This window comes from Oncorhynchus masou, chromosome 29, assembly GCF_036934945.1.
Source record: "Oncorhynchus masou masou isolate Uvic2021 chromosome 29, UVic_Omas_1.1, whole genome shotgun sequence".
Taxonomy (NCBI): Eukaryota; Metazoa; Chordata; class Actinopteri; order Salmoniformes; family Salmonidae; genus Oncorhynchus; species Oncorhynchus masou.
The window spans coordinates 61,774,161-61,918,339 of NC_088240.1; the positions used below are offsets into that span (position 1 = coordinate 61,774,161).

Consider the following 144,179-nt stretch of genomic DNA (forward strand, 5'->3'; position numbering starts at 1 on the left):
TTCGGCTTGCAAGCCTCCCCCTTTTTCCTCCAAACATAACAATGGTCATTATGACCAAACAGTTATATTTTTGTTTCATCAGACCAGAGGACATTTCTCCAAAAATTACGATCTTTGTCCCCATGTGCAGTTGCAAACTATAGTCTGGCTTATTTTATGGCGGTTTTGGAGCAGTGGCTTCTTCCTTGCTGATCGGCCTTTCATGTCGATATAGGCCCTGTTTTACTGTGGATATAGATACTTTTGTACCTGTTTCCTCCAGCATCTTCAAAATGTCCTTTGCTGTTGTTCTGGGACTGATTTGCACTTTTCGCACCAAAGTATGTTCATCTCTAGGAGACAGAATGCGTCTCCTTCCTGAGTGGTATGACGGCTGCGTGGTCCCATGGTGTTTATACTTGCGTACTATTGTTTGTACAAATGAACGTGGTACCTTCAGGTGTTTGGAAATTGCTCCCAAGGATGAACCAGACTTGTGGAGGTCTAGAATTTTTTTTCTGAGGTCTTGGCTGATTTCTTTTGATTCTCCCATGATGTCAAGCAAAGAGGCACTGAGTTTGAAGGTAGGCCTTGAAATACATCCACAGGTACACCTCCAATTGACTCAAATGATGTCAATTAGCCTATCAGAAGCTTCAAAAGCCATGACATTATTTTCTGGAATTTTCCAAGCCGTTTAAAGGCACAGTCAACTGGAATTGTGATACAGTGAATTATAAGTGAAATAATCTGTCTGTTAACAATTGTTGGAAAAATTACTTGTGTCATGCACAAAGTAGATGTCATAACCGAATTGCCAAAACTATAGTTTGTTAACAAGAAATTTGTGGAGTGGTTGAAAAATGAGTTCGAATGACTCCAACCTAATTGTATGTAAACTTCTGACTTCAACTGTATATATGGTGCCAACATGGCAGTGGTTGTTACTCACTGTAGTGTATTTGCCCAACTGGCAGAGGGAAGGGAAGGTCTCTCTATGAGCCCTACAGATTTTCTCCACTATACAGCCCAGTTCTGCTGTCAGCTCATATGTCTCGATGATGGTCATCTTGGGAGTCTCCTTCTTCTCCTTCCTGTTACTCCGGTCATTCCTGACAGCTGGGAAGAGAGGATGAAATATGAACGGAGATAACTCAAGAAAAAATGTGAAATTGAATTTGTTGCAATAGCTAAGTTGGTTGGATCATGGTGCTTGTAACACAATACCTCTGGTGTGATTTCCCTTGTGGGCAACACCTGCAGAATATATAGTAGGTGTTAACAGTAAAGAGTCTGTTAAAGGACCATATTTTTCTCAACAAGCCATGCACATTTACCAATGAGTGTCTTAAGTAATGTAAAATAGTCATGTTACCTTCCACCTGATCTATAAATCACGTCAACGTACTTCAACCATTGGTTTTCAACACAGGCCACTCGTTTCACTGAGCCGGATCTCAGGGAGAAATCCATCTTATGCACCTGGTCTCCTCAGACAGGCACATGCCTCAGACAGATCTGTTCAGTAAATGGATAGTCTACTCTAGTCTGCCCTACTTCCTGCAATCATTGTGTAAAACCTTCCCTCTGGGCTGCATTACATACGAGTCAGTGACAACGGCAGACAATGGCACAGTAATATTAGTAGCTGTTACATTCCAGCCACAAGGCCACAAGGCTGATATGTGTGCTGATGGATTTATGTATTGCTGACATGCTGGGTAGAAGAGATGAATGACATTCAGAATAGCAGGCATCCATCACTATGACACCATCCCCCTACCCACAACAGAGATTGTATCTGGGTCAGTGCGCCTTCTGGGAAATGGTGTTTGAAGTGCTTTCATGTGTTGGACAGCGGAGGTGGAATTAGTTTTCTTGGAAAACGTTCGGACAGAAGAAGCATTGACATGATTAGACAGGTTTTTAGGTACGGTGCCTTCGGAAACTTTTCACACCTTTTGACGTTTTCCACATTTTGTTGAGTTAAAATAACTCTGTGTGCAATAATCATTACACTTTGGATGAATCAATACACCCAGTCACTGCGAAGATACAGGCGTCCTTGACAGCGTTGACGGAGAGGATGGAAACCGCTCAGGGATTTCACAATGAGGCCAATGGGGATTTGAGACCAGTTACAGAGTTTAATGGCTGTGATCGGAGAAAACTGAGGATGGATCAACAACATTGTAGTTACTCCAAACTACTAACCTAAATGACGGAGTGAAACGAAGGAAAACTGTACAGAATAAAAATATTCCAAAACAGTCTCTAAGGGCTTTGAAACCTGGATTGTACAATATTTGCACATTATTCTTTAAAAAAAATTTCAAGTTCTGTCAAATTGGTTGTTGATCATTGCAAGACAGACCTTTTCAAGTCTTGCCATAGATTTTCAAGACGATTTAAGTCAAATTACCCAGAAAGACTGTAATCGCCGCCAAAGGTGATTCTAACATGTATTTACTCAGGGGGTTGAATAGTTATCGAATCAAAATATATGAGCATTTTATTTTCCATTAAGTAAAAAAAAACGTATAATTTCTCTTACACTTTGACATTTCACATTATTTTGTGTAGATCCTTGACTAAAAAAAATGACAATTAAAGTTGCACTATGCAGAAAGTTAGATATGGTCACAATCCATTTTAATTCCACTTTGTAACACACCAAAATGTGGGGGGAAATGAAGGGTTGTGAATACGTTCTGAAGGCACTGAGTATTTTGGGTAAGAGTTTTATGAAAGAGTTTGGGAATATTGCATAGCAGTGTTTAGCAGTTTTGGGGTATATTACAGAGGAGTTGGGCGTTGTTTAGAAATGCTGCTCTTCAGTGGTTGAATGGAGACACTCTGAAATATTATTGACACTTACACTCCCTGGACATGCCCGCGGCGAAGCACCTCTGTAGCCGGCAGTACTGACAGCGGTTCCTGGTGATCTTATTGATGATGCAGTTACTGTCCCGGTGGCACGTGTAAACCATGTTCTTCTGGACACTTCTACGGAAGAAACCCTGGGAGGCACCAACGGAAAGAATAATATGCTTTCAATAGAGAAGACATCCCCCTTGTACTTTCAGCTCCCAGCAGTTAACATTCTACAGACGTCTGAAAGGAGCTCGAACGTCTTTGTAGGTGAGGTAATAGTGTTATTACATCACCCTCTGAATACATGTTTCCTTCTAAAATGAGGACCTTGAAGGCGCACTTTGGGAATTTTGGTATCTACGATTTCATCTGACTCCGGGGATGTAGATAAAGGGCTTCATTGCCAAAATCCCCAAGTATCCCTTTAACATCAACATGTGCTTTCCATAGGCAAAGAAGAAGAAAAAAAACGACTTTTAAATACTTCATGTATAATGAATGACTGTTATCAAACAATCACAATGAAATTAGAGAAATAAAAAAAACAACAGGCCAAATGCAACCAGAATCATGTTGTGAAACACGTCAATAATATAGGGTGTAGCAGGGTAACACCACACATGTTGTGAAACACGTCAATAGGATAGGGTGTAGCAGGGTAACACCACACATGTTGTGAAACACGTCAATAGTATAGGGTGTAGCGGGGTAACACCACACATGTTGTGAAACACGTCAATAATATAGGGTGTAGCGGGGTAACACCACACATGTTGTGAAACACGTCAATAGTATAGGGTGTAGCGGGGTAACACCACACATGTTGTGAAACACGTCAATAGTATAGGGTGTAGCGGGGTAACACCACACATGTTGTGAAACACGTCAATAGTATAGGGTGTAGCGGGGTAACACCACACATGTTGTGAAACACGTCAATAATATAGGGTGTAGCAGCGTAACACCACACATGTTGTGAAACACGTCAATAGTATAGGGTGTAGCAGGGTAACACCACACATGTTGTGAAACACGTCAATAGTATAGGGTGTAGCGGGGTAACACCACACATGTTGTGAAACACGTCAATAGTTTAGGGTGTGGAACAAGTCAATCACCACCTTCCGAGACACCTGAAACCCCACCTCTTCCAACTCCTTAAATGATTTAGAGACACACTGAAACCGCTCTGGATAAGACTCTTCTTAAATGTAATGTAACGTAATAGCGGGGTAACACCACACATGTTGTGAAACACGTCAATAGTATAGGGTGTAGCGGGGTAACACCACACATGTTGTGAAACACGTCAATAGTATAGGGTGTAGCGGGGTAACACCACACATGTTGTGAAACACGTCAATAGTATAGGGTGTAGCGGGGTAACACCACACATGTTGTGTCTGACGCACTGTCCTGTTCATAGTCAGTCAATAGTATCCCGACACATGAGCAGTTTATCAGGGCCAAGATTCAGGCCCTTTAGTGATACTAGTATTTGCTCTGGGTAAACACGGGACCTAGTGGCCTTGAGTCTACTCTTTAGGGTTAAAAACAGTAGGTTGAGTAATGTTACATAGTTGTATTGTAAGTTGGGATACTTCTGGGCAACAGAAGTTTTATTTTTTATTTGTAAGCCCCCTTCCCCGCAGGAGGCCTTTTGCCTTTTGGTAGGCCGTCTTTGTAAATAAGAATCTGTTGTTAACTGACTTGCCTAGTTAATAAAAGTTAAATAAAAAACATGTAAATACATCTTTATGCTATATTTCTTTTGGAGTAAAAAAAGATCTGATTTTTAATTTGAACATCTAAATAGATCTGCCAGGTCAGACCAATACGTGTATCAACAGACACCAACTGACATTTCTAAAGCATGCCATTTCCACTTTCGACCTGCTACAGTTGAGAAAACGAACAATCGACAAATCTCTTTCATGCAGCTCCTTATACGAGGTCCCCCTCCAGGGCAGGAGAGATAAGCTCCATTCTCACTTTCTGCACTAAACTGTCAGCGGGAAAACCCTTTAAACTAACGCCACTTCTCATCTCTAACACAGATGTGATCTCACACTTAATCTATAATTAGGATCATTGCCTTTCATCTTGTTCTGAAAGACGCTGAGGAGAGAATGTCATCTGTAGTCATGGTCTCCTCCATGCTCTTGGTATTGTTCACAGTGCTGCCCATCAATTATTTACCTCCTCTCTGTGGAGCCTTCTGTTGCCCGAGCGTTCAGCTCGCGCGAAGGGCCAATCGGCCTAGCTTTCATGAACAATTGTGTTAACACCTACTCACTATAGCTCACTGCCATGGACCATCAAAGGGTGATAGAGGGGGGGACATTTGAGAACCCCAGAGAATAGTGGGAATCGTGTGTGTGTGAGGTGTTTGTTGCAGTTTCTCGCATTAGATATCCACATCCCAGGTAAATTAGGTCTGGGTTGAACTCCAAAGTAGAAATGAACATGCTGAATACGTTGAAACCGCTGAAAAAATAAAAGTGAAATGCATTCATCATTTGAGCAGTCAGATGGTTTTTGCGATATGTACATGGCCAGTCTGGTCCCTTACCTTACAGCCCTCACAAGCACTGACGCCATAGTGGTAGCCTGAGGACTTGTCTTGGCATACGAAGCAGGGTTTGTAGGTGCGAGGAGGGGGCAGAGGTGAGAGAGGACTGGCAAACAAGTCCTCTGAGCTGGAGCTCTGGGTTTCCACAGCTGCTGACACACAAGAGGGAGAGAGGGAGAGAGGTAGAAAGGAAGAGTGTGAGAGAGGGATGATGAGGCGCTGGGAAGAATGACAGGCACTGAGTGTTGGGAGTGAGATGAGGGCTGCCACTGTATAAACTCTAAAATGGCCTCCTTTCCTTGACGCCTTTCTATCATAAGCTGTGACTGAGTTTTCATCATTTTTCTGTCACTTTAATTCACAAAAATCTCTACCGTGGAGACAAGGAGGAGAGAAAAGTAATATTCGGACAAAGCTGGGAGAAGGAGAAAATTCCAATGCAGCTGCTGAAAATGCGGTCATACATCAAATGTATGTAGCTTAATGTTCTTCAAACAGTAACGTGTTGAAGTAAAACAGTATTTGAACCCTAAGAACTGTTGAAATATCAAACAAATTGGATTATGTCTTTGGGCCTCCTCTTTTATATTCGAGGACCAACAGTTATTTCTATGGTCAGTAAACATTCTGCAAAGTGACTACGCAACATAGCATTCAATCCATTTTTTTGTTTTTTCAACCAAACAAATAACAGAAAAGTGCTTGGGCATCTTTGATCCTTCATTAGTATACAAATACTCATTTCTATGGCCGGTAAACATTATACTGAGGAACTCAGCCACAGAACCATCTCTATGGAAAACGAATCACGAATTTACTGTAGCTGAGCTGATAACACAGATCATGTCAGCCCACAGTGCCAAGTCCACTTGTGTTCCCGAGGACATGTTGAGGCCTTGTGTTGACAGGCATATCTGACTGAGATAATGTTCAGGTTTTCTTTTCAGACGTCTGTCGTCCTTTTCACAGAGAGTGAAAAAGGGTGAAGAAGAGGCCAGATACAGTCATACTATTCCAATGCCATACTTTGTGGGAAAGTGACGACAGCAGACACTCTTAAGACATCTCTTCAGTTTTATAGAGGGCCCCCACTGTGACAGGGCAAGCATCCCTGCTGGCTTCTTATCACCTTTACCATAAAAGCACATAGTGCCAGATCAGTGGCAGATCACTAAAAAAAAGGCAAATTGAGGGGACAAAAATAGAAAATGTCCTTATATCCATCCCCTTGAACCCATGGCCTCCAGTTGAACCTACCCTCGCCGGGTCAAACAAGAGAACACACCCATTAGCAAGTATTCTCTCCACTGCGAAACAATGGTGGCGCATGCCACAAGATCAACTGACTGATGATGAAGCAGTGGAATATTAAGCTAGACTAAGTGGTTTGGGGGGAGTGGGGTGGTTATCCACATTTATTAAGAGAGAAACTGGTAACAAGTAAAGTTTGAAGATGTGTGCCACGATCTGCTTCCACTATGTCAAAGGAAAGTCACTTTCTCTGCGCGCTATCCCAATGCTATCCCAATGCTATCCCAATGCTATCACAATGCTATCCCAATGCTATCACACTCTCACTGAGGTCTTTTGGGGGACTTTTAGGGCTGGATGCTGAAAGTAAAGGCAATCTGTAATGAGGGAATATCTGTGTGTTGTGAGTAGGTCAATTCCTCAGTGAAATCCAAACACCCTTAACATTACACTTGTAAACAGGAACAATAATTATAGTCATTAGGATATCAGCACTGGCCATACAACATGAATGTACTCGCAGAAAAGCCAATGTGATGAACGAGGTAAATATATGATTGTTTTCCAACAACTACTTTGCTGTGGGTGACACAAGCCAAGCAATCTGGGTCTCGTCTGACCTCCTGTTGGTGACCGTCCACTGAACCCTAGGTGACCTGCAGTGACCGCTGACCACATTGGCTGTGCTTCGGTTGAGATGCTCCTCCATCTACAAACACTGAGCGCTGCCAGAGAAGGTCTAATGTTGTAACTGGCTTTGGTGCTGCCTTCGAAATGCTGTTGATATCGCAGAAAATATAAAGACCATAATGTCGTGTGAAGCCCTTGAGACTGACTGTCAGAAGCACACCAGTGTTGGATAAATGAAAACCTCCGAAGAGACAGCTAGATCAACCATCAGATAGAGGAAACCAAAGGTATCTGATTGGAATTTGACTTCCTAATCGGATCTGTAAATATCAACAACTAGTTGAGGAAATGGTCTCCTGAGTGGCGCAGGGGTCTAAGGCACTGCTTCTCAGTGCTAGTGGAGTCACTACAGACCATGGTTTGATTCCAGGCTGTATCACAACCGCCTGTGATTGGGAGTCCCATAGGGCGGCGCACAATTTGCCCAGCGTCGTCCGGGTTTGGGTTTGGCGGGGGTTGGCCGTCATTGTAAATAAGAATTTGTTCTTAACTGACTTGCCTAGTTAAATAAAGGTTAAATACAACATTTAATAAAGAGGGACAGTGAATGTGGTAGGCGACAACAGAGGCGTGACAAGTCAAATAAGAGTGCAGATTTTATGGCCAATTCATTATCAATGGGTTCACTGTAATAATCCATGTATGATTGATTTAGGATAACAAGTACGTATACTGATTGATTGCACAACGGTGAATTCATTCCATAAACTAGGAGGTAGGCTTACCAATATTAAACTAACGCAATCATCAGTTGCAACAAAGCAAACAATATGCATATGTAAAATAACAACAATATTGACCATATTCCTTTGCTATAAAGGCACAACCCCCCCCCCAGCCAAATAGCAGCCCTGTCACTTGGTTTGCTATAAAGCTGAGGGATTGGGCTGGAGAAATGTAACCACTCTCCGATTATCAATGAAGCTATGGATGCAAGGCCTGACAGTTATATCAACATTATAGTTTGAAACATATTTTGAACTATACATTGTTTACAAAGGCGTTATTTACAAATGGAGTAAAAAAAAGCAACCTTATATTTCGGGTTATAGAGGTGTAATACACTTGCACTGAACGCATTAGGCATTTATAGGTTATTCTTCAAATTTCAATGGGTATCATTAATTGAAATGACCATAAAAAAATCAGTAAATATTGCAGACCGCACCTTTAACTTTCACGTGTAGGCCAACATAAATGCTGTTGTGTGTTATTTTTTGTTTAAGCTTGATTTTACTGTGCAGGCTTCTGTATTGAATTTGATGTAGGCCCTATATCTGAAATAATTGTATAATTTTTGTTGATTTGAACTAGATATGACATCAATGACATATTCAGAAAGATATATGAATAAATGCCATCGAACTACAGCCTCTGGAAAAAAGATGGTAGCCTGCATACAACACGACCTAAATAAATATGTTTACATTGTCTTTGGATTAAAGATGCAATGATACAGGACTGCACAGGGAACAGTTTAGGCTACAATGTACGAACAATTGACGCAAGGAAGAGGCTATATTATAAACAGTGCATCAAAGATGTGAGAAGAAGATACAACTGGATATATCATGTCAAGTCCCACGTTCAGTCTTTCAAACAAATACTTCGATTTAGTAAAGAGTAAAAAAGTTGGCAATTGAGGGACTATTACTTAAACCCTTAAATCGACTAAATAAAAATAAAGCTTCACCTACATTGCGCGACCCGATGAATTTGCCAATCCGTTTCTGTTAGTCCAGTGAAGCATGCGGTTTGAGATGGTTCCTGGAGCATACAAGGACCTGCAGTATAGACGTCCAGCGTTTCCCCTGGACCAACTGCGAGAAAATCCATATAGTCAAACATGGTTTTCTATAACATTAGTGTAAGGCCGAGTCCTTATCAAGATGCGTCAGGATCTAAAGAAATGGAACAAATGGAATGCAACTGTCCTTAATTCGCACGCCCAAGTAAGATTCTGTTTTCCCTCTCAGTCAAGCGTATGATGGACATTTTTGTTCAAAGTTTGTAATTGACCAAAATGACATTTTATTAATTTGAGTCGATGCAAAAAATATCTACAGCTGTATGCGGGCGCCGAGAGAAGATTTCCATCGATGGATTCATTCAAAAAATATTTGCATCCATCGCGCGCAGGGGACACAGCAAAATAGTCCGTCCCTGTGAAAACCCGACAAAAACAGAATAGTAGGCTATTTTACATAACAAAGTTTGTTTTGGAGTTCTTAACTCCCATTTATTGACGAATGGGTTATGTTGTCTCTACACAACCACTTCATACTAGTTATGTCACAGGGACCGATTGAATTACCTAATATATGCGGGTGAACTTTCCATGAACCTTTTTGGCGGCCGCTAACCTGCAAATGACCCAAACAGTGTCTGACATCACCAAGTACAATGATTCCCTCACCAGACGAGATAAGACGACAATATTTTGTGTGCGCTTGAGTAGAATGTTAGGTAAATGGTAGTAGAAACACAGTGTGCGAGCAAGTTGTATGATTCTGACTTTCTTCATTGATTTCACACGTTTTATTGATTATTGAAATGGCATGTATTTGGGAAGTCTGACACGATAGAATATAATGAAATACAACAGAACAGAATAATATAACATAGATACTTGGAAAAACACACTTTTCAAAATGTAGGCTATCTAGCAACCATGTGCAATCATCTAAGTCTCACCCTGTGAGTAAGTGGAAGCTAGGCTGTCTTTCATATCTGGAAAGTAATAGTAATAGTAATACTAATAGTAATGAACTAGGCCCTACTCTTTTGTTCCACAGTAAAGCAAATTGCGTAATCTATACTTAAAAATTGAACTAAATGTTTCTGTAAGTGTACATCTTGGGTGGGTGAGATAGATAAGCAGTTCAAAGATTGAATCGTGTTATAACAAAGATTTCAAAGGCTATTCTCTATGCTCTCACATCAGCAGAAAACATGATAAGAAAATGATAGAGCTTTAAGCTAAAGATAGCAATGGAATGAAATAGAAAGGAAAGGTCAGTAGAGGTATGTAGATTCTAATTTGAAATATGTCAAATTCCTCGTCTTTAAGTTAAACCTAAAATAACAAGGCAATCTCAGATAAGGAACCTTAAAGCCCCAGTCTGTAAGATTTACGGTAATTTAAACTGAAGAAGTATACCCCTTGATTTTAAAGAACAGATATGACACGTTAAATACTTCAATGAGTAGTACAACTGCCTTTCCTAGCAAAAAGACTACACACATTTGGCACATCTTTACAATATTATGCATCTCACAGTGTGTGACTTTAAAGCTGATTTGTGTTGTTGTTTTTAAGAATATATTTTCCCTGAGAATGTGTGGTTTTGTAAGCGAAAAGGTGGTTAAGGCAAATTCAGAACCTGTAACTGTCAGAAAAGGACACTTCAATTGTCTCTTTTGAAGGGACACTCAGAATTCAATAAAATGACAAGAGTCGAAAATAAAACTAATATGGAGGATGTCACAGTATTGGCATTTTGTTATCTAAACCACCATGTCTCTGGAAAATCAATACTCTTTAGTTTCCATTTTTCTTAATCCATGTCTTCTTCCATTTCTAATTCCTGCCATAAGGAAGACAAATTCACTGAGAGAGAGCATCATAATTAAATCTAGTGCAGGAGAGATAAAGTAGGCCATCAAGATGGGGGGAAAAGAGAGAAAAAAATCTGCACAATTTCATCATAACAGCACCAACTGCAGCGTACATCAACTGGAAACGAAACCAAAGAAAATAGGAGTGGGGGATTAACTCAGAAATATCAACTGGAAATTCATATCAACCGGATGGGGGTTGACTGAGAGAACAAATATAAAAAATATTAGAATGTGGGTTTTTTACATTGTAAATACACTTAATAGTTTCCCTCAATGCCACGGAACCATAGCTCCAATGTTAAAGGAGGCTAATTACCCAGTATCTCCCACACTCCAGGGAGGAGGGGTCATTCAGAGGACAGGCATGCAGAGCATTCCTGCAGCCTGCTGGCCCCCACCACCCAGCCCAGGCAGCCTCACTCCCTCTCCCTTTACAGTATCTCCCGTTCTCTCTTTCTCTCTCAAAGTTTCAAGTTTCCCCTTATTTTACCAGGTAAATTGACTGAGAACATATTGTCTTTTACAGTAACAACTGGGCTACCGAGTGGCGCAGCAGTCTAAGGCACTGCATCTCAGCGCAAATGGTGCCACTACAGTCCCTGGTTTGAATCCAGGCTGTAAGACATCCGGCTGTGATTGGGAGTCTCATAGGGCGGCGCACAATTGGCATAGCGTCATCCGGGTTTGGCCAGGGTAGGCCATCATTGTAAATAAGAATTTGTTCTTAACTGACTTGCCTAGTTAAATAAAGGTTAAATTGAAAATAGAAAAAAAAGCTGGAGAAGAGTTACAGTGGGAGGAGAGGGGATGAATGAGCCAATTGGAAGCTGGGGATGGTTGGGTGGCCATGTTGGTATCAGGACCAGATTGGGAATTTAGCCAGGACACCGGGGTTAACACCACAATTCTTACAATAAGTGCCATGGGATCGATAGTGACAACAGAGAGTCAGGACACCCGTTTTAACGTCACATCTGAAAGACGGCACCCTATGCAGGGCAATGTCCCCTTCACCGATCTATGACATTGTATGTGACAATAAAACTGCCCTACCAATCAAAAAGCAAGTAACTGCTCATTTGGTCAAAAATGAGTTAATGCCGTTTTTGCTACATTTGCTTCATGCTTAATCATGTGGACAAGTATCCTGCCTATATTGTATTGTGTTTTGGAGAAAATGGGGGGTCATGTTAGCAGTAACTGCATAAAGTTACTGTTTAACCAAGGTAAATAAAAGCCATTTTTCTCAGTTCTGCGCAATGAGCAGTTACTGCCTTTTTGCTTTATAGGGCAGAAAACATCTATAATTTTTATTATCTACTTAGACCAGAAGTAAGAGGGCCCCCCTACTGGACCTCCAACACCACTTCCAGCAGCGTCTCTCATCCAGAGACAGACTCAGGACCGAACCTGCTTAGCTTCAGAGACCAGCAGTGGGATGCAGGCTGGTATGCTGCTGGTCTGTACTCCCTCGCTTTCCATGGGTACATTTCCATGATACATCCCCGTTCACTCTCTTCCTCTGTAAAAATGTTTCAGCGCCACCGTACCACGGACATGGTACAGGACCTGCTGTCTGTCTGTTGGTCTGGTGGTCATTCAGTCTGCCTGCCTGTTCATCTATTCATCACTTTATATATTAAAATGCCATATGTTTCTGTGGCATGTTAGATACCAATGGATGAGCGTAAAAAAAGCATTCCTTTCTACCAAGATAAGCACTCTCTTCCCATGCATGTGAAATAGCTGTGAAATTTCATCTCAAAGGAGTGCAGTAGTGCCGATTACTAGCAAATCTGCACTGATTAGATAAGGATGCGCTAATATGGGAAGCAGCTTTCCCAACTTTAAGACCATAGTTAGATTGTCACAATGCACCCTCCCCCATTGCTACTCAGATTCCAGTGAAACATTGATACCACAGTAAATTTATTTGTGATTAATCATTTATTATTAGTGAATAAATATGGTCCTGTATATGAACTGTGCCTGTCCTCTTTCTCTTCCCACATTATCCAATACATCTGTTCCAATTAGCCACTTAAACTACATCATCAATGAACTCAACTCAGCAAAAAAAAAAAAAAACGTCCTCTCACTGTCAACTGCGTTTATTTTCAGCAAACGTAATTTGTGTAAATATTTGTATGAACATAACAAGATTCAACAACTGACACATAAATTGAACAAGTTCCACAGACATGTGACTAACAGAAATGGGAATAATGTGTCCCTGAACAAAAGGGGGGTCAAAATCAAAAGTAACAGTCGGTATCTGGTGTGGCCACCAGCTGCATTAAGTACTGCAGTGCATCTCCTCCTCATGGACTGCATTAGATTTGCCAATTCTTGCTGTGAGATGTTACACCACTCTTCCACCAAGGCAAGTTCCCGGACATTTCTGGGGGGAATGGCCCTAGCCCTCACCCTCCGATCCAACAGGTCCCAGACGTGCTCAATGGGATTGAGATTCGGGCTCTTCGCTGGCCAAGGCAGAACACTGACATTGCTGTCTTGCAGGAAATCACACACAGAACAAGAAGTATGGTTGGTGGCATTGTCATGCTGGAGGGTCATGTCAGGATGAGCCTGCAGGAAGGGTACCACATGAGGGAGGAGGATGTCTTCCCTGTAACGCACAGCGTTGAGATCGCCTGCAATGACAACAAGCTCAGTCCGATGATGCTGTGACACATCGCCCCAGACCATGACGGATCCTTCACCTCCAAATGTATCCCGCTCCAGAGTACAGGCCTCGATGTAACGCTCATTCCTTCGATGATAAACGCGAATCCGACCATCACCTCTGGTGAGACAAAACCGAGACTTGTCAGTGAAGAGCACTTTTTGACTGTCCTGTCTGGTCCAGCGATGGTGGATTTGTGCCCATAGGCGATGTTGTTGCCAGTGATGTCTGGTGAGGACCTGCCTTACAACAGGCCTACAAGCCCTCAGTCCAGCCTCTCTCAGCCTATTGAGGACAGTCTGAGCACTGATGAGGGATTGTGTGTTCCTGGTGCAACTCGGGCAGTTGTTGTTGCCATCCTGTAACTGTCCCGCAGGTGTGATGTTCGGATGTACCGATCCTGTGCAGGTGCTGTTACACGTGGTCTGCCACTGCGAGGACGATCAGCTGCCCATCCTGTCTCCCTGTAGTGCTGTCTTAGGCATCTCACAGTACGGACATTACAATTTATTGCCCTGGCCACATCTACATTACTCATGCCTCCTTGCAGCATGCCTAAGGCACGTTCACGCAGATGAGAAGGGACCCTGAACATCTTTCTTTTAATGTTTTTCAGAGTCAGTAGAAAGGCCTCTTTAGTGTCCGAAGATTTCATAACTGTGACTTTAATTGCCTACCATCTGTAAGCTGTTAGTGTCTTAACGACTGTTCCACAGGTGCATGTTCATTAATTGTTTATGGTTCATTGAACAAGCATGGGAAACTGTTTTTAAACCCTTTACAATGAAGATCTGCAAAGTTATTTGGATTTTTATGAATTATCTTATTATCGTGTCCTGAAAAGGGGACATTTTTTTTGTTGTTGCTGAGTTTAGTATGATTGACTAAATATTGGCATGTTATTGCTGTTCAACATCAGACTACATTACACCCATCCCATTCCAAACCCTGGGGAATATCCATATAGTTTAGTTCTGGAAGGAATGACATTCTTCTCCCCACCCTTAAAAAGGCAAGAATTGGAAAAGAGATACTATGAGTAAAGGCAACATTTTCTTTAATATTAGCGTTGCTTTTTAGCTGTTTACAGCCTGTTGTTAGCCCTCACTCAGCTCATCACATCTTTAAAGAGTTATTTATTGGAGTTATATATCTTTTATACGGGCTGTTACACAAGCAGAAACAGGATGAGAGGGACAAAGTGGCTTTAATGCTGCCGACGCTCAATCAAACCCTTTTTAAAGGGGTGTTTGATTTTCTAAATGGATAGTGTCAGGCCTATTAAGAAGCGAACAAAGGAAACCCATCTTCTTGATTGATGTATGGTTGCCATGGTTATTCAAAATGGGGCATATGTGGCCAATGGGGATTGAGGACATCCACACTGTCTCTGTTTTGGGACCATAACCCTAATCTATATGGAATTAAGACTGGAAGAGGACATTCATCTGCACTTGTCCCATATTTGTAAAAGACACAGTAAAATTCATTCAGATGTAGGATCTAAATTTGACCAGTATTGCCACAGCAAAACAATCCTGCAGCAACAGGATTTAAACATTTAGTCCATAATGTTGGTTGATGTGGTTCGGCTATTAGCTACCTGAAAAGTGCAATACTGTTAATATAACCGTGTGGTAGTGCAGGTTTTCAGTGAATTTATGTAAATCATGAAGCCCAAGAAAAAGAGTGATCAAATGAAGATCCTACACCAGTACATAGATGAGTTGCATGGATTACAGCATGGGTCATGTGACACAGAGCAGAGTATTCTAAAGATGTTTACAAAGTGTGTCTGGCACAATTGTTTCATTGAAAATGGCTAAATTGTATTATCATTGTCCAACATTGTAATGAACCAAAAACATTAAAAAATATATATATAAAAATAACTCAAAATACTGAGTATCTTCAAAGCAGCTGTACAAACTACATAATTACATAAACAAATGATTAAATGCAACAGAACACAAGTTAAAAACAATTTGCAGATTACACTGAGAAACCACTGCGCACATCAATTTAATATTTCGATTTTGTTACCAAACCTCCGCACACATTTTGCTTGTTTTATGCATACAATGAGATAAACATTATACTCTTACTGTAAAATGAACAATAAAATGAAATAACTTAAATGACACACTAGGACATTCAATCCCAACCACAATCCCGTCAAGTCCCAATACAATGTATTATTTCCATAGTGGAAACCATTCCACAGTTGCTGTTGATTTGACGGAACCGTATGTGTATGGCTCTGACCATCATAGCAGACAAAGGATTTTAGATCACTACAGGGCACATCATTCCAGTCTCTACTATCCCCATTTTCCTCTCTGTCGTTACACAGTGCTGATCGCTATGCTTATTATTCGGTTGACCGGTCCACCCGTTTAGAAACCCTGTATCTTTCTCATCAGTGCTATTAGCCAATGGCCATGTCCAGTTGGTAATGTTATCACACAGTCCTATCCAGGCCAAGTCAGTATAATCAGCCGTAATGTTATTCAGTGGAGACATATCCTCCATGTTGACTATGGTGGCCAGGTCAATATACTTCTCTCTGCAGTAGCTCTGTGCTTAGGCCCAGCTCATGGGCAAGTTCACATAGTAATAGTCATAGGGAAGGCATGCGCCGCGATGAATCCTGAAGTGGGAGAACTTGTTTGTGATGTATGTTTTCCTGTAGAAAAGCTGCAAACCACAGGAGGGAGGACAGCTCATTACAATGACTGGAATGGAGTGAATGGAATGGTATCAAACACATGGAAACCATTTGTTTGATGAGTTGATACCATTCCATAAATTCCATTCCAGCCGTTTCTTTGAGCCCGTCCTCCCCAATTAAGGTGCAACCAACCTCCTGTGTAGCAATAAATTAGGGTTCTTCAAGGGTTTTTTGGGAACAGTTGATGGTTCTGTGTGGAACCATACTGACTCAAATAACCCTTTGAGCACTTCAATGGTTATTTGCTTCTCAGAAAAGGGTTATTTCCTCTTTTAGTGATAATTAAAATGTTGAAGCGTCTCATTCAAATATTTTGGGGCGTGGTTTGTTCACAGCTCTTTTTGTGCAATCGTGAGTGAGCGTCATTCCAGTTGATCCAATCTGTTGTTTTATGCTAGTACGTGTTATTTATGGCTATGTCCAGTGACGGTGTCCTGTGTGTCCTCACGTATGGCTTTGTGTCAATTGAGAACGATTGACTAAGCCAGTAGTTCTCAATTCTCTCCTCAGGGACCCGCAGCCTTTCCAGAGCTAGCACACCTGGTTCAGCTTGTTAATTAACACAATATTAAAACCTACAGAATTTTTACAATATAATATGACTATTAAACTAGAATAAAAAACCCTAAATGGTTCTACAAAGAACCTTTGAATTTGAGATGGGTTCTATAAAGAACCATTCTCCAAAAAGGTTATATAAATAACCATAAAAGAAGGGTTCTATATAGCCCCAAAATGGGTTAGAACCATAGCGGAACCCTTTTTTGGTGCTATATAAAACCTTTTTTATGTTTTTTTTATAGAACCATAGGAAAGGGTTCTTTATAGCACCATACAGGTTCCATTGAGGATCTGATGAGCATGGTACTTTATAAAACCTTTAAAAAAATCCATATAGAACCAAAAAGTGTTCCGCTGTGGTTACAAGCCAAAGAACTCTTCTTAGGCACATTATAGAACCATTTGTTTTTAGTGTGTAGAAGGTGAGGTGGGGTTATTGCAGGTCACATCAGGTCAGGGGTAGTCCTGTCCACCAGCCAGCTCTAGAAATTAGCCTGGGGACGTGGTTTAGTTTAGTTATTCGGACATGCAGTAGCTACATTTCCTGGGGTCCACATAAAACTTACAAATACATTAAAAAGTACAGAACTGTTATAGACAAGAACAGCATAAGATATAACCTTTTTTAAGACACCAAGACACAACAAAAATACTAATTACACACTATTCATATACACATATTTAATCATATTCAATTAGATCTTTAAAAAGAGGAGAGCTTCTGTCATACAATAGTTTTTTTATCAGATGTTTTGCTTTTTGCGGTAGCCTCTGGTTGCAGAGCATTCGATAATGACATGACTCTATACTTAACTGAGCGAGGCATTAAATCTGTTTTCGGTTTGGGTACCGGTCAGGTGAGGTGAGGAATGAGGATGGGTGGGTGGGGTGTATTATGGAAAAGAGTTCTTCGAAGAGTTCTTAGCAATGTTCTTAGAAGAGTTAGAATTCTAAATAGTACCAAATATGGGTTATTTGACTTGCAACCGTAGCAGATCCCTTATTTGTGCTATGTATAACTTTTTTTAAAGGTTCTATGAAGAACTTTGTTCATTTAGTACTTAGTATGATCTCCATTAGATGCCGCCAAGGCAGCAGCTACTCTTCCTGGGGTCCCAACAGGGTCAAAACAGCTAACAAAACACAAAACACAACAACCGCCATAAATAAAACAATACATCATACCGACATTATTACTCTATTATTATACATTTACAATATAAAACCCATAATACCACAAAATAATGTGTGTTAGAGTGTGTCTCTTCACAGTCCGCGTTGTGCCGCGAGGTGTTGTTTTATCTGTTTTTACTGCTCACTTGAATTGCTTGATGTGGAAGAGAGTTCCATGTAGTCACGGCACTATGTAGTACTGTGTGTTTCCCAGAGTCTATTCTGGACTTGGGGGGCTGTGAAGAGACCCCTGGTGGCATGTCTTGTGGGGTATGTATGGGTGTCTGAGCTGTGTGTTAGCTGTTTGAACATGTGCCTTCAACATGTCAATGCCTCTCACAAAGACAAGTAGTGATGCAGTCAATCTCTCCTCTACTTTGAGACAGGAGAGACTGACATGCATGTTACTGTTATTTATCCCTCCGTGTACATTTAAGGGCCAGACGGGCTGCTCTTTTCTAGGCTAATTGTATGTAGCTTTGTCTTTCTTTGGGGCACTTGACCATACAACTACAATGTTTCCAGACACTTTGAGGTTGTAACATACATTGTTTAAGCCCAATAATGCTAATGCTAGTATTTTTTTTAGATTTAGATTTAAGCATCCATTTAATTCAACAGTGGTGAGGGGAAACTCTAGGAAAGCCTGTATGTCCATGATCTACCTAGCTGGTGCTGGTCAACTATTCAGAACACCAAACAAATGAAAAACAAAAGTCAACCAATAGTGGTCTAGAATTTGGTAGACCTTCACACTCAAACTTTTACACTCAAAATTATATGGCGTCCCTCAGCATTTGCCTTTTGTTTGATCAGACAAGTGTTTGTTTAATCTTTATTTTATTAGGCGGGTCAATTAAGTACACATTCATACTTACAATGACAGCCTGAATGACGGTGTGTGTGTGTGGGGAGGGCACAATCCCTGATAATACTATGTGTAAAACAATTATCTGAGCACGCTGAAATGAAATGTGTTATTCAAGGACAGAATTGATGCTCATTGTGCCAGTGTCTGGCCCCCTAGACCACATACCCCTGGCGACGTGTGTATGAATCCCATCTCAGCCCTTCCTGTCTCACTAATACATTCTAACTATCACTGTCCATGTAACTATACAAATATTCAATATTTAAAACTAATTGATGCTCATTATTGCTTCTTCAGGGCATTTTAATGCAGTCTTACATCCATTCAAATACAAGCTATAACTTATTCATGAGTCAGAATTTTGTTGAATTGAGTGTACTTTGTACTTACCTTACACTCACGCAGCATCCGTTACACTGGCTGGTGGGATTTTTATTTTACCTTTATTTAAGTAGGCAAGTCAGTTAAGAACAAATTCTTCTTTTCAATGACGGCCTAGGAACATTGGGTTAACTGCCTTGTTCAGGGGCAGAATGAGAGATTTTTACCTTGTCAGCTCGGAGATTCAATCTTGCAACCTTTCAGTTACTAGTTGCTCTAACCACTGTCAGTCTCTGGGCAGTTCCTCTGCTGTTGTTTTTGGACATTGTACTTTGTACTACAAAGAAAATATCAAAATTATTCTTCTGAAATAAACATTTGTACATTTCTATGCTACTGTATTGATATCACTTTCCAACCTGGAAATAGTGGTACGATATAAAAATGTGGACAGCGAGCCCTTATGGAGGAACCTAGTCACTGCATTCCAGGTCCACATTGTGGTTTCAGAGTTGGGTGGTCACTTTAAGTGAGGGTTGTTAAAACTCATTCTATGGAGGGCCTCGTGTCTGCAGGTTTTTGGTTTTTCCTTTCAATTAAGCCCTAGACAAACAGATGTGTGGAGTTCCTTACTAATTAGTGACCTTAATTCATCAACCAAGGGCTCCCAAGTGGCACTGCATCTCAGTGCAAGAGGCATCACTACAGTCTCTGGTTTGAATCCAGGCTGAAACACATCTGGTTGTAATTTGGAGCACAATTGATTGGGTGCACATTTGACCCAGTGTCATCTGGGTTTGGCTGTCATTGTAAATAAGAATTTGTTCTTAACTGACTTGCCTAATTAAATAAAGGTACTTTTTTTAAGTACAAGGAAGGAGCGAAAACCCGCAGACACTCGGCTTTCCTTGAAATGAGTTTGACACCTGTGCTTTAGGCCAATAAATTGAACCTGATTTGTAATATGGAAAATCACTATACAATAACAGTACCCCCTACAAATGATATCACAACGTAACTAACCACATACCTACAGTTCTTAATGCTTTACCCCTCATAGATGCTCATCTTAGATCACCAAACCAGTTCAAACACATTGCACACAAAAAACTCAACACCGTAAATAACTTCACTTGTATTTATTTATACTATTTATATATATTTATATGATAGTATATGGAGACAAATACAGACTGATCAACAACAACAAAAACAATAGATGGGAAACAATATCAGTTTTAAAGTCAGTGCTGTGCTGAAATGCCAGGAGGCAAAGTCAAAACCACCCAGTAACTCCTCACTGTGAGGAAGGTGGGGAATCAGTTATAAGGAACACTTCAGTGTCATCGTGTTCACATCATGCACACATGATGTGGGTCTGTGCTGACATGTGTGATTTTGGAGGTTGACAGTCCACAACACAATGTGCAAAGTTGTGTTGCTGAAAAAGTGTACTATCAACAACTCCCCAGAAGGAGGTGTGGAAGTAGCAGCTAACAAAGACATGCAAAAATGAAATATTCAGACAAATGAAATACCCTACATAAAGGACAGTAAACAATACAGTTGAACAATTCAAAAATAAATAAATGACTCCTTCCTCGGAGGGTTGGGAGCAAAATGTCAAGTTGTTCACTTAAGGATAGCCGTGCAATTGTGGCAATCATCAGATTCATCAAGCATTCTTTTTGATAGATAGATGTTTACATTGAGTCTTGAGGGCTTTTATCAAACATATCGGGTCGAAAACAGTGACCATTTGATATTGCGCTTCGAATGAAACATCTAATAGGTAGCATAATCATCACATTCACACTGCTCGTGAGCAATACACTTTGGAATTAAATGGATTTAACAAACAAACCAAGTAGTTCTGCACTTCATCATTTCAGAAAGACGGTAGAGCATTTCTTCATCGTTTTCTTTCAAAGTAGAAAGGTGCCTCTAACTTGGTAAAACCACAAGCCCCTCACACACACACAGCTATAGCTTAGTCCCCTATCCTTTTCCTATGACTGGAGTACAGTATCTTCTCTTCTTTGACCTTTGTCCCTATCAACATAGTTCAAAAGAAGAACTTCTCAATACATTCTGGAGAAATACACTGAGTTGGTTGACAGCAAACGGTAGGTCCCTAGTTCTCCCCTAGGTTCTGGTATAGGAGTGGCAGACGAGGCCAGTCCTGGTTTCAAAGTGTGGAAGGAGGGTATAAGGAGTCAGATGAGCCCTATTGTGAGTGTCCCATTACAAGTGCACTTTGAAGGCCAGCAGTTCTTCAGAGTGTATGTTGTTGAGGGAGCGCAGCTCGGGCAGCTTCAGCAGCAGCTTGGTGAAGGTGGTAGTCTCGTTGGCGTGGTTCTTCATGATCAGACTCTGCAGCGCTCGGATCAGCGTGTCCTGCAGCGCCTCCACTGACTTCAAGTCCTGGATCCCCGAACGATCTGATCACAGAACAGAGCATAAGAACAGTCTGTATCAAACAAGGCTTTCGGTTTCATCGTACACATAAGTATTTTGTGTTATCACCAGTGGCTGAATGGTATGTACAGGACTGCGTTTTAAATGGCACTTTTGACCAAAGTAGTGCACTATATAGGGAATAGGGTGTCATTTTAAACAGGTAAATAATACAGTCAGTCAGCCAGCCAGCCAGCCAGCCGGAGGACAGCCAGCCAACCAGTTAGAGGACAGCCAGACAACCAGTTAGAGGACAGCCAGACAACCAGTCAGCCAGAGGACAGCCAGCCAGCTAACCAGAGGACAGACAGCCAGCCAACCAGTCAGCCAGAGAACAGCCAGCCAGCTAACCAGAGGACAGCCAGCCAACCAGAGTACTGCCAGAGTACAGCCAGAGTACAGAGTACAGTGATATGAGGACAGTGTGTTTACAATTACAGTGTGTTTTATAAGGACACTGTTTACAAAGACACTGTGTTTTACAGGGACACTGTTTACAAGGACACTGTTTACAGGGACACTGTGTTTTACAAAGACACTGTTTACAAGGACACTGTTTACAAGGACACTGTGTTTTACACGGACACTGTGTTTTACACAGACACTGTTTACAAGGACACCTTTTACAGGGATACTGTGTTTCACAAGGACACTGTTTACAGGGACACTGTGTTTTACAAGGACACTGTTTACAGGGACACTGTGTTTTACAAGGACACTGTTTACAGGGACAGTGTTTACCCGGGACACTGTTTACCCGGGACACTGTGTTTTACAAGGACACTGTTTACAGGGACAGTGTTATTTACCGGCGGAAACGAGGACGACGGCAATGAAGAGGCTCATCTCATCCTTGTCCAGCTGCAGAGCGGCCAGCTTCTCGCTGAAGTCACACATGGAGGTGAGCAGCTCCCCGGCCCGCAGCAGCTCCAAGCTGTAACACTTCCCCGTCAAGAAGGTCACGGTGCGCTCGGACACATCGAACAATGAAGCAAAGCGCACCATAAGCACCTGGAGAGAGAGAGGTGGGAGAGAGGGTGTGTTGGAACGGGGGTTTATGGTGACTAGCACTAGGCAACATACTGGCAGAATTTAACAGTGATAATGCCCACCTAACTCGGTTAGAGAGAGTTCAAATAGTTAAAATACACTGATACTCTACCATAACATATCTACAGACTGTAATGTATTTAGCCAATTCAACACTCAGAGTTAAGAAGAGTGCAATGTTCAGTTGGAACACGACAGCCAGAGTTGGGAAAGATCTATTTTTGGTGTCAGAGAGTCCAGGGATTCTTACCTCAAACGTTCCGTTTTTGAGCAGGCTGACTTGGTCGTACTCGGGGAGGTCTCGGAAGCCCGGGATCCTCTTGGCAAACCCCACAACCTCGCGCACGGCCGGGATGAAACTCAGGGAGAACTCCTCCCAGATCTCCTGGCTGCGCTGGCTGGGGTCCACATAGAGACTAGGAATGACCTGGGGTGACAAGAGTCGAGAACAGGGCCCTCAGTTGTGGAAAGCAGGACACAGGAGCAATAACGCAGAAGAAACTAAATGGGGGGATTTAGAGGATAGGCCTTTTTAGGTCTTTTCCATGTGTGCTTTAGGCATGGTTATGGGGTAATTTCAGGTGTGCAGTATACAATGCATTTCTACTGTAACATTTTGTAAAGAGACCTTCAATCTCCTCAATGTTTCAATGAAGGCTAATTAAATGATAAAAGGACACACACCAAGTTTGTCTTGTGGTCCTGTAGGCTGTATGATGGTCCACTGTAACCATTGGAGACAGTCTGTACGCTGTGCATTGTGTTGTTGCTCCTGTGATGGAGGCTGCAGGAGTCTTCTGACATGCCACCACTGGGGGCGCCATTTAGCTGCGCAGGCTGCTGTTGGTAAACAACTCTCTCTTCCCGGTAGGGAACGTTGGTGAATTGTTGATGACTGTTGCAACTCGGCTGGTAACCCCTGGCATCGTCGTTGCAGCGGTTCCAGCTCTCCTGCAGATCCTCCATGCGGCTGTCTCTCCTGTCTTTTACAGTTTCCCAGGCGACCTGCGAAGGTGACTCCTCCGCTTCCTCTTTGATGGACTGTTGCTGCTCACGGCGGTACGTGAATGTGCCCTGGTGACACACCCTGGAAGGAGGAACCTCGTCGTCACCGCTATCTGACGAACAGAAAGAGGCGGAGCTAGAGCTGGTCTCCAGGGAGTCTTGAACGGAACGGGGTGAGGAAGGGTTGGAGCCTGATGAAGACGAGATAGATGAGGAAGAAGAGGCAGAGGAAGAGGAGCTGCCGTCATTGGGGAGCCCTTCCACGGGGCAGGGTGGACTCTGGGTGCCGTGGAGCATACTGCGGAGCTGGCTGTTGTTGTTCATCATCATGTTGTTCATGGCGTTCTGCATCTCCAGCAGCATGCGCTGCTTCTCTCTCTTTGGGATGCGGCCAAACCTAACAGCTGGAGAAGGAAATCAAATAACACACATTAGTACATAAATCACTAATAAGGGCTGAAATATCCCTACAGTCAGTCGATCCATCAAACTTGTAAAAGGAAACCCCTCACACCATTAACCATTGTATTTCCTTTTGGGAAAAATTCAGTTATTATTTACGTATACATTTAAGAGTGGAGACTCACAGTCTCTAGACATGCCCACAGCCAGACACTTCTTGAGGCGGCACTGCTGACAGCGGTTCCTGTTGATCCTTATGACGGTGCAGTTCTCCATCTTCAGGCACTTCTTATACCGGATGCTATGCTGGATGCTCCTCCTGAAGAAACCCTGAGAACAATCACAGAGAACATTGTTTGTGCGCGGTTATTACCAAGTTAAAGCGCAAATGACACAGAGCTATTGAATAACATGAATGAGACCTTGCACTGGCCGTGTGGCATTCCATGAGAAGCAGTCAGGACGCGTCTTACCTTACAGCCCTCGCAGGCGTGGACGCCATAGTGGAACCCTGAGGCCACGTCGCCGCACACCTTACACAACAACACCATGCCGTTGATCTCTGTAAGGAGAAGCGCACAGCAATGTTACTACTAATTCACACCTCTCTAACAAATGTACTGGTCCACCTGTACATGATAATGACTCATGTAGACTTGAGAATACGAAATGCACCTATTACCTGGATTAGTGTGGCAACTCATACAATGCATTTCCTATCCTTTGCCATTCTGAACATATCTAGTATCCTTTGCCATACTGAATGTATTTCCAGGACTGAAATACACTCACTGGTGATGCTGCTCTTTGCGGAGGTAGATCGCCCAGTCTTCTCTGTGCCGTGGCTATGTGGGTGCTTGGCTGTTGTAGTGCGGGCGATGTCCACCATGATTCCTACTGCCCGGCTTGGCAGTGAGGGATGAGGCGGAGAGGAGCACAGGTAGCTGCTGCTGCAGCTGTCACTCAAACAGGACTCCGGGCTGGAGGCGGAGCCAGAAGAGATGTAAGTTATTACACCACCTGAGGGGAGAAGGAAAAAAAAACACAAAAGGTTATTGGAATATAAATCATATATGTCATATCAAAAACATAATATTGAAGTCGAAATATTTTGTAACTAAGAGAGACACAAATTATTATTCTAAGTTTTTACCCCATTGTATGTCAGAGTAAGGTTATAATAGTGATGGAAATCGACCAACTATTTCAAAAGGTAAATAATAAACCATATATAAACCATAAAACATCTGCCTGATTACCTTTGCCACTCCCAATATAGAGCAGGACTGTTGTCGTGCTCTATATTGACCTGTTTTTTTTGTGTGTTTTATTGATTTTTTTTACCCCTTTTTCTCCTCAATTTCATGGTATCCAAATGTTTAGTAGCTACTATCTTGTCTCATCGCTACAATTCCCGTACGGGCTCGGGAGAGACGAAGTTTGAAAGTCATGCGTCCTCCGATACACAACCCAACCAAGCCGCTTCTTAACACAGCGCGCATCCAACCCAGAAGCCAGACGCACCAATGTGTCAGAGGAAACACCGTGCACCTGGCAACCTTGGTCAGCGCGCACTGCTCCCAGGCCCGCCACAGGAGTCGCTGGTGCGCGATGAGACAAGGATATCCCTACCGCCCAAACCCTCCCTAACCTGGACAACGCTAGGCCAATTGTGTGTCGCCCCACGGACCTCCCGAGTCTCTGGTGGCACAGCGCCCTTAACCACTGCGCCACCCGGGAGGCTTGACCTGTTTTTACTACCTCATGCCTGGCGATACAATAACACCACTGTTACATAACAAGCTGGCTCTATGGGTGTTTATCCTAAATAGTACAGCAAAGCCTGCAGTCCCAGCCAAGGTCATGCATGTCACCATTATTGAAGTTTTTTTTAAAACAAAAAACACAAATAATCACAAAAATACTTTATTTAAATACGTTTGGGCACAGGGTGACAAAGTGTGTTACATGACACACAGAAACCTAATCAAAATCGTAAATATCTTCCATTTGACCTAAATGGCTTAACCCTTAATTATTTTGTGGAAAAGATATTTCACCCAATTTCTTTGGGAGTTTGGGGGTCCCTATTAATAATATATCCGTCATAAAATGTGTCTAGTTTTCTATAATACATATGATAAGCGGAATAAGGAAAAGAAGCAATATATGAATTGTAACATCAACCACAAATAGTTCCAACCAATCACAATTAGAAGCTTTAAAGTCAAAACATCAAGAATCAAATAAACAAACTACAACTAACACCTCATGTATAAATGTTTCTCACATTTCATATAAACATATAAACCAATATCCAAATGACTGTGTGTGTGTGTGGTGTATGTGTTTGGAGGGTATAGCCTATATGTGCGAGTGTGTGTGTGTTTGAGTGTTTCTGAATGTGTGTTTGTGTGGGTTAATGTTTGAATCAATGTTTCTCTTTTGGACAAAGCACACTCTGATTTCCAATTCTGTGTGGAACCTCAGGAAGCAGTTGCTGGTGGATGTGAAACAGAGGTGGACATCACAATTCTGGCACTTGGATTTTGATGGACCTTGCGTCTCCCCTTCTTTTCAGCCATTATCATCTAGTGGGCCGTGGCATCCAGGTGCACATCAGGGACTGGAATTGGAGCAGAGGGCCCTTTCCTCCTCTTCTCCTCATACTCACCAGCAATTGTGGAACTGGGACAACCTTTCTTGCGCTCCAGACCATTTCCACTTTTGCATAGGCCTTCAGCGATGTATAACTTGAAGGTATACAGCTTCATTTGTTCCTTCTTTCTCATGCCAGTGTCCTTACAATCTCTTCAGTAGAGCAGCCAGGTGGTCACGATGATCATATCCAGGGAGTGCAACACCAGCCTGTGGTACCACCTCCTTGATCTGATTGTGTTCCGGTACAGTGCAATCAGTGAGTCAAGCAGATCCATCCCACCCCACCCATATTCAGGGGACTTTGGTGATCATCTTTCGCTTGAGATCCCACCTGTCAACCTCAGGGATTTTTTGATGGCCTCCCATCTATTCAGTATCATGGTGTCAGCTACTTGGGACACTCGGCAGGCTATGTTCCAAAACATGCGTGTGCCTGGTAAACCAAACAACGACATGTACACCATAATACCCAGGAAGTGCTCCAATTCTTTTGTTGTGAGGTTAAGGGGCTTGTTTGCGTTACATTGTACCGCATATACATTTGACTGCCCTACAATAACTTCCAGAATGTCTTCAGAGAAAACCTGCATGAAGTACTGGAGGGGGGACATGATATCATCAGATCTTGAAAGCAGGCCCTGCCATTCTGGGTAAGCATTGAAGTATGCATTGTGGGGTGTTCTCCACCGGGGTAGGTGTGGAACATCAACCTCTGCTACGTCTTCATCCCCAGACTCAGTCTCATTGTCAACAGACAGGCATTCTCCTTTAAAAAAGAAAACAGGAAGCACACATTTGAATGTGTCATATACCCTTCTTCATCCACTGACACGCATGCAAACACACACACATTCCTTTGCTGACTGACCCCTAACTGATCCCTGACCTCTTAACTGTCTCGGGGATCCACTCTTCCTGACTCTCAAGCTCACTGTCCTCACTGTCAGAGGGAATGACTAACTTCTCGATGATGTTCCTTCACCCATAAAATGTTGTTGTGTCCATTTCCTGGAGATATCAGTAGATAGTAAAGTAAAAACATTGACTATGGTCATAATTATGCATCTGAGCACATCTCCACACTTTAGCATGTTATTGCCTGAACAAAGGTGGTCTAACTGCAAAACGTTGCCCTGAGGCAAAAAAAAAAAAACTGTTTTAGTATATAAATAAAAACAAAATAAGTATTTAAACAATCAAACATACTTCCTTATATACTAATGCACATATTTTTTTTATATAAAGTTATTTCAATTTAAACATGTTAAAAAGTGACTTTATCTTACCAATTGGTGGCACTGTGTCCCATGTGGCTTTGCTTCCTGAAAAGACTGCTCCACCCCCAGACAAAAGGCCACACTCACTTTAGTCCCTCATTTCATTGGACACAGACATGTCAGGTGATATTATAAATATTTGCTTTATCAAAAAAAATTCAAGGGGTGGTGTGAGGCCCAAAAAGTAGTTTGTTGCCTTAGGGCAACACCATGCCATAGAGGGTTAATGCTGTACCATCAAAACATGACACTACAGTGTAATGTGAAAACGAATGCGTTTCTGTAAACATTTGTATGCACTTGGGATCTCATGGGATGGGATGTCATGGGATGTCATGTTTGCAGTGGCTAGTAAAAATTAGTGAAACCAAAGAAAAAAGCAGTAAATGCAATCGCTCACCTCAGTTACTGCTTTAATTGTTTTATTTTTTTAACCTTGAATCACTAAGCTTTGGGCTGTAGTTACTATGGTTTACCAATTTATTGTTGATTGTTGAAACAAGTATCAAACCATATGACACTGACAACCACATACAAATACATGTATGAACACAAGTTTGCATTGTAAAAAACACAATTGTCATTCCAGTGGGTGTACTAAGCCAGAAGGCGGTAACTGCCAGATAATGCCGGAGGTCAGGGTCAATATGAATACAAAATAAACTGGGGAAAAAAGACAACAGTTAACATCTCCAATGATCTGACTACAATTCATTTGGCTCCACAAATAAAAAACACTGAAGTCATTTGTCTAAGTTTCCATTTATGAGCAGTTACTGCTCTTTTGCTTGACAGGGCACAAAAAAATATATTGCATTTTAGTTTCTGGCAAAATCAAAGTTATTCTTGTAGTCATTGGTGTTAAATAACATTATTACATAAGAATGTAGACATTTAGCCCATATTTAAGCATTTATTTTAATAAGACAAACTAGGAAAATAATGCACATGTTGCTTGGTGTACTGTCACAAAATCAACATATATATTATACTATACTATGTAGCCCTAAATGTAGTTAATGGTCTCGAAGACCTGGCCATGATTACCTAACCAGCTACGACTATTCTCTTCCGAAACCCACCCACGCGTGGAGCTGTCATGTCTAAGAGATTAAATCTAGGTCATCAAAACAGCCTCCTTCAGGCTCACGTGGACCTGCATGCCGCCTGCGAGTTTGGACTCAGTGCAGATTTATGCACTGATTTGCGTCACAGCCTTTTCTCGACCAATGAGCAGTGAGAGTCGAGAAGCATCGGCACATGGCTCGGCAGCTTGGTCCATGTGAGGTGAAGCAAAGTAGAACATTGTAGTGTCAAAACAAAAAAAAACGTAGCACAGTGGCATTCCTAACCCATATACATGGCTTGACAATAAGCAGACCACAAAAGCTAAATAATCCATTAGAAGGTTTCTAATTGTAGTCCACATATAACGTATAAAAAGTACACAACTAAATAAAATGTGGACAGATAAATCAGATTGCACAAGCTTTTTTCTAGAACAGATTCTTAGCACGACACATTGATTCTAGACAGCAACAGTAACACTATATGTGTAACAAAGTAACACATTTGCAAACAAATAACTGATCAATGTAGCGAGAGGTGGACACTTTCAATTACATGTAACATTGTAATAGCACGGATAATAAAGCCGGTCTTACCAGTCTTGATTGATCCCATGTCTGCAGGCGCCTCGATTCCGTGAATATTTGGAGAAAGCAACCTACGCTGACGAAATGTCAATAACTCGCCAGTTTGACTTTGCAATTCTTAAAGTTCTATTGTCCTTAGTAGCACAGTAGTGACACTGTAACAAACTCAAATTAAAAGCGTCGATCATCTAAAGCTCAACACTATCTTATTTCAGTCTCAACTACATTTCTGTAGTAAATATTGGTAGCATGAATATAATTATCTGCACTCTCATGTCAGTATCCTGAACAAAACAAGTTCCGGTCTTCTTTCAGTCAAAATTCCCGATACTTTTATGCGGCATCTAATACAACCTGAATAGTTTTTGTACATTTAAAGATATGTAACAAGATGAAAAACGCTGGACGAACTCCCTTGTCGAACGACTCTTCTGTACTCAATGTTCTAAATAGTGCGTTAACCATGTGACCCAGTTGTCAGCCACTCCCACTTGCCTGGGCGCTTGAGTCACTTTAACCCAGTGACACACTTTTACAGACCAGAGGCAGAGTTAAAGGCTCAGAGCACACAAAAACGTGAATTCCCTGTGTTATACACACAAACACTATATATCCACACTATGAGCTTGGAATAATACTATGAAAATGATAATGCCCTTTAGTGTAAGAGCTGTTTGAAAAGACCACCTGACATTTCAGTCTGTTTTGGTGGGATGGAGTTTTGGCCTGCCTGGTGACAACACCAGGCGGCAAATTAGTTAATATACAAATAAGAGTTCCAAACCGCTTTGCCAATAACTAGTTTTCATCTCCCCACTCAGACCACTCCCAAACAGTCCTAGCAAAATTACTGCTTGAGAAATTGCTATTTTCTGAGAAGTTAATTGTTGTTTTTTTCCATTAAAATGGAAAAACAATCACACTAAGATACTTAATTGTTACCAAGAAATGATTTGATAGAGATAATGGCTGCATTGGACCTTTAACACAATGATAAACATAATCGGGACTGCTCCAAGCCAATCTCTGGACTGCTCTCACGTTGACTGCCTCACGTAACGTGAATCCATAGGCAGCACATTGTGATTATCCATCCTCCATTGGATAACATCGAGATGGTACAGAAGGAATGCAACATATGTATAGTTCAGAAATAGAACTCAAAAACTACAAACTCCTAATGGTACATTGGAGTTCTATTATTAATGTCAATAATAAAGAATATGCTAGAAAGCTTTGTGTCCCTACTGGAAAGTTACACAATCTGTGTATACAAATTTGAGCACTGATGTCATCAACATTCAAAAGCCTGTATCATTCCTATCATGTACCTACTGCTCTAGTAAAGTCACACAGTGCAGGTAAAAGTCTGTCAACATCAAATGCCAGATCTAATACTACTGACGAGTGAGTGTACTTGGACTATAAATGACTGTCTAGGGTCCATGTGAGATGGAAATAGATATTTGTTGTTATTATTGGAATGACCTGCATAAGTGGTAAATATTTTGGTAAAAGTATTATTTTTATGTATATTCATGCAGCTTAAAATCATTGTTCAACCGAGCATCTAAAACATTGTCCAACAGAGTGCGCTTCTAAAATGCTTACATCATTTTCAACAAAAATAATAAATACAAAACCAAGAGATATTGCCATACCGGTTATTCATTTCATGGTTTAAACCTCAGGGCCCAAAGTTACTGTAGTTTCATTCAAATAATTTCACGCCCATTTAGAACAGCTGTTCTTTAGGAAGGGTAAAACAGCCACTTATTGGACTGCTGCAAAGCCACATTGGTATGTTGTACATACTGTGCATTCGGAAAGTATTCAGACCCCTTCACTTTTTCCAAATTATGTTACGTTAAAGCCTTATTATCCTTATACATCTACACACAATACCCAATAATGACAAAGCGAAAGCAGGTTGTTTGAAATTTTTGCAAATTTATACAAAAGAAAATGCATCTTGTTTCCATTGATCATCCTTGAGATATTTCTACAACCTGGGAGTCCACCTGTGGTAAATTCAATTGATTGGACATGATTTGGAAAGGCACATACCGGTCTATATAAAAGGTCCCACAGATGGTGCATGTCAGAGCAAAAACCAAGCCATGAGGTCGAAGGAATTGTCTGCAGAGCTCCGAGACAGGATTGTATCAAGGCACAGATCTGGGGAAGGGTACCAAATAATGTCTGCAGCATTGAAGGTCCCCAAGAACACAGTGGCCTCCATCATTCTTAAATAGAAGAAGTTTGGAACCACCAAGACTCTTCCTAGAACTGTCCGCCCAGTCAAACTGAGCAATCTGGGGAGAAGGGCCTTGGTCAGGGAGGTGACCAATAACCCGATGGTCACTGGCAGAGCTCCAGAGTTCCTCTGTGGAGATGGGAGAACCTTCCAGAAGAACAACCATCTCTGCAGCATTCCACCAATAAGGTCTTTGTGGTAGAGTGGCCAGACAGAAACCACTCCTCAGTAAAAGGCACATGGGAGCCCGCATGGAATATGCCAAAAGGCCCCTAAAGGACTCTCAGACCATGACAAACAAGATTCTCTTGTCTGATGAAACCAAGATTGAACTCTTTGGTGTGAATGCCAAGCGTCACGTCTGGAGGACACCTGGCACTATCCCTACAATGAAGCATGGTGGTGGTAGCATCATGCTGTGGGGATGTTTTTCAGTGGCAAGGACTGGGAGACTAGTCAGGATGAGGGAAAGATGAGCGGCGCAAAGTACTGAGAGATCCTTGATGAAAACCTGCTCAGGTCCTCAGACTGGGGTGAAGGTTCCCCTAACAGGACAACGACCCTAAGCACACAGTCAAGACAATGCAGGAGTGGCTTTGGGACAAGTCTCCGAATGTAATTGAGTTGCCTAGCCAGAGCCCGGACTTGAACCTGATAGAACATCTCTAGAGAGACCTGAAAATAGCTGTGTAGCGATGCTCCCCATCCAACCTGATAGAGCTTGAGAGGATCTGCAGTGAAGGATGGGAGAAACTCCTCCAAAACATGTGCCACGCTTGTAGCGTCATACCCAAGATTCAAGGCTGTAATTACTGTCAAAGGTGCTTCAACAAAGTACCTAGTAAAGGGTCTGAATACTGATATAAATGTGAGTTTTTTTTTTTAATAAGGTTTAAATATTTTTTATATAAAACTGTTTTTGCTTTGACAATATGGGGTATTACGTGTAGATTGACGGGGACGACGACGACAATGTAATCCCTTTTAGAATAAGGCTGTAACGTAACAAAATGTGGAAAAAGTTAAGGGGTCTGAATACTTCTTAAATACACTGCAGTAGAGGCAATTTATCACTATTCCTTCATCTGACTATAACCAAGCACACTCTAAGTATATGAGCTTGCACTGTTCCTTTAGCACCAAATTCCATTGGCTTTTCAATTGAGAGATTACCATGTTATTATGCAACAACTACATGCTATTAAAAGTAAGACATAGACAACAGAACTGTGTAAAGGAGTACTTAGATTTCGTGGCTATTGTGGTACAACTGTACTGTAGTTCCATATTAAAAAGGTGAAATCCATGCTTTTAATGGCACTGTTTCTGCATTTCATTTGAGGGACAGCCTATTATACTTCAAGAGATTAGGCTAAGCAGTGGAATATCCTACGGAGAGTAATAAAATATATGACATTACATATAGTTTCATTGTTTTTCTTTATTTCCATATCTGCACAGATAACTTAATCAGGAACCAAAAAATATACCAGACAATAAAGTACTAAAAATCTGAAATAGAAATCCCCCCCCACACGGCTGTGCTCTATGGGCCTATGTGGCGTACCGCTTCGTCCACTGTTTGGCTGTTCTGTCATGCTCGGCTCTGTTTGTCGTGTACTGGGTGGCTATGCTTCCAACCAGGGGATCAGCTGAAAGTGAAAATCAACATGAGGGAAATAACAGTTAGAGGGTGGTGAATCTTGAAACAATTACTTTGCTCCAAGTGATGAATTATAAGCATTTTATAACTACTTATGAGTTATGCCAGCTTGTAGTGGTATCATAAGGAATTATACATGCAATATAAGGCATTATGTGTGGGCCTCAAAGTGATACCCATAACTTTTTTTTAAGTAATCCATATCTGAGCACAAAATGACACCAAAGAAATGGACAGGTATTTGCTATTTACCATGTTACCTGCAGATTCAATTGGACCCTTCTCGAGAGTCAGGAATACTCATATTTGTTCTGGTATCATATTTCCAGCCTGGGACAGATGCAGATCTGAAGAGAAACAAGTAAAAGGGGACAAGGAAGCCAATTAGGCTCCCCTATGGATATCTTACCTGGGTTACAGTCTGTGAGCAGAGAGCAGATGGACAGCAGCACCTTGGAGATGGTGAGGGCGGGGCTCCAGTTGTCCTTCAAGATGTCCAGACAGATCACCCCCTGACTGTTGATGTTACAGTGGTAGATCCTTGTCCGAAACGTTACCTTGAGGAAAAACAAAAGTAGAAAACATACGTGCCATGTGCATATTAAACATAATAACAAGGCTAGAGACTGCAGATCAAAATCAAAAATATAAAAAAATATATAAAACGTAAAGTGTTGGTCCCATGTTTCATGAGGCGAAATAAAAGATCCCACACATTTTCCATATGGACAAAAAGCTTATTTTGTGCACAAATTGCTTTTCATCCCTGTTAGTGAGCATTACTCCTTTGTCAAGATAATCAATCCACCTGACAGGTGCGGCATATCAAGAAGCTGATTGAACAGCATGATCATTACACAGGCGCACCTTCTGCTGGGGACAATAAAGGACCACTCTAAAATGTTGTGTGACAAAACTGCACACCACAAATACATTTTGAGGGAGTGTGCAATTAGCCTGCTGACTACAGGAATATCCACCAGAGCATTAAATGTTCATTTTTCTACCATAAACTGCCTCCAATGTAATTTTTGTGAATTTGGCAGTATGTCCAACTGGCCTCACAACCGCAGACCACATGTAACCATGCCAGCCCAGGGCCTCCACATCCTGCCTCTTAAATTCTTTTTTTTTTAACTAGGTAAGTCAGTTAAGAACAAATTCTTATTTACAATGACAGCCTACACCGGCCAAACCCAGACGACGCTGGGCCAATTGTGCGCCACCCTATGGGACTCCCAATCAAGGCCGGTTGTGATACAGCCTGGATTCGAACCAGGCTGTCTATAGGGACACCTCTAGCACTGCGGTGTCTTAGACCGCTGCGCCACTCGGGAGCCCTGCGGGATTGTTTGAGACCAGCCACCAGGACAGCTGATGAAACAGAAGAATTTCTGTCTCTAATAAAGCCCTTTGTGGGGAAAAACCTATTCTGATTGGCTGCGTCCCTGCCCAGTCATGTGAAATTCATAGATGAAGGCCTAATGATTTTATTTCAATTGACTGATTTCCTTATATGAACTGTAACTCAATAAAATCATTGAAGTTGTTGCATGCTGCGTTTATATTTTTGTTCAGTATAGTTATTTATTAAAGTGGATCAACATTTATTGGGGCAAAAGACAATACATGTAGGGCCGGAATGATACCAGTATCGCAATACTTGTTAGTATTGTGTCAAGGACACAAAACAAAGCAGATTTTACTTCTTTAGCAAAACAGCTCTAATGTTGGAAACAAACATTTCGTTGTTATCCAGTCACATTTATTTTCCAAGCTACATCACAATTTTTTACATACAGCAGGTTTATTCGTCATTTTTTTTGTTTGTAATCATGATATTACGATCTTGTCTCATCGCTGCTACTCCCCAAAGGGCTCAGGAGAGGCGAAGGTCAAATCATGCTTCCTCCAAAACATGACCAACCAAACCTTGCTTCTTAAACACCCGCCTACTTAACCGGGAAACCAGCTGCACCAATATGCCGGAAGGAAACACAGTTCAACTTACGACCGAAGTCAGCCTGCAGGCGCACTGCCCACCACAAGGAGTCACTAGAGCACAATGAGCCAAGTACAACCCCCCCTTGCCAATCCCTCTCCAACCCGGACAACGATGGGCCAATCGTGCGCCGCCCTATGGGACTCCTGGTCCTGGCCAGTTGTGACACAGCCTGGGAACCAAACACTGAGATGCAGTGCCTTAGACCGCTGCGCCACTCGGGAGGCTCTATACAACAGGCTTTAAAGGACCAAAGAGTTTGGTCTACTTCATGTTTTCATTTTTGCCATTTTTTCAAAATTGTGATACTGGTATCGTCCTGGACTTAATTCAAGAGTCAACTACTGAGGAGCAAAATGGGACTAACCAATATTCACAGAATCATTTAAACACACAAGGCAGAAAATATCTAACTGTGAAAGAAAATCACATCCATAGACTGTTCTGGCACCCATGTGGAGGTGTCAAATGCCCTCTGTTGGTTAATAAGAGTACTTCCACATGTTAACAGGGAAAACCTGTCAAACTGCAGGGATGGTAAGTACTGTAGATATGCTGCCTGCTGTGTTCTAGAAACGGGAGGAAATTCAGTCATCCTCATTTCACCATTCTTAAAGAGAAATTCCATATTGTAATGAAATGATCAAATGTGACAAAACAATCCAAATATAATAGAATTTCATTTTAGCAAATTTTTATGAAACATTTGGATTCGTTTTTAGCACATGGAATTAAACTTAAAAAAAAAAAAGTTAACTAGTGAGCTAACTAGCCAAGCTACAAGCTATGTTTCAAATTGTCTATTTAGTTTGTGTTGCTGTTGTGTATCAAATTGCATAGGCTACCTGTCTCTCCTCCTTCTCTGGAAATGACCCGACTCGCACACACACAATACGCACAAACAGAGGCACACATGTAAATAGCTCTCTAGCATCTGGAAAGTGAGTCTCGTTTTTTGTTTTCTTTTTTTTGCTGTGGCGGCAACAATTTAGCAGCAGCGTAATAGAGCAGAAACACTGTCGACATCGCCGGTCGCATTTTTTGCTGTGTATATCCTGAAGAACAAGCAAATTAATACTAAGTAAATCTGTCCCATTCATTGCGCGGGACTAAACCAAGATGACTGTTTTGTAGAGAGTAAGTAGTGACTGGAAGCTGACGATTGCCTAGTACCTTGGGTGGTTTGAAGGGATAGTCGGGTGTGAAGGCGATGTCCAGGAAAAAGACCCCTCCCTCGTAAACAGAGCCCGGTGGTCCCAGGATGGTTGACCTCCACTCATAGATGTTGTCTCCTTTGGGACCAGCGCTGGTATTAAATGAGAAAGTTACAGATTATTTTAAACTATTAGCCTGGTCACAGATCTGTAAGTGCTATAGCCCACTCCTTTGTCGTTACCCACCAGGTAAACCAAAGGAGAACAGTCTCCCTAATTGGTGTAAACCAGACAACGTTCTTTGTTATTGTTATGGCTCAGTTCACTTATGTGTGTGTGTGTACTTTGTCTCATTGCCACAAGGGACAGATAACTTAAAGCTGCAAATGAGCAGTTGCAAAAATGACAAAGCATTCTCCCCACCCGTTTATGTAAAAAGCTAAAAGGGCTACAGAAATGTAACCACTCAAATTCATAGACAGAGCAATGGATGCTGAGACTGACCACACAAGATTTCAAAATGATAGTTTTAACAATCACTATATAGCCTCAAAACATGGTTAACATTTACTTTGTTTACAACCATTGGAGTGAAACATCCGTATATATTTTGGGTTCTGATGGGGTACAACAGTTGAACTAAGCTGATAAGTTTATAGAATAAGTTATGGGTACATGTAATTAATTCATAAGTCCCAAAATGGATGAATCGATTGTCCCTTTAAACTACTGCACCTACAAACAAACGTGTCTGTCAAACTGTTTAGAGCCTATTATCCCTTGGGGTTACACTCGCTTGGTGACCACACAGCTTTATATTGCTTGAGAGAACAGTACATTTTCTCTCAAGCGTCAAAGAAGCCTCCATTCACAACCAATCCCTGATGACGTGCCTCTGTATCATGACCCATATTGATTTCCTCAGAACAGATCAGCCTTTATCCTTGGTACATGCTGAACATGTAATGGGAATTATCTAGGGAGTGATGACTACAAGGCTGATCCAATATAACGTGGGACATGTAAAATTCAGCTTCATGTAGTTTTCTAATAGAGGTTGACCGATTAATTGGCATGGCTGATTTAAATTTTTCATAACAAATCAGTAAATCGGCATTTTTGGACGCCGATTATGGCCGATTACATTGCATTCCACGAGGAGCCAGCGTGGCAGGCTGACCACCTGTTACGTGAGTGCAGCAAGCAGCCACGGTAAGTTGCTAGCTAGCATTAAACATATCTTATAAAAAAACAATCAATCTTCACATAATCACTAGTTAACTACACATGGTTTATGATATTACTAGGTTAACTAGCTTGTCCTGCGTTGCATATAATCAATGCGGTGCCTGTTAGTTTATCATCGAATCGCAGCCTACTTTGGCAAATGGGTGATTTAACAAAAGCGCATTCGATGAAAAAGCACAATCGTTGCACGAATGTACTTAACCTAACATCAATGCCTTTCTTAAAATCAACACACAGAAGTAAATATTTTTTTAACCTGCATATTTAGTTAAAAGAAATTAATGTTAGCAGGCAATATTAACTAGGGAAATTGTGATACTTCTCTTGCGTTCATTGCATGCAGAGTCAGGGTATATGCAACAGCTTGGGCCGCCTGGCTTGTTGCGAACTAATTGTCTTTTACACAAGTATGACATAACATTGAAGGTTGTGCAATGTAACAGCAATATTTAGACTTATGGATGCCACCCATTGATTAAAATACGGAACGATTCCGTATTTCACTGAAAGAATAAACTTTTTGTTTTCGAAATGATAGTTTCTGGATTTGACCATATTAATGACAAACAGCTTGTCTTTCTGTGCTTATTATTATTATTATAATTAATTATATGATTTGATAGAGCAGTCTGACTGAGCGGTGGTAGGCAGCAACAGGCTCGTAAGCATTCATTCAAACTTGACTGCGTTTGCCAGCAGCTCTTAGCAATACTTGATTCATAGCGCTGTTTATGACTTCAAGCCTATCAACTCCTGGGATTAGGCTGGCAATACTAAAGTGCTTATTAGAACATTCAATAGTCCAAGGTATATGAAATACAAAATGGTATAGAGAGAAATAGTCGACACGGCATAATTCCTATAACTACAACCTTCTTAACTGGGAGTATTGAACCACCAGCTTTCATATGTTCTGAGCAAGGAACTTAAAACTTCTTAGGGTTGCAATCCTGTTAACGGGATTGATATGACAACAGCCAGTGAAAGTGCAGAGAGCCAAATTCAAACAGAAATCTCATAATTAAAATTCCTCAAACATACATCTTATACTATTTTAAATGTAATCTTGTTGTTAATCCCACCAAAGTGTCCGATTTCAAATAGGCTTTACAGCGAAAGCACCACAAACGATTATGTTAGGTCAGAGCCAAGCCACAGAAAAACACAGCCATTTTTCCTTCCAAAGAGAGGAGTCACAAAAAGCACAAATAGAGATAAAATTAATCACTAACCTTTGATGATCTTCATCAGATGACACTCATAGGACTTCATGTTACACAATACATGTATGTTTTGTTTGATAAAGTGCATATTTATATTTAAAAAATCTCAGTATACATTGGTGCGTTATGTTCACTAGTTCCAAAAACATCTGGTGATATTGCAGAGAGCCACATAATTTTACAGAAATACTCATTATAAATGTCGATGAAAATACAATTGTTAGACATGGAAATATAGATACACTTCTCCTTAATGCAACCGCTGTGTCAGATTTTAATCTGAGTACAGCTTTCAGACTACAAAGCAGCCAAAAAGATATCCGCCATATTGGGTAGTCAACATTAGTCATAAATAGCATTATAAATATTCACTTACCTTTGATGATCTTCATCAGAATGCACTCCCAGGAATCCCAGTTTCACATTAAATGTTTGATTTGTTCGATAATGTCCATCATTTTTGCCCAAAGAGCTACTTTTGTTAGCACGTTTGGTCAACAAATCCGAAGTCATGAAGCGCGTTCCCTAGTTGCAGACGAAATGTCAAAACGTTCCGTTACTGTCCGTAGAAACACGTCAGACGATGTATGGAATCAATCTTTAGGATGTTTTTAACATAAAACGTCAATAATATTCCAACCGGAGAATTCCTGTGTCTTCAGAAAAGCAAAGGAACGCAGCTACCTCTCATGTGAAATGCGCGTGACCAGCGAGTGACTGCTGGCAGACCTCTGACTCATTCCTCTCTCATTTGGTACCACTCACAGTAGAATTCTCAAACAAGTTTCTAAAGATGGTTGGCATCTAGTGGAAGCCTTAGGAAGTGCAAAATAACCAATATCCCACTGTGTATTCAATAGGGGCTGGGTAGAAAATCGACCAACCTCAGATTTCCCACTTCCTGTTTGGATTTCTTCTCAGGTTTTTGCCTGCCATATGAGTTCTGTTATACTCACAGACATCATTCAAACAGTTTTAGAAACTTCAGAGTGTTTTCTGTCCAATACTAATAATACTATGCATATATTAGCCACTGGGACTGAGGAGCAGGCAGTTTCCTCTGGGCACGTTTCATCCAAGCTACTCAATACTGCCCCTTCAGCCATAAGAAGTTAAAACGGTTTTTATTTTTTACTTTATGTTCTGAGCAAGGAACTTCAATGTTTATTTTTTACATTGCACTTTTAATTTCTTCTCCAACACTGTGTTTTTTTAAACCAAATTGAGAATGTTTCATTATTTATTTGAGACTAATAGATTTGAGACTAGTAGAATAGATTTTATGTATTATATTAAATGATTGTCCTTTCAGTATTGTATAATTGTCATTATTACAAATATATATAGAAAAATTGTCTGATTAATCGGTATTAGCTTTTTTTGGTCCTCCAATAAATCGGTATCGAAAAATCATACTCGGTTGATTTCTAAACACCTTTTTCCCACCATCTTAATCCAGCCTGGCATTTCAAGTCTAAACATTTTGATCAAAATAGAAGGTGCAGCTTTATTTTATCAGCATATGGGACAACATGAGAAAAATCAGAAAGTAATGCAAGCCTTTATGAATAAGTGGTCAAATCATTATTGTTTGGAGAGTCGCATGTAGGTATTGACCATGGCAATAAGAAAGACTGTGGACGGATTAGAACAAAGAAAATGAGCTCAAATAAAACCAACCTGCAGTTTGGCGGAGGGTCCAGCGTGATATCTGCCAGCTCTTTCTGAATCCTGCAGAAACAAACATGTCTTCAGATCAATCATTGATTGTCCAGCCGTATCTTTACACACCTTTGTTTTCTCAGCCATGGTCGAATACAGTGAGGCTAGAATATTTTGAAACACAAATAAAGTACAGAAAATATAATCTAGGAGATTAACCCACCCCTCTGACTAAATGTCACTTTGTTGGTGTTGTGTGTGACAACCAGACAATATTTCATGAGGTTTGGGTGTTACCTCTTCGCGCTGGTGGATAGCAGCTTGGAGGTCTTGCTCATACTGGCTTTGCTCTCCCGTTTCTTGCAAGGTGTGTCCTTCGGTTTGTTTTGATTGGAGGAAGAAGATGAAGAGCTGGTGCTGACACGCGACTCCTCATCCGACATACCGGTTTGGACAAGAAATTAGCAGGAACCTACAATGCAATTGTGATGCAGCAGTTGAAGAACAAAAAGCAGTATCTTTGACAAATGAAATTGCTTTCAAGCTATTTGCAAATTGAAGTTACTTTACAGTTATGACAGAGAACCTTAGAAAAAACAGCTACCTCAACATAGCTTGCTGAGATTACCTAAAAACAAGCCACTTCAACACAGCTACGACGAGTGACTTTTCATAGCAGGTTAGGAGAATTAGGTTAAGGTTAGGAAAAGGTTTAGTGAAAATGCTTTCCCAACCTGCTAGGAATAGTCACTTCCGGTCATAGCTGTATTGAGGTGGCATGTTTTTAGGGAGTCCCTAGGCTAAGCGGAGATGCCAACAACCTGATGCATCTGCTTTTCAGGGATACAGTTTATTCAACTTCGCTTTTACACCTGCTACGTTAGGTTACGGCAGTGGTTTCCAACCTTTTTCGGTCACTGTACCACCAACAGAATGTTGCTCTGCCCAGAGTACCCCCTCATGTGCATTTTACCAGCAGGCCTATGGTCTCATGAGTCTTCAAGTACCCTCTGTGGATAGGCAAAGAACCCTGGTTGGGAACCACTGGGTTAGGGAGTCCCATACTACTTGCTGCTTGGCTAATGCTCAGTTGAAATAGAAGTAACTGGCTAGCTGCCACCCCCTGGCAATAATATTGTGATTTTGGATGGTTGCGCAAACAATGTTGGACAGCCCTGATATGGCAAGCCTCCATTATTCCCCAAATGTAATAGATCATGAATGATATGTGAAAATGTAGCTAATTTACCGTCAGCTAATAATAAAAGCGCCCAGATGAACAAATGGAGTTTGTTTGCAACTGCTTGTGCCAAGTCAAGCTGGTTGGACTAGGTTTGGTTAACTATGTGGACATTAACAGCTGGCTAGCATAACCATCTAGCTAGCTAGTTAACGCTAGTCACAAACGGCCGACCTGATTTCCTCGCCCCCCCCCCTTTATTAGCCGACCGTTTGACTGCCCAGACCGTAGCCAAAGTTCGCAAAATATTGTAGTTACATGAAAGTTGACGCCCACCTCAACCTTTCAACGTTCTGAGATATTTATCTTAGCTAACGTTAGTTGGCTATCTAGCTATAAGGCAAACAACGTTACACCATACAGTGAAGCTAGCTTAGCTACTAACATTACTAGCTTGAGCTAGCTAACGTTAGATTTATTTCCTGAGCCAGGCAGTGTCACCACAAATGTGTCTGTCGAGTTGTTAACTAGCCGTCTTTTCCAATACAAAACAAGTTGAATACACTCAGAGAAAGTCAATGTATTTTATAAATCATGAGACCTATTCAATATTAAAAGTAACGTTAGCCAAGTAGCAAATTACCTCCTTTGTGTCTGGATCTCCCCACTGCCTGAGCTGGTGCGTATCGCCTTCTGTGGAACGGAAGTACCTCGGGTGCAGTGGAATCATATCGCGCACTCACTATGATGACAGTATATCGGCGCATAGGGATCATTCAATATTAGGTCATGGTAGACTGATATGACATTTTGATATCATACATTTAAAAAAGATGCACGAAAAAGCACTTGTCGGATGAGGCCCAATATAAAATGTGGAGTATCACTGAATATGGTGTTACCAAGTCAGGGTGAGAGAGAGGTTCATATATGGTCTATGGTTCATGCCCATCTCTAACCTAGACCTGTGATGCAGTTTGTTCTGCTGTAGTCTATTTTACCCTGGTTTCACTGATTCCCTGGATTCCCCAGAGTTCAGTATATGCACAGGCAGTGGCAATGTGTCAGTCAGTCATGAGGCAGAAGACTGATGAGTCCCGAGATGATAATTTTAACACCTGTCACAGACCACAGAGGGTTCACAGTTACAGAACAGAGAGTATAGTCACAAGCCAACCAGTGTTTTATTGGGTGCTTCATTAATACAAGTCATAACAAACCACCCTGCCATGCCAGAGTAGCCAGTAAATGTACAAGTCTTGCCTCTTTCACAAGCAGACCTATATTTCTGTGGTCTGCCTCAAAAGCGTTTGAAAAAATACATACAGTACAAACAAAACCAAAGAGCGCAGAAGAGCATGACATGTCATTTGATGCAAATCTTCCTCCTGTTCCATGCAGATAACATTGATGACTGGAATAGGAAATTAAAAAACACAAAAGAACCTAGGGTACAGTAAAAAGAGTATATAATCTGCATTTTGTTCCTGGAGCCACTATGAAAACAAGGATACCTACTGTATAGTTGAGGGACAATACTCATCAGAATAATAGTATTTTTTCAATACAATTCCAACATTCAGATATTGGAAAATAAAATCCCAATCTACTCTTTGTATAAAAAAAAGAAGCTTTCAAGTCAACAAGGAACAAAGGACAGTTCTTTACAAATAAAAGGTAGATACAAAGTTTAGGGGGGAGGATTACAGGTATACCATTGCACTTAGTGAGTGTGCTTTGAAAGGCTGGGGAGAGAGGTAGAGAGGTACAGTGGGGGGGAGGGGGGTGTGTGTGTGTGTGGGGGGGGGGGGGGCAGCGGAAAAGTCAGACGGGGATCTATGTGGCGTATCTCTTCGTCCACTGCTTGGCTATTCTGTCATGTTCCGTTCTGTTGGTCAGGTATTGTGTGGCAATGCTCCCCACCAGAGGGTCCGCTGCAATGACAAAAGGAAAAGGATGCAGATCAGAGCATGCATTAATGAATAGCATTTCACAGGTGTATGGTTTTTGGACCCAGAGAGAGTTTAGAGCATATTATTACATTGTATTAAAATATGAATAAGGACTTTTTTTATAAAGATAATTTTAAATCCATCAACAGGTTCAACAGCAACGGAGCTACTGTCCCTGGGGAAGGGAACGCTAGAGCTCTGCTATTAGAGCTGCAGACAGTTATCAATTAAACATTATCACCATCTCTGTGTATAGATGTTTCATGCTGTGAGTTTACATTATCTACACACAGAGATGGTGATAATGCTTCATGCGGTGAGTTTACACTATCTCTATCTCTGTGTGTAGATAGTGTAAACTCAAATGTCATTTAAAATCAGTCCTGAATCACCAGCTGAAATGAGAACACTGCAGATCCTGATGTGGACATTGACAGGTCTCTTACCTGGGTTACAGTCTGTGAGCAGAGAGCAGATGGACAGCAGCACCTTGGAGATGGTGAGGGCGGGGCTCCAGTTGTCCTTCAGGATGTCCAGACAGATCACCCCCTGACTGTTGATGTTACAGTGGTAGATCCTTGTCCGAAACGTTACCTGGTAAGTACAGGAAAAGACAGCATTTATAGTTTAGAACCCTGGTTCAGCAGCAATACTGACAGTAGAATAGTCTGAATTGGACAAAATGAAGTAGCAGTATGTGTAATTTCTTCGTTGAGCAGATGGTGACAACCCTTATAACACCGATGCAGACCTTCGATATACCATAACAAAATACCTGAATTTTCATATGCCTTCTAATTTCCTTAGGCTTTAATATAGCCAACAGGGGGCAGCATGGTGCATTTACCAATATGCAGAAAATATGTATAATTGTCATGAAATGCCCCAGGAAAAAACCCATGCCCATCTCTAATCTCGCTATAACCATTACATATATTAGTTTGAGAGGAAAACAATCATTCCCATAAGACTTTAAAAGGGATTCAAATAAGGGGTCAAAATTACTTTATTTGGTTTCAAATGTGCTGACGTCAAACCTTTGTACAAGAAACATCCACACAAACATCCCTGTTAAGTTTACTATCATGTTTCTGATTGACCGTGAGTCTGACATCTGTTTAGGCCTGACACCTGACACCAGCCCAGTCCTCCAATCACCAACATCTGGACAGACTGACCCTGACCTTACAGAGGAAACTTCTAATGAGCCTTGGCATTCTGAACACACAGTGAACAGGACATTCATTATAAATAACCCCACAATGGTGCACTCTGCCCCACTAACCCTAACAACTGAATCTTATACTTCCAATCTGTCCAACAAAATTGTCAAACTGGAGTTTCAGTTAGGGGCTTGAAAAAAGCTATGGTAAGAGTCTATAGTATACAGCAAAACTCCAATGGAGCATGTATCATGTGCTATAGTGACGGAAGGACTGGCTACAGATCACAGTGGGACAAAACACTTGAGCCCTCTGGCTACACTGAGCAGAGCCTGTGGATTTGTTTGAGTCTGCTGTCAAACAGCAGAGCCGGTTCTTACACAGCTCAGAGAGAAACAGAGACAAAAAGAGAGAATGAAAGAAGGGGGGAGGAAACAGAGAGAGTCGGAACTCAAAATGAAAGCCAGTGAGAGGGAAATTGGATTATAAGAAGCAAAGAGATATCCAAAAGCACATTTCATACAATGATAATGACATCCACTCAACAACCGAAAATACTCCACAGGGTACGTTTCATGAAAAGGCTAATAAAGAATGAATTGAAAATATGAACAGTGAACTGGTAAAGGCTTGGTGGAGCACACCAGATTTCCAGAAAATCATGTTAGCTGTTGAAATTACATTAAAGCAAGAGTTCTCCACACAGGAAGAGAGCAGCACAATGGCACTAAAGCTATAAACCATTTGTGGTCACAGTGTGGTGGTGGGTGCTGACCTTGGGTGGTTTGAAGGGGTAGTCGGGTGTGAAGGCGATGTCCAGGAAAAAGACCCCTCCCTCGTAAACAGAGCCCGGTGGTCCCAGGATGGTTGACCTCCACTCATAGATGTTGTCTCCTTTGGGGCCGGCGCTGAAACAGAAACATGTCAATATGTTAAGCAACTCCGGGCATTGGGATTGACAACCGGATACTGACAGAGTAGCATAGAGTAGACAGTCTGAGTCCAAGTGAGCAAGAGAGGAGGAAATGATAGTTTCTGACGAGTTAATGAAGCAGAGATTTGAGATTCTCAGTTTGTACTTTTAGCCTGAGTTTTAGTTCTGTTCAATGATTATCACTCAAGCTATCTAGGTTGTGCTACCAATGAAAATCTGAAACATTCTTAAACCCCCAAAAATGTGCAACATTCAAAGGCCTATACGATCATCCATCCATTGAAATAAACAGTTTGTTAGTTGGGTTGAGGATTATCATTTCACAAATAGAGAACAATTTAGCTATGTCAATTCATACAATATATACACAAAAATGTAATCGTATCTTGAAGGTCCTTTATTAGATGTGTAGTTATGTTGAGTGGGGTGAGGGTCACATCTGTTGGATAGTCCGGTAATTAATGTAATTTCCATATTAAGTCTCCACCCTCCCCCAACAGAAGACAGTCTTGAACACAGACCAGATCAGAAATCCCAGGACAAATTAGCAATTCCTCAGATTTCATGTCATTACTGTACACGAACTTCAACATCGACCAAACCCACAGGTGCACAAGAGCACACACACACGACGACGACTGCTCACACAGATGCTCACACATACTTAGAGATTGGGAGCAGGATTGCAGCAGCACAGAAAACGCATGACTAGCAAAGTCACCAATCGCTTTGTTCATCTTGACAAGCACCAATAATATGTGACTGACGTTTCCAGGTGGCCATGTCAGAATATAATGACTAGCAAGTTATGCTTTCTCCACAACATAATAACCTCAAATAGTGCGACTTGAGTATCAAACAAGTGTCTGACTCAGTGCATGCCCATGAGAATGGATCAGTCTCCACAAATAGAATGAAAGGATGAGACACTTCCTCTTTCCTGTAGTGTCAACACATTCAGATTTCATGTTATACTATTTATTTTACTAAAGCAACTATTCGAAGCCTTCTTTAATTATTTAAGGGACTTGAATATTTTTCAATAGCTGTTTTGTGCCCATAAGAGCAATGCAAATATGGACTTATCTTGATGAGGCACAAAGGAAATCTGTTTTATACTGGTATGATTTGGAAATGACTTAAGCATATCATCTGGAGACCATATTGGGAAATATTCATTGTCAGTGCATTGCAACAGGGCAGATGTGGCCTATTAATAGCTAGCTGTAATGAATCTGTAATGAAGAAATGTTCTGATGTTGCTTAGGTGGGTGAGGTAACCACTGCACTGTTCATGGAGAAAATGAGTTGCAACCAGACACAGGGAGAATTGTTTTTATGTGGGTGGGGGAAGAAGTTATTTACTCATCTACACATCCCTGCACCAGAGGTAATCTGCAAATTTAAATGGGTCATATTCATAAGGCCCGAAACGGAAGAAAGATGAGTAAAATGGGAAGGTTGTATGTGAAATTATACAACGAGAACTACTGGTTTTCATTTTCCGTTGTAAAGGGTTTTGTTACAGTGTGCCATTTTGAACGCACACTTTAGCTGTAGGCAATTTCCTTTTCAATACTCACGAGAAAAAAAATCTAATTTAAATCAAGCGCCTACATAAAACATGATTCAAGGTGAAAAACTCATTGTAGCTTGATGCAATAATAAAAAATAAATACCTCCCACTGTGCCAGATGTGTGATCCTTTTCAAAGCAGCACAGATACAGGGACTCTTTCATGTCCTTTGAGGCCGATCACTTTCCAGCCCAGATGAGCTAGATGAGACAGCATGGCAGAGGATCCACTCTACACCACCTCTGTGTAGATCTGACAACACACGGACCTCTGGGTAAAGGCTAAGTCAATAGTTTAAAGTACATGCCACGACTGTAGGTTGCCCGGCAACCACCCCCCCACCCCAGCAGCAGGGATTGCGGTGCTTTGTGGAGGCTGCCTAAGCATTCAGGACCTGACTGACAGTGTCTCATTAGAACAGTGGAGTGGGAGAGCAGGGCCGAGGCCACAGCATCGGACTGAGACAGAGAGAAGCTGTCTAGGTTAAGGATATCGACTGAATCAGCATCCTGAATGGCCAGGTTTAGGTGTCAAGGGAGATTCTGCTCACCCTTACATCCTGCTTTGGTCATGGGATGAATAGAGATGTTTTATAGCAGATCCTATTCAACAAGCCCAAAACTGTGCAAGGGGTATAAGTAATCATTACTGAACCACTTTAAAAATGCACAATGATTTTAATGCTAGTCAAATGATTGCAATTTTGGATGCTTAACATTTATAGGGAATGAATGTGCCTGCTCAAAATCTTACATCAAGTCGCTAGACTTTAACCCCAGATCTAACCCGAGACTAATTTGACTGCATATAGGCCTATAGCCGAATACTGCGATTTCGCAACAGTAATAGAGCTCTCCTCGCTCTACTATGGGAACACTCATCCTTTAATGCAGACATATGAGTTCAATACACATGACATTAAACATGAAATCGCTACGGTTTACAATAATATCCTCTGTGAGACTCGAGAGTTATAATAAATCTACAGTACGTCAGTAGATTTCTTTGAGTCACAGAGTATTTGGGTCATTTCTTCCAAGAATCTGGGATGCATTAGTGTGCGGGTGTCCGTGAGAATCTACCACTAGCCATCCTCTGTGATTACACTCATGTGGGAATGGCTCCGACAGCTGGAGTGCTGCCTCCGCAACAGAATGCAACCCAACAGAATCCCCAAATAAAACCCCTCAGGCCCGATTTACTCTGCTTTCAAACCACTTATCATCTTGTTCGAATCCAAATTTTTAAAAACGGAATGCCAAGCTAAAACATGTTATGCTTGTCAGTTAGCTAGGCATGGTTGATTCCTTTTTAACATGATACAAGTTGTATCTTATCTTTTAACATGCCATATTCTAAATGAAATAATACACTGGTAAATCTGGCATACATATAGAAATGTTCAATTAACAGAAGATTGCTATTCATATGACCAGACACAAAACCACCGACTAGATCGTCTACATGATGTTGAACGACGACATGGACAAACCACATACATATCATAATAAACCATGTTTATTTCATGTATGCTCTTACATGCCCATAGACAGTGGACAAAGAGCCTATTCTGAAATACATCTCATTACTGCCTTAATTTTGCCGGACTTCAGAAAGAGTAGCTGCTGCGGCTCCATAATAAATACAAATAACACCATTTCAATATAAAATATATAGGCTGGCTGACACAAAGGAACCCTTACAAAATGTTGTTTTTATGGAGGCGGTGTACTGCAGGCCTTCTCCATTCATACACCGTTCCACTTCACACCAACATTACTGGAAACTATCCATGTAACAAGCTGTGATCCATAAGTAACGGAGACCAGACATAATTTCCATATATATTGAATGACCTTTCCTTGCAGTGGCTGTGAGAGACTAGTGCACTCCGTGTCCCATTTAACATGGTCTATATTACATGATTCCAGACAATCTAGAGATTGTGCCAACATGCCAAAACCTTTATCTTGTTGTATGGCGATTACAGTAATCTCTGGCAAATCGGTGACCTTCCCTCCCCGGGCTATCGCCAGCTCTGGTAATTCTCCCTGACATCAGGGAAGCAGTTGAGTTGACGAGCAGATGCAGACAGGTGATCAGCCTGTGTCATTTATCCTACTCATGATGACAAGAGACAAGCCGATGACAGTGTTCTACCGCTGCTGACCTCAGTTACAGGGAACATTGCTTGATTGCGCATGAGAGACAAAAATCCACAAAACTCAGACCATTCTAGGAGGGCCCATGCTGTTCACTTGAAGTATTTATTAAATTTTGTGGGTTATTTTCTGGCAAGCACTCACTGTGTGTAGGAGTGTGTCTGTTCGGCAGAATGTCTAAAATGTTCTCTCTATTCCACCTTTGACATCTGCTGTGCAGCCAGAGACAAGAGAGCACAAAAAGGTTAAGAGAGTGTAATTTATTCCTCAACTTATTAGCTTGTTAACACAACAAGCTAATAACTGCAGAAGACAGACAGAACCAAGCACACAGACATAAACCATGCCAGAAATTGTAGTTCAGTTCAAGGTCAAAAACTGTCAAAGCGTACAAAATAATAATAATTAATATATGCTGCCAGAAGGCATAATAGCAACAACCATACAAAATCAACAAATTAAAAAGGCATTTGGGTACATGTTCATGTGTTGAATTGTTAACGTACAATGCCAGGGAACCGTATGGATGTGGAGACTAGAGAAAGCACCTTATTTTGCAGTACCAACTGAACATGTGCTTGGTGCAAGTGGCCCAATCCTCCAGGACCACAGTTCCTTAAAATAATTGAGCAATAACCTTTTATACCTCAAGCTGTTCAGTATGTTGCTGCATAAAAAGGTCTCAAAATTGACCGCCACAGCAAAAGGTGTTGTATAAAAGAGTAACGGAACCCATAATTGAATGTGATTCAGTCGGTTTTGGTGCTTTTTAATGCTGCCATGTGCAAATAGAGCTATTATCTTAATTATGCACCATTCCAGTTAATTTCCCTTAGGCATTTTTCTTTACTAATGGCATAGTCATTCAGTTAAGATCTTCTGTTCCATTGGCGTGGCGGCTGTGGCGGTTATCAGAAAGGGAACTTAATGACGCAATCTTTGTTTCCCCTGACCGTGAAAGCAAAGCGCCGACGACCAATTACCATGTAGCTCAGCAGCAGAGGTGACACCTCCCTCCCCAGCCTTTCGCCTTTATTTGCACAAATGACATGGTTTGTTTTTAAATCAAGCGTTTTATTGTTCATCCTTACTATGAATACTGTAATTATTTGCCTGTGATTTATCCTGAAACAAGCATTTCTGGCAGAAATGGTTGAATATGTGCACGGTTTCTTCAAGTCCAAGTGAACCACATACCAATATTTACCCCTAACAGGCCATTTCACATGCTGGTTCAATCCATTTAAACTACCTTCCATTTGGTATTGATGAGAATGTGTACTTTGGAAGGTACTTTGGAATGTACTTCAGATACTTTTATGACATCAATAGGTAATAAAATATTTTCTATTCCCATTCCTCCATTTTAATTTACTAAGATGTTTCTGAAAAACAGGGACTTTGGTGGGTAAACATCGCTCTCCTCACAGCATTGCTGGTGCCTGAAGCAAGCTTTCTTATGCATTGCAAATGTGTCTCAGGACTCTCCATAAATAATGTATAGCATATATCATAATGCACAGGCTTCGCATACCTGAATGCCTCAAAATGATGAGTCATTAAAAAATAAATCACTTAACCCACAAAGTTTGTGTATACTGAACTGAAGTATGTTACAACAAACAAAGGAGGCCATACTTTAAGTAGCTACATCAGAAAAGCAACGCTGCTCTCACTCCAAACGCTTAACCATTCAGCCATGACCAGAGGTTTTTTCAGTACACATAACCCCCCCACAAAACTGCAGCTCCCGGGGAAGTTGCTTGGCCTTGTGGCCAAGGAAATGGACTCGTTACCAGAAGGTTACTGGCAGAGATGAGTGGTGTGGTGTTATTCTTTGGTGAAGCACATGATTTATAGCCTGGTTTCCGTCTCTATTCAGCTATTACTTTCCACTCCTTTCGGCAATTCTATCATTAATGAGCTTGAGGAGATCAAAGGATTTGATCCCACATCGATAACCCGCACAGCTATCATCCAATCACACTGTTTATGCAAATGAGACAGAGCAAAACGTTCTAATTTACTTCATAAATTTGATTGGAAACATTCAAACATTGGGAATTCTGAGTTAATACATTTCATTGTAAACAAACATTTGGTGTTGGAAAAACAGATGTTTCCCCATTTAATGCATTATTACCACCAGCCAATGTGATCAGAGCAGCTGAACCACAATATAAAACACAACATGCAACAATTTCAAATATTTTACTGAGTTACAGATCATATAAGGAAATCAGTTAATTGAAATAAATTCATTAGGTCCTAACCTATGGATTTCACATGACTGGGAATACAGATATGCATATGTTGATCACAGATACCTTAATTTATTTTAAAAGGGTAGGGACGTGGATCAGAAAACCAGTCAGTATCTGGTGTGACCACCATTTCCCATACGCAGCTTGACATCTCCTTCACATAGACTTGATCATGCTGTTGATTGTGGCCTGTGGAATGTTGTCCCAGTCCTCTTCAATGGCTGTGCGAAGTTGCTGGATATTTGCAGTAACTGGAACACGCTGTCGTACACGTCGATCCAGAGCATCCCAAACATGCTCAACGGGCACCATGTCTGGGGAGTATGCAGGCTATGGAAGAACTGGGTCATTTTCAGCTTCCAGTATTTATGTACAGATCCTTGTGACATGGAGTCATACATTATTATGCTGAAACATGAGGTGACGGAGGCGGATGAATGGCACGACAATGGGTTCAAAGGATCTGGTCACTATCTCTACGCATTCAAATTGCAATTGTGTTCGTTGTCTGTACCTTATGCCTATCTATATCATAACCCCACAGCCACCATGAGGCACTCTGTTCACAATGTTGACATCAACAAACCACTCAGCCACACGACATCTGCCCGGTACAGTTGAAACCGGGATTCATTCAAGAAGAGCACACTTTTTCAGTGTGCCAGTGGCCATTGAAGGTGAGCATTTGACCACTGAAGTCGGTTGCGATGCCAAACTGCAGTCAGGTCGAGATCCTGGTGAGGATGACGAACACACAGATGAGCTTCCCTGAGGAGGTTTCTGACAATTAGTGCAGAAATTGTTTTCTTGTGCAAACCCACAGTTTGTCCGGGTAGCTCGACTCAGACCATCCCGCAGGTAAAGAAGCCGAATATGGTGGCCCTGGGTTGGCATGGTTACACGTGGTCTGCAGTTGATGTGAGGCCAGTTTAACATACTGCCAAATTCTTGAAAATGACGTTGAGGCAACTTATGGTAGAGAAATGAACATTCAATTATCTGGCAACAGCTCTGGTTGACATTCCTGCAGTCAGCATACCAATTGCACACTCCTTCAAAACTTGAGACATCTGTGGCATTGTGTTGTGTGACAAAACTGCACATTTTAGAGTGGCCTTTTATTGTCCCCAGCACAAGATGGACACAGTGTAATGATAACTTTGTTTAATCAGCTTCTTGATAATCCATTGACCTGGCAGGTGTGGCATATCTTGGCAAGGAGAAATGCTCACTAACAGGGATGTAAACCAATTTGTTCACAACATTTGGAAGAAACATGTTTTTTGTGCGCATGGAACATTTCTGGGACCATTTCAGCTCATGAAACCAACACTTTACATCTTGTGTTTGTATTTTTGCGAAGTATATTTTTTAATTGCTCAAAATATGTCACCAAAATATATTGCTACTTCTGGGACACGCATTGGACTAGGCTACTGGTTCAAGAGTTATAAGAGACATACAGAGAGGATGGAAGAGAGAGGCCAGTGGAGATGCATGAATTGCACAAAAAGTGAACAGTGAAGACAGAGAAGAGAGAAGTTAATTCATAGGCTGGGGGATTAAGTGGTGGAAAAAGTACCCAATTGTCATACTTGAGTAAAAGTAAAGATACCGTAATAGAAAATTACTCAAGTGAAAGTCAAAGTAAAACACTACTTGAGTACAAATCTAAAAGTATTTGGTGTTAAATATACTTAAGTATCAACATTAAAAGTATTAATAATTTTAAATTCCTTATTTTAAGCAAACCAGACGCCACCGTTTTCTGTTTTTTTTAGTTTTTTTTTACTGGTTGTCGGGCCACACTTCAACACTCAGACATAATTTACAAACAAAGCATGTGTGTGCAGTGAGTCCATCAGATCAGAGGCAGTAGTGATGACTAGGGATGTTCTCTTGATAAGTGCATGAATTTGACAATTTTCCTGTCCTGCTAAGCATTCAAAAATCTAACGAGTGCTTTTGGGTGTCAGGGAAAATGTATGGAGTAAAAAGTACATTATTTTCTTTAAGAATGCAATGAAGTAAATGTTAAAGTTGATGAAATTCAACAATCGTTTATTAAGGGATATTTTCTACAGGAAGTCTATTCCCTCTGCGATATTTTGTCGGGCTTCATCGTTTGATGTAAACTGGCACCGTGCTTGGCTCACTCCACACAAATTTATGATGACCAATAAAGTAAAAGGAGATCTCCTTTAAGATTATCCATAGATTCTATCCATGTAATAGCTTTATTTCTAAATATATACCTGATGTTACCAGTGAATGCAGTTTTTGTGAACTAGAAACTGAATCTATTGAATACTTATTCTGCCATTGTTTATATAGTGAAGTGTTCTTTACTGATGTAAAACTATATCTTGGCCTCAAATTGCATACAACCATTGAAATTTCTAAGTTTGACATTATTTTACTACACTGATTCCACAGTTGAACATATTGAACGTACACCCAGAGAACACAACTGTGAAGAGTTTACGGGAATATTAGCATCGTAGCTCTTATTGTGGGACTTTGACTATGGAAAATCACCTCCCTAGTCTGCCTATTGTGCGTATTGACATTCATATTGCATTGTACAGCTGAACCCCATCTTACCCCATTTAATTGATCCCCAACTGTTAGGCATACTCAATAGCATGATTCCACTATTTATGGCATGATTCCATTATTTATGACATGATTCCATTTTGCATGACTTTCATTGAGACTATTGTGGCTGGCTTCACATTGCTGGGTCCGACCACCATTAATCAAATAAGAACAGTCTTATAAATTAGGGGTATTTTAGATGATGACACTTAGCTAAATAGTACGCTAGCTAACTATAGCTACTGAAACAGATGTCGTTTTGCTATGTGTTTGGGGAAGACCATTGTTTGCATCCATTAGATTGCTAGCCTTTTTACGACCAGCACTGTCCAGAGCTTGGGGAAGCGTTTCTGTGCTCTTACCAACGGCGCCAGACAAAACTTTACCAGCATCATAGCATACGTATCGGTGAATCGATGTGACATATGAAATATGAGTGATCGTGTAATCAGTGTAATATAACTACGTCAAATTAATGAACGTGTTAAATTATTACATCACGTGCAGTCATATTCGGGTCCCGATTGGTCAACAAGCTTATTTTACACATCAGATAGTGTTATTTAAGTGTATCAAACCTTGTTCCATACAAACATGAATAGAATGGGCTGGCAATTTGACTGGTAAACTCATGGGTACAATCGCAATGGCTGTCTGGTATTGTGATGCAATAATTTACATAGTAAAGTAAAATGTTCATTCAAATTATGTTAACTGATGAGGCTCATGCAAATAAATGTGTTTTTAGTTCTCTCAGCTGAGTTAAATCAGTAAATCACAGCCCATATTGATGGGTATGTGGGATTCAAATGTCAGCCGACTAACTGACCCTAAACTGGTCAACAAACGGGTACATTTTTTCATAAACAGTAAAATGACTTGACCAACAGAAAATATTATCAGAGATCTGTATACAATGACGAGATGCTTATGTTTCCGCACTTCCCAAGGCGGGAAGGCAGGCGACAAATTTAGGCCCCATAGAAATAAGCCCATAGAAACGCATTGGATTTATTTTGGACAGATCTGGGTGAGAGTAAAACCTCTCACTTCACCTATTCCTCTCTGATACTATGTATACATACAAGGACCGGACATTTTTTACTAAACGCATGGGAAAAATAGCAAGCCTATCGTCCTACAGTCAAAAGCTATAGACTATTATTGAACATGCAACTCATGTAATGAAGCAGTTAATAAAACACATTTTCAAACATTTGCGGAAAACTGCGCATCTAATGCGAGCAGTTCCATATGTGACCGAGATTAAAATCGCAGTTAGAAATTTAGAGGGGGAATCTAATAGCAACTATGATGGGTTGCTAAAATGACTAAGATTGTGCCTTTGGCTTCTAGACAACGATAGAGTTGATATAAAAACCAATAGAACAATAGATAAATGCTAGTTAATGGCATGGGAAGTCTATAACATAATTGCCTCCAAGTTTCTATGGCTTGATTTTCGCAGAGCTACTTTGAAGCAAGGTAAGACATGCCTCATTATTTGACGTAAAGTAAAACGTTCAGGTTTCAAACAATTATACCGCTTCAAGCTCACACGGCAAAGTGGTGGGTGGCGCTCTGATAAGGTAGGCTATAGCCCATGCATAAGAATGGAGAATGGGAAAACGCGCTTTACGATTGACAAATAAAAATAGCTAATTTTTAATGAATCGTGGCCACCAAAGTTATCACACGATTTCATTTAGAATTTGTATTTTTTTGCGCAATGACTAAGCTTACAAAAGCAGGTTTCACTCCAGTAGCCTACAGGCGTTTTGAGGAGCAACTCTCCCGCTGTCTTACAGGTGGTGGGCTATTCCGCTCCTCAAACTAGGCTGTGTATATGCTGTGCGCGTGTGATAAACAAAATGCATGACAACTAACGAAAACACACACGCACCAATTGGATTCAACAAAATTATGCAAATTACCCTATAGCGCAATAAGAATGGCGGGTCAAATGTATTTTCGGCAATTTACCGACTAACATCCCTAATGTGTACACTTCCTGCTTTTACTCTATGGGTACACTGGCAATGGCCGCCAGTCCACCCATTATGCGATCATTGACATTCTATTTCTATGGCAGCATATATACATTTATTTTGTTTTGCTATTCAAACGGTTATTACGGAGATTGGTTACCGGTAATTTGGCTGGCCAATTACCGGTAACCAAAGTTCCATCAGTCACAGCCCTATCGGTCTCCTGTATTGCCTCATTAAAAAAGTTTGTCCAGCTGATTAAAAATTTTAGGCCGAGGCCACATTTGTGCCGACATCACAGAAAAAAAGGTATTATTCATTCATATAGGCTCTCAGGTTATTACTCATCTGATAATGACACGTCATTTACAAGTTGTCACCACGAGAAATCTCATTTGATTTTGATGAACAAATTGTACATTTTTGTCTGTACAATAGAAATAACTGAGATGGTAAAATGAAACCTAATCCTCTTGGGACGGTCTATTATTTTGTAACTCGGAGAAACCCATTAAGCTTTGAGATGGTATCACTGCCAAAATGGTAATGCGATCAAGAGCAACTGTTTACTTTGGAGTTATTTGTTCCTTTGTCAAGATTTGACTGTTTGCTTACACGTTAGCTGTGGATTACCATCCTGTCAGTCTCAATGACCTAAACGGCTTCTGTAAACCAATTGTATAATGGCTAGACTTCACCATAAAGTGGCCACGTGATGTGTCACACTTGGATTCCCATAGAACACATTAACATTTGGGACAAATGTTTATGGGAAGTGCTGCACAAACGAGGACATTGAGAATCCAATGACACGCATGAATCAAGACAGGCTGTGTTAGCTTTCAAACAAGTGCCTTGGTGGAGGGCAATAAGGATAAATTAAAGTGAGATGATGTCTGAGGTCTGGAACAAAGCATGTTAACTTCAGTCACTCACAGCTAATTTCTTTTCCACTCAACTTTCTCTGCAAAACAACTGACAGACTGTTCATTAGAACATGCTTAGTTCAACAGATGCTACACCAGCTCAGTTTTATCAAAAGCATTTGAGGTGAAACATTTGAAATCTTGTACAGGTGTAGGATCTCAGTTTGACCTACATTGCCACAGCAAAATAATAATGCTGCAACAGGATTTGAACATTTAGTCCATAATGTTGCTTGATCAGCGGTAGGCTATTAACTGGCCAAAAGTAGGCTACATGAAAAAGTGCAATACTGTTAATATAGCCATGTGTTTGTTTATGCAAATCAATTCTCAGCAACAAAAGACTGATCAAATTAAGATCCTGTATTTGTACTAGGGTTTAATATTTTCCCTGTGTTTTACAAAATGTTACATCCCAATAATAAATCACTTTCCTCCAGAGTAACCTGGTATTTCTCGCCAAAACTGTAAGTGTCATTCTAAAGCATATAAATGTCTGGATTTGATTAAAGCTTTGATCGGGATGAAAGCATCAGGCTTGAATTATCTGAGCCAGATTATGAGCCCTACATTAAACACATTTTAGGAGCCCAAACACCAAAAAGCACCAATGATTGTGCCGTTATCCAATAGGTGTACACCTTATAGGCTATCGCACATTACGCACGACAGAAAAACATAAAAGCCCATATATATGTATGCTCTCTTGGGTAAATAAATTAAACAAGCGCCAGTAATCTTTTTGAGTGTGGATTGTATTACTGTACTATATGGACTGGAATTACACACCCCGTTCAAACCATGAAGCTGGGAGAGAACACAATGCTGGTGGAAAACATGCATGCAGAAACCCCAAAATAAAACAAATCCCATCCCAGACATAGATTACGATAGTGAAACTGATCAGCGATATGTTTATGTTGTAATGCCATGGATGTTTGCCATCAGTTTATCACTAAACCACCCAAAACACACCCACCCACCCACATTGTAAATACCAATCCCAGACATTATGATAGGGAAATTGATCATGAATGTTTATGTTGTAATCCTATGGATGTTTGGCCATCAGGACATCCCAGTTTTACACTAAAACCTAGTTGAATCAGATGTCAATCAAAACCCTGCACACCCAGACCCAGTAGCGCTCTCTTCAGGTGGAGGGTTGGTCACCACCACTAACACCAATTTGATTTTGAAATATAATTAGGGTCCATTTACAATTTGTATAATTAGCCGTGCTGGACTTGGGATGAAAGAATGCAGGAGCGGTCTTTTCCCAAGTCGGTCCATTAGACCATTTTCACCGAAATTCACAAATGACATTATGCTATTGAGACCTCCGATTATTCTGTTAAGGGTTAATACACTTAACCAAATGTCCATTATTATAGCCTACATGAAAAGTAAGCATTATTGACTGGAAGGCTGCTATGTCTGATCCCATGTAGACCTACCATCAATAGTGCCCTTGATCAAGGTACCTGTCAGTCACGTTGTCAACATGTGGTCAACCTTTCATCTGGAGAGCTCCTGGGTGTGCAGGCTTGGCTTTTGATTCAGCCCTGCAACACCCAAGTCTGCTTATCAAGATAATGTTGAACAGTCGATGTTTAAGCTACAACGTGGTTAGGACAGGGCTTGAACAAAAGCCTGCACACACAGTAGCTATCCTGGAGGATGGTTGCCATAATTGCAACATTGCAAACCAATACCTTTGTCTTTATAAAATTATTCCCTAATTCAATTAATCAAATGGATTTGGTAGACTACTTTAAAGCTAAAATATTCATGTTTCAGGGGAGATGAGAGCAGACGCATTATTTTCATTTTATTTGCGATTTTCAGAAAAACGTTGCGTTATGCTTCTAATGAGCCTGAGGCTTTAGTCACAAACCCGGATCCGGGATGGGGATGCACATTATTTGTCGCAATTACAAGGACATTGTTTAATAGAGGGGAATACAATCTTATTTAATCAAGGGGAATTCCAGCATATTTATTTTAGGCTTTCCAAAGTGCTGGTGGAAAGGCAACAATGACATTAAAGCTTAGTTAACTAGCGAGATAGCCAATTCAGAACATAACGACTACAAGTTATCTAGTCAGTCTGTTCCTTGTCATTTTATCCCTGCTGCTGAAATGTCATATTCTCCCCCTTGGGTAACGGCCCACTAGCACACACACACACGCACTGAAGGGTCATTCCGATGATGGTTGATATGTAGTTTAAGTGAGTGATTGATACAATTTAAAAGCGTGCCTTGATGAATTACATGAACAAAAATGATTAAACTAATTTATGACCTCATTTGGCAACTTGGAGCAGCGCATGCGCATTTTCAATCTGCACAATCTCAAATAGCCTACTGTCACGTAGAGATTCACAGACAAACAGCAAATAAACTTGAACAAAGCAGAATCAGAAATGAATGCCCACTCTCCATTGCTATTCAATGCAGACCCCGTCTTCATTCCACTTTGTTTAACTTTTTTTGCCTCGATGTGTGAATCTGGGCCAGCGATAGGATACTTTGTTTTATAGAGGAGCTGGTATGGAATTCCCTAAAAATGATAGGTGCGGCACTACGGACAGCCCAAATCAAGCACTGATAATTAGTAGGCTGACGCATTGCCTACCTTTCAATATTTCCTAATGTTGTGAGACGTGCGTATTACTTTCTCTTTCGCTCTCAACTGTTGCTTTATTCCTTCCTCGCTCTCAAAAGTTAAATGAAATACGCGTTGTTTTCATCTTCATCATTGTAAAGACATGCTTGAATAATGTCTAAGATGCAGACGGAGTTCGCTTTTCTTCACAAACATAGAATGGTTATGGTCTGAAGAAATAACTGCTATAGCCTATCGCCATAAGGAGTTCCCATTCTCCTTTCAAACTCCCCACAAGTTATTTTGGCTGCTGTATTTAACATTCAGCAAAAAAAGAGCAAGGCTGCACCCCTCTTCGAATAGTCTATTAGTATAAGAACTGCACAAAAAAAAAATGTCCAACAAGCAATTCTAGTCTAGCTTTTCCTGGGGCTGCATAAGAGCAGGGAGGCCATTGGAGAGCTAATACTGCATTGAATGTATTACCTAAAAGAAGTTGGCTAGGACATCCATATACAGCCCATGAAAAAATTAAGTGACCACTGCAAAATTATCAGTTTCACTGGTTTTGCTATTTATAGGTATGTGTTTAGGTAAAATTAACATTGTTTTATTCTATAAAAACTACTGACAACATTTCTCCCAAATTCCAAGTAAAGATATTGTCATATAGAGCATTTATTTGCAGAAAATTGTTCTAAAATATTAATTTTAAAACAAAATACTAATGTTTTAACTTAGGAAGAGTTCATAAATCAATATTTGGTGGAATAACCCTGATTTTCAACAACAGCTTTCATGTGTCTTGGCATGCTCTCCACCAGTCTTTCACATTGATGTTGAGTGACTTTAAGTCACTCCTGGCACAAAAATTCAAGCAGCTCGGCTTTGTTTGATTGCTTGTGACCATACATCTTCCTCTTGATCACATTCCAGAGGTTTTCAATGGGGTTCTGGCCCTGACAGGGTCTTGATCTGGTGGTCCTCCATCCACACCTTGATTGACCTGGCTGTGTGGCATGGAGCATTGTCCTGCTGGAAAAAAAACAATCCTCAAAGCTGGGGAACATTGTCAGAGCAGAAAGAAGCAAGTATTCTTCCAGGACAACCTTGTACGTGGCTTGATGTATGCATTATTCACACGCACACACAAATCTGCCAATTCCAGTTTTGCTGAGGCACCCCCAGATCATCACCGATCCTCCACCAAATTTCAGTGGGACACTGTGGCTTGTAGGTCTAGGTCTCTGTCTAACCAGTTGACGACCAGGTGTTGGGCAAAGCTGAAAATTGGACTCATCAGAGAAGATGACCGTACTCTAGTCCTCTACGGTCTAATCCTAATGGTCTTTTGCAAACCTCACCCTGGCTCTTCTTTGCTTCTCATTGATGAAGGGCTTTTTTCTATCTTTGCACGACTTCAGCCCTGCCCCTAGGAGCCTGTTTCGAACCGTCCTCGCCGTGCACTTCACTCCAGCTGCCATTTGTCATTTTGTAGGTCACTTGATGTCATCCTATGGTTGTTGAGTGACATTCGAATGAGTTGGCGGGCATCCCGGTCAACGGAGAGTCGTTTTGCACTCTGCCGGTTTGTAGCTTTGTTATCCCCGATGTCTTCTGCTTGACATGTGTTGGAATTAAACAGACACTGGAATGGAAGCCATACATGTAGAGATGGGGATTTAAGAAAAACTTGCAGTGGTATCTTAATTTTTTCCAGGGCTGTATATACAGTGATCTCAAAAAGTATTGGAACAGTGACATTTTTGTTTTGCTTTTGCTCATTACTCCAGCACTTTCGATTTGAAATGACAATTATACAATGACTATGAAGTGTGCTGTCAGCTTTAATTTGATGGTATTTTAATTCATATCGGGTGAACAATTTAGAAATTACAGCACTTTTTGTATGCCGAAAAAAAAACGTCATGGCATTAAGAGAAAATACAAATTCGCTAGACAAGGTGAGATCTTTTTATGCCTGTAAAATGAATTATGCGGCAAATGTAATTGGAAACGCTTTTATGCTCAAATATTGATACAATAACCATCATATCGACGTAAACTTGGAGCAACGCTATGACGTGTGGTCCTCCCATTACGACTCATTGGGAAAGCATGTAATTTATTAGACTAGTGATGCTTGATGAAAGTTATGTTATGAACTTCACAGGGTGGTGAAAGTGTAAGGTGATGAGCTTGATGATCCTTTCCAATAAATATTTAGGGTCTTATTCTGGTGACATGATGATCAATGCTTGTCTAGTTTGACAAATCAAAATAATCTCACCCCTTTGTCCATAATAATCCCACCATGTAGGCTATACAGTGCATTCGGAAACTATTCAGACCCCTTCACTTTTTCCACATTGTTAAGTTACCACCTTATACTAAAATGGATGAAATATTTTTTTCCCCTCAATCTGCACACAATACCCTATAGTGACAAAGCAAAAACAGGTTTAGACATTTTTGTAAATTTATTACAAATGAAAAACAGAAATACCTTATTTACATTAGTATTCAGACCCTTTGCTATGACACTTGAAATTGAGCTCAGGTGCATCCTGTTTCCATTGATCATTCTTGAGATGTTTCGACAATTGAGTCCACTTGTGGTAAATACTATTGATTGGACATGATTTGGAAAGGCAAACACCTGTCTATATAACGAAGGAATTGTCCGTAGAGGTCCGAGACAGGATTGTGTCGAGGCACAGATCTGGAGAAGGGTACCAAAAGAGGTCTGCAGCACTGAAGGTCCTCAGAACACAGTGGCCCCTACCATTCTTAAATGGAAGAAGTTTGGAACCACCAAGACTCTTCCTAGAGCTGGCCGCCCGGCCAACCTGAGCAATTGGGGGAGAAGGGCCTTGGTCAGAGAGGTGACCAAGAACCCAATAGTCACTCCGACAGAGCTCCAGAGTTCCTCTGGGGGAGATAGGAGAACCTCCTAGAAGGACAACCATATCTGCAGCACTCCACCAATCATTACTGTAGAACAAGCTATGCTGCAGCAACTGTACCTCACTCACTTGCCTGTCCCTACCCTGAGCGTTGATGATTAATCATGCAGATAGCAGAACAGAGAAAGCTGTAGAGAATACAGATTTAGACATTGCATATAATTTAAAGGCACTGCATGGTCAATCTGACGTCTGCATTGGTCGTGCAGCATTTAGGGTGATACGGCCTATGCAGAAGTCAGGGCATCTTTTTTGCGCTTCGCGGAGCAGCGCAGACCTGTTATGAAGGAAGTAGTCAAGGAAGTGAGTTTGTGCTAATACAGGACCTTCCACCCCCACCTCCAGCCAGCCAACCAACCAACCAACCATGTCAATGCAGAGCTATACGGAGCCCTCCGCATTGGGCGGTGCACGACGATGCAGTAAGGAGCTCAATTTGGCCTCTGCATGCCTCCGGAGACTCCGCAATTGCGTCACACCATCCATATGGTGCCTCCGACCACATTTTCAGATCACGCGTGAGTTTTCCCCCATGCCCCGCACCAGGAAATCCTCCTTCTCAAAGCTAAAGATCCCAATCATGTTCTGCACGTGTTATTTTACACAGACATTCGTTTTTCCTAACATAGCTGCTGCTCACACTACCCCTCCCTTCACATTTCGCTCTTTACCTCACCCTCTTCTTAACCATGATGATGTAGCCCGTCTCTACCTCTTATTTCTAAACAGTTGAAATAAAAACCCTACAGCGATTTGAACAAACATTCGAAAATATATATTATGAAGGCTACAACCTTCTCTGTCTGTCAGAACAGATATTGCAGTTGCACAAGCAGGAAGCAGTCCCTACACCTTGGGATAAAAATCTTTAACTGATCAGTTCCTGTTTGCCTCTCGGTGAGCTTAGCATTGTTTTCCACTGCAAGCTGTGGCGCTGAGCCCAATGCAAAGAAATATGGAACATGGGAAAAAATATGTGCACCAAGGTGCACTTTGAAGATGCTAGAACAGTCCTCTGCAAACAAAAAAAGTAATGAATAAAGAAAAAAAACTCAGCAGACAACCCCATGGTAAATAGAAGTCATTCTACTAAGGTCAGCTTGTAGTTGTGTGTTCTATGCAAAATACATATTCCTCTCAAAACACATTCAAGTTATGGGGAACATGGCAAAACATGCATTCTGACAAGCAGTCAATGCACAAAAATTCTTGCAATCGCTGGGGGAAAAAGCAGCTTTAAAGGCCTTTGTTAAAAAGAGGGGGATCCCAGCTTTCCATTCCTACTTTATTTCTCAACTTTTAAATATGTGGGAATTGCACCATTTAAAAAGTTTTCAAAACATGAAAGTTTAATGTAACTGGGCTCAATTGTAGGGTAACTTGGGGTAAAATGACACCCTACCTCAAAATAATGTTTTGGGAGGGACTTAAGTGTTGTAATGGTGATGCTAATTTTGCTAATAGCATACCTGATAGTTTGGACACCCCCCAGCGACCTTTCCCCCCCACTACACATTCTTGCAGAGGAAACAATGCAGCTTAGCCAATATTCGCAATGATGATGGAAAACAACAAACATTCAATTGCCAAATTAGACTGCGTGTTGGTGTCTTGCTGCGTTCCACCTTTGGGCAGCCGAGCATGTATCCTGACCAGTGAAAATAGTCTGACAATGGGCGGGTTTGTTTATGCTGATATCGTGACGAGACTAACTAGCTGCATGTAACTCGCTAGCCTGCCTGTTTGTGTTGTGCTTATGTTTGCAATACTGACAAAGTTTGTACAAACATGTCAATTATGTATAAAACACATAAATAGCTGAATGTAGCCTACTCCACTGCTGAAAAAAATAACATGAAGTTGTGCTTTTTCTTACTGAGGAATGGAAGGCAATAGTTCGAACAGTGGTGTACAACATGAAGTTTGTAAGCTACACCATTGACCAGACAAAGGGGATCAAGGAAGGGGAGCGGCAGCGGAGCACTCAGCACAGTAGCTACTAGGAAGCTGAGTGGGCACTCGACTACGTGGAAAAAAATAATCTGGCACATGCGCAGAAATATCTGTATTTTTAGCCTGGGCAAATTGGGATACAGAAACTCTGTATCCGTAGGCACTCTGTATAATTTAACAGTTCCATTTCACGTCATACTGCTCATATAAAAATGGTATTATAATTTAGCAGTTTCTCACAGATATTTATCCTGGGAAACAGGAGTGTGTTTTGGACGGGATATCCTGGTAACCTGGTTCCCTTTATTAATCCCTAATCTCACGAATCTTGGAGATATGTGCTGAAATTCTTGAAAGTTGAGCTGCAAATGACAATGATCAAGTATATTTCCCAGAGGAAACTGTGGTGCACATCTCCACCCCCCTCATGAATATTGATAACTCCCCTGCTGTGGCCTCTTAGATGTGAAGTCCCCTGGTAAAGCCTGTGAAAAATGGCTCAGAGTTTGTCACTCCCACAGAACCCTAGAGGGCCACAACGCAACACTAATAAGCAGCAGTCACTCAGTCATGATTCCATCGTGTAAAGGGGGATGGAGATCTGTGTGGGTATTATTGGTTATTTGCCTCATGGCTCAGAGAATGCATGTAGACAATAAGTATGGCAACAAGCAACAAGCAACCAGTCAACAACACACAATGTCATGTTATAAATCCTGCTGAGTGCGGACATTTCCCATTGGGCCTGGCATTGTCAGAAAGTGACACGGTTTGGTCATCTTTAAGGGCATTACATCATGCCATTTGGATTCAGAGGCCAGCAGAAGCTATTTGTGCTGAAGACTGACAGTGTAAATCATCCTAATTAGAGTGCATCTGGTCTCATGAGAGACGTGTCCAGTGCTACAGTAGGCTATACGTCAATGGGCAACATTCAGTCAGAATGAATGCTACTCTGCTCCAGACTCTTTTCATTGTTTCATGACAAACATTGCTGCTTGTACAGCAATACTTGAAATATCTGATAGTTAGCAAAATCACAATTCCCAAAGCCTATTTGGTTTCACTCATTTGATGAGTGACAATGACAAGGTGAGAGCTCTCACAATAATGTTAGTAAACTGGTGCTGGAAATGTCATCGTATTGCCCTCGTGTTCACATGCTGAAAAAGCACCAACAGGCTCCAAACCGCTTGAAACAAACACAATTTCTAACAAATATTTAGTAACAGTGCTGATGAAATATAATGTCAGATCATGGATGCTTAGGACTGTTATAAAGCAGAGTACTATAAAGTGATTAGACAGTAGCCAACTACACATCAACCATTACTTTCAACCTTCCACAATCACCTCATGATTAAATTTGCTGGCCAGTCTCCGAATCTCCAGAGATGTTTTATTACAGGATGATAAGGCTGGGAGACTCTCCCCTGCTTGAACAAAAGGGATGTCTGACTGCAGGCCTCTCAGTGGGGTGAGCGACGAGAGGAAATCAAATCAGCCACCCCGGTTCTGTGTGTAATATGCCGAGCGAGGTGATATTTTCAACACAACACACACTGTAAAAGAAAACCTTATTCCGTATGATTTTTAGTGTCTGTCCTATATGTCCTAGGATATAAGAATGCTCAGGAAATATTTTAGTTTTGGACACATATTTCACCCCTTATTTTTGTTGGCACAAAACTACCTCTATTCATTTGTATGTGTTACCTTCAGAAATGTTCCACGATAGAACCAAACCGCTTCGTGAGAAGACCGATTTTCGGCATGCCTCATGGTCTGACAAACAACGCTATAGTTCGGCCACCTTCTACCGCAGATGCGAGAGACCGACATAGGCGAATGCAGATCTCTCTAGCTTAAAGTGACAGATTTTTGTATTTTGTTACTTATATTGGCGCACGGGTGCATCAATAGACTCTTAAGGATAAATTAAATTGTCCGTTATACATATTCTATAATCCTAATCAGACCATTATAACAATGGAAGAACATTAATTGGAATGTGTTATAAAATCCATATTATTTCAGTTGTTATTGAGGCCGGGACAATACCAGTATAGTGGCAAGGAAACAAAACACAAATTGGATTTAACTACTTTAGGAAAATAGCCCTGATGTTGGAAACAAACATTACGTTGTCATCCAGTCACATGTATTTATTTTCAAGCTATAGCACACACTGTTTTACATAGAGCTGATTATTTATTTTTTTAGAAAGGACCAAAAGAGTCTGGTCTGCTTCGTGTTTTCATTTCTGTGTACAGGAAAAAATATTGCGATACTGGTATCGTCCCAGCCCTAGTTGTTATGGGATTAGCATGAATATGCAGCCTGGGAATACACAGAGAGGATTATCTTTAAAAGACCTAATTGTTTTCCAGGCAACTAGTTATTTTTATGGCTGCGTATATTTCTGTTAGTGATTATTTTACTTTAAAAAATGATGCTGCCTTTAATCCCCCTGCCTGTGTAGCCTCAAGCGAAATTATTTCCAATGCGACAACCTCATTTTTCAGAGTCCATTGAAACAGAGTATTTGAAGTCCTTGAGTAAAGAGCCAATACTCAATATCTAATTTACCCTTCAGTAACTACATTTTGAATTAGAATGAAAAGGTTACACACACACACATACACACATATATATAATATATATATCCTTCCAGCAAGGGTGTTACATGAAACTCAGTTAAAGTGATGAGTTCCTGCACAGCACTACACACAGAGCTGGATGAGTCACTCGGGGCCTTTTCTCTTTGTTGTTTTAACAGGTGCATATAAAATTAACACAACCAATCTAAAATGGCCAAAAAGCAACAGCATCTGCTATTGCACTCCATCTCCTGCAGATAAATGCCTAAACTTGCCTTGTGCCTGGCCTCCATTTTATCTGGTAATTTGCCTTTGAATGCTGAGACTGAGGTAATTACTGTGCTGTTATAAACAGGGGGATAATCAATGACAACGTCACTTTGTGTTCTTTAAGTTAATAAGGCCTCTGCACAACGTCCCCTGGGATGCCTTTTGTCATTCAGCGGCTGATGCACATTTGGTCGGTCTACCACTCGCTAGCTGAACACCATATCTCTTCTTCAAAGGACAGGCAGCAGAACACAATAACCATTGTCTGTCTATGGAAAATCCCCAGCAGAACCAAAAGAGAATCGAAACTTATTTTTTAAATCACACATTCTCTTTTCCCCTTTTAGATGGTCTTTCAACTGAAATTCTAGGATCTAAAATGGTACGTTTTCTATATGGTTAGGTAAGTAGGCCTACATCTTGTGTTAGGTAGAAGAACAAACTACAGAAATGTTGTGAAAAGTGCTGGCGTAGTAATCTTACACGCATGATAAACATCTTTATCAAAATAAGGATATATATATATATATTTTTCACCTTTTATTTAACCAGGAAGGCAAATTTAAGAACAAGTTCTCATTTACAACTGCGACCTGGCCAAGATAAAGCAAAGCAGTGCGACACAAACAACAGAGTTACACATGGGATAAACAAAACGTACAGTCAATAACACAATAGAAAAATCTATATACAGTGTGTGCAAATGTAGTAAGATTAGGGAGGTAAGGCAATAAATACCACTGTAATACCCGACCGCCTATGTAAAACCAGAAAGACTGAAGTCCATCCTTCATTCTTAGAACCAAGAATCCCAAACAGAAATACAGTATATCCTGAAATCCCAAACCCATAACATGAGCAAGGTGAATAAACATACATGCGGGTAGAGAGAAATCTTTCCTTACCTGCAGTTTGGAGGTGGGTCGAGTGTAATTTCTGCAAGTTCTTTCTGAATCCTGAAAAACAATGACTCTCTTTTAATCTTTGTGGCAATGAATATCTCTAATCACATAACTGAAAAAGCTCCCAGAATGCATTTGACCCCAGTGTCAAATTGCAGATCCTGAAAGGTTCAAACCTGAAATGATTTTTCAGAGTGTATGTGTTATTACAATAGAACTGCACAAATGTCAACATCTTTCAATAACTCTTTCAAATTCACCCACGCAGCAGTCACTTGCGAGGGAAGGGTTAATAACATCATATAAACATCTTTGTATAAAAAGGATGACGAATCACAATGACATGCAATGATTAAACGCGCAACAGTGCAATGTATCTTGTGACATAACAGTCATAATGTTATGTCACAACCATCTGTGTTGAACCAGGCATGGGGAAAACAGCATGGAAACACATTGTACCATCCCCGACTGCACCCCTTTAATCAACAGAGAGCTGTGGTGTCCAGTTTTGTGGTTGTAATACTAAAACCCTGGGTTTGAGCACAGTGGACTGTCTTATAAGTGCGCTACACATCAGGAAGATGTTCCAAATATCAGAGGGTAGTTATAAAAAGCACTGTAGCCTCAGCCAATCCCTGGCTCAGCTGGTTGCATAATTCTATCATCACCCCGCATCAATCTGTGTTTCCACTGGCAAGGCTAGGTGGGCGACAGTGGGAATGCTGTTCGTGACAACACTAACCACACAGATGTGATATGAATGAAAGTATGGTCATCATCGTTAGGACTCAGGCCACCGGACCTAACTAACGAAAGCTCTATAAATGCTATAACCAAGGTTAACCAGGCAGGGTCCAGTGTTTCCTGGTCAGCTCCAGGAAAGACTCGGGGAGCATAGTCATCATAGTAATCTGCCTGTCAGATGAATGACGGGCATTACAGTGTCATGATGGGATAGATCAAGGTTACCTTTCATTACATATCTTGTATGGATTACATCTAATGGATATATTAATAGCATGAGTGTGACTAAAATAATGATGTCCATAGGACCGGTTAGCGTTATATACATTAAGTGTACAAAACATTAGGAACACTAGCTCTGTCCATGACATAGACTGAACAGGTAAATCCAGGTGAAAGCCATGATCCCTTATTGATGTCACTTGTTAAATCCACTTCAATCGGTGTAGATGAAGGGGAGGAGACCGGTTAAAGAAAGATTTTTAAGCCTTGAGACATTGACTGTGTACGTGTGCCATTCAGACGGTGAATGTGCAATACAAAATATTTGAAGTGCCTTCAAAGGGGTATGGTAGTAGGTGCCAGGCACACCGGTTTGAGTGTATCAAGAACTGCAACATTGCTGGGTTTTTCACACTCAACAGTTTCCCAGGTGTATCAAGAACGGTCCACCACCCAAAGGACATGCAGCCAACCTGACAACTGTGGGAAGCACTGGCGTCAACATGGGCCCGCATCCCTGTAGAATGCTTTCAACACCTTGTACAGCCAATGCCCTTCTGAATTGCAGCTGTTGTGGGGGTGCAACTCAATATTAGGGAGGTGTTCCTAATGTTTTGTACACTCAGTGCAACTCACCACCCTGAGGATAGGAAGGTGCTCAAACCTGCCCCACTTAAATACCACTAAACTGAGACAGATTAAAGGTTTACCTCTTGGCACTGGTTGAGAGTTTGGCAGCTGTTTTACTGGAGATCTTGGTCTCCTTCTTTTTGGGCTGTGCTTGTTCCCGCTCCTGTTCTGGGGGTACTGATGATTCTCTTTGTTCGATATCCGAGCTCCCCCCACTGGTGCTGGGGCTGTCGTCCGGTCTCTGCACCTCACTGGACATCCTGGCCCTGGGAAACAGACACCAAGCAGCACAGCTTTATCTTTCATTATGTTTTCTATACAAAATAAATGAGTGTTGTATGGTATGTTAGCCTTCCCAGGCCTTTTCAAAAAATTACTTTGTGTGGACTGCCGGGGTTCCAAAGTTGCACATTCTATAATTGTACTTGTCATTGTGCTGTTTGGCAGGTTAAGATTAAGATGCCATTACCTGCCATTCGGCCCTTGAGCAAGGCACTTTGGTCAATTCACTGTATTGGTCAATTGCACACACGGTTCAACTGAAATTTGACTTCCGCTTTTAACCCAACCCCCCCGAAAGACACACATACAGTTTTTGGGAGGAGAGGTGCGTGGGGCTGCCACACTAGGCGCCCGGGGAGCTGTTGTTGTGGGGGGTTAAGTACCTACCTCAAGGGCACAACAGCAGGCAATGGCATCTAGGATTTTATACCAGCAACACTCCGGTTGCCAGCTCACTTCCCGCTGGACCCCAGACACAAACTGGCAACCCTTGTGTTGCTGGCTCGTCTCTCTAACCACACAACAACGGCTACCTGCCTCCATTGCGTGGTTGAGTAGAACAGAACACTTGATCGTCCTAGCAGGAGGAAATTCTTTTCACAACAGTGTAATTATGTAAGTCTGTTTCACTTTGCTGGTTAATGTATTGAAGGCAAGGTGGTGAAGCTATTTTGTGTGTTGTAAAATAAAAGGTTGCGAGTGGTTCAACAGTATTATGACAAACTACTAAGATCTCAAACTCATTCAAGAAGATTCAACATTACTGTGTTAACAAACCACCTACACATTTTTTTGGAATGCATTAGAAACATGCCCGGTGAGATGTAATGGAATATAGCCTAGTATGAAAGAACAATGCTGTCAAGATGTCTTGACTAGCCTGGACTTGAAGAGTCAACATGTCACAGGCCTACTGACAATATAGTCTTATCTTAAACAATGAATTCAATATCACCACTTACGAACCTTTTAAATAGTTAACCACATCGATTGATGGAACATGGATCGAAAGAGACACTAGCCGATTAAACTCAACTAATCAGGGAGTTGAGTTCAGTAGGCTAAAGAGACCCTAGAACAGTAGGCATGTGCTTCTACAAAGGGCATCAGATGACTGAGATATCGCCTTAGGCTTTGATCATAAGAATGAGGTGAGGTCATTTTTTATCTATCACGGTCAGTGATATCCGTTTATATTGTTTCGAATAAAAGCCTGGGGAATAGGACTAACGTCACGGTGAAAGATACAAACCGTCAGTAGTGCTTAACCACTATCTTTCCCGGGGGTGTTATGATAAGGACATCAACGCTACTTGTGTATCCACTCGCCAGACATATATCAACTGGCGAAACAGGTGAGTGACGGCAACGTTGGGGAAATTATATTCATTCTGAAAATTGTTAGTAACATTTCTCAAAGACGACGCGCATGTTGACTATAGGGGCCTCAATAAATAGGACACAGCAACGTATCACTCTCTTCTGTCGTTGTTTCGGACCCAGCTGAGCAATAGGTCAACACAATTTCAAAGCCTCCCCCTTTCGACTGAAAAAAATAAATAAACAAATAACATGTGCCCGCGACACAAATAGAGCTGTCAAAAAACAAACAATGCATAACAAACATCAATAACACTGCAGGGAAAAAGTTGCACCCGCTGTGCTATGTCCTGCTATGGGGAATTTAAAATGAAGAGGCCTGAGCGTTTAAAACTCGGGAAAATATGCAGAGAACCTCACGTTTTAGAGATTCTTCGACAAGGCATCAAGGGCTCGTCAAGGCCAGTCGACGCGAGGGCCAAATGAACGACTTGAAAATGTGTGAATCCAACGTTTCTCAAGTGTCCACAAAAAGCGTTGAGCTGCTCAGGCACAAAGGGAGGCACGTCCCACACCCCCTCATCGGAAAATGCCTCTTTCACGGGACATTTACTTACTTTCTGTACACATACCAAGGACAGTAACATGCGTGCATAAATATTACCTGGCAGCTGACTGTCGATGCTGTACTTAGTATTACAATCCCAGGTGAAAAGTATATCCACACACACCGCCGTCTGCTCGCACTCGTGTCCTTGCTATTTAACTGAAGGTAGCAACCGAAAAGCGATTACAGAAAACTGAAGAAGCCGGACCGCCTCCACGCGCGCTCTCATATTACGCGCGCAGCTCGTGCACGTGTGATGGTCCCAGTGGCCGGAGATGAAACAAATCTGTATGCTTTATCACAAAACAGTTGTAATATTCAAAACAGCAAAGATATAATTTAACTAGTCAAACTACTCAATGTTGGATGTCGGCTATCTGAAAATGATGGACACTGTAGGTCAAATGAGCAAGGTAGGATATGACAACGTGCTTGTACATTAAGAAACTCAACAAAGCATGGCATAACACCCTGGGTTAGGTTTCCAAAAAGCATCTTAGCACTAAGATCATCTTAATTCTATTGAAACTAAATGGACAAAAGATGATCTTAGTGCTATAATGCTTTTGGGAAACCCAGACTTTGTCCACACATAGTTGTCCATGGGCAACATAACTTAAATGTAATTGGGATGAATAGTGTATGTGCATATCAGTGGAGGCTACTCAGGGGAGGAAGGGCAGGACCATCCTCCTCATTGAATTTCAAAATAAATAAATAGTACAACTATACTAAATATATTCACATCACCAAATCATTTATTAAAACACTGTTTTGCAATGGTCTACAGTGGCTTCCGCAGCACTCTGTAGGGTAGCACCATTGTGTAACCGGGGGACAGCTAGTTTCCGTCCTCCTCTGAGTGCATTGACTACAATACAAAACCTATGAGGGTCATGGTTCTCACCCCTTCCATAGGTTCACGTAGTAATTATGACAACTTCCGGAGAATGTCCTCAAACCTATCAGAGCTTCTGCAGCATGAACTGACATGTTCTCCACTTAATCGAAGGATCAGAGAATGAATCTAATGCTGAAAGCATAAGCTACAGCTAGCTAGCACTGCAGTGCAAAAAATGTGCTGAGTAGTTGACTCAAAGAGAGAAATTACAATAGTTTAACAGTTTTGAACAAATACATTTCTTCCAAAAGCAAGAGAGAGAGAGAGAGAGTGAGCTAACTATATTTTGTGGTATATCACTTTCACTAGTTTAGCCTACTCAAACACCCGACTCCAACAGAAAGGGATCCTATGTTAGCTATGGCTATCCAACATTGGAACTCTTCCATGTCAAGGTAAGCTCTTGGTTTTATAAATGTATTGCCACCAGGGCCCGCCGGGGAACTGCTCAACTGCTTGCTGCTGACTGTACACTGTACTGCATGATCGTAGCTGGTTTACTAACGCAATTTCAATTCAATGTGGTTAGTGCAGGCCTGAATCACTTCATTGAATATATCTATTGTTCCCTGGACAGCAGATAGATAGCAGTATAGCGCAGCAACTTGATATTTCACAATGAGGTGAGATGGAAAGATTTCTCTCTCTCCTCCTTCAAATCCATGAATTTGTTGCAAGCAAGGGGAGAGAGAAGCCAGAGCTGGGTGATCCACAGTGGATATTAAAGCTGGCTTTTGTAACCGACATCACCTGTCACCTGAACACGGGGAACCTCCAGTTCCAAGGGCAAACTAAAACTCCGGGCAAAATGCTGCGTGTGGTCACAGAATTTCCGATTAAAATCACCACATGTTCATACCTGATAGAAAGTTTGTTCATTTACCAAAACTCAGAGCTGTCATAACATCCTACCCAAACATACTGCAACATGTTTAGCTATGATGCATTTGTGTGTGTGTTGGAAGAGTTGAAGTTTGAGTCTAGATTCAAGCGTCATTTGAGTGTGTTGAGTCACTGTCGTGATCTTCCTGTCTGGGTTGACGCTCCCCTTGGGCTGTGCCGTGGCGAAGATCTTTGTGGGCTATACTCGGCCTTGTCTCAGGATGGTAAGTTGGTGGTTGACGATATCCCTCTAGTGGTGTGTGGGCTGTGCTTTGGCAAATTAGGTGGGGTTATATCCTGCCTGTTTGACCCTGTCCGGGGGTATCATCGGATGGGGCCACAGTGTCTCCTGACCCATCCTGTCTCAAGTATTTATGCTGCAGAGGTTTATGTGTCGGGGGGCTAGGGTCAGACTGTTATATCTGGAGTACTTATCCTGTCTTATCCAGTGTCGTGTCTTTGGCTATGCCGGATTAAGTGATATGCCATGCTATTCTATAAAATAATTTCTCCGTAATTAATATTACCTGATTATATATTTATAGAGCTGTTATCTTCCGAATAAACTCTTAAAGACCTAGTAATATTTTACATCAATAGCAGTCAATAATCGTCATCTTAATTCAGTCTCATCTGAAAGTTGTAAATTCTTAGTTATCTGCACGAACCCTGGCTAACTGTAACGGTTTTCTTCTGGGGAAAGTGAGGCGGACCAAAATGCAGCGTGGTTAGTTTTGTCCAACTTTAATAAAGATGAAAATACAACAATCTACAAAACAAGAAACGTGAAAAAACCGAAACAGTCCTATCTGGTGCCACAAACACAAAGACAGGAACAATCACCCACAAATCCCAACACAAAACAGGCTACCTAAATATGGTTCCCAATCAGAGACAATGACTAACACCTGCCTCTGATTGAGAACCATATCAGGCCAAACAAAGAAATAGACAAACCAGACACACAACATAGAATGCCCTCCCAAGCTCACGTCCTGATCAACACTAAAACAAGGAAAACACACACGAACAATGGTCAGAACGTGACATTAACAAGTTGAATCAGCAATACAAAATTGGGTTTAATTATTTATTTACTAAATACCTAACTAATCACACAGAATTATACATACACATATTTATATCATAACTTGATTATAAATTACGTCATAAAGGAAAGGGACACTAGCGGGCAGAACAGATATGACAGCTGGTTACACAAAAGAAAAGGGCTGGGTTTGAGTGAAAGAGCAGGAAGACTGAGGAACAAAGGGCGAAGCTGTTCTATCGTAAATACAGTATCTTATGCATTCTAAATTACCACCCATTTGGAAAAGGAAAATGCAATAAATATTTACTCTGAGCTGAGCTGCGCTTCGGTAGGTTGGTGGTAGATGGAAGGCCGTGTTGCCCAACCGAGTCCCTTGTACTTTGAAAAATGTCTCTGTTTGTCAATTGGATATGTTGTAGTAACGTCGTTGTGTGACAGACGGGATACTCTGTCTGTTCCTTCCTAACCCTCGTTTGCAGCAGCTGTTGCTAACTCAACGGCTAGGAGGAAACACTTCTGTAGTGAATAAGAGTTCAAAGTTCATACCATTTGCAACCAAAGCTCACGATGATGTTGGCTTTGTTCTGTAGTTATTATCTGAACCATTCTGACATCGGACCGTCGTGTCCACATCCTCGGAACAGGACGTTATATTGTCGTCAAGGGCTTATATAGGAAGGGAGAGGAGGGCGTGTTTGAAAAGTTTTATAGCCCATGTCCCTTCACAGGGGCGGGCCACTGATTGAGCCCTATCTTATGAAAATCCAAATCCCAAATTTTAGAAGCTAAAATCACATTTCATCCCATCACGAATAATTTCATATTCAAACATTTAAATTGAACAACAATTCCATGTGAATTCGATAACTCTGATGTGTAGACTTTCCACTGTAGAGTTTGTCATCTTATCATTGATGAGAATGTCTCAGATGACAACCGAACTGACATCATATTCATTAAGTACCACTGCATATGTTCAATTGGTCGGATTACCAGAATATAGTTCATTTCCTTCTGATGTTCCCAGAATCTCTATGTTAACCAAGGGTTTTGCAAATGTTACATCAGTAGGGTAGAGGGAGGAAAAAGGGGGAAGAGGTATTTATGACTGTAACTCCCAGGCCAACGTCATGACACTGGTGTCCTGTGTGAATTTAATTAAGTATGCTCTCTCTAATTCTCTCTTTCTCTCTTTCTTTCTTTCTTTCTTTCTTTCTTTCTTTCTTTCTCTCGGAGGAGGACCTGAGCCCTAGGACCATGCCTCAGGACTACCTGGCATGATGACTCCTTGCTGTCCCCAGTCCACCTGGCCATGCTGCTACTCCAGTTTCAACTGTTCTGCCTGCGGCTATGGAATCCTGATCTGTTCACCGGACGTGCTACCTGTCCCAGACCTGCTGTTTTCAACTCTCTAGAGACAGCAGGAGCGGTAGAGATACTCTTAATGATAGGCTATGAAAAGCCAAGGTCCTGAGGTGCTAACTTGTTGCACCCTCAACAACTACTGTGATTATTATTATTTGACCATGCTGGTAATTTATGAACATTTGAACATCTTGGCCATGTTCTGTTATAGTCTCCACCCAGCACAGCCAGATTTGGACTTGCCACCCCTCATAGCCTGGTTCCTCTTTAGGTTTCTTCCTAAGTTTTGGCCTTTCAAGGGAGTTTTTCCTAGCCACCATGCTTCTACACAGTGGAAGCACGGGCTTCTGTACAGCACATAGGCTGGGCTGGGCTTCTGGCTGGGCTTCTGTACAGCACTTTGAGATATCAGCTGATGTAAGAAGGGCTATATAAATACACTTGATTTGATTTGAGTACAAGGAGTTTTTCAACTTCATGAGAACCACTTTCATGTGCCAGTGTCATCTCTGACCCCAGTCATCACAGTCCTCTGTCCTGACCGTGCTGGAATAGAGAGTGAGATAGTGGAGCTGCAGGCAATTGACACATTGCAAGTTGAACTAAGATCAGGGGTTACCCATTTCTGGAGCCTTGTGTCAGACACAGAGCATCCACTTCTGAAGCAGTGTGTGCAAAAGGTGCCATTTTTTGTCAGCATTTATATATGTGAAGCAACATTTTCAACAATGAACATTGTGAAACAAAAACAGAGAAACAGACTGATCAATGCACACATGGACTGCCTCACAAGGATAGCAACAACAGACTATACATTTAGAATTAATTTAGTCAAGGACATGAAGAGACATTTTCGCTCATCCAACTACTGAGGTAACCCTTAATATGGGTCTTATACATGTGATGTAGCCTATTTGATGTGTGTATGTATATTTTTGTAATGTGCTGTACATCAAATCAATTGCATGTGCTCTATTGCTCTGATTTTTTTCTCAATTAATAATTGATAATATTGGAAGAAAAAGTACAAAAAATGTAAGATCTGTGTGGCCCTCTGAATAATTGTCTCAACCCAAAGTGACCCCCTTACAAAAAAATAGTGAGTAACACTGAGCTAGGTTGACTATGAAGGTTTGGCTTGGAATTTTTTTTCCACCACAAACAGCTGATGTGTTGTGCACTGAAGCCCACAAGCGAAGGGAAAAGGTCAATGGAGGAGAGCACACAGATAGATGCAAGAAGGAATTGTATATACAACAACCTGTTTGTATGTGGCTGCTATGAAAGTGAAATGTGTTTGCGTGTGCTTGCGCAGATTCTGTTGAAAAACTTTTCTTAAACGGAAGCAAACTGAACGAAACAGGGATAAACATATCTGAATTTGTCCAATAGACACTCTCGTTCAACTGTTGGATTAATGATTACACCCTAGATCAGCTAAATGGAGGGTAGAGTGTGCAAGGCGGTATTGAATGTGTCACTGTCTCTCAACTTGATTACATAAAAATATCTCGACCTGTGCACCAACGTTGTATACTTTAATTCATAGGCTAGGTTGTCACAACCTCATGATGGGTACAGGGGAAATTGTAGCATCATGTAGTAGCCTCAACCTATCGATGTTACATTGAGCTGGATGAATGGAATATGAATGACAGTCATCCAATATGCTGTAATAGGCACAAGGCCATGTTCATTCAAACATTTAAGGTTTGATTTCAAACAAAGTCTTTCCCTGCAAAAATAGCCCAATACAACACACACTGTCATACAGGGCAGAGCTTCTCCTGTGCAGGGCAGAGCTTCTCCTGTATGGACTGTGAGATACTTCATTATGACACACTGACACACCATTTGATCCAAACTTATTCAATCAAATCATTCAATGTAGCCCTCCCATGCAATGCCTCCATGTTCCTCCCTCATTGAATGTTTATGAATTCTGATCCTCATTCTAATGAAGGCCTTTTGGATTACCCTTCACAGCCATTAGATCAACATAACAATAGCCTTCGGCCGTGGAAAGTCCTGACAGCGACCTATGGGCCAGTGTGTGAATAGAGTTGGCTGCAGCACAAGCACTTCCTGAGTCTCCCCCGACAAGGCTCAAGGTCAGCTCTGCACTGTGCGGAGGGCCTTTGTGATGGAAATTGCAGTGTATAAGTTTAAACCCAGAACGATTGGAAACTTCGTCCTCCATGTTCATCAGGTCCCCTCTCCACACCGAAACCAATGGAGAAGGAATGCTGAGTCTCCTGGGGCAGTTCACAGTTAGGGCCTACTAGGCTTGTCTTCAGATTGGCTGGAACTTGAGTTCGTGGCTGTTGTGCTTTTTGTGTGCGTTGAACAGTTGAGTGGAGTGACATTAGATTCACCAAATTCAACACAGATGTTGTGCTGCTTGAGAGAAACACATTCAATTAGGTCCATCTGGGCAAATGTGTCAGTGGATTGTATGGGGTGTAAATAGTATTTCACTGATAAAGCTGTTGAGCAAATGTAGGATTATTTGGAAGTAGTATCAATATTTGATATATTGAATTGTAGTTTGTTATAGGCTACATGTCCACTGTTAACACAATCACTAATTAAATGAAAACGACATAACATCTTTATAGAGAGTTATTAAAGCTACAACATATTCAACATAGCATTAGCTACAGCATATTCAATACCTTCCGCAGCAAAGCATGAGGAATAAGTAAGTATTGTGCCATCAAATGTCCAAGATTTGACCTGAGAGAGCGGCTCAATTAAGCACTATGCATATATATATATATATATATATACACTGCTCCAAAAAATAAAGGGAACACTTAAACAACACAATGTAACTCCAAGTCAATCACACTTCTTTGAAATCAAACTGTCCACTTAGGAAGCAACACTGATTAACAATACATTTCACATGCTGTTGTGCATATGGAATAGACAACAGGTGGAAATTATAGGCAATTAGCAAGACATCCCCCCATAAAGGAGTGGTTCTGCAGGTGGTGACCACAGACCACTTCTCAGTTCCTATGCTTCCTGGCTGATGTTTTGATCACTTTTGAATGCTGGCTGTGCTTTCACTCTATTGGTAGCATGAGATGGAGTCTACAACCCACACAAGTGGCTCAGGTAGTGCAGCTCATCCAGGATGGCACATCAATGCAAGCTGTGGCAAGAAGGTTTGCTTTGTCTGTCAGCGTAGTGTCCAGAGCATGGAGGCGCTACCAGGAGACAGGCCAGTACATCAAGAGACGTGGAGGAGGCCGTATGAGCGCAACAATCCAGCAGCAGGACCGCTAACTCCGCCTTTGTGCAAGGAGGAGCAGGAGGAGCACTGCCAGAGCCCTGCAAAATGACCTCCAGCAGACCACAAATGTGCATGTGTCTGCTCAAATGGTCAGAAACAGACTCCATGAGGGTGGTATGAGGGCCCGACGTCCACAGGTGGGGGTTGTGCTTACAGCCCAACACCGTGCAGGACGTTTGGCATTTGCCAGAGAACACCAAGATTGGCAAATTCGCCACTGGCGCCCTGTGCTCTTCACAGATGAAAGCAGGTTCACACTGAGCACATGTGACAGACGTGACAGAGTCAGGAGACGCCGTGGAGAACGTTTTGCTGCCTGCAACATCCTCCAGCATGACCGGTTTGGCCGTGGGTCAGTCATGGTGTGGGGTGGCATTTCTTTGGGGGACCGCACAGCCCTCCATATGCTCGCCAGAGGTAGCCTGACTGCCATTAGGTACCGAGATGAGATCCTCAGACCCCTTGTGAGACCATATGCTGGTGCGGTTGGCCCTGGGTTCCTCCTAATGCAAGACAATGCTAGACCTCATGTGGCTGGAGTGTGTCAGCAGTTCCTGCAAGAGGAAGGCATTGATGCTATGGACTGGCCCGCCCGTTCCCCAGACCTGAATCCAATTGAGCACATCTGGGACATCATGTCTCGCTCCATCCACCAACGCCACGTTGCACCACAGACTGTACAGGAGTTGGCGGATGCTTTAGTCCAGGTCTGGGAGGAGATCCCTCAGGAGACCATCCGCCACCTCATCAGGAGCATGCCCAGGCGTTGTAGGGAGGTCATACAGGCACGTGGAGGCCACACACACTACTGAGCCTCATTTTGACTTGTTTTAAGGACATTACATCAAAGTTGGATCAGCCTGTAGTGTGGTTTTCCACTTTACTTTTGAGTGTGACTCCAAATCCAGACCTCCATGTGTTGATAAATTTGATTCCCATTGATCATTTTTGTGTGATTTTGTTGTCAGCACATTCAACTATATAAAGTAAAAAGTATTTAATAAGAATATTTCATTCATTCAGATCTAGGATGTGTTATTTTAGTGTTCCCTTTATTTTTTTGAGTAGTGTATATATTTTTTTAACCTTTATTAGGCAAGTCAGTTAAGAACAAATTCTTATTTTCAATGACGGCCTAGGAACAGTGGGTTAACTGCCAGTTCAGGGGCAGAACGACAGATTTGTACCTTGTCAGCTCAGGGATTTGAACTTGCAACCCTCTGGTTATGAGTCCAATGCTCTAACCACTAGGCTACCGCCCCAGCGGCAGGGTGTATTATAAAGGCTTTATGTTGATGGCGCTCACATCAGTTGTTATTCGGAATGCACAATATATCGGTGAGCATATCGGAATCGGCCGATATAGCTAAAAATGCCAACATCGGCGTTGACCCGATGTCTAGTTTAACGCCGGTGTGCAAAACCCGTTGTCAAAGCTGACGTGCATACATGTACCCATGTACCCATACATGTAACCATATAACTCAGCTTGGTTGGGTTGTGTTTCGGAGGATGCATGGCTCTCGACCTTGGCCTCTCCCGAGTCCGTATGGGAGTTGCCATGATGAGACAAGACCAATTGGATACCACGGAATTAGGGAGAAAAAAGGGGTAAAAAAACACAAAAAACATAGGTATATGATGTAATGACACCACTAAAAATGCAGCGCTACACAGAACAAAAGCAGAAAAATACTAAGTGCACACTTCCAACAACTAAACAAGTTAAAGTTGAGCAGTCATTTGAAAGAGTAAGACAATTTCAGCAACTCAGAGGTGAAGTCCATCAATGCCAAACTAATCATTGCCCTTGACAATCAACCGTTCTCTGTCGCAGATGATGTTGGCTTTCGCCGACTGGTCGAGCACCGGTACACACCACCTACAGTAGGTGCTATTTTTCAGATGTTGCCCTATTGTTGAAACACATCCATGAGCTACTTGCTACGGGCGTCACTGCTATTAGCTTCACGACTGACATTTGGACCAGCGATGTCAGCCCCACGAGCATGTTCAGTCTGACAACACAGTGGGTCGACAAGGATCTCGTACTGAGAAAAGCCGTATTGCATATGCTCATGGGGCTGGAGTGTGCTGGTTCTCATACACCTGCTGTCATTTCCGTGGCATTTGAGAACATGTTTGAAACTTGGAAACATGAACACACTCCTCGCTCCATTCGAACAACCGACTGGAGAAATAAGCTCACCCACTGCGTCTGCAGCAGACATGATACTCTCTGTCATGGCATTGAAACGCCTGCTCAACAAAACTGCTGACACAGACCGTGGGGTTAAAACTTGCAAAAGTACTGGAGGCTGTGAACAAGTGATTCAGTGGCATTCTCTCTGAGCCTCTTTACTGTGTCGCCACCATGCTCGATGCTAGGTACAAGGACCGCTACTTCGATGCAGACAAGAAACAGGGTTAACGTGAAATGTTACAGACACAGCTGGACAAGATGGAAATGGACACAGTGACAGTAGGCACAGAGGAAGAGAGGCCACGGACAGACAGAGCTGAATCTTCGCTTCTTAACATGTATGATGAAATCCTGGTTTAGAATGAAACGACTTAACAAATGAATAACGAAACAGAACAGCAAGTAAGTGAAAGAAATAGGTTTTGATTATGTTTTACTGGTAATGGGGACATACAGTACGTAAATGCCAACAAAATAACTTTTTGGTCAATGTGTGGTGTGTGTGACCTTTATTTAACTAGGCAAGTCAGTTAAGACCGAATTCTTATGGTCTTCCCCGGCCAAACCTGGACGACGTTGGGCCAATTGCCCTATGGAACTCCCAATCACGGCAGGCTGTGATATAGCCGGGATTCGAACCAGGTACTGTAGTGACACCTCTTGCACTGAGATGCAGTGCCTTAGACCGCTGCGTCCATGTGTGTGTGTTAACTATTTAACTGTACTAGAATGCTTAAGAGGCAGCTAAAATGTTAAATATTGGTTATCGGTATCATTTCTTTGGCAAGGAAAATGTTGGATATCGGTATTGGCAAAAAATGTCATATCGGTGCATCCCTTGTTGTCCAACATTTATATGTTGAATCTATATGTTGAATCTATTTGAAGGCCCTATTCAATGGCAGACACAGTGATCAGATCCTGTCTGACATAAAATACATTGAAATGGCTCAACATCCTGAGATTCAGTGTGTATTAATCCTTTCCTGGTGTTGAACACAAGGTGGGGCTATGACACCTGCCACTGTGGCCTAATCAACTCTCCTCTCCTGGACTTTCTCACTCTCTTCTGTACTGTTCTCCTCATGCCTGTATATACCCATGTTATTCTGTGGTCTGATGCCACACTGACACCCGTGACATTTCTGTCATCTTAATGTCATGGTGATGTGGTGAGGACAAGGGGAGAGGAGGCCAGGGGACTGTCTGTCTGTCTGGCTGTCTGCTACTCGTCCATCCCAGGGACTGGCAGCCATTCAGGCTGAGAGACACTGATTGGACAGGAAGCCAGGGACAAGCAAACTCAAACATAAATATTTTCTTTCAGAGGGTAACTATCAATAGGAGCTTTGAGGAGTTTCTATTATCAAAGGACCTGTAAGCAGAAAGACCAAGGTGTTCTGGTGTTGTGTTTATTGATTATATTCAGGGGTTGAATTTGGAATATTTTCACTAGATATCTATTCAACGGCATCTGTTTTGCCCATCATAAGGCAATGAAATGTAGTCTTATCTTATTATGGGAACCCATACAGTGAGTAAAGTGTTTTGAGAGTCTCCTTTAACTCTTATAGAAGGGAATGACATGACTATTATTATCCACATGTAGATGAATAAATTCTCCTATAGCATTACAATGTCAACATTGGTCTTACAGATTCAGCTCTTTTGTTCACATCAGGCACCACTCTAATCCTGTTTGAACTAATCCTGATTAAGTCAGTGTCGATAGATTTCCATCCCTGTTCAGGAGATTGACTGAAGCCGGTGGTTTAGTCCTATACCTGATTAGTAAGCCTGCAGGCATCACAGCCTTCTCATTTCAGAGTTGGCTGCTCCTGTTGTGAGAGCCACAAAGAATTCCTTTCAAAAAACATTCACTCAGCACACCTACCTATCATACCCAAGCCCATTGAAACCAAGAAGAGCTTTTCTGAGACAGACTTGAAACTTTTCCAATAATCACATAAGACCTTGGACTGTGTAGAAATTATTCAAGTGTGCAATAGTGCTCTTTTGTGGTTGTCTTGTTCTATTTCAAGGCAAATTGTGTGAAACTGATTCTCTTCACAAAATGGAGCTGGACACCTGCCAGTTTGTTGCTGTTGCACTCAAGAATGATCACCTCTGTTCAGAAGAAAATAAAAATCGACAAACATTTTCAGGGGTTAGTGATTTTTGAATTGTACTTGTGTATCTGAACCCAATACATATTTTTGGTTGCTTTTCTATTATGTAAGCATTAATCCAACAATGGGAAGGACATTAAACATTCCTTATCTCTAATGATTTCAATCTTTCAAGGCATCCATACATTGAACTGTCCAATAACCTTGATTTTAAATCTATGTAAGGGCATTTCAATGAAAAGGACTCACGAGCACAAACATGTGAAGTTATTCGGAGGATATCAAATTGGGTGTCAAATGAAAGCTAAGAGTCAATATTTTTGAGAATGAAAACATACAATGCCTTTGGAAAGTACTCAGACCCCTTGACTTTTTTCACATTATAGCCTTATTCTAAAATTGATTTAAAAAGAATAATCAGCAATTTACACAAAATACTCAATGAAGACAAAGCGAGAACAGGTTTAGACATTTTTGCAAATGTATTAAAAATAAAAAACAGAAATACCTTATTTACATAAGTATTCAGATCCTTTACTATGAGACTTGAAGTTGAGCTCAGGTGCATCCTGTCTCTATTGATCATCCTTGAGATGCTTCTACAACTTGGAGTCTACCTGTGGTACATTTGATTGATTGGACATGATTTGGAAAGGTGCACACACCTGTCTATATAAGTTGACATTGCATGTCAGAGCAAAAACCAAGCCATAAGGTCGCAGGAATTGTCCGTAGAGCGCCGAGACAGGATTGTGGCGAGGCACAGATCTGGGGAAGGGTACCAAAACATTTCTGCAGCATTGAAGGTCTTGAAGAACACAGTGGCCTTCATCATTCTTAAATGGAAGATATTTGAAACCACCAAGACTCTTCCTAGAGCTGGCTGCCCAGCCAAACTTAGCAATCAGGGGACGAGGTAGTGCACTGGGCCTTTACGAGTCCTGTATTAGTGGACCAATATAGCCATCTGAAGGTCAGGCAAAACATAATTTTATGCGCCCACATCAGTAGCCGGCAGCATATAATGCCCAACTTGGCAGTGGTCACATATCAATCACTGACTATTCAAACAAAATTAACAGTGTTTTGTTTTGGAATGAAAACTCCACTCAAATTACTAATACAATAACAGCTGATTGGTGCAGTGTATGTTGGTCAGAATCCAAAGAGATCAAGTTCTCATTGGCACTGACACAGCTCGTTACCTCCAAAGAAAGGAGAGAGAAATGTTGAAATGGTACACCTGTTCCACAATCTTTTAAATGATGACAGGGTATCAAATGAAAACATGCATTAATATGGATTTGCTACGGAATGTAAATTTTACTGTATGTATTGATAATGGAATCAGTTCTCAATAAAGGTCCTTAATAAATGGTCCAAACTCACAATAGGACAGTAACTCTATTCCTTGAAAACCAGAGTATTGGTTTTCCCATAGCGACCTATAAAATAGTGACCTTGTAGCAGTGGTAAGAGTGGAAATGTTGAAGGGAGGATCAGGCACAGTAGTTATGCTTTCCTTTGTTGAAAATGTATGGTCCATAGATTCAATTGGCAATATGATGATGAAGAAAAAATGTTTTTCTAAACTTCTCAATTTGACATGGGGTGGCAGGGTAGCCTAGAGGTTAGAGCTTTGGACTAGCAACCGAAATGTTGCAAGATCAAATCCCCGAGCTAGGCAGAACAACAGATTGTTGCAAACCCCAAACAGGTGTTTACATTCCACTAGCCTTTCCCTGGGATATACCACTGTTACAATGGACAATTAACCAAATTACATGGTGTTCAAATCAAATTTTATTTGTCACATACACATGGTTAGCAGATGTTAATGCGAGTGTAGCGAAATGCTTGTGCTTCTAGTTCCGACAATGCAGTAATATCCAACGAGTAATCTAACCTAACAATTTCACAACAATTCCCTTATACACACACAGTGTAAAGGAATGAATATGTACATAAATGTATGAATGAGTGATGGTATAGAACGGCATAGGTAAGATGCAGTGGATGGTATAGAGTACAGTATATACATATGAGATGAGTAATGTAGGGTATGTAAACATATACAAGTGGCATTGTTTAAAGTGACTAGTGATACATTGCATCAAGATGGCAAGATGGCAAGTAATGTAGGGTATGTAAACATTATATGAAGTGGCATTGTTTAAAGTGATACATTTATACATTCATAATACATTTATTACATCAATTTATTTATTACATCAATTTTTCCAGTGGCTGGAGTTGAGTCAGTATGTTGGTAGCAGCCACACAATGTTAGTGATAGCTGTTTTACAGTCTGATGGCCTTGAGATAGAAGCTGTTTTTCAGTCTCTCGGTCCCTGCTTTGATGCACCTGTACTGACCTCATCTTCTGGATGATAGCGGGGTGAACAGGCAGTGGCTCAGGTGGTGGTCATCCTTGATGATCTTTATGGCCTTCCTGTGACATCAGGTGGTGTAGGTGTCCTGGAGGGCAGGTAGTTTGTCCCCGGTGATGCGTTGTGCAGACCTCACTACCCTCTGGAGAGCTTTACGGTTATGGGCGGATCAGTTGCCGTACCAGGCGATGATGCAGCCCGACAGGATGCTCTCGATTGTGCACCTGTAAAAGTTTGTGAGTGTTTTTCGTGACAAGCCAAATTTTGTCAGCCTCCTGATGTTGAAGAGGCACTGCTGCGCCTTCTTCACCACACTCTCTGTGTGGTTGGACCATTTCAGTTTGTCCGTGATGTGTACGCCGAGGAATTTAAAACTTTCTACCCTCTCCACTACTGTCCCGTCGATGTGGATAGGGGGGTGCGCCCTCTGCTGTTTCCTGAAGTCCACGATCATCTCCTTTGTTTTATTGACTTTGAATGTGAGGTTATATTCCTGACACCACACTCCGAGGGCCCTCACCTCCTCCCTGTAGGCCGTCTCGTCGTTGTTGGTAATCAAGCCTACCAATGTAGTGTCGTCTGCAAACTTGATGATTGAGTTGTAGGCGTGCATGGCCACGCAGTCGTGGGTGAACAGGGAGTACAGGAGAGGGCTGAGAACACACCCTTGTGGGGCCCCAGTGTTGAGGATCAGTGGGGTAGAAATGTTGTTACCTACCTTCACCACCTGGGGGCGGCCCGTCAGGAAGTCCAGGACCCAATTGCACAGGGCGGGTTCGAGAACCAGGGTCTCGAGCTTGATGACGAGTTTGGAGGGTACTATGGTGTTAAATACTGAGCTGTAGTCGATGCACAGCATTCTCACATAGGTATTCCTCTTGTCCAGATGGGTTAGGGCAGTGTGCAGTGTGATTGTGATTGCGTCGTCTGTGGACCTTTTGGGGTGGTAAGCAAATTGGAGTGGGTCTAGGGTGTCAGGTAGGGTGGAGGTGATATAGTCCTTGACTAGTCTCTCAAAGCACTTCATGATGACGGAAGTGAGTGCTACGGGGTGGTAGTCATTTAGCTCAGTTACCTTAGCTTTCTTGGGAACAGGAACAATGGTGGCCCTCTTGAAGCATGTGGGGACAGCAGACTGGGATAAGGATTGCTTGAATATGTCCGTAAACACACCAGCCAGCTGGTCTGGGCATGCTCTGAGGACGCGGCTAGGGATGCCGTCTGGGCCTGCAGCCTTGAGAGGGTTGACACGTTTAAATGTTTTGCTCACGTCGGCTGCAGTGAAGGAGAGCTCGCATGTTTTGGTAGCTGGCCGTGTCAGTGGCATTGTGTTGTCCTCAAAGCGAGCAAAGAAGTTGTTTAGCCTGTCTGGGAGCAAGACATACTGGTCCGCGACGGGACTGGTTTTCCTTTTATAGTCCGTGATTGACTGTAGACCCTGCCACATACCTCTCATGTCTGAGCCGTTGAATTGCGACTCTACTTTGTCTCTATACTGACGCTTATCTTGTTTGATTGCTTTGCGGAGGGAATAGCTACACTGTTTGTATTCGGTCATATTCAATGCAAAAGGGATGTTCCAGCATTGCGGATAGAGTTTTTAATTTAAATCAGGACTAGGCTAATTCTACTTAAATAAATCCAGATTTTAAAAATGGTTTTATGAGACTTGGCTTAACTTCAGATTAATTCATTATAAACTAGGGAGTCCCAGACTACAGTAATTAAGGACCAACCAGTTAATCTTTGAAGCCTGATTAGATTAACAATGCGCACTTGGTGCTGACCTGAGGATGATTCAAAAACCAGGGATGGGACACTAATACATAAGTATTGTTTGGAATTGGAGCAAGTCACCGAAACAAAACAATGGATGGAGGTAAAAGAAAATGTTCAAAGAATTTTGATGACTTTGAAGAAAAATTTGTTTCAAGAGGTTAACGAGGACAAACAAAAAACAAGAATAAGAATGCCTGGACTACCATTTGTAATGAATTCATCTCAAAAGAAAAAAGTTCAACAAAAAGGATGCTACAACAACTTCAGGTAAGATACTGTATTTATTGTTGGCCCACTTTACAAACAAATCACTTTGGAATGTTAGTTTTCTTGTGTAACACAACATAGTGGGGCCTACATGTATTTGTGTGATAGAAATGTAACACAAACAATACCATACATAATTACCAATAACATTTCTATGTTGTCTTGTCTTTCTAAGGTCCTGTGGAAAAACATAAACATCTACTTAAAGAAGACATGCTGTTGCTCAAAGGGAGCGTTTCAAGAATGTATAGACCAGCGACCGAGAGAGAAAAAGAAAAAAAGCTGGGGGACTGGGGGACTTGGGGGACTTGTTGACCAGGATCATTGATAGCCAGCAACCCCTGGAAGGTATCCCTGATGATGACCATTTGGACAGTTATTTGGTAGGACACATTCATTCAACATGTGTCATCTCTGGACTGCAGGGAATATGTCATGTTGTCAGTCATCTCTTGCACTCCCATAATAATAATTATGTAATGAACTCAACTCTCGGCATGTTCTCTAATGCAGCAATGTCATCATTTTCTAGAGGCAGATCACCGTAGCTTGGAGGGGACTTGTCTTAACAGGAAGGTCAGCTCGTTACATCTGCAGCAGCCAAGAGGGAAGATTGTGTTACTAATCCGGGCCGGAGGACAAAGACAAAGAGGTTGAGCATGCATGAGAAACTGCCCATGGAATTTCACGAGTGCAATCTAATGTATTTAAAAGGGCATGATATGAAGATGCAAATCATGCATGTTGAGCTGGCTATGAAGGAGGAGGAGAGAAACACGAAGCAGCACCAGTTGCGGGTCTTGACATTTCCACTTGTGAATTAAAAACCTTTTGTTACCAATACATGGGTGTTGTTTGCTTCAATCACAATCAATCAGGCTTGACCATTTCTGTTATTGTCCGCTTCAACTATTGGAACATCTGGGTCATTCTCATCTTCAATGCGAGGATCTGGGCAGCCATGTTTGAGGTAATTGTGAAGCACTACTTTTGTAATTATGACAACGCAGCAGCTTTGTTGAAAGCACAGTGTGTTTCTGAGACAATGGAAACGACTCGTCCATACAACGAACAAGCGCTCAACTACATCTCTGGTGTGGATATGAGCTTGGTTGTTGCATTGTTGCTCAGGTCCGTTTGTGTGAAGATAGGGGGTGAACAAGAAGTTGGTTTGTGCATACCCACTGTTACCAAGTATGATTCAACTCTGCTGTCCCCCTTCAAGCTGAGCATACAAAGAGGATCCTTAAGTCATTAGATGCACCTTTTCAACATACAATGTTGGAGAACTGCAAATTGGGAGTGAACACACTTTGTACATTTATTGAGAAGCAGTTAAGATTCCAGTACTCCTCAGCATCAGCTGTAGAGGGACACTTGATGGGAATACGACATCATACAGCCAATGACTCCATATTTATAGAACTATACGTTGTTGGTGGCTTGGGCAGCAGCATCAGGAAACTTTATGTAATTGTCTTTTAGTTCACATATAGCATTGCAGACTTTGTGGACTATTCTGCATAGAGTCGGTTCACATACACCACACAAATGTTCTGTTTCACAATGGAAGGTTCCAGATGCCAAAAACCTCAAGGTGATCAGTACATGGAGGGATGGGACTTCCCCAAAGAGATTCAGATGAAATCCTTGGATCAAGCAAACACATGTCAGCTGTATTTTCTTTTGTACATACAGAAATGGTCACGGAAATCGATTTAATCAAAATCATTCACTGGGTTGCTCCTGTCTATAACCACCCTTCTGTCTGGCCTTGGTGGTGCTCTGTGATCATCATTGAAATAGTCCAGGTAATCAATTGTCCTCCATTGCCAAGGTCAACCTGGGGGTCAACATCCATTCATCTGAAGTTAAACCTGCCTCTGGCCAGGTTAAATTTTAGCCTTCACTTATACTGAACAAAAATATAAACGCAACAGGCAACAATTTCTAAGATTTCACGACTGGGAATACAGAAAAGAAGAGTAGGGGCGTGTGTCAGAAAACCAGTCCGTATCTGGTGTGACCACCATTTACCTCATGCATCACAACACATCTCCTTCGCATAGGGTTGATCAGGCTGTTGATTGTGGCCTGTGGAATGTTCTCCCACTCTTCAACGGCTGTGTGATGTTGCTGGATATTGGTGGGAACTGGAACACGCTGTTGTACTCGTCGGTTCAGAGCATCCCAAACAAGCTCAATGGGTGACATGTCTGGTGAGTATGCAGGCCAATGAAGAACTGGGACATTTTTAGCTTCCAGGAATAGTGTATGGATTCTTGCCACATGGGGCCGTGCATTGTCATGCTGAAACATGAGGTGATGGCGGCGGAAGAATGGCACAACAATGGGCCTTAGGATCTCGTCACAGTATCTCTGTGAATTCAAATTGCCATCGATGAAATGCAATTGTGTTCATTGTCTGTAGCTTATGCCTGCCCATACCATAACCTCACCGCCACCATGGGGCACTCTGTTCACAATGTTGACATCAGCAAACTGCTCGCCCCCACACGATGCCATACACGTGGTCTGCGGTTGTGAGGCCGGTTGGTACTGCCAAATTCTCTAAAACAACATTGGAGGCGGCTTATGGCAGAGAAATTAACATTCAATACTCTGGCAACAGCTCTGGTGGACATTTTGTAGACAGCATGTCAATGGCATGCTCCCTCAACTTGAAACATCTGTGGCATTGTGTTGTGTAACAAAACTTCACATTTTAGAGTGGCCCTTTATTGTCAACTTCTTGATATGCCACACCTGTCAGGTGGATGGATTATCTTGGCAGAGAAGAAATGCTCACTAAAAGGGATGTAAACTAATTTGAGCACAACATTTGAGAGAAATAAGCTTTTTTGTGTGTATTTAAAATTCCTGGGATATTTTATTTCAGCTCATGAAACATGGGACCAACATTTTACATGTTGCGTTTATATTTATATTCAGTGTAGATCTAGATGAACTCTAATCGTCTTTCTCAAAATCAGACTTTTTAAATCAAGACCAGGGCAAATCTGAGACTATTTTAAACCATGTCTGAGAAATGCAATTTCAGTTAGTCCAGTTTAAAAGTGCAAAACCTCCCCTAAGAGCCCTTAGAAGTTTCAAGTGACTAAAGTGTGGCCAGTGAAGTGATATGGATTGTGCAGTCTTCTTTATTTGTAGTCACATCAGTTATTGCACAACTCTCTTCAAAAGGATACATTTTCATCTATAATTCCCTCAACGTCTTTATAATCTTTTTAAAATTGAAAACAATGTGTCAGTGGCAATGTCTAGCAGACTGGTAGCCCAGAAATGACTAGCAGGTTAAATTAAAACATTATTATATATTACCTCACACTGTACCTTATACACCTTACTATTTAACCATAAAAAATCTACTTGAATGAATCTGCCAATACAACCCCCCCAATCCCAACGTGCACCCCTTGGGGTCCTGAGGACCCGTTTTGGAAACCCTGCTTTATAGGGACATAATTTATAGTTCACTGGAAATATCATTACACGAGGGAGGAGAGGACAGTTTATGCAGTTCCAAATGTGACCTGCAGATGACAGCAGCAGCATGCGCGTCACATAACGGTAGACCAATTAGCCAAGTAAAACTTAACTCCACGATGTACTTCACATCAACGGAGTTGAGGTAACCGGCGTGGGGGAACTGGAGCTTTAGTCAACCCACACCACTCAACTCCGTGGATGTGAAGTACATTGTGGAGTAGAGTTTTACTTGGCTATAGACCAGTATACTGCTAGGCACCGTTGCATAATCTGAAACATGCTCTGAAATACCATCACCTCAGTGAGCAAAAACACTGATAACGTATCAGGAAGTGCATTTGCTCTAATTTAATCAAACTTTTCTTAATCTCTCCTGAAATTCTCCTGAATTTGTTTAACCTTTTTGTGGTTAATTAAAAGGAAGCTCAGAAGACTTCCCTTACCTGCACTGCATTCTATCATAACCATTTTTATTTGGTTCATGTTCCCTCACTACCAAAATGAAGGTTTCACACATACCTACTCATTCTCAGTGCAATATGTCCCCTTACCTTTAAACAGTGGTATTTTTTTCTTGAGGAGCAGTCCGTCTCCAAAAAGGAAGCTATGAGCAGATCTGCACTCAAGTGAAAAATTGATTAGATTTTTTTTTCTCATTTGGTTCAAAGTGGGGACATTTATTTCACAGTCCTGTACAATTCCAATAATGTCTCAGTGTGGGTTGAACTGCTGAGCGGGCCAATTGGAGCATTTTTCACAGTTTTTACCTCACTCCCAAGACTTTGTAACAAATGTCCACTAAAAGAAGGAAATGGCTTTGCTGACTTTTCACTTCAGTGTTTAAAACTGTGACATAGTGTTTTCTTTTATTTATACACAAACCAGACATTTTCATGACAGGTTTATAAAGACTTAAAAACTCATCTCAAATTTGACTGCTGGACGCCATCATGCTGTGTGTGAGGGAGTCACTGTGTTAATTAGTTAGACACAGGAAAGTACTGTATCATGACAGAAAAACAACACATTTTGGACAGATTAGGTGAGTGTTTCAGTAGATACACTTTTTTGCATCAACCTTTTTCCGCACAAACGTTTTTTCTCATCACATACGCTGCTGCTACTGTATATTATCTGTCATTTTATTACTAGTTATATGTTCATATCTACCTCAATTACCTCGTACCACTGCACAACTAGTACAACAAGTTATCGTTACTCATTGTGTGTCTATTATTACTTGTATTATTACATGTTTTACTTTTCTATTATTCCTCTACTTTTCTTACTTTCATTCTGCATTGTTGGGAAGGCCCAGTGAACATTTCACTGTTAGTCCACACCAGTCGTTGATGAAGCATGTGACGAATAAAATGTGATTTTGATTTATTGTTCCTGCCATTAAACCTCAACACATATAGACGGACAGGGTAGTGCAAGAGAAGGCGCCTGTACAGACACTATACTTAGAGATTTACTCCACACTTTCCAAGGGGGTTGGATCACTTTAATAAACAATGGGCTGACATACAGCTGTTCAAACTATAGCAGAGAGCTTTGCAGGACGTCCAATTAAATGCCAGTCACAGTACTAGAAAACCAGAGGGCTGTATACATCACTCATTTTGGCTGGATTTTATTGGTCTGTCTTGGAAGTAGAGGACCTCTCATAAAGCCACTTTATATGACTTCAAAGTACTCCGTATGGCAGTGCACCAGTCTGAGAAAGAATTCACAGAGCATTACCTCAAGGCTAATAGCTAGAGAATCTGACAATGGATGTCTGCTGCAAAATGCTAATCATAATCAACAAAGTGATGTCGACGACAAGAGATTTAGCCTAGTACACACCAGTGTCAATTGCTGTTAGCATGTGTTATGGTAGTCTCTGCTTGATACTGTGGAGCAGCATTTACAACCTCTGTAAAGGACATGCTACTCATGGGGGACATCAAGGGGGTTCTGTGTTTTGGAGCGGAGGTGAAATGAAGTGGGAGAGACGTGAGTGAAGTCTATTATGTAGAGGACAGGATCAGGGAGAGATGTTTGTTTTGTTCCCAGGCATGATGAGGAAAAGGCCTAGAGTTGCCCACTGGCTCAGCTCTGTCACTACTCCTGATTACCAGGGGAAAGAAGCCATGGGGGTCACCGAGGATATCGCAACGGTCTGTCACTACTCCTGATTACCAGGGGAAAGAAGCCACGGGGGTCACCGAGGATATCGCAACGGTCTGTCACTACTCCTGATTACCAGGGGAAAGAAGCCACGGGGGTCACCGAGGATATCGCAACGGTCTGTCACTACTCCTGATTACCAGGGGAAAGAAGCCACGGGGGTCACCGAAGATATCGCAACGGTCTGTCACTACTCCTGATTACCAGGGAAAGAAGCCACGGGGTCACCGAGGATATCGCAACGGTCTGTCACTACTCCTGATTACCAGGGGAAAGAAGCCACGGGGGTCACCGAAGATATCGCAACGGTCTGTCACTACTCCTGATTACCAGGGGAAAGAAGCCACGGGGGTCACCGAAGATATCGCAACGGTCTGTCACTACTCCTGATTACCAGGGAAAGAAGCCACGGGGGTCACCGAAGATATCGCAACGGTCTGTCACTACTCCTGATTACCAGGGGAAAGAAGCCACGGGGTCACCGAGGATATCGCAACGGTCTGTCACTACTCCTGATTACCAGGGAAAGAAGCCACGGGGTCACCGAAGATATCGCAACGGTCTGTCACTACTCCTGATTACCAGGGGAAAGAAGCCACGGGGGTCACCGAGGATATCGCAAGCGGTCTGTCACTACTCCTGATTACCAGGGAAAGAAGCCACGGGGGTCACCGAAGATATCGCAACGGTCTGTCACTACTCCTGATTACCAGGGGAAAGAAGCCACGGGGGTCACCGAGGATATCGCAACGGTCTGTCACTACTCCTGATTACCAGGGGAAAGAAGCCACGGGGGTCACCGAAGATATCGCAACGGTCTGTCACTACTCCTGATTACCAGGGGAAAGAAGCCACGGGGGTCACCGAAGATATCTCAACGGTCTGTCACTACTCCTGATTACCAGGGGAAAGAAGCCACGGGGGTCACCGAGGATATCGCAACGGTCTGTCACTACTCCTGATTACCAGGGGAAAGAAGCCACGGGGGGTCACCGAAGATATCGCAACGGTCTGTCACTACTCCTGATTACCAGGGGAAAGAAGCCACGGGGTCGCCGAAGATATCGCAACGGTCTGTCACTACTCCTGATTACCAGGGGAAAGAAGCCACGGGGGTCACCGAGGATATCGCAACGGTCTGTCACTACTCCTGATTACCAGGGGAAAGAAGCCACGGGGTCACCGAGGATATCGCAACGGTCTGTCACTACTCCTGATTACCAGGGGAAAGAAGCCACGGGGTCACCGAGGATATCGCAACGGTCTGTCACTACTCCTGATTACCAGGGAAAGAAGCCACGGGGGTCACCGAGGATATCGCAATCGTCTGTCACTACTCCTGATTACCAGGGGAAAGAAGCCACGGGGTCACCGAGGATATCGCAACGGTCTGTCACTACTCCTGATTACCAGGGGAAAGAAGCCACGGGGGTCACCGAGGATATCGCAACGGTCTGTCACTACTCCTGATTACCAGGGGAAAGAAGCCACGGGGGTCACCGAGGATATCGCAACGGTCTGTCACTACTCCTGATTACCAGGGGAAAGAAGCCACGGGGGTCACCGAAGATATCGCAACGGTCTGTCACTACTCCTGATTACCAGGGGAAAGAAGCCACGGGGGTCACCGAGGATATCGCAACGGTCTGTCACTACTCCTGATTACCAGGGGAAAGAAGCCACGGGGGTCACCGAGGATATCGCAAGCGGTCTGTCACTACTCCTGATTACCAGGGGAAAGAAGCCACGGGGGGGGTCACCGAACTCCTGATATCGCAACGGTCTGTCACTACTCCTGATTACCAGGGAAAGAAGCCACGGGGGTCACCGAAGATATCTCAACGGTCTGTCACTACTCCTGATTACCAGGGGAAAGAAGCCACGGGGGTCACCGAGGATATCGCAACGGTCTGTCACTACTCCTGATTACCAGGGGAAAGAAGCCACGGGGGTCACCGAAGATATCGCAACGGTCTGTCACTACTCCTGATTACCAGGGGAAAGAAGCCACGGGGTCACCGAAGATATCGCAACGGTCTGTCACTACTCCTGATTACCAGGGAAAGAAGCCACGGGGGTCACCGAGGATATCGCAACGGTCTGTCACTACTCCTGATTACCAGGGGAAAGAAGCCACGGGGGTCACCGAGGATATCGCAGCGGTCTGTCACTACTCCTGATTACCAGGGGAAAGAAGCCACGGGGTCACCGAGGATATCGCAACGGTCTGTCACTACTCCTGATTACCAGGGGAAAGAAGCCACGGGGTCACCGATTACCAGGGGGATATCGCAATCGTCTGTCACTACTCCTGATTACCAGGGGAAAGAAGCCACGGGGGTCACCGAGGATATCGCAACGGTCTGTCACTACTCCTGATTACCAGGGGAAAGAAGCCACGGGGGTCACCGAGGAAATCGCAACGGTCTGTCACTACTCCTGATTACCAGGGAAAGAAGCCACGGGGGTCACCGAGGATACACGGTCGTCACTCCTGATTACCGAGGATATCGCAACGGTCTGTCACTACTCCTGATTACCAGGGGAAAGAAGCCACGGGGGTCACCGAGGATATCGCAATGGTCTGTCACTACTCCTGATTAGCAGGGGAAAGAAGCCACGGGGGTCACCGAAGATATCGCAACGGTCTGTCACTACTCCTGATTACCAGGGGAAAGGAGCCACGGGGGTCACCGAGGATATCGCAATGTTGCTTATCACCAACTAGCTGTAATAATGTCATTCTTGTCAGCTCTAGTAAACTGCATTTCTTTGTAGTGCTCTGTAATCTATGGGGGACCGTAAATGGTGTAGACATTGCATTTAACATGAGAGCTTGTGATGTGGAAGAGATGCTTTAATGTTCACACACACACACACACGCTCACACGCACACGCACTTTTCAAGCACTCTCTATTGGCTTCTATTCAAACTAATGTGTTCACCCTCAGTGCAAACCCTGCATTTTCCACATTCAATTTAGTGGATTGCGCTTGTTTTTGGGGACAGGCATTTGGGAGATAAAGTGGATGATAACTCTCAGGCAACAGTGCTCTTTTCCCCAAACAAATTGCAGTGGAGAGCACAGAGGAATTTTAAAAGACACATTTATCTGCTCCCGACAAGAACTTCATGCAGTGAATAATTAATGCAGTGGGCGTGATGTGTCTTCCAGCTCTGTCCTTTAAGGCTGTTGTCTCGGGGGACGTTGAGTGTTGAGTTGAGCGCCCAGAGGTTGTTTGCATGGAAGTCTTACGATACCCACTTTGGGCCATATATTTGTGTCTAATAGTTGATTTACCATAGGGGATTGCTTCACTGGCCAAAGAAAATTGTACTATGAATTACCAGAGTAGTAGCTAGGCCATGTTTTTTGTTGTTTTGTTTTTTTTAAATCCGAGAAATACATTCAGAGCAATAAAAGTCTGAACTGTGATAGTAAAAGCCATTACTGATCGTGAGGAGAGGCTAAATGGATTGTAATGGCTGTGTGGGGTATGATGAGAGAGCGGAGATGACACTTTTTCTTGCTAACTCCCTGATGAAATATAGACATTATATGACATTATGTGTTATTATACTTTTTATTAGCTTTGGGCCTATATGAAAGGATATTTCAGGAAGAAAGACGCTTTCGATATGCAGTGTTACACTGTCATATTAATAACATCAACATTTGTCTCAGATGCTCAGCAATGCAGCCATGGGCAGACAGTATCATTTTGATTTTAGGTGACGACAGTGTGATGCTGGTTTTATACTACAGCATGGATTGTCAATGTAAAGGTATTGTAAGGTCAAGTATCTAGTGGAGTGTTGTCACTGGTTACCATATACATCACGAGGTGAGAGTAAGCTCCAACATACTAGGCTTCCAAATCCTCTGGCTTCACATTTTGCACACATTTCTCATATTTCTAAGTGTGATACAATAGCTTTAATCTCTCTTCCCTTGCCTATGGCTATAGTTCTAGTACCTCTCCGTCTCTACACTCCCACTGTCATTTGGATACTTACTATTCTGTGGCATTGATTACGGGTTGAGTGCGGATGTAGAGGATTTAAAGGGAATTAAGACACACTGTTGCAACGCCAACGAGGTTTCCCCCAAATCCTTGGAGACTTGATTTTGTTTATCCGATGTTCACAGCTGTGAGGTCAGCTTATCGTCTTCTGTCACAGCCCTCAATTTATCTAGATTTCATCGAACGGAAATAACGTCTTGGTGCACAGTTTTGTATTCGTTTGCTAACAACAAAACATACACTTTTTACTTTTTCTGTGTTATCTGACTGGGATTAGGCAATATGGACAAAGTATCATTTTAACATGGATTTCAATTGAAGTCAATGTCTTCACTTTCATAGATTCACTTTAATGTGTAGATGTGAGCTTTCCCTTGTCTTTGTGTGTGATCTCAGTAAGAGACGTGACGATTTCCATGTCTCCGGATAATACTTGCTTAATATACATTGATATGATAAAACTGGCCAGATTAGGTTAAATAATCAAATGATAACAGTTTCAGGGGTGTGCAGAAGGTCTCTAAAACTGAGGTTATTCTGGTCCTCAAAGCCTGCGATCGAGGTTGCTCAGGTTGACAGCTAGGAACATTGATTATCTTTCCCAGAAGTCGTCTGTGAAATAATCTGTGCTCTGAGGTGCTGGGGCTTACTGCGGGTAATTGACCTCAACGTTTCCAAAGTGTTATGTTCTTTTACAGGCAGTGGCCAATGTCTCAGAGTGATGGAGGGCTATTATGGCTCCTTTTGGAATATGATCTCATTTATCTCGGATTATGTTCAGTTTATGACCGTTCACCACAGACAAATCTTTATAGGAATCTTAACTCAGCAAAAAAAAGAAATGCCCTCTCACTGTCAACTGCGTTTATTTTCAGCAAACTTAACATGTGTAAATATTTGTATGAACATAACAAGATTCAACAACTGAGACATGAACTGAACAAGTTCCACAGACATGTGACTAACAGAAATGGAATAATGTGTCCCTGAACAAAGGGGGTGGTCAAAATCAAAAGTAACAGTCAGTATCTGGAGTGGCCACCAGCTGCATTAAGTACTGAAGTGCTACTCCTCCTCATGGACTGCACCAGATTTGCCAGTTCTTGCTGTGAGATGTTACCCCACTCTTCCACCAAGGCACCTGCAAGTTCCTGGACATTTTTGGGGGGAATGGCCCTAACCCTCATCCTCCGATCCAACAGGTCCCAGACGTGCTCAATGGGATTGATATCCGGGCTCTTTGCTGGCCATGGCAGAACACTGACATTCCTGTCTTGCAGGAAATCACGCACAGAACGAGCAGTATGGCTGGTGGCATTGTCATGCTGGAGGGACATGTCAGGATGAGCCTGCAGGAAGGGTACCAGATGAGGGAGGAGGATGTCTTCCCTGGAATGCACAGCGTTGAGATTGTCTGCAATGACAACAAGCTCAGTCCGATGATGCTGTGACATACCGCCCCAGACCATGACGGACCCTCCACCTCTAAATCGAAACCCGCTCCAGAGTACAGGCCTCGGTGTAACGCTCATTCCTTTGATGATAAACGCGAACTCGACCATTACCCCTGGTGAGACAAAACCGCGACTCATCAGTGAAGAGCACTTTTTGCCAGTCCTGTCTGGTCCAGCGACGGTGGGTTTGTGCCCATAGACGACGTTGTTGCCAGTGATGTCTGTTGAGGACCTGTCTTACAACAGGCCTACAAGCCCTCAGTCCAGCCTCTCTCAGCCTATTGCGAACAGTCTGAGCACTGATGGAGGGATTGTGCGTTCCTGGTGTAACTCGGGCAGTTGTTGTTGCCATCCTGTACCTTTCCTGCAGGTGTGATGTTCGGATGTACCGATCCTGTGCATGTGTTGTTTCAAGTTGTCTGCCACGACAAGGGCGCTCAGCTGTCCGTCCTGTCTCCCATAGGCGTCTCACAGTACGGACATTGCAATTTATTGCCCTGGCCACATCTGCAGTCCTCATGCCTCCTTGCAGCATGCCTAAGTCACGTTCACGCAGATGAGCAGGGACCCTGATCATCTTTCTTTTGGTGTTTTTCAGAGGCAGTAGAAAGGCCTCTTTAATTTCCTAAGTTTTCATAACTGTGACCTTAATTGCCTACCATCTGTAAGCTGTTAGTGTCTTAACGACCGTTCCACAGGTAAATGTTCATTAATTGTTTATGGTTCATTGAACAAGCATGGCAAACAGTGTATAAACTCTTTAAATCAAATCAAATAAACAGTGCGAGTAATCTAACCTAACAATTCCAAAACTACTACCTTATACACACAAGTGTAAAGGGATAAAGAATATGTACATAAAGATATATGAATGAGTGATAGTACAGAACGGCATAGGCAAGATGCAGTAGATGGTATCGAGTACAGTATATACATATGAGATGAGAAATGTAGGGTATGTAAGCAAAGTGGCATAGTTTAAAGTGGCTAGTGATAGATATATTACATAAAGATGCAGTAGATGATATAGTGTACAGTATATACATATAAATATGAGATGAGTAATGTAGGACATGTAAACATTACATTAAGTAGCATTGTTTAAAGTGGCTAGTGATATATTTTTACATCAATTTCCATTATTAAAGTGGCTGGAGTTGAGAGATTGTTGGCAGCAGTCACTCAATGTTAGTGGTGGCTGTGTAACAGTCTGATGGCCTTGAGATAGAAGTTGTTTTTCAATCTCTCGGTCCCTGCTTTGATGCACCAGTACTGACCTCGCCTTCTGGATGATAGCGGGGTGAACAGGCAGTGGCTCGGGTGGTTGTTGTCCTTGATGATCTTTATGGCCTTCCTGTGACATCAGGTGGTGTAGGTGTCCTGGAGGGCAGGTAGTTTGCCCCCGGTGATGCGTTGTGCAGACCTCACTACTGTCTGGAGAGCTGTACGGTTATGGGCAGAGCAGTTGCCAGGCGATGATACAGCCTGACAGGATGCTCTCGATTGTGCATCTGTAGAAGTTTGTGAGTGCTTTTGGTGACAAGCCAAATTTCTTCAGCCTCCTGAGGTTGAAGAGGCGCTGCTGCGCCTTCTTCACGACGCTGTCTGTGTGGGTGGACCAATTCAGTTTGTCTGTGATGTGTACGCCAAGGAACTTAAAACTTACTACTCTCTCCACTACTGTCCCATCGATGTGGATAAAGGGGTACTCCCTCTGCTGTTTCCTGAAGTCCACAATCATCTCATCTGTTTTGTTGAATTTGAGTGTGAGGTTATTTTCCTGACACCACATTCCGAGGGCCCTCACCTCCTCCCTGTAGGCCGTTTCGTTGTTGTTGGTAATCAAGCCTACCACTGTAGTGTCGTCCGTAAACTTGATGATTGAGTTGGAGGCGTGCATGGCCACGCAGTCGTGGATGAACAGGGAGTACAGGAGAGGGCGCAGAATGCACCCTTGTGGGGCCCCAGTGTTGAGGATCAGCAGGGTGGAGATGTTGTTACCTGCCCTCACCATCTGGGGGCGGCCCGTCAGGAAGTCCAGTACCCAGTTACACAAGGCGGGGTCGAGACCCAGGGTCTCTTGATGATGAGTTTGGAGGGTACTAATGGTGTTAAATGCTGAGCTATAGTCGATGAACAGCATTCTCACATAGGTATTCCTCTTGTCCAGATGGGTTAGGGCAGTGTGGTTGCGATTGTGTCGTCTGTGGACCTATTTGGGCGGTAAGCAAATTGGAGTGGGTCTAAGGTGTCAGGTAGTCGTTTAGCTCAATTACCTTAGCTTTCTTGGGAACAGGGACAATGAAGATCTTTACAATGAAGATCTGTGAAGTTATTTGGATAATTACGAATTATCTTTGAAAGACAGGGTCCTGAAAAAGGTACATTTCTTTTTTTTGCTGAGTTCATTTAATGTCAGTATGAGTAGTTCTATTCTACAAAAACACTAGTCAGAGATAACATGTATTTTTAGATTTTCTCTACGAATCATAGAGAATCATAACATACAAGATAGAGCTATTTCTTTATCATTATATTACATTAAATTCATCCATAATGAAGAAATATCTTTATTTTGTATGTTTTTGTCTATGATTTATAGAGAGAACCTAAGAATGGATGTTATCTCTGACTAGTGTTTTTGTTATATAATAGAACTACTCTTATCTCTTCACCTGCCATATTGGTTCTTCTCAACTCCACCCTACTTCTTTTCACATTCTTAGCAATCTTCTTTCTCAAACAAATTCTATATGCTATATGACATGTATTGAAACACTGATATTATTTTATTGCCTAAATTACACCTTTATGTTAGGCTAAACCATGAGGGACCCTTTAGTTATTAGCCTTTGCATAGCTGAGAGTTTCTCTGAGGCAGTAGTGGTTAAGTGCCTTACTCAAGGACAGCTGTATCCTCTCATGGGAAACACATTAATGCAGTGATGATCTCTCTGCCAAACCACAGGCCATAGACGAGGCTGGCTACTGGAGCTAACGTATGAACTGTGTACAAACTAGTGGTCGACCGATTAATTGGAATGGACGATTAATTATGGCCGATTTCAAGTTTTCATAACAATTGGAAAACGGTATTTTGGGACGCCGATTTTGCCGGATTGAATTTTTTTTTTTTTGATTTTTTCTGCCTTTATTTAACTAGGCAAGTCAGTTAAGAACACATTCTTATTTTCAATGACAGCCTAGGAACGGTGGGTTAACTGCCTTGTTCAGGGGCAGAATGACAGATTTTTACCTTGTCAGCTCGGGGATTCAATCTTGCAACCTTACAGTTAACTAGTCCAACTCTCTAACCACCTGCCTCATGAGGAGCCTGCCTGTTACGCAAATGCAGTAAGAAGCCAAGGTAAGTTGCTAGCTAGCATTAAACGTATCTTATAAAAAACAATCAATCAATCAATCATAATCACCAGTTATAACTACACATGGTTGATGATATTACTAGTTTATCTAGCGTGTCCTGCGTTGCATATAATCGATGCGGTGCGCATTCGCGAAAAAGGACTGTCGTTGCTCCAACGTTGTCAAACCCTGACCATAGTTTACTTTGTATGTTTCTATGTTTTGGTTGGTCAGGGTGTGATCTGAGTGGGCATTCTATGTTGGATGTCTTGTTTGTCTATTTCTATGTCTGGCCTGATATGGTTCTCAATCAGAGGCAGGTGTTAGTCATTGTCTCTGATTGGGAACCATATTTAGGTAGCCTGGGTTTCACTGTGTGTTTGTGCGTGATTGTTCCTGCTCTGTGTTTTCACCAGATAGGACTGTTTAGGTTTTTGTTCATTTATTGTTTGTTAGTTATTTCATGTATAAAGAACATGAATAACAACCACGCTGCATTTTGGTCAGCTTCTCCTTTACCAGAGGAAAACCCTTACAGAATCACCCACCACAACAGGACCAAGCGGCATGGTAACGGGCAACAGCAAAGGCAGCAGCAGGAGCAGCGTAAAAAGGACTTCTGGACTTGGGAAGAAATCCTCGACGGGAGAGGACCGTGGGCTAAACCAGGGGGGTGTAGCTGCCCCAAGGGGCAGTAGCAGCTGCAGCAAAAGCAGCAGCAAGAGAAGGAATGGACATCCGAGGACGAACTGGACGGTAAAGGACCCTGGGATCAGCATGGAGAATATCGCCGCCCCAAGGAAGAACTGGAGGCGGAGAAAGCAGAGAGGCGCTGGTATGAGGAGGCAGCACGGGGACACGGATGGAAGCCCGAGAGTCAGCCCCAAAAATTTCTTGGGGGGGGCTCACAGGAAGTATGGCGAAGCCAGGTATGAGACCTGCGTCAACTTCCTGTGGTTACCGGGGGGCTAGAGAGACCGGGCAGGCACCGTGTTATGCTGTGGTGCGCACGGTGTCCCCAGTGTGGGTGCATAGCTTGGTGCGGTATATTCCAGCTCCGCGTATCGGCCGCGCTAGATTGAGCGTCGAGCGAAATGCCATGAAGCCGGCTCTACACATCTGGTCTCCAGTGCGTCTCCTTGGGCCGGCTTACATGGCACCAGCCTTGCGCACGGTGTCCCCGGTTCGCCTGCATAGCCCAGTGCGGGCTATTCCACTTTGCCGCACTGGCAGAGCGACCGGGTCATCCAGACTCTTATTCAACCAGGTAAGGTTGGGCAGGCTCGGTGCTCAAGAGCTCCAGTGCGCCTGCAGACGGTCCGGATCTTCCAGATCCCCAGTACCACCTCCATCCCCCAGCCCTCCGGTGGCAGCTCCCCGCAACAGGCTTCCTGTGCGTGTCCTCGGCCCAGTACCACCAGTGCCAGCACCTCGCCTCTCCAGCGCTGCCAAAGCCTTCCGCCTCTACAGCGCTGCCAGAGCCTTCCTCCTCTCCTGCGCTGCCGGAGTCTCCCGCCTGTTTAGCGCTGACTCTTCCAGAGCCTTCCTCCTCTACAGGAGCGCTGCTCCAGAACCGCCAGTCAGAGTCTCCTGCCTGTTCAGCGCAGCCAGAGCTGCCAGTCTGCATGGAGCAGCCAGAGCTGCCAGTCTGCATGGAGCAGCCAGAGCTGCCAGTCTGCATGGAGCAGCCAGAGCTGCCAGTCTGCATGGAGCAGCCAGAGCTGTCAGTCTGCATGGAGCTGCCAGTCTGCAAGGAGCTGCCAGTCTGCAAGGAGCTGCCAGAGCTGCCAGTCTGCATGGAGCAGCCAGAGCTGTCAGTCTGCATGGAACAGCCAGAGCTGTCAGTCTGCATGGAGCAGCCAGAGCTGTCAGTCTGCATGGAGCTGCCAGTCTGCAAGGAGCTGCCAGTCTGCAAGGAGCTGCCAGAGCCGCCAGTCAGCATGGAGCAGCCAGAGCCGCTAGTCAGCATGGAGCTGCCAGAGCCGTCAGTCTGCCAGGATCCGCCAGTCAGCCAGACTCTTCCAGATCCGCCAGTCAGCCAGACGCTTCCAGATTCGCCAGTCAGCCAGGATCTGCCAGAACCGCCAGCCAGCCAGGATCTGCCAGAGCCTTCCTCCTCTCCTGTGCTGCCGGAGTCTCCCGCCTGTCCGGTGCCGCTGCCGGAGTCTCCCGCCTTGTGTCACTTCTCCTGCGTTCATTGCACGTAGAGTCAGGGTATATGCAACAGTTTGGGCCGCCTGGCTCTTTGCGAACCAATTTGCCAGAATTTTACGTAATTATGACATAACATTGAAGGTTGTGCAATGTAACAGGAATATTTAGACTTATGGATGCCACCCATTAGATAAAATACGGAATGGTTCCATATTTCACTGAAAGAATAAACATTTTGTTTTCGAGATGATAGTTTCCGGATTCGACCATGTTAATGACCTAAGGCTCGTATTTCTGTGTGTTATTATGTTATAATTAAGTCTTAGATTTAATAGAGGAGTCTGACTGAGCGATGGTAGGCACCAGCATGCTCGTAAGCATTCATTCAAACAGCACTTTCGTGCATTTTGCCAGCAGCTCTTCGCAATGCTTCAAGCATATCAACTCCTGAGATTAGGATGGTGTAACCGATGTGAAATGGCTAGCTAGTTAGCAGGGTGTGCGCTAATAGTGTTTCAAACGTCACTCGCTCTGAGACTTGGAGTAGTTGTTCCCCTTGCTCTGCATGAGTAACGCTGCTTTGAGGGTGGCTGTTGTCAATGTGTTCCTGGTTCGAGCCCAGGTAGGAGCGAGGAGAGGGATGGAAGCTATACTGTTACACTGGCAATACTAAAGTGCCAATAAGAACATCCAATAGTCAAAGGTATACGAAATACAAATCGTATAGAGAGAAATAGTCCTACAATTCCTATAATAACTACAACCTAAAACTTCTTACTTGGGGATATTGAAGACTCATGTTTAAAGGAACCACCAGCTTTCATATGTTCTCATGTTCTGAGCAAGGAACTTAAACGTAAGCTTTTTTATATGGCACATATTGCACTTTTACTTTCTTCTCCAACACTTTGTTTTTGCATTATTTAAACCAAATTGAACATGTTTCATTATTTATTTGAGGCTAATATTGATGTATTATAATAAGTTCAAATAAGTGTTCATTCAGTATTGTTGTAATTGTCATTATTACAAATACATTTAAAAAATTGGCGAATTCATCTGTATCGGCTTTTTTTGGTCCTCCAATCATCGGTATCGGTATCGGTGTTGAAAAATCATAAACGGTCGATCTCTAGTACAAACACATACTGTAGCGCTAATACAGTAGAGTGCTATGTGGACTGTAAGCATGCTTTAGTGTTAAGCAATGTGGCAAACAGATTATTATATACTGGCTATACCAGATTAACTATGGTGAAATAATCTTAAGTGGCTTCAATTGCACCATAAATCCCTATAAAAGGAATACAATTAATAGTGGTCATGCAGTTGAAGTCGGAAGATAACATACACTCTGGTTGGAGACATTAAAACTAATTTTTCAACCACTTCACAAATTTCTTGTTAACAAACTATAGTTTTGGCATGTCGGTTAGGACATCTCCTTTGTGCAACAATTGTTTACAGACAGATTGTTTCACTTATAATTCACTGTATCACAATTCCAGTGGGTCAGAAGTTTACATACACTAAGTCGACTGTGCCTTTAAACGGCTTGGAAAATTCCAGAAAATAATGTCATGGCTTTAGAAGCTTCTGATAATTCACATCATTTGAGTCAATTGAAGGTGTACCTGTGGATGTATTTCAAGGCCTACCTTCAAACACAGTGCCTCTTTGCTTGACATCATAGGAAAATAAAAAGAAATCAGTCAAGACCTCAGAAAAAACATTGTAGATTTCCACAAGTCTGGTTCATCCTTGGGAGCAATTTCCAAACACCTGAAGGTATAAAAACTATGGGACCACAAAGCCGTCATACCGCGCAGGAAGGAGACACGAACTGCCTCCTAGAGATGAATGTACTTTGGTGCGAAAAGGGCAAATCAATCCCAGAACAACAGCAAAGGACCTTGTGAAGATGCTGGAGAAAACATGTAGAAAAGTATCTATATCCACAGTAAAACGAGTCCTATATTGACATAACCTGAAAGGCCGCTCAGCAAGGAAGAAGCCACTGCTCCAAAACCGCCATAATAAAGCCAGACTACGGTTTGCAACTGCACATGGCGATAAAGATCATACTTTTTGGAGAAATGTCCTCTGGTCTGATGAAACAAAAATATAATTGTTTGGCCATAATGACCATTGTTATGTTTGGAGGAAAAAGGGGGAGGCTTGCAAGCCAAAGAACACCATCCCAACCATGAAGCATGGGGGTAACAGCATCAGGTTGTGGGGGTGCTTTGCTGCAGGAGGGACTGGTGCACTTCACAAAATAGATGGCAACATGAGGGAGGAAAATGATGTGGCTATATTGAAGCAATACCTCAAGACATTAGTCAGGAAGATAAAGCTTGGTCGCACATGGGTCTTCCAAATGGACAATGACCCCAAACATACTTCCAAAGTTGTGGCAAAATGGCTTAATGACAACAATGTCAAGGTATTGGAGTGGCCATCACAAAGCCCTGACCTCAATCCTATAGAGAGTTTGTGGGCAGAACTGAAAAAGTGTGTGTGAGCAAGGAGGCCTACTAACCTGACTCAGTTACACCTGCTATGTCAGGAAGAATGGCCAAAATTCACCCAACGTATTGTGGGAAGCTTGTGGAAGGCTACCCGAAATGTTTGTCCCAAGTTAAACAATTTAAAGGCAATGCTACCAAATACTAATTGAGTGTATGTAAACTTCTGGCCCACTGGGAATGTAATGTAAGAAATTAAAGCTGAAATAAATCATTCTCTCTAGTATTATTCTGACATTTCACATTCTTAAAATAAAGTGGTGATCCTAACTGACCTTAGACAGGGAATTTTTACTAAATGTCAGGAATGATGAAAAACTGAGTTTAAATGTATTTGGCTAAGGTGTATGTAAACTTCCGTCTTCAACTGTAACAACAGGGCACCAACGTACTATAGGTTATGCCACTATAGTTCCATGATTGTAATACATAGTCTTATTGCATGAATTTATCCTCCGTTTCCCATCATGCACTGAGACAGATAGAATAATTAGTTATTGATAGAGGGCTGGTAATTAATGATGATGAGCCCAGGTGGAATATTAGCTGCCCGTGATTGCATCTGAGTGGCCTCTGCGATTGGTTCAGAGAGTCACGGAGACATGGACACTCGTTTGTTGTCCCTTGAACTGAATCTGGGGTAATGGGATGGAGTCACACAGTGATGGAAGGGGACCAAATTCTCTGCACCCCAGTCAATAGTTCTGAAATGGTCAGTGGGATTCATTAAGTGTTTATGAGTTGGTAAGAGATATTGATGGTTTCATATTCACGTTTATTAACTATTTACAGTAATCAATGGCACACATTTGATAGAACCAAACAGAACAATTATCTGTTTTATAATATGTAGAACTACTCTAAATAATCTTAATAATCTTAAACTTCTAGCCATTGAGATAATTGAGCTATGAAATGCAATAAAGAACATTTGATTTGCTTGAAATATATGATGTATCCCTTAGGAGTAGAGAAAGTGAGGACTGGAGCCTCTTGAAGGTCCCAGTGTGTGCCGTGTGTGTGTGTGTGTGTGTGTCTGTGTGTGTATGTACTGACGTGTGTGTGTGTGTATGTGAGTGCATGTGTGTGTAGCCTACGTGTGGAAGTGATCGTCTGTGTCCCTGCTCCCCCTGTGGGGACGTGTGTGTGAGTGATGGCTCTGTGTCTGAAACGGCGTTGTGTGTGAGCAGCAGAGCGTGTAATGAACGTTACCGTCACCCCCACTCCCCCCTCGTTCTCCTTCATCCCTCACTCTGCTACAGCAGATCCTGTACAGGGCCATTCCCATCACGCACAACACAGTACATCCCTCCTAATCACTCGAAGTTATCAGACCACACACACTCCAGGGAGTACAGCACACTAGTCCCTACGTTCTGCACTGATGACAACGTTAGAACACAGACGCATAGGCTACAAGGAAGTGTGATCATCTCATTCACTCCATGACGATGGGATACAGTGTGATATTCTGTGCGCATAATTCTTTTGTCATGTCTGACCTATGATACATGATGCTTGTGAAAGGTCAATGTGTCTACATCTAATTAGCTCATTTGAACACAGTTGATGTAATTCTGTGAAATTTAGGGGAAATATGATATGTAATGGAGACTGGATGACATCCTCAGATCAATCTCTATGACAATGACAGAGTAATACTGTTGGCTACACGCGGCAGGATGGAAACAGAAAAAAGCTTTGTCAGGTTGGATGGGGAGCGTCGCTGCACAGCTATTTTCAGGTCTCTCCGGAGATGTTCGAGTCCGGGCTCTGGCTGGGCCACTCAAGGACATTCAGAGACTGTTCCCAAAGCCTCTCCTGTGTTGTCTTTGCTGTGTTCTTAGGGTCGTTGTCGTGTTGGAAGGTGAACTTTCGCCACAGTTCTGAGGTCCTGAGTTCTGGAGCAGGTTTCCACAAAGGATCTCTCTGTACTTTGTTCCATTCATCTTTCCTTTTGATCCTGACATCCCCCCAGCACGATGCTGCCACCACCATGCTTAACCGTAGGGATGGTGCCAGGTGACGCTTGGCATTTAGGCCAAAGAGTTCAATGTTAGTTTCATCAGATCAGAGAATCTTGTTTTGCTCCTTTAGGTGTCTTTTGCTCCTTTAGGTGCCTTTTGGCAAACTCCAAGTAGGCTGTCCTGTGGTTTTTACTGAGGAGTGTCTCTGCCGTCTGGCGACTCTACCATAAAGGCCTGATTGGTGGAGTGCTGCAGAGATGGTTGTCCTTCTGGAAGTTTCTCCCATTTCCACAGAGGAACTATGGAGCTCTGTCAGAGTGACCATTGGGTACTTGGTCACCTCCCTGACCAAGGCCCTTCTCCCCCGATTGCTTAGTTTGGCTGGGAGAGTCTTTGCTCTAGGAAGAGTCTTTGTGGTTCCAAACGTCTTCCATTTAAGAATGATGGAGGCCACTGTGTTCTTGGGGACCCTTTTTGGTACCCTTCCCCAGATCTGTGCCTTGACACAATCCTGTCTCGGTCCTCTACGGACAACCTCATGGCTTGGTTTTTGCTCTGACATGCACTGTTAACTGTGGGACCTTTAAATAGACAGGTGTGTGTCTTTCCAAATCATGTCCAATCAATTGAATTTACCACAGGTGGTAGAAACATCAAGGATGATCAATGGAAACAGGATGCACCCGAGCTCAATTTCAAATCTCATAGCAAAGGGTCTAGAATACTTATGTAAAAAGGTATTTCTGTTTTTTATTTTAATAAATTTCTAAAATCCTGTTTTTGCTTTGTCATTATGGAGTATGGTGTGTAGATGGACAAATATTTGTATTTATTTAATCCATTTTAGAATAAGGCAGTAATGTTACAAAATATGGAAAAAGTCAAGTGGTCTGAATAATTTCCGAATGCACTGTATATCTAGATAAGCACACCGATTCCTAGAAAACATTTAGTAGTGCCGGCGCACCTAAATGCTACAAATATACGTACATTATGCTTTGTGACACACATTCTGCTTATTAATCAGTACTTAAAGGCAAACAGTTGTATTTCTGGCTAGTGTTAACCCTTTTAGGGCAGGCAAAGCAACGCTCACTGTATATGGATTCCATATAGATTATAGCCACATCTTTATTTTACGTATCAACATATTTCCTGAGACGGTATAGAAGTCCTGATTGGGTGAAATTTCAAAATCACCACTACAAACAGGCATTCTATTACCAAAGCTACAGAGGGAGAGTCTGCTTCCCAAATGGCCCCCTATTCCCTACACTGTGCCCTACTTTTGATAGGGCTCTAGTCAAAAGTAGTGCACTAAATAGGGAATGTGTCATCTGGGAAGCCGCCTGACTGTCCCTCTGTAGCTGTCTTAATGGAATGCCTGTATGTAGTGGTGATTTTGAAATTTCACCCAATCAGGAACTTTATACCATCTCAGGAAATATGTTGATACATTAAAGAAAGATGTGGCTGTAGTTTTTAAGGCTGACATGTCACAGTTCGACGTCGAGGTGTTACCTGTTCTGAGGAGATTGGTTTTGTGATGAATTGTTCGATGCTTGTTGTCGCCTGCAGCGTATGTTCTTTTCTCTTCCCTCCACTTAGTTGAAATGCAGCCAGGGCCAAAGGTCCTTCCCATTCATCAGGCAACTGATGCCATCATCTAGCAAACTGCTGCATATGGGAGAAAATGTGGAAGGAAGGAAAATAGTGTGTATAGGAGGATTGATCCAAACATGTGATCTGTGATCAGTAGAACTGTCAAGAACGATCAAAATAGATACAATGCTAACTGGATTCAATCTATGAAACATCCAAACATGCATGGATGGATGCTGGGGTGATTTTGATTGGACGGGTCAAGAATAATAGGTATGAATTCCTTGTTGTTTACATTCCTGCTGGGTATAAAGATCTGCAAGCAGATATGTGTTATGAGACTTTACTGAGTAGCATTAGTTACAGAGGCAAAAACATCTCTCACACACACACACACACACACACACACACACACACACACACACACACACACACACACACACACACACACACACACACACACACACACACACACACACACACACACACACACACACACACACACACACACAAAGAGAGCAGGAATTCCATCTGCTGGAAATATTATAGCTCATAATTTTCTTTGACCAAAAAGAAAAACGAGCAAAAATTTGGAAGATACAGTACATGTTTTTGGAAAAGGTTCGATGAACGCAGAGAATACAAACATCTGGGATGTGTGTTGCTTTCCACAGATTTTGCAATTTATCCTTATTGTTGCCATTGTTGTCAATTAGTTGAACACATGGCTCATGGAACATGACTAACGATGGTGAGTTATGTAAGCATTATAAAGACCAGAAGGTTGTCAGAGATTACTGATGTGGTGGGAAGGATTTCTGTGGCGTTCTCGCTGGGCACTGCTATTATCAAAGAGAGCTATCTTCTCCAACAGATGCTAATTGATACCAGCTCTGGCTTTTGGGAAATGTTGGAGACCGTTTTTTCCCCCCACTCCTTTAAAGAATCCATATGTTACCTTAGAGGTTATGATGTCACAACTTTAAACGGTCTGTATCTCATTTTCGGTGATTGATACCACCGTTGTTTTTGAAGAATTGACATAGACTTTAATGGGTACAGTACGAGCATTAGAGAGATCAAGAAAGCTATTATAGTTATAAACAGTTTATTATCTTCTTGAAGCAATTTTGAGTAATGAGATTTACTCATCTCCACACGTGACACAGTAAATGTGTTTCGGATTGTGTGAAAAGGAAATAGAAAAGGTTTCAAGACAAACAAACAAAGGGATCAATGTCTGCCTCTGTATATCTCCAAGCATTTTTTTGTGTGCGTGTTTGATTTTTAAAAATGTAACCGTTATTTAACTAGGCAAGTCAGTTAAGAACAAATTCTTATTTACAATGATGGCCTACCAGGGAACAGAGTTAACTGCCTTGTTCAGGGGCAGAACAACAGATTTTTACCTTGTCAGCTCAGGGAGCCGATCCAGCAACCTTTCGGTTACTGGCCCAACGCTCTAACCAATAGGTTACCTGCCGCCCCAAAATACACTAATACACTGACAGGTTTGGAATGTTTTGTCTCTGATGAGACAAGAGGCATTACTCTTTCTTGTCAACATTCTTTCCAAGCAGGGCAAAAAGGAATGCACGCCCTTTCTTGTCTGTCATATTGAAGAAAGTCTTTCATTTTCATTCGTTAATGCTTTCAAATGTTTATGAATACTTCTCTGATAAGAGCTGAGGACCATCGGCTTCCATATCTTTATATATGAGTTCCGTAATCATACATCTAGTATGTTGATTGATGTATACAGTATATACTGTATGTATGATAAGATCTATATCTGTATCCTTAAATGGTTATCCTCATCTGTCTTTCTATGTCTCATTATCTTGCCTTTGCTGCAGAGTTCGTAACATGAAATGACTTGGTTTCAAGAAATACTGCCACCCTCCAACGACTCCTTCAAGGTACAGTGGCTTGCGAAAGTATTCACCCCCTTGGCATTTTTTCCTATTTTGTTGCCTTACAACCTGGAATTCAAGTAGATTTCTGGGGGATTTGTATCATTTGATCTACACAACATGCCTACCACTTTGAAGATGCAAAATTATTTTTATTGTGAAAATATCTGTACATTAGGAGGATGTTGAGCACAGATATTACTACTTACACTAACCTGTGATCACATTATTTATGACCAAACAAATGCAAATATTTGAAGACCCAACCTTGAGAATGAGATATTGCTCATGTTCCAGAGTGGTGATTCCCAATACAGTGACTTTTGGGGGTTTGTATCATTTGATTTACACAACATATCCAAAGGATATGCAAAATATTTTTTAATAATAATAATAAGACAAAAAAACTGAACTTGAGCATGCATAACTATTCACCCCCCAAAGTCAATACTTTGTATAGCCACCTTTATGCAGCAATTACAGCTGCAAGTCTGTTGGGGTATGTCTCTATAAGCTTGGCACATCTAGCCACTGGGATTTTTGCCCATTCTTCAAGGCAAAACTGCTCCAGCTCCTTCAAGTTGGATGGATTCCGCTGGTGTACAGCAATCTTTAAGTCATACCACAGATTCTCAAATGGATTGAGGTCTGGGCATTAACTAGGCCATTCCAAGACATTTAAATGTTTCCCCTTAAACCACTCGAGTGTTGCTTTAGCAGCATGCTTAGGGTCATTGTCCTGCTGGAAGGTGAACCTCCGTCCCAGTCTCAAATCTCTGGAAGACTGAAACAGGTTTCCCTCAAAAATGTTCCTGTATTTAGCACCATCCGTCATTCCTTCAATTCTGACCAGTTTCCCAGTCCCTGCAGATTAAAAACATCCCCACAGTATGATGCTGCAACCGCCATCCCCATGTGGGGATGGTGTTCTCCGGGTGATGAGAGGTGTTGGGTTTGCGCCAGACATAGCGTTTTCCTAGATGGCTTTTTTCTGGCCACTCTTCCATAAAGCCCAGGTCTGTGGAGTGTACGGCTTAAAGTGGTCCTATGGACAGATAGTCCAATCTCAGCTGTGGAGCTTTGCAGCTCCTTCGGGGTTATCTTTGGTCTCTTTGTTGCCTCTCTGATTAATGCCTTCCTTGCCTGGTCCGTGAGTTTTGGTGGGCGGCCCTCTCTTGGCAGGTTTGTTGTGGTGCTATATTCTTACAATGTTTTAACAGTGGATTTAATGGTGCTCCGTAGGATGTTCAAAGTTTCTGATATTTTTTTTATAAAACAACCCTGATCCGTACTTCTCCACAACTTTGTCCCTAACCTGTTTGGAGAGCTCCTTTGTCTTCAAGGTGCTTGGTTGGTGGTGACCCTTGCTTAGTGGTGTTGCAGACTCTGGGGACTTTCAGAACAATATACTGAGATCATGTGACAGATCATGTAACACCTTGTTTGCACACAGGTGGACTTTATTTAACATATTATGTGACTTCTGAAGGTAATTGGTTGCACCAGGTCTTATTTAGGGGCTTCATAGCGTAGGGGGTGAATACATATGCAGGCACCACTTTTCAGTTTTTTATTTTTCAAATTTTTTGAAACAAGTCATTTTTTTCATTTCACTTCACCAATTTGGACTATTTTGTGTATGTGCATTACATCAAATACAAGTAGAAATCCATATAAATTATAGGTTGTAATGCAACAAAATAGGAAAAACACCAAGGGTGGTGAATACTTTTGCAAGACACTGTAGTTGATCATCATTGGTCAGGAGCAAGTGATGTGCAAATAAACCCGTGGAGATGTTACTAAGAGGTTTGAATAATGGATGAATCATCATTCAAATGTAAGGCAAATGTGGGGCAAAAAGGACAGGTGCATTCGGTTTTACTACTTCCTGTATGAGTCGTTAACGAACTAGGTACCCACTCTCAAAAGATATCAGTCTCACTGCAGCACTCACACACAAGGTGACAGAGGCCAGGTAGATCATTGTGGGAGCGTCCATCATCCATGCAGAAAGGACAGGGAACCTTTCAGTCACCAGGCCCATATTGTTCAATGAAGGTCAGTGGCAAGGGGGAAATGAAATAGGGTGACACAGCAGAGAGATAACACATAATGGAGAGGAATCTGTCTTGCTGACATGTATTATGCCAACATAAAACATATTCATAACCACTATATATCACTTAGCAGCAGCTGGTAAAATCCAATAATCTTATATGTGTGCTCACTTACAGGGCTTTCCCAACAATGCAGAGAGAAACAAAGAACAATTACAGAAACACAATAACACAAGGAATAAATACACAATGAGTAATGATAACATCGATATATACACAGGGTACCAGTACCGAGTCAATGTGCAGGGGTACGAGGTAATTGAGGTAGATACTGTATGTGCATATTTATTTTTATTTAACCTTTTATTTAACTAGACAAGTCAGTTAAGAACAAATTCTCATTTTACAATGACAGCCTACCCCGTTCAAACCCTAACTCAGACAACGCTTGGCCAATTGTGCGCTGCCCTATGGGACTCCCAATCACGGCCAGTTGTAATACAGCCCGGGATTGAACCAGGATCTGTAATGATGCCTCTATCACTGATGCAGTGCCTTAGATTGCTGTGCCACTCGGGAGCCCCCATATAGGTAGGGATAAAGTGACTAGGCAACAGGATAGATAATAAACAGTAGCAGCAGTGTATGTGATGAGTCAAAATAGTTAGTGTGGGGGGGGGGGCAATGCAGATACATCATTTAAATGCTGTACAGTCGGAAAACACGTTTATTGGGTAATATTTTAAATAAATCAAAAGACTAGTTGGAGGCATGGGCAAACTAATGGTAAACAACATGCTGCGCACAGTACTCTGGGGTCATAATTCTGTCTGGAAAGCTTCCCAGGCAAGTCGGGCTCAGCACGAGTCTTTATGTACAGTCTTCTTTGAATTAGATCCCCTGGAATGATTAACCCCCCCCCCCCAAGCAAATCAGAACCTCCTGTGTATTTCATCAATAATGATTTAGTCTCAAATGACTTTCATATTTTTGGATACAGATATTAAGTCCTCTGCTCTTTATCATTAGCTTTTATTTTAATAGGAAATGACTTCACTGGAAGCCCAAGGTGGGCCCGTTAATGGACAAAACAACCGCACTGCCCATTGGGACAAACATGCTTGGGGCGGTTTGTTTTTTTTTCACAGATGAGGGAACTGAAATTAAGGGTATTTTGTTCACTTACACTAGGGTCCAAAAAAGATTATGTTGGGACTTGCAGAGACAGCTGGATAGTTTTAAAAAAAGGGGGAAAAAGAGGAAAATCCCCAGAAAGAAGCCTGGTCTTAATTACAAAAGGCTGATGGGAATGGTTGAATAGAGGAGCTTTGGAGAGCAGATATTTGCAGCGGGATCAAAGGAGAAATGAGGGATGACAAATAACCCCTGGACCAAGTCTGCTGGAATCCAACTGGTAGACAGTCTAACCCGAGGGATAGGGAGAGAGAAGGAGAGAGAGATAAAAGGGGGATGGGGATTGCATCCATCTATTTGAGTTTCCCTTTTCCGGCTTTTTTCCTGCAACGTTTTAGCATCATTTGTATCCACAAAATAAGGAGCAGATGGACCTTGCCAATACTATCTTTTAAACAATTGCAATCTCCTCGAGCTGTACCAATACAGTACTGTTTTACAACTTTTTATTTTGCCATCGCAGCATTTCAATGTCATCAACAAACGACAGCAGAGTAGGAGAGTTTCTTTCAGCTCTTGTCGTGATGTGTTTTCAATGTCCAGTTCAATGTTTCACCAGCGCTGTCAACGGAACTGTCACGTTCGGCAAGCTTTGGTGAATTGAGAGTGCGGGTTACAAAAACAGGAAATAAAATCACCCGTCTTTCCTCTCATTCTGAACATCTCCTCCGGCATTGGGAGAATTCCCAGCTCAGCCACAGTATGAGTCCCAATTGTTTACACACTTCCTCTATCAACACCAGGCCGACTTTATGAGAGGCTTTATTGTGTATTTGTAGGCTGTTCTTAGACCAGGAATAGGGTTCAAGACTAAATGAAAGAGGATTGCCAATAATGTGACAAAAGGCAATCCTTTTTGTTTGACATCTGTTTTCACTGGCGAGTGGTATCTTAAGTCATAGTCGCAGGAGGAAGTAGGGGTGCTGAGGATGCTGCAGCACCCCTGAAGAATCGTAATATATATATATATTTTTTCTCACAGAAGTAGTATACTTGGCCTTTAATAGTTCTGTATTAGTGGACTGATATAGCCGTCTGAAGCGCAAACACAATTTAAAAGGATTCCACCTGATCATCTACTGTACCTTTGACATTACTGTAAGATAATTCAAGTAGTGAGCTAACGCAGTAAATTTTTCTTCCTGTCCTGTTCATGTAACTAACTGTGCCCAGTGCTTAAGCATCACCCATACAAAGGATTGCGAAACCGTTGTCAAATTGTTTCAAGGGGTTCGACCGGAAATCACATTAAGCTACGGTATACCAATATTGTTGCAGGTTTAAAAAATAGCCAAAGTAATCTTCTTCAATCTTTCCAGATGTTAGTATGGTGATGGAAGACATACAGTGGCAAGAGAAAGTATGTGAACCCTTTGGAATTACCTGGATTTCTGCATAAAATTGTCATCAAATTTGATCTGACCTTCACCTTCATCTATGCTTAAACTAATAACACACAAACAATTATAAGTTTTCATGTCTTCACTGAACACACCGCGTAAACATTCACAGTGCAGGGTGGGGAAAGTATGTTGACCCTTAAATTTAATAACTGGTTGACCCTCCTTTGCAGCAATAACCTCAACCAAACGTTTTCTGTAGTTGATCAGACCTGCACAACGATCAGGAGGAATTTTGGACCATTCCTCTATACAAAACTGTTTCAGTTCAGCAATATTCTTGTGAAGTCTGGTGTGAACCGCTCTCTTGAGGTCATGCCACTGCATCTCAATCGGGTTGAGGTCAGGACTCTGCCCCAGAAGGCGCATTTTCTTCTGTTGAAACCATGCTGTTGTTGATTTACTTCTGTGTTTTGGGTCGTTGTCCTATTGCATCACCCAACTTCTGTTGAGCTTCAATTTGCTTCATCAGATAGCCTTACATTCTCCTGCAAAACATATTGATAAACTTGGGAATTCATTCTTCCATTGATGATAGCAAGCTGTCCAGGCCCTGAGGCAGCAAAGCAGACCTAAACCATGATGCTCCCGCCACCATACTTTACAGTTGGGATGAGGTTTTGATGTTGGTGTGCTGTGCCTTTTTTTCTCCACACATAATGTTGCGTATTCCTTCCAAGCAACTCAACTTTAGTTTAATCTGTCCACAGAATATCTTGCCTGTAGCACTGTGGAACATCCAGGTGCTCATTTGCGAACGTTTTTTGTTTTGGACAGCAGTGGCTTCTTCCGTGGTGTTCTCCCACGAACAACATTCTTGGTTAGTGTTTTACATATCGTAGACTCGTCAACAGAGATGTTATCATTTTCCAGAGATTTCTGCAAGTCTTTAGCTGACACTAGGATTCTTCTTTAAGCATTCTTTGCCTCATTAAGCATTCTGCACTGTGCTCTTGCAGTCATCTTTGCAGGGCGGCCAGTTCTAGGGAGAGTAGCAACAGTGCTGAACTTTCTCCATTTAAAGACAATTTATTTTGCCGTGGACTGATGAACATCAAGGCTTTTAGAGATAATTTTGTAACCCTTTCCAGCTTTATGCAAGTCAACAATTCTTAATCTTAGGTCTTCTGAGATCTCTTTTGTTCAAGGCATGGTTCACATCAGGCAATGCTTCTTGTGAATATTGAACTCAAATTTTGTGAGTGTTTTGTATAGGGCAGGGCAACTCTAACAAACATCTCCAATCTGATCTCATTGATTGGACTCCAGGTTAGCTGACTCCTGACTCAAAGTCATTAGTCTAGGGGTTAACATACTATTGCCATCCTACAATTAATTTTTAAATGATGTATTCAGTATAGACAAGAACAATAAAATAATTTGTGTGTTATTAGTTTAAGCACACTGTGTGTGTCTATTGTTGTGACTTAGATGAAAGTCAGATCAAATTTTATGACCAATTTATGCAGAAATCCAAGTAACTCCAAAGGGTTCACATACTTTTTCTTGCCATTGTACCCCAGTACCAACCCCATTCTAAAACACACCACAGGAAAGAGAAGAGTAGCATTACAAAACGGTCCCTGGGGGATCTCAAGTTAGTCTATATAAAATAAAGCCGTCTGGTAGGGGAAATGAGCGAGGAACCTGCATTGAGTTACCTAAGAAGTAATACCTTCCTCCAGTCCATTGATTTACAGTGGTGGCTAGTACTCTATGTTGCAGTAATTGGCTTTTTAGATAACAAAACAACTTTAATAGGTTTGTGCTGACAGGCTGAGCAGGCTTGTTGTTATCAGTAGTGCAGTGCACTTTGGATGATGGATTATATGAGTGGTCTCAGTCACACGATGACTGGGTTTTTGAAAAATGTACCCTTATCTTGCTGATGTCATCAACGAGAGACTGTTGCCATGACTCATGATACAGCAATCATACATGTCTGGAATGTACAATCACAAGGGCAAAGTAATGACTTTTCCTGAGAGATATTCAGGACTATTTCATCACTGATTTACTGGATTAAAGATACTTGACATTGGTTATGAATTTGAAATTCAAATATACCACTTGTGTTACTGGATAGCCATAGTCATGTTTACTGGATAGCCATGCTTAGTTTGGTGTAATTGGGAATAAAGTTGAAAGCACAAGGAGAGCTTTTAAGGTGCTAAAACATCATTTCTGCGGTGAAGGAGAACTAATGAATGTCGGCCAAACAGTTTCCACCCTAGGAAAGAACATGGTTTATTGAATCTCTGTGTGTTCCACTGTATCTGAGGCAAATTACATTCTAGAAGCCCTGTAATGGATTGTGCTGTCTGCTATTGTATTGGGCTTTCAATATCCGCCTCAGCAATACAGCCCTTCTACTCAGTGCCAAAGTTGCAGTTAGCCCAGTGAAAGTAGCCTGTTGTTTCTTTCCTCCCTCAGTTTTTTCTTTAAAATTGGATAAAGCCAAAGTTGTCCAAGTTGCTTCAATATGCTGACCCAAAACAACATAGCAGTAAGGGGAAGGCAAGTTGGTTGAAAACACGTTGTTTGTGTAACGGTTTTCCTCCTCTTCTGAGGAGAGGTAGGAAGGATCAGACCAATATGCAGCGTGGTAAGTGTTCGTCATTGTATTAAACTGAACTGAACACTACAATACAAAAAGAACAACCGAAACAGTTCCGTCTGGTAACTAATACAAAGACAGAAAACAACTACCCACAAACCATAGTGGGAAAACAGGCTGCCTAAGTATGGTTTTCAATCAGAGACAACGATTGACAGCTCACGCCCTGACCAAACTAAAATAGAGACATAAAAAAGGAACTAAGGTCAGGACGTGACAGTTTGTGTGATTTTTGGGGGGTTTTGCGATCCAGATGCATGTAAAATGAATAACCACCAACCAGTTATGAATATCTATCTATCTAATGTCAGATGTTGGCTTAAGTTAATATTATGTCAAGTGACTATTTAAAGCCCATGTTCCTCAGACACAGGGCAGACCCTTTAATTTAGGAATTTCATGTGTGCTCCCTCTCCGGCCTCTAGGTCACCAGGCTGCTCGTTATGGCGCACACCTGTCCCCATTGTTATGCGCATCAGCGCATTATGATACTCACCTGGACTCCATCACCTCCTTGATTACCTGCCCTATATATGTCACTCCCTGTCAGATCTCCCTAAGGAGACTTGGGTGTAGAGTCAGACGCAGGAGAAACAAGTTCCGAAAGAAAAGGGCATTTATTTTAACAAGTTCAAAATAACAGGACACCGGACTACAATAGTAGCCACAAAATCCCACTCTGACACGGTCCAGGGAAAATCCAACCCAAAACTCACTGACAGTCAAACAAAAACAATCCTGCCCAAAAACCCAAAGCAAATGGCGAGATTAAATATCCCCCCTAATTAACCAAAATGGTGCCAGGTGAAACACAAAATGGACATAACCAAAAAAAAAGGAAAAGGGATGGGTGGCATCTACTAAACCGGCGACAACGACCGCCGAGCGCCGCCCGAACAGGGCTGGGGGCAGGGCGATCAGGATGGAGGCGGTGGAACTCACAAGATGTCCCCCACCGGCACCCAGCATCTCTCCTCCGGATCGTACCCCTCCCAACCCACGAGGTACTGCAGGCCCCCCACCCGATGTCTAGAGTCCAGGATGAACTGTACAGTGTACACTGGACCCCCCTCGATGTCCAGGGGGGGCGGAGGGACCTCCCGCACCTCAACGTCCTGTAGTGGACCGCTCTCCAGGTCTCTTTTGAGCGATGCACCCATTCCTCCACCGCAGGAGCCTCGGTCTGACTGATGCCACGGTACCAGGACCGGCTGATAGCCCAACGCGCACTGAAACGGCAACAGGTCCGTGGAGGAGTGGCAAAGTGAATTCTGGGCCAACTTGGCACATGGGACGAACCTCGCCCACTCTCCAAGCCGGTCCTGGCAATATGACCGCAGAAACCTGCCCACATCCTGGTTCACTCTCTCCACCTGCCCATTACTCTCGGGGTGAAAACCAGAGGTCAGGCTGATCGAGACCCCCAGACGCTCCATGAACGCCTTCCAAACCCGGGAAGTGAACTGGGGTCCCTGATCAGAATCCATATCCTCAGGCACCCCGTAGTGACAGAAAACGTGTGTAAACAGGGCCTCTGTAGTCTTTAGGGCCATGGGGAGACCGGGCCAAGGGAGGAGATGACAGGACTTAGAAAACTGATCCACAACGACCAGGATCGTAGTGTTCCCCTGTGGCGGAGAAAGATTGGTAAGAAAGTCCACAGACAGGTGTGACCAAGGCCGCTGTGGAACGGGGAGGGGCTGTAACTTCCCTCTAGGCAGGTGTCTAGGAGCCTTACACTGAGCGCACACTGAACAGGAGGAAACATAAACCCTCACATCCTTAGCCAAGATAGGCCACCAGTACTTCCCCCTAAGAGCCTGCACTGTCCTCTCGATCCCCGGATTACCAGAGGAGGGTAGCGTGTCGGCCCACCCGATCAATCTATCACGAACACCAAGCGTGACGTACCTCGCTGGACACTGTGGAGGAGGAGGTTCTAACCAAGACGAATGTCCGTGTCCACCCCCCATAACTCCGGTGCCACCAGACAACAAGCCGGAAGTATGGGGGTGGGATCGATGGGCCGCTCCTCGGTATCATAGAGACGGGACAGTATGTCGGTCTTCGCATTATGGGACCCTGGTCTGTAAGAGATAATGAAGTGATATCTGGTAAAGAACATCGCCCATCTTGCCTGACGAGGATTCAGTCTCCTCGCCGCCCGGATGTACTCCAGATTACGGTGGTCAGTCCAGATGAAAAAATAGTGTTTCACCGCCTCAAGCCAATGTCTACACACTTTCAGAGCTTTTACCACAGCCAGCAACTCCCGATCCCCCACATCATAGTTTCGCTCCGCCGGACTGAGCTTCCTCGAAAAGAAAGCTTGCCAAGCGCTGTGATAGCACGGCTTCAACACTAGCCTCGGATGCGTCCACCTCCACTATGAATGCCAAAGAGGGGTCCGGATGCGCCACTACGGGAGCATCGGTAAACACTGCCTTCAGATGACCAAAAGCTCTGTCCGCTTCCGCCGACCACCGCAAACGCACCGGCCCCCCTTCAGCAGTGAGGTAATGAGGAGGAGACTTCGTCGCAGGCTGACTACCTGTTACACGAGTGCAGCAAGGATTCAAGGTAAGTTTCTAGCTAGCATTAAACTCACCTTATAAAAACAATCAACCTTAACATAATCACTAGTTAACTACACATGGTTGATGATATTACTAGTTTAACTAGCTTGTCCTGTGTTGCAAATAATCAATGTGGTGCCTGTTAATTTATCATCGATTCACAGCCTACTTCGCCAAACGGGTGATGATTTAACAAGCACATACGTGAAAAAATCACTGCTGTTGCACCAATGTACCTAACCATAAACATCAATGCTTTCTTAAAATCAATACACAAGTATATTTTTTAAACCTGCATATTTAGTTTAAATGAATAAATGTTAGCAGGCAATAATAACTAGGGAAATTGTGTAACTTCTCTTGCGTTCTGTGCAAGCAGAGTCAGGGTATATGCAGCTGTTTGGGCCACGTGGCTCGTTGCGAACTGTGTGAAGACCATTTCTTCCTAACAAAGACGGTAATTAATTTGCCAGAATTTTACGTAATTATGACATAACATTGAAGGTTGTGCAATGTAACAGCAATATTTAGTGAAATACGGTTCCGTATTTCACTGAATGAATAAACGTTTCATTTTCGAAATTATAGTTTCCGGATTTGACCATATTAATGACCTAAGGCTCGTATTTCTGTGTGTTATTATATTATAATTAAGTCTATGATTTGATATTTGATAGAGAAGTCTGACTGGGAGGTGGTAGGCAACAGCAGGCTCGTAAGCATTCATTCAAACAGCACTTTCCTGCGTTCACCAGCAGCTCTTTCCAATGCTTGAAGCGCAGCGCTGTTTATGACTTCAAGCCTATCAACTCCCGAGATTAGGCTGGCAATACTATAGTGCCTATAAGAACATCCAATAGTCAAAGGTTAATGAAATACAAATGATATAGAGAGAAATAGTCCTATAATTCCTATAATAACTACAACCTAAAACTTCTTAACTGGGAATATTGAAGACTCATGTTAAAAGGAACCACCAGCATTCATATGTTCTCATGTTCTGAGCAAAGAACTTAAATGTTAGCTTTTTTACATGGCACATATTGCACTTTACAACACTGTGTTTTTGCATTATTTAAGCTAAATTGAACATGTTTCATTATTTATTTGAGACGAAATAGATTTTATTTACTGTATGTATTGTTTTAAGTTAAAATTAAAGTGTCATTCAGTATTGTTGTATTTGTCATTATTACAAATATATATATAAAAATCGGCCGATTAATCGGCATCGGTTTTTTTTTTGGTCCTCCAATAATCGGCATTGGTATCGGCGTTGAAAAATCATAATCGGTCAACCTCTAAATACAACTTAATTTAAAAAAATGTGTCAGCCTTGTCCAGGACTGGACTCTACACTTACTGCTGCACCATAGCCAATCAGAGCCACAGTAGGCCTATGTGCAAATAAGTAATTTGCCACATGGGCCTGCCATCTTTCACTTTGAACTGGACTGTGTGTTTACAGGCAGTAGCAACAGCGGAACTTTAGACCATTAGAAAGCATTTTCCAAAAGCCACAAAATAAACCTGAATGGATTTCTGTAAATATTTAAATACCACAGGATTCCTCTTAAATTTGGGAACTTTACAGTCCTATTAATCAAACATCCATGAAAAGGTAGGTCCTCTCTCGCTGAGTTACTTATGCACATCAACAACAACAAGATCAACAACTAATGTTACCCAGAGCAAGATGAGCTAAAATCTATTGAGGGAACTGTAGATAAACCCTCTCAAAATTGTTTAGGTTGTAGTTGGCCGTCAAAATTGCACTGATAAACAATGGGGAATAGTACCCTGCTCGCCCCTCTGCAGCTTTCCTGCCAATACATGCTTGTCCAAAGCATGTTTTGACAACTGAATGGAAACTTGCCTACCTGCCCTGCCATTTGCTTGATGCCAAATGCATTTGATTGAAAACTAAGAGATTTGCTAACTGTGGATAATAGTTGTTCAAGTTCAGCATAGCTAACTAGCAAAGTGATATCTAACCAAATGACACCTGCCATCGGAAAACAAACGATATGGGGGAAAAAGAGGGCCACTCGTCCAATGACATGAGATGCTTCCAGCAGCTAGCTAGTTAACGTTAGGCTCCATGTTTTAGCATGCTAAATAAATAGCTACATAAATAGATAGCCTATTAGCCACGTTATGACTCTCTTGTGGTCATTGCCCTTGCTAGTTTGATTGTATTGACACTCCTAGCCTTAGTCATCCATTTTTGTTCGAAACATTGAGTCATTGAAACTGAAACATTGCATCCCGAACGGCTGGATGTACCAGGCCAGCTGTGATTTACAACCTCTAATAGCAATATTTGTTGGACTACCAAGAAAAGTATTGTTGAATATTGTTGAAGCTATATTATTCATGCATCGAACTGCATCCATCTATTCTGCCAACAATGCCTTACATGCTGAACACACAGCCCACGTTGCATGCGCGAGCGTTGCAAAATAAATGTACAATTACATGTTATTCAATAATTTCATACAAACTGCTCGCATGCGTCAACAAGCCTCTGTGTAGCCAGGTACAAAAATAGAACTTGGTTCTATTTTTGATGCTTCATAAGCTGCAAGTCCCGCCTCTCCCATCTCCTCATTGGTTTTTAGGAGAATACCAATGTGGGTGATTTGAAAGATGAACTGAGATCCACACTCCAGTCCAGTTGGTGGTGGTAATACCCATTAAAGTTGGTTGTCAACCGCCATATAAAGTCCACAGAAGAAGACTAAAGGAGGAGAGATTACTAGAAACTAACGAGGTTTCCCCTTTTATCTATGGATTCATTGTCAAAGTAGAGGACACAAGATTTTGTGTGACTCAAAATGAGTCTAAATTCTATAAAGATCCAGAGAAAAGGACCCAATGTTTATATCCCAGGACAAATTAGCTAGCAACATCAAGCTAGCTACAGTTGAAGTCGGACGTTTACATACACCTTAGCCAAATACATTTAAACTCAGTTTTTCACAATTCCTGACATTTAATCCTAAACATTCCCCCTCTAAGGTCAGTTAGGATCACCACTTTATTTTAAGAACGTGAAATGTCAGAATAATAGAAGAGAGAATGATTTATTTCAGCTTTAATTTCTTTCATCACATTCCCAGTGGGTCAGAAGTTTACATACACTCAATTAGTATTTGGTAGCATTGCCTTTAAATGGTTTAACTTTGGTCAAACGTTTTGGGTAGCCTTCCACAAGCTTCCCACAATAAGTTGGGTGAATTTTGGCCCATTCCTCCTGACAGAGCTGAGTCAGGAGCTGAGTCAGGTTTGTAGGCCTCCTTGCTCGCACACGCTTTTTCTGTTCTGCCCACAAATTCTCTATAGGATTGAGGTCAGGGCTTTGTGATGGCCACTTCAATACCTTGACATTGTTGTCCTTAAGCCATTTTGCTACAACTTTGAAAGTATGCTTGGGGTTATTGTCCATTTGGAAGACCAATTTGCAACCAAGCTTTAACTTCCTGACTGATGTATTGAGATGTTGCTTCAATATATCATATATAACATATATACATTTTCCCCCTCATGATGCCATCTATTTTGTGAAGTGCACCAGTCCCTCCTGCAGCAAAGCACCCCCACAACATGATGCTGTTACCCCATGATTCACGGTTGGGATGGTGTTCTTTGGCTTTGGCCTTTTTACTCCAAACATAACAATGGTCATTATGGACAAACAGTTCTATTTTTGTTTCATCCGACCAGAGGACATTTATCCAAAAAGTACGATCTTTGTCCCCATGTGCAGTTGCAAACTGTAGTCTGGCTTTTTTATGGCAGTTTTGGAGCAGTGGCCTCTTCCCTGCTGAGTGGCCTTTCAAGTTATGTCGATATATGACTCGTTTTACTGTGGATATAGATACTTTTGTACCTGTTTCCTCCAGCATCTTCACAAGGTTCTTTGCTGTTGTCCTGAGATTGATTTGCCCTTTTCGCACCAAAGTACGTTCATTTTTCTAGAAGACAGAACGTGTCTCCTTCCTGAGCGGTATGTCGGCTGCGTGGTTCCATGGTGTTTATACTTGCGTACTATTGTTTTTACAGATGAACATGGTACCTTCAGGCATTTGGAAATTTCTCCCAAGGATGAACCAGACTTGTGGAGGTCTACAATGTTTTTTCTGAGGTCTTGGCTGATTTCTTTTCATTTTCCTATGATGTCAAGCAAAGAGGCCCTTCTTTTGAAGGTAGGCCTTGAAATAAATCCACAGGAACACCTCCTATTTACTCAAATTATGTGAATTAGCCTATCTAAAGCCATAACATCATTTTCTGGAATTTTCCAAGCTGTTTAAAGGTGCAGTCAACTTAGTGTATGTAAACTTCTGACCCACTGGAATTGTGATAAAGTGAATTATAAGTGAAACAATCTGTCTGGAAACAATTGTTGGAAAAATTACTTGAGTCATGAACAAAGTAGATATGCAAACCGACTTGCCAAAACTATAGTTTGTTAACAAGGAATTTGTGGCGTTTTAATGACTCCAACCTGAGTGTATGTAAACTTCTGTCATCAACTGTACCTAAATGTCATGTGTTTCAACCTGTCCCCAAATGAACATAGTTGGTTCAGAGTTTGTTTATATATTTCAACCTGTGTGTCCTGATGGCGTCTCGTGTGGATGGACAAAATCAACATACACACGATGGTGCACGCACGTGCCCGGTCTCGTCAGCATTTTACTCAATGTCATGGAATTTGTCAAATGGAACCTTTTTTAAAACCTTGTATGAATTTGGTTTTGTAGCATTAACTGTGAATTTTGTATTTTTCACTGATTATGGTGGTCTGTTTTGTTTCATATCTGCATAGTAATTAAAACGCTGTCAGTTCCACTTTAAGTTAAGTTTTACCCAGTATTTCATTACAGCATCATAGGCAGTATAATGCAGGAGGGATGGCACAAGCATGGCAGGTGAAACGCTGTGTATAATGACAATGACACTGAGATTGTATTACAAGTGTCAGGAAAGTGTAGTATTGCACTTGCTTTCCCAGAACTGAGGCAGGCCCTGAGAATGGCATGATACCAAAATACTTTGAAGTTAAAATAAATGCGCTGTTCCACTGATGACCTTTGAGATATAAGACATTTCAAAATCAGTTAAAATCTTAAAGTGGAACTGGAAGCGTTTGAACTACTTTGCAGATATGAAACTAACAGACAATGACAATATCAGTAAAGCATATACAATTCCCAGTTTATGCTACAAAACCAACTTTATAGGAGGTAATAAAAATAGGTTATATTTGACTAAACATTCCAATGACGTACACAAACGCACTGTTGGCAGAATAGCTGGATGCAGTTCAATGCATGATTAATATATAATTCACCAATACATTTCTAGGTAGTCCAAAAAATATTGCTATCATGTTGTAAATCACAGCTGGCCTGGTACCTTGTTTGTTTCCTCCATTCGGGATGCACTGTTTCCGTTTCAATGACTCAATATGTTGGACAAAAACGGATGAATGTAACTAATGCTGGGAATGTCAATACAATCAAACTAGCAAAGGCAATGATCACAAGTCAGTCATAACATGGCTAACATGCTAGCGTATCTATTTATGTAATGAGCTATAAACACAGAGCCTAACGTTAGCTAGATATTTAGCTAGCTGCTAGGAGGATGTCATGTCATTGGAGGAGTGGGTGAGTGAGTGACTTTTCCCCTCATATCGTTTTTCGGTGACTACACAGGTAGAGATGCATGTGTCATTTGGCTAGCTAGCAAGAAATGTGAATAGCTTTTTCTAGCTAGCTATGCTGAAAAACTGATATCTAGTTAGCATATCTCTTGTATTCGCAAATTCCCTCTGGCTAGCTATCTACTTCGATATCAGAGCACTCTTGTCTGAATGTGCCAGAGAGCAGAATAACTGATGAATTTACGAATGCGCAACACCCTGCTGAATATGACCAGCGTTAGTAAACATCGGCAAAAAAAACGAATAGTCACGAACGTTCTCTGTAGTATTGATATTTTATTATAATTCCCATTAGCTGTTGTGAAAGCCGTAGCTACCCTTACTGGGGTCCACACAGAACATAAAACATGACATAATACAGAACATCAATAGACAAGAACAGCTCAAGGACAGAACTACATACATTTAAAAACGGCACACATAGCCTACATATCTATACATGCACAAAATATCTAGGTCAAATAGGGGAGATATGTTGTGCCGTGAAGTGTTACTTTATCTGTGAACCAGATTTGCTGTTCATTTAACCTCTCTGGGATATGTGGGACGCTAGTGTCCCACAAATGGAGAGTGCCAAATTCAAATAAATTACTATAAAAATCAAACTTTCATGAAATCACACATACAAGAAAGCAAATTAAAGCTACACTTGTTGTGAATCCAGACAACATGTCAGATTTCAAAAAGGCTTTTCGACGAAAGCAAACAATGCTATTATCTGAGGATAGCACCTCAGTAAACAAAGAGAGAGAAGCATAAAATAAAGGTGAAATAAAAAATAAAAAAATAAAATAACCCTGCAGACGTGACACAAAACGCAGAAATAAAAATATAATTAATGCCTTACCTTTGACGAGCTTCTTTTGTTGGCACTCCAATATGTCCCATTAACATCACAAATGGTCCTTTTGTTCGATTAATTCCATCGATATATATCCAAAATGTCCATTTATTTGGCGCGTTTGATCCAGAAAAACACCAGTTCCAACTTGCGCAACGTGACTACAAAATATCTCGAAAGTTACCTGTAAACTTTGCCAAAACATAAAATTGAAGACGGGATAATCTGTGTTCAATACAGGAAGAAAACAAACTGAAGCTAGCTTTCTGGTCACGCGCCTCTATCTAGCAGTACACTTCAAGTTACCCTGTTTCTGAACAGTGCTACTTCTTCATTACACAAAGGAATAACCTCAACCAAGTTCTAAAGACTGTTGACATCCAGTGGAAGCGGTAGGAACTGCAAGAAGGTCCCTTAGAAATCTGGATTCCCAATGAAAACCCATTGAAAAGAGAGTGACCTCAACAACAAAAAATCTGAATGGTTTATCCTCTGGGTTTTGCCTGCTAAATAAGTTATGTTACACTCACAGACATGATTCAAACAGTTGTAGAAACTTCAGAGTGTTTTGTATCCAAATCTACTAATCATATGCATATCTTATCTTCTGGGTATGAGTAGCAGGCAGTTGAATTTGGGCATGCATTTAATCTGAATTTGAAAATACTGCCCCCTGACCCAAAGAAGTTAAGCAATATGAAATGGAAGGGAGTTCTATGCAATAATAGCTCTATATAATACTGTATGCTTTCTTGAATTTGTTCTAGTTTCAGGATTATGAATAGACTAGAGGTCGACTGATTATGATTTTTCAACGCCGATACCGATACCAATTATTGGAGGACCAAAAAAAGCAGATACCGATTAATCGGACGATTTCTTTTTATTTATTTGTAATAATGACAATTACAACAATACTGAATGAACACTTATTTGAACTTAATATAATACATCAATAAAATCAATTTAGCCTCAAATAAATAATGAAACATGTTCAATTAGGTTTAAATAATGCAAAAACAAAGTGTTGGAGAAGAAAGTAAAAGTGCAATATGTGCCATGTAAGAAAGCTAACGTTTAAGATCCTTGCCCAGAACATGAGAACATATGAAAGCTGGTGGTTCCTTTTAACATGAGTCTTCAATATTCCCAGGTAAGAAGTTTTGGTTGTTGTTATTATAGGAATTGTAGGACTATTTCACTCTATACCATTTGTATTTCTTTAACATTTGACTATTGGATGTTCTTATAGGCACTTTAGTATTGCCAGTGTAACAGTATAGCTCCCGTCCCTCTCCTCGCTCCTCCCTGGGCTCGAACCAGGAACACATTGACAACAGTCACCCTCGAAGCAGCGTTACCCATGCAGAGCAAGGGGAATAACTACTCCAAGTCCCAGAGCCAGTGACGATTGAAACGCTATTAGCGCGCACCACGCTAACTAGCTAGTCATTTCACATCGGTTACACCAGCCTAATCTCGGGAGTTGATAGGCTTGAAGTCATTAACAGCACAGCTGCTGGCAAACAGCACGAAAGTGCTGTTTGAATGAATGCTTACGAACCTGCTGGTGTCTACCATCGCTCAGTCAGACTGCTCTATCAAATCATAGACTTAATTATAACATAATAACACACAGAAATATGAGCCTTAGGTCATTAATATGGTCAAATCCAGAAACTATCATCTCGAAAACAAGCCGTTTATTCTTTCAGTGAAATACGGAACCGTTCCGTATTTTATCTAGCGGGTGGCATCCATAATTCTAAATATTCCTGTGACATTGCACAACCTTCAATGCTATGTCATAATTACGTAAATTTCTGGCAAATTAGGCGGCCCAAACTGTTGCATATACACTGAATCTGTGTGCAATGAACGCAAGAGAAGTGACACAATTTCACCTGGTTAATATTGCCTGCTAACCTGGATTTCTTTTAGCTAAATATGCAGGTTTAAAAATATGTACTTCTGTGTATTGATTTTAAGAAAGGCCTTGATGTTTATGGTTAGGTACCTTTTCAAAAAATATGCACCGCATCGATTATACGCAAAGCAGGACACGCTAGATAAGCTAGTAATATCATCAACCATGTGTAGTTATAACTAGTGATTATGATTGATTGATTGTTTTTTATAAGATAAGTTTAATGCTAGCTAGCAACTTACCTTGGCTTACTGCATTCGCGTAACAGGCAGGCTCCTCGTGGAGTGCAATGTTATCAGGTGGTTAAAGCGTTGAACTTGTTAACTGTAAGGTTGCAAGATTGAATCCCCGAGCTGACAAGGTAGTTAACCCACCGTAGTTAACCCACCCTGAACAAGGCAGTTAACCCACCGTTCCTAGGCCGTCATTGAAAATAAGAATGTGTTCTTAACTGACTTGCCTAGTTAAATAACGATAAAATAAAGGTGTAAAAAAATCGGCGAAATCGTTGTCCAAAAATACCGATTTCCGATTGTTATGAAAACTTGAAAACAGCCCTAATTAATCGGCCATTCCGATTAATCGGTCAACCTCTCGAATAGACCCCTGGTGGCATGTCTGGTGGAGTAAGTGTGTGTGTCAGAGCTGTGCGTAATTTGACTATGCAAACAATTAGGAATTTTCAACACATTAATGTTTCTTATAAAAATAACTCTTAGCCAAGATAGACTCTTAGCCAAGATAGACTGACATGCATAGTATTTATATTAGCCCTCTGATTATAATGAAGATCAAGCAGTGCCTCTTTGTTCTGGACCAGCTGCATCTTAACTAGGTATTTCTTAGCTGCACTTGACCACATGGCTGGACAATAATCAAGATAAGATAAAACTAGAGTAGCCGCGGCAGAGGTACACCCCAGTAGGGCGGCAGAGTAGCCTAGTGGTTAGAGTGTTGGACTAGTAGCCGAAAGGTTGCAAGTTCAAATCCCCGAGCTGACAAGGTACAAATCTGTCGTTCTGCCCCTGAACAGGCAGTTTACCCACTGTTCCTAGGCCGTCATTGAAAATAAGAATTTGTTCTTAACTGACTTGCCTAGTAAAAAAAAAAAAAAAAAATAGAGCCTGCATGACTTGCATTGTAGATTTTGGTGTCAAAAAAGCAGAACATCTCTTTATTACATACAGACCTCTTCCCATCTTTATAGCCATTGAATCTATATGTTTTGACCATGACAGTGTACATTCTATGGTAACACCAAGTAATTTAGTCTCCTCAACTTGTTTAACTGCCACACCATTCATTTTCAGATTCAGCTGAAGTCTAGAGCTTAGGGAATGATTTGTACCAAATACAATGCTCTTAGTTTTAGAGATGTTCAGGACCAGTTTAGTACTGGCCACCCATTCCAAAACTGATCAACTCCTTGATAAGGGTTACAGTGACTTCATTAGCTATGGTTGCTGACAGGTATATGGTTAAGTTATCAGCATACACAGCATATATAACATGTAAACAGTCTAACCAGCTCAGCTAGGGTGAGTAAAATGGTCAGTGAGGTGTTCTCTCATTTGTGTCTGATTTGTGTGCTAGCAAGCTAGCAAACCTTAGCCAATGAGCTTGGGTGCTTGGTTGGGATAACGCATGCATTGGCAGGCAAGCTGCAGAAGGACGAGCAGGCTATTCCCCATCGTTTATTAATGCAATTATGACCGTCGTCTAGCTGAACATTTTTGAGAGTTAATCTAATCTTTTTTTGTTAGATTGCTCTGGCTAGCATTAGTTGATGATCTTGTTGATAGCCTACCAAGTTCCCAAATGTAAGAAGACTCCAGTGGTATTTAGCTACATATTTTCAGAAATCCATACATGTGTATTTTGTGCCTATTGCAGAATGCGGTCCAATGATCTTAAGTCGTGCTGTTGCAACTGACTGTAAACACACAGTCCAGTTCAAAGTGAATGATGGCAGGCCCTTGTGGCAAATGGCTTGTTTGCATATAGGCCTACTGTACCTCTGATTGGCTATTGTGCACCGGTCTGCGTAGACTCCGATCCTGGAGGAGACACATGTTTTATTCAATTTTATTTACTGCAGTGTCTATAATTGTCCAACCGCACAGCCACTTTCTCACTCTATATTGCTATAGAATTTTCACGAATGCCTTGGTATACCTAAATTCGGAAACATTCTAAGAATGTATGAAAATGTGAAAATCAGGGGAGAAGGGACTTGGTCGGGGAGGTGACCAAGAGCCCAATGGTCACTCTGACAGATCTTCAGAGTTCCTCTGAGGAGGATAACCATCTCTGCAGCACTCTACCAATCAGTCCTTTATGGTAGAGTTGCCAGACGGAAGCCACTCCTCAGTAAAAGGCACATGACAGCCAGCTTGGAGTTTGCCAAAAAGCACCAGAAGGACTCTCAGAACATGAGAAACCAGATGATCTGGTCCGATGAAACCAAGCCATCCCTGTGGTGAAGCATGGTAGTGGCAGCATCATGCTGAGGGGATGTTTTTCAGCGGAAGGGACTGGGAGACTAGTCAGGATAGAGGGAAAGATGAATGGAGAAAAGTACATAGAGATCCTTGATGAAAACATGCTCCAGAGCGCTAAGGACCTCAGACTGGGGCTTACCTTCCAACAGGACAATGACCCTAAGCACACACCCAAGACAATGCAGGAGTAGCATTGGGATAAGTCTCTGAATGTCTATGAGTGGCCCAGCCAAAGCCCAGACTTGAACCCGATAGAACATCTCTGGAGAGCCTCCCGGGTGGCGCAGTGGTTAAGGGTGCTGTACTGCAGTGCCAGCTGTGCTGCAGTGCCAGCTGTGCCACCAGAGACTCTGGGTTCGTGCCCAGGCTCTGCCATAACCAGCTGCGACTGGGAGGTCTGTGGGGCGACGCACAATTGGCCTAGAGTCTTCTGGGTTAGGGAGGGTTTGGCCAGTAGGGAAATCCTTGTCTCATTGCACACTAGTGACTCCTGTGGCAGGCTGGGCGCAGTGCGCACTAACCAAGGTTGCCAGGTGCACGGTGTTTCCTCTGACACATTGGTGCGGCTGGCTTCCGGGTTGGATGGCGCTGTATTAAGAAGCAGTGCGGCTTGGTTGGGTTGTGTATCTGAGGACACATGACTTTCAACCTCTGTCTCTCCCGAGCCCGTACGGGAGTTGTAGCGATGAGACAAGATAGTAGCTACTAAACAATTGGATAGAAAAGGGGGTTAAAAAAAGAACATCTCTGGAGAGACCTGAAAATAGCTGTGCAGCAGTGCTCCCCAACCAGCTTGACAGAGTTTAAGAGGATCTACTGTTTTTGCTTTGTCATTATGGGGTATTCTGTGTAGATTGGTGAGGGGGGAAAAGCAATTTCATCAATTTTAGAATAAGACTGTAACGTAACAAAATGTGAGAAAAGTCAATGGGTCTAAATACTTTCCGAATGCACCGTATATGAACAGATTTCAATAAGATTTCATGTTGCTAAAATGCTGTCACTTCCACTTTTAAAGTGATTTTTTATTTAACTTAATATTGTTGTCAGTCTCTTTTGTCCAATAGAACAATAACCACGTTTTAACTTGGATTCTCACAGCTGGTGTCAGTTCCCATTTTTTAGGTGTGGAATGAGCACGGCAACCGATACATATGTAAAAGTGGAATGCATTTTAAGTTCTCCATGATTCATATGCAAGCATTACTTAGGTGTATATCAGGTTTCTGTTTGCGTATTCATTGGATGGATGTCACAGAGTCAACATTGAAGTAGGGATGGTGTTGTTATGCACTGCTTCGTGTAGTCAGGGAATTTGAGGGAACCATAGAGGCAATCAACTGGGAGACAGACATCATATTGAGTTCTGGATGCTGGTTGGATGTTTGAAGATACTGAAGTTGAGCCTCACTGTTTAGTGTATGTCACTGTGTTAAATAAGGGCTCAATGAAATGCGGGGTTCATCACATTGAAGTGGATGAAATTAGATGTCTCATTGGCCAGTGCAGATCTCATCAAAGCAGAAAGGTCAGTGTTCTGAGAGCTTTCACTATCTACAGCAATACCCTCCCCCTCTCATCACTGTGTTAATCTCTCTTTCTCTCTTTCTCTCTTTCTCTCTTTCTCTCTCTCTCTCTCTCTCTCTCTCTCTCTCTCTCACTCCATTTGCCTTCCACTCTTCCAATCCTCTCTCCTTCCATCTTCTTCGCATTCCACCTTTAGCTTTCTCCTCTGTCTGCCTGTCTTCTTTTTCTCTCTCTTTCTCTTTTCTTCTTCGTCCTGTTGTCTTCTGCTAGTGTGACATTGATACGAGGAAGTAACAACCGTCTATTGTTCACACAAGCGTTTCATACATTGACACAGTCCTGGTGTCTCGTAGAATAGATCTCACTAACAAATCAAACTCAAATCAAATGTATTTATATAGCCCTTCGTACATTAGCTGATATCTCAAAGTGCTGCACAGAAACCCAGCCTAAAACCCCAAACAGCAAGCAATGCAGGTGTTGAAGCACGTTGGCTAGGAAAAACTCCCTAGAAAGACCAAAACCTAGGAAGAAACCTAGAGAGGACCAGGCTATGAGGGGTGGCCAGTCCTCTTCTGGCTGTGCCGGGTGGAGAATATAACAGAACATGGCCAAGATGTTCAAATGTTCATAAATGACCAGCATGGTCAAATAATAGGTCTGGGACAGGTAGCACGTCCGTGAACAGGTCAGGATTCCATAGCCGCAGACAGAACAGTTGAAACTGGAGCAGCAGCACGGCCAGGTGGACTGGGGACAGAAAGGAGTCATCGTGCCAGGTAGTCCTGAGGCATGGTCCTAGAGCTGAGGTCCACCGAGAGAGAGAAAGAAAGAGAGAAAGAGAGAATTAGAGAGAGCATACTTAAATTCACACAGGACACCGGATAAGACAGGATAAGTACTCCAGATATAACAAACAGACCCGAGCCCCCTGACACATAAACTACTGCAGCATAAATACTGGAGGCTGAGACAGGAGGGGTCAGAAGACACTGTGGCTCCATCCAATGATACCCCCGGACAGGGCCAAACAGGTAGGATATAACCCCACCCACTTTGCCAAAGCACAGCCCCCACACCACTAGAAGGATATCTTCAACCACCAACTTACCATCCTGAGACAAGGCAGAGTATAGCCCACAAAGATCTCCGCCACGGCACAACCCAAGGGGGGGAGCCAACCCAAACAGGAAAATCACATCAGTGACTCAACCCATTCAAGTGACGCACCCCTCCTAGGGACGGCATGAAAGAGCACCAGTAAGCCAGTGACTCAGCCCCTGTAATGGGGTTAGAGGCAGAGAATCCCAGTGGAAAGAGTGGAACCGGCCAGGCAGAGACAGCAAGGGCGGTTCGTTGCTCCAGAGCCATTCCGTTCACCTTCACACTCCTGGGCCAGACTGAATCTTCAGTAAAGACTTAAAGGTTGAGACCGAATTTGCATCTCTCATATGGGTAGGCAGACCATTCCATAAAAATGGAGCTCTATAGGAGAAAGCCCTGCCTCCAGCTGTTTGCTTAGAAATTCTAGGGACAATTAGGAGGCCTTCGTCTTGTGACCGTAGCGTACGTGTAGTTATGTATGGCAGGACCAAATCAGAGAGATAGGTAGGAGCAAGCCCATGTAATGCTTTGTAGGTTAGCAGTAAAACCTTGAAATCAGCCCTTGCCTTGACAGGAAGCCAGTGTAGGGAGGCTAGCACTGGAGTAATATGATCAAATTTTGGGGTACTAGTCAGGATTCTAGCAGCCGTATTTAGCACTAACTGAAGTTTATTTAGTGCTTTATCCGGGTAGCCGGTAAGTAGAGCATTGCAGTAGTCTAACCTAGAAGTAACAAAAGCATCATTTTTGGACAGAAGGTTTCTGATTTTTGCAATGTTACGTAGATGGAAAAAAGCTGTCCTTAAAACAGTCTTGATATGTTCGTCAAAAGAGAGATCAGGGTCCAGAGTAACGCCAAGGTCCTTCACAGTTTTATTTGAGACGACTGTACAACCATTAAGATTAATTGTCAGATTCAACAGAAGATCTCTTTGTTTCTTGGGACCTTGAACAAGCATCTCTGTTTTGTCTGAGTTTAAAAGTAGAACATTTGCAGCCATCCACTTCCTTATGTCTGAAACACAGGCTTCTAGCGAGGGCAATTTTGGGGCTTCACCATGTTTCATTGAAATATACAGATGTGTGTCATTCGCATAGCAGTGAAAGTTAACATTATGTTTCCGGATGACATCACCAAGAGTTAAAATATATAGTGAAAACAGTAGTGGTCCTAAAACGGAACCTTGAGGAACACCAAAATTTACAGTTGATTTGTCAGAGGACAAGCCATTCACAGAGACAAACTGATATATTTTCGACAGATAAGATCTAAACCAGGCCAGAACTTGTCTGTGTAGACCAATTTGGGTTTCCAATCTCTCCAAAAGAATGTAGTGATCAATGGTATCAAAAGCAGCACTAAGGTCTAGGAGCACAAGGACAGATGCAGAGCCTCGGTCTGATGCCATTAACCTCTTGATACTCCCCATCCCGGATCCGGGATCGTGAATAAAGCCTCATGCTCATTAGCATAACGCAACGTTAACGATTTCTGAAAATCGCAAATAAAATGAAAATAATGCGCCTGCTCTCAAGCTTAGCCTTTTCTTAACAACACTGTCATCTCAGATTTTCAAAATATGCTTTTGAACCATAGCAAATCAATAATTTGTGTAAGAGTATTGCAAGCTAGCTTAGCATTTTGCGTAGCATTTAGCGCGCAACATTTTCACAAAAACCAGATAACCAAATAAATAAAATCATTTACCTTTGAAGAGCTTCGGATGTTTTCAATGGGGAGACTCTCAGTTACATGGCAAATGTTCAGTTTTTCCTGAAAGAATCTTTGTGTAGGAGAAATCGCTCCGTTTTGTACATCACATTTGGCTACCGAAACTAACCAAAAATTCAGTCACCAAAACGTCAAACTTTTTCCGAATTAACTCCATAATATCGACCGAAACATGGCAAACGTTGTTTAGAATCAATCCTCAAGGTGTTTTTTCACATATCTCTTCATTGATATGCAGTTCGTGGAAGCCTGCTTTCCCCTCAGAATCACATGGAAAAATACCAGCAGCTGAAAATGACGCTGGAAGGCAGGAAGGCAGTGAGTTGCTGCGCAACAGCCTTTTCTAAAAATGTTGAGAGGAATGGAAGATTCGATATAGGCCGATAGTTTTTGATATTTTCTGGGTCAAGGTTTGGCTTTTTCAAGAGAGGCTTTATTATTGCCACTTTTAGTGAGTTTGGTACACATCTGATGGATAGAGAGCCGTTTATTATGTTCAACATAGGAGGGCCAAGGACAGGAAGCAGCTCTTTCAGTAGTTTAGTTGGAATAGAGTCCAGTATGCAGCTTGAAGGTTTAGAGGCCATGATTATTTTCATCATTGTGTCAAGAGATATAGTACTACAACACTTGATTGTCTCTCTTGATTCTAGGTCCTGGCAGAGTTGTGCAGACTCAGGACAACTGAGCTTTGAAGGAATACGCAGATGTACAGTGGAGTCCGTAATTGGCTTTCTAATAATCATTATATTTTCCTCATGAATTTATTACTGCTGAAGTGAAAGCCATCCTCACTTGGGGAATGTTGCTTTTTAGTTAGCTTTGCGACAGTATCAAAAATACATTTCGGATTGTTCTTATTTTCCTCAATTAAGTTGGAAAAATAAGATGATCGAACAGCAGTGAGGGCTCTTCGATTCTGCACAGTACTGTCTTTCCAAGCCAGTCGGAAGACTTCCAGTTTGGTGTGGCGCCATTTCCGTTCCAATTTTCTGGAAGCTTACTTCAGAGCTTGGGTGTTTTCTGTATACCAGGGAGCTAGTTTCTTATGAGAAATGTTTTTAGTTTTTAGGGGTGCAACTGCATCTAGGGTATTGCACAAGGTTAAATTGAGTTCCTCAGTTAGGTGGTTAACTGATTTTTGTCCTCTGACGTCCTTGGGTAGGCAGAGGGAGTCTGGAAGGGCATCAAGGAATCTTTGTAACTATACAGGTAAATACAGTTAGTCCTAGTTGCTTTCTCTACTGTGCTGAGTCAAATGGTGCAGACATTTTAACATTAGTTTCCATTTTATTTTTAGGATGGGGAAAGGAAAAGTAAGTTGAGTGTTGAAGAAGTAGGTTGCAATTTGAAATATAGGTTTGTTATTAATCAAATATAACAGTTGGCATTGAATCACATTGGTTTCAACAAATTTTTTATTTTTTATTGAGAAATCTTAACTTATTTGCTTGTACAGTTGACACATTTTTTAGTTTAGTTTGACCCAAAGAGTCATTTTTTTCTAGTGTGGTTGGTGTACATGTCTTGGATATTGCAGTTAGGTTTTGTCTTCTTCTTCAGCGCTGTAGACTAATGTTTTCCTTCTCCGCTCTCCATCTGATGTGGAATGTATTTGCTTGCCTGATGTCGGTATTACAGTCTAGGACACGGGCTCACCTCAAAGCCAAGGTGTCAGCACTGTTTCCAACCCTTTGCCATTACTCAACGACAGTCGAGTCAGTGTCGACTACAAGCCCTCCTCCATTCAGTTAGTTCCCTGACTGGTAATTACAGCATTGTGATCTGTGTGTCCGCCCAACAAACAGCCCACCGCTCATGATTGGCCAGCTCAAGGGCGACCGGGCAGCCCACCCTGTCCGCTGCCATTGCTCAACTGTCGGTCCCGGTTCACCGCCGTTCACGCACCCTCCCTGATTCCATGACTCTCCTGCTAGGTGCTATCCTCCTTCACCCTGCCAGGGAAGACACATCAGGATGTTTCCACAGGATGTTTCCACATATATCTTGGTGATCGAGTTGGCAATGGAAAATAGGTTTGAATATCCAATAAAGTGCATCTTTCCTCGCTAATCTTGACAGAGGCAGGGGGAGGATGGAGGATGCGTCCATTTATCTTGCAGCTCCTTGGCGGGCCAGGGCATTTATTAGGATTTACGTGTCACTCGATGACAAGGTGCACATTCTTTCCGTTCATTATGGGTTGGACGATAGCGGTTCGAAAACAGTTAATAACCTCGAGGTTATGTATTTTATTGAGTTAAACATTGTCGAATTTATGATTGGGACGAGGCCCACAGAGAAAACGATACAACTACAATACCCAATGGAATGTATAAGGATGTGTAGAAAAATATCTGTTTTCCAGGAGGGGTTCTTCTTTGGCCTGCATCATGTATCATAATGTTATGAATCAATTCATGGCAGTACCTGGACGTGTCAGAACAAATTTGTTTTGAGTTAAATTATGTGCACTCACACTGGATCGAAATAACTAATGTATGTTCACGCTATCTATGAATAAAATATTAACGGTATAACACATTTAGTGATGAGCCGTGCAGCTATGGGATGTGACTATAGCGATAATGAGATATCTGCAGAACTCATCCTTTGTAAGGATATTAATGACCTCATGATTGAATGTTGCACTAGTGTCATCAAGTTAGCCAAATAGGGTATAATATTGGGGGGTTGCATTAGTTCAACAGTGGAGAATTTCCTCTTGTAGTACTCAAATCCAGGAATGATTCAAATGGATTAAATAAGCACAACAACAATTGTCTCACATATTTTACAATAGCAACCCATATGGACCAGCCTAGAAAGTTTGTATTGGGCTAACAATATTGGGTGTCATCGTTGACGTGCTGATCTGGAGAGACTGAATCCCTTCGTTTTGTACTTCCCTCAGCCAAGCGGTGTTATGGAAAAATACTATCAGTGGGGGATCCAAGATGGAGATCGATTGTTCAAAGTCCTACTCACATCAGTTTTTCATGAGTAAGCAAAACTGGAATCGACGATTTGATTCTATGACAGTTGGCTCTGGTTTCTGATGGGAGGAAAAGTTGAAGGAAGTGTTCCCTGCAGGAGAAGCTAGATAACTCAGGCTTGGTTAGGTTCTGCTGATCAAATCCACAATGTCTCTTTAATTACTTGCCTGCACACTCAGCAACCTCCTCAGAATACGTCTGCACATTTCAGCTAAGATCCAACTCATTTCTGTGTGGCGCAAATCAAATCCATATTGACCCGGCGTCCTGAAGGCTTGGTGAGCTGAGGAGGCTGCCAATCGATAACCCCCGCAGCTCAGATCGGCTTTAGCACTGAGACGCCATCTGTCCGTCACCCCACTACCTCTGTGATTCATAGCAGCTAAAACTCCCCACTCATGTCAGCAGCAATTAAGCTCTGGCTGTGCCAACTGTAATAGAGAAAAATAGATGTTGAGATGAGATCCAATCAGTTAAGGAGGGAGATTTTTCTTGTAAGACACTTTCCCTGAAATGTCCTTCATGAAGCTGTGCCATTTGACACTGTCATGAGAATGACATAGCTTATGCTATGAGCAGCCATAAAACTGTAATCAGTGTGTGTGACAAATGACGTGGCACTGTTCTCCATTGCAGCAGTACGCAACTGATAACCATGATCAGGTGATTGGCTACATCCCTAGCCAATCATAATTCATCATGGGCAACCACACACAGGACCCATCCAACCAATTTATCCTATTTGCGGTACTTGTCCTGAGTAATATAATACATGTGTGTGTGTTTTTTGTTTGGTTTCTGTTTCTACCCAACGTTGCTAACTTCCACCCAGTTTAGCCCCGTTTACATTTTCTGGTCCTCATAAAGTCGATGTTTAAATAGCAAAGCCATCTTCGACAGCATGTACTTTGTCTTCTAGGCCGTTCTCTCGGTCCTAGATTTGCATGAGTTTCTAACAAGAGCTCACAACTGGTTGGAATCCGACGATGTCAAGTCCACATCAGTATCCAATTAGAAGCTGTTAAAGCTTGGAACCTCTCCCGTCGAGTTTGGCTCGGCTAAAAGTTCAGAGCCGTTGCTTTTTCTCGTCCAATGTCAAGAGGAGAAGAACATTCCCCTGTTAGTCCAGCAGTAAAAGAGCTGGCAGACAAAGCTCAAACGAGATTACATTTGTTTGAAACGCCTGTTTTCAGAGATCACATCATCCCCAAACCTCTGGATGTTTAATTCCCATGTTACAAGGGAACAATAATATGTAAGATGCCTTCTTTTGCCATATTTCTCCTGACATGGAGTGACTTCATAACTCTGTATGGTGTTGTACAGTGCTGTGAAAAAGTATTTGCCCTCTGTCTGATTTTCACATTTTTGCATATTTTTTGATACTGAATGTTATCAGATCTTCAACCAAAACCTAATATTAGATAAAGGGAGCATGAGTTTACAATAACAAACCATTTGTTTAACTTTTATTTATTTGATTAACAAAGTTATGCAACACCCGATTCCCCTGGGTGAGAAAGTAATTGCCCCCTTACACTCAATAAGTGGTTGTGCCACCTTTAGCCGCAATGACTGCAACCAAATGCTTTCCATTTGCTATGGAGGATGCTGAGTTGTAACTCAGCGACATGTGTGGGTTTTCAAACATGAACTGCTCATTGCTAGTCCTGCCACAACATCTCAATTGGGATTTTGTCTGGAATTTAACTAGGCCTTTCCAAAACTTCAAATGTGTTCCCTTTTCTACATTTTCATGTAGACTTGATTGTGTGTTGAGGATCATTGTCTTGCTGCATGACCCAGTTGCGCTTTAGCTCACAGACGGATGGCCTGACATTCTCCTGTAGAAATCTCTGATACAGAGCAGAATTCATGGTTCCTTCAATCAAGGCAAGTCATCCAGGTCCTGAGGCAGCAAAGCATCCTCAAACCATCACACTACCACCACCATGCTTGACCGTTGGTATAAGGTTCTTACTGTGGAATGCAGTGTTTCGTTTTCACCAGGCATAATGGAACCGTGTCGTCCAAATGAGCAGTTCATGCTTGAAATCCCACAAATGTCGCTGAGTTACAGCAGTTCTGTATGCAGGAGTAGGACACTATTCC

General features: G+C 42.1%; 4 protein-coding genes across 6 annotated transcripts in view; all 4 read right to left on the reverse strand.

The window, feature by feature from the left end:
* The window catches only part of LOC135520194 (retinoic acid receptor beta-like), a 17,893-nt gene extending 8,235 nt beyond the window's left edge, over positions 1 to 9,658 (reverse strand). The window contains exons 1-5 of one of the 2 annotated variants that reach the window (XM_064945567.1): positions 9,064 to 9,658; positions 5,426 to 5,574; positions 2,858 to 2,999; positions 1,207 to 1,236; positions 932 to 1,098 (exon numbers count right to left, since the gene is read on the reverse strand). In XM_064945567.1, the coding sequence (XP_064801639.1) occupies positions 932 to 1,098; positions 1,207 to 1,236; positions 2,858 to 2,999; positions 5,426 to 5,574; positions 9,064 to 9,214 (639 nt within the window). In that variant the 5' untranslated portion in view covers positions 9,215 to 9,658. The remainder of the gene's footprint in view (positions 1 to 931; positions 1,099 to 1,206; positions 1,237 to 2,857; positions 3,000 to 5,425; positions 5,575 to 9,063) is intronic. The other variant, XM_064945568.1, reaches the window with a different exon arrangement.
* Positions 9,659 to 20,454: 10,796 nt separating this feature from the next.
* LOC135520197 (nuclear receptor subfamily 1 group D member 2-like) lies at positions 20,455 to 30,296 on the reverse strand. 2 transcript variants are annotated; one of them, XM_064945573.1, is made up of 8 exons: positions 29,847 to 30,296; positions 25,037 to 25,264; positions 24,718 to 24,806; positions 24,430 to 24,574; positions 23,522 to 24,246; positions 23,088 to 23,264; positions 22,597 to 22,798; positions 20,455 to 21,771 (listed from the first exon to the last, which is right to left on the reverse strand). In XM_064945573.1, exons 1-8 carry the CDS (start codon positions 29,863 to 29,865, stop codon positions 21,575 to 21,577), a joined length of 1,782 nt encoding a protein of 593 aa, XP_064801645.1. In that variant the 5' UTR covers positions 29,866 to 30,296; the 3' UTR covers positions 20,455 to 21,574. The 2 variants fall into 2 exon arrangements, with proteins under 2 accessions (XP_064801645.1, XP_064801646.1); XM_064945574.1 differs by lacking the exons at positions 25,037 to 25,264; positions 29,847 to 30,296 and adding an exon at positions 24,927 to 25,026.
* Positions 30,297 to 33,517: 3,221 nt separating this feature from the next.
* LOC135520198 (ubiquitin-conjugating enzyme E2 E1-like) lies at positions 33,518 to 42,958 on the reverse strand. The gene is made up of 6 exons (XM_064945575.1): positions 42,870 to 42,958; positions 41,344 to 41,518; positions 41,065 to 41,115; positions 36,933 to 37,065; positions 34,167 to 34,314; positions 33,518 to 33,746 (listed from the first exon to the last, which is right to left on the reverse strand). The coding sequence occupies exons 2-6, from the start codon at positions 41,487 to 41,489 to the stop codon at positions 33,649 to 33,651; spliced, it is 576 nt and encodes a 191-aa protein (XP_064801647.1). The 5' UTR covers positions 41,490 to 41,518; positions 42,870 to 42,958; the 3' UTR covers positions 33,518 to 33,648.
* Positions 42,959 to 43,391: 433 nt separating this feature from the next.
* On the reverse strand, positions 43,392 to 73,063 carry ube2e2 (ubiquitin-conjugating enzyme E2E 2). Its single transcript, XM_064945576.1, has 6 exons — positions 72,956 to 73,063; positions 70,770 to 70,955; positions 69,094 to 69,144; positions 46,117 to 46,249; positions 44,625 to 44,772; positions 43,392 to 44,160 (listed from the first exon to the last, which is right to left on the reverse strand). Exons 2-6 carry the CDS (start codon positions 70,946 to 70,948, stop codon positions 44,063 to 44,065), a joined length of 609 nt encoding a protein of 202 aa, XP_064801648.1. The 5' UTR covers positions 70,949 to 70,955; positions 72,956 to 73,063; the 3' UTR covers positions 43,392 to 44,062.
* Between the last annotated feature and the right edge of the window lie 71,116 nt (positions 73,064 to 144,179).

What these genes read in the sequence shown, in the direction of transcription:
- LOC135520197 (XM_064945573.1), bottom strand. An exon ending in CGCAAAGAGCAGCATCACCA is followed by an intron (nt 24,807 to 25,036) that starts GTGAGTGTATTT and finishes TTCTCCTTACAG; the next exon opens with AGATCAACGGCATGGTGTTG. An exon ending in TCAAAAACGGAACGTTTGAG is followed by an intron (nt 22,799 to 23,087) that starts GTAAGAATCCCT and finishes CTCTCTCTCCAG; the next exon opens with GTGCTTATGGTGCGCTTTGC.
- LOC135520198 (XM_064945575.1), bottom strand. Translation starts at nt 41,489, where the DNA reads ATGTCGGATGAGGAGTCGCGTGTCAGCACCAGCTCTTCATCTTCTTCC. An exon ending in GACCCTCCGCCAAACTGCAG is followed by an intron (nt 37,066 to 41,064) that starts GTTGGTTTTATT and finishes ATTTAATACCAG; the next exon opens with CGCTGGTCCCAAAGGAGACA. An exon ending in GCTCACAGACTGTAACCCAG is followed by an intron (nt 33,747 to 34,166) that starts GTAAGATATCCA and finishes TTTCACTTTCAG; the next exon opens with CTGATCCCCTGGTTGGAAGC.
- ube2e2 (XM_064945576.1), bottom strand. Translation starts at nt 70,948, where the DNA reads ATGTCCAGTGAGGTGCAGAGACCGGACGACAGCCCCAGCACCAGTGGG. An exon ending in GACCCACCTCCAAACTGCAG is followed by an intron (nt 46,250 to 69,093) that starts GTAAGGAAAGAT and finishes TTTCTGTTTCAG; the next exon opens with CGCCGGCCCCAAAGGAGACA. An exon ending in GCTCACAGACTGTAACCCAG is followed by an intron (nt 44,161 to 44,624) that starts GTAAGAGACCTG and finishes TTGTCATTGCAG; the next exon opens with CGGACCCTCTGGTGGGGAGC.